General features: G+C 38.2%; 6 protein-coding genes across 15 annotated transcripts; 3 read left to right on the forward strand and 3 right to left on the reverse strand.

Annotated features, from left to right (window-relative positions):
* The first annotated feature begins 8,555 nt into the window (after positions 1-8,555).
* LOC122839288 (semaphorin-3F-like) lies at positions 8,556-29,175 on the forward strand. Of its 3 annotated transcripts, none has more exons than XM_044130742.1 (19): positions 8,572-9,129; positions 11,136-11,229; positions 11,318-11,454; positions 20,451-20,611; positions 20,718-20,780; positions 20,872-20,991; positions 21,174-21,267; positions 21,933-22,052; positions 22,166-22,311; positions 23,502-23,616; positions 23,707-23,776; positions 23,925-24,069; positions 24,942-25,164; positions 25,247-25,335; positions 25,413-25,454; positions 25,960-26,117; positions 27,074-27,141; positions 27,226-27,353; positions 28,447-29,175. In XM_044130742.1, exons 3-19 carry the CDS (start codon positions 11,343-11,345, stop codon positions 28,822-28,824), a joined length of 2,232 nt encoding a protein of 743 aa, XP_043986677.1. In that variant the 5' UTR covers positions 8,572-9,129; positions 11,136-11,229; positions 11,318-11,342; the 3' UTR covers positions 28,825-29,175. The 3 variants fall into 3 exon arrangements, with proteins under 3 accessions (XP_043986661.1, XP_043986677.1, XP_043986669.1); XM_044130734.1 differs by having other exon boundaries at positions 8,666-9,129; positions 11,131-11,229; XM_044130726.1 differs by lacking the exon at positions 11,136-11,229 and having other exon boundaries at positions 8,556-9,129.
* Positions 29,176-29,617: 442 nt separating this feature from the next.
* On the reverse strand, positions 29,618-37,445 carry wasb (WASP actin nucleation promoting factor b). 5 transcript variants are annotated; one of them, XM_044130785.1, is made up of 11 exons: positions 37,185-37,444; positions 36,325-36,465; positions 35,609-35,695; positions 35,414-35,510; positions 35,084-35,113; positions 34,957-34,989; positions 33,738-33,936; positions 33,465-33,640; positions 31,755-32,311; positions 30,937-31,048; positions 29,618-30,848 (listed from the first exon to the last, which is right to left on the reverse strand). In XM_044130785.1, exons 2-11 carry the CDS (start codon positions 36,460-36,462, stop codon positions 30,790-30,792), a joined length of 1,488 nt encoding a protein of 495 aa, XP_043986720.1. In that variant the 5' UTR covers positions 36,463-36,465; positions 37,185-37,444; the 3' UTR covers positions 29,618-30,789. The 5 variants fall into 5 exon arrangements, with proteins under 5 accessions (XP_043986720.1, XP_043986689.1, XP_043986711.1 ...); XM_044130754.1 differs by having other exon boundaries at positions 37,178-37,444; XM_044130776.1 differs by having other exon boundaries at positions 30,157-30,848; positions 33,738-33,933; positions 34,957-34,986; positions 37,178-37,445.
* Positions 37,446-39,717: 2,272 nt separating this feature from the next.
* Positions 39,718-61,870, reverse strand: LOC122839329 (sodium-coupled neutral amino acid transporter 3-like). Of its 3 annotated transcripts, XM_044130815.1 has the most exons (18): positions 61,649-61,870; positions 60,922-60,971; positions 57,258-57,372; positions 53,524-53,628; positions 53,354-53,438; positions 52,444-52,559; positions 50,936-51,009; positions 49,691-49,783; positions 48,852-48,933; positions 48,645-48,727; positions 47,657-47,715; positions 47,438-47,563; positions 47,188-47,267; positions 47,017-47,117; positions 45,825-45,949; positions 43,339-43,483; positions 42,384-42,487; positions 39,718-40,856 (listed from the first exon to the last, which is right to left on the reverse strand). In XM_044130815.1, the coding sequence occupies exons 4-18, from the start codon at positions 53,562-53,564 to the stop codon at positions 40,752-40,754; spliced, it is 1,419 nt and encodes a 472-aa protein (XP_043986750.1). In that variant the 5' UTR covers positions 53,565-53,628; positions 57,258-57,372; positions 60,922-60,971; positions 61,649-61,870; the 3' UTR covers positions 39,718-40,751. The 3 variants fall into 3 exon arrangements, with proteins under 3 accessions (XP_043986750.1, XP_043986741.1, XP_043986732.1); XM_044130806.1 differs by lacking the exon at positions 60,922-60,971; XM_044130797.1 differs by lacking the exons at positions 57,258-57,372; positions 60,922-60,971.
* Positions 61,871-63,630: 1,760 nt separating this feature from the next.
* Positions 63,631-68,409, reverse strand: apex2 (APEX nuclease (apurinic/apyrimidinic endonuclease) 2). Its single transcript, XM_044130827.1, has 6 exons — positions 68,218-68,409; positions 68,039-68,122; positions 67,703-67,883; positions 67,010-67,153; positions 65,869-65,938; positions 63,631-64,859 (listed from the first exon to the last, which is right to left on the reverse strand). Exons 1-6 carry the CDS (start codon positions 68,330-68,332, stop codon positions 63,765-63,767), a joined length of 1,689 nt encoding a protein of 562 aa, XP_043986762.1. The 5' UTR covers positions 68,333-68,409; the 3' UTR covers positions 63,631-63,764.
* A 1,315-nt stretch (positions 68,410-69,724) lies between these two features.
* On the forward strand, positions 69,725-89,286 carry zgc:162200 (uncharacterized protein LOC558638 homolog). 2 transcript variants are annotated; one of them, XM_044130839.1, is made up of 10 exons: positions 69,725-69,934; positions 71,703-72,029; positions 73,757-73,969; positions 74,078-74,230; positions 76,362-76,838; positions 79,989-80,861; positions 82,658-82,837; positions 85,028-85,179; positions 86,350-86,710; positions 88,779-89,286. In XM_044130839.1, exons 2-10 carry the CDS (start codon positions 71,778-71,780, stop codon positions 88,782-88,784), a joined length of 2,667 nt encoding a protein of 888 aa, XP_043986774.1. In that variant the 5' UTR covers positions 69,725-69,934; positions 71,703-71,777; the 3' UTR covers positions 88,785-89,286. The 2 variants fall into 2 exon arrangements, with proteins under 2 accessions (XP_043986774.1, XP_043986784.1); XM_044130849.1 differs by having other exon boundaries at positions 69,753-69,772.
* A 9,706-nt stretch (positions 89,287-98,992) lies between these two features.
* nt5dc2 (5'-nucleotidase domain containing 2) lies at positions 98,993-115,461 on the forward strand. The gene is made up of 14 exons (XM_044130862.1): positions 98,993-99,512; positions 102,261-102,445; positions 102,549-102,623; positions 104,533-104,588; positions 104,729-104,822; positions 106,574-106,702; positions 107,924-107,984; positions 108,077-108,179; positions 108,319-108,420; positions 109,488-109,569; positions 109,670-109,756; positions 110,731-110,871; positions 113,255-113,319; positions 114,352-115,461. The coding sequence occupies exons 1-14, from the start codon at positions 99,134-99,136 to the stop codon at positions 114,611-114,613; spliced, it is 1,821 nt and encodes a 606-aa protein (XP_043986797.1). The 5' UTR covers positions 98,993-99,133; the 3' UTR covers positions 114,614-115,461.
* Positions 115,462-135,475: the final 20,014 nt, after the last annotated feature.

Here is a 135,475-nt window from a genome sequence, read left to right on the forward strand (position 1 = left end):
ATTCATTGAAGATTCAAAGCAGCGTTCAAGCTTTCAGGTGCCAATGAAAAGACAGGGCTAACTGTAATAAAATGACTAAGACTGATGTATGGATGTGACTTATAGAAACTTTGAGATGGATTTAGCTGTAATGCTTTTATTTCAGAGAAAACAAAACGAATCCTGCAGCTGCTTCTTAATGTTTTCCATCTTTGACATGACAGCGGTTGTGTGAGCCTGCTTACAGCGTGAATGCAGCGCTGCAAGTAGCCCCGGGAAAGGCATTTTTGGACAGGCCCTGACAAAGGAGCAGCAGCTCTGTTGCAACAGTACACTTAAACCCTTGATTCCACTTTTAATGCACAGCTATAAATATTCCACTCGCAAAAACCTGTCCTGGTGTGGACCCAGCAGCACCCAGAGCATGCAATCTGGATTAGGCCCTACACTATTAATACTGATGATGAAACCCATGGACTCCCCACGAAGGGGGCCCATGCTAAACAGTGTTTGTCTCTTCTTACAAGCGGCTTAATCCAGCCCACCTAAAAGCCCAACGTGTTTTTTTTAGATATAAATTAATAATAGGGCTGGTTCCTACAATATTGATTGTGACAAACTAAGTACAGATTGCTGGGACAGCAGAGCGTTCTTCAGGCTGTTTTGTGGTCTGGGGGTTGTTTGTAAAGCCTTTTGTTATGTGCGGGGCAGCAAAATCCTAAATGGATTCCTCTGTGTACACTACACTCCCCTGATCTGAGCTCGTATTTGTACTGTACACAAATCTTCTTGTCATGCCGCTTCATGTTCTCATGTTTTCAGTAGTTTTTCCAAGTCTCAGACCCTTTTAGAGGGAGTGAAAAATGAAAGGGTTGCACACAAAAGCTAATTCTTCATCTGCAAGATTGATGATTAGGAGGGTATTCTCTCCTGGAAAGACTGCAAGAAAAAAAAACCTGCAGCTTCTCTTTGAGTCTCATCTATTGTAGATAATCTCAGAGGCTGAGGTGGGGCCCCTGAATACCAACAATCTGTGTGTGAGTGTGTGTGTTTGCACACGTGCACATGCTTTATGCTCCTTCATAAAGAAACGGCTCGTATCCTTCCATGCATGCATTAGTATTTTGCAGGAGGTTGTGTGCGCCACTTACAGACCGGCAGGTTTTTTTCCCAACGCCACCGATCCACCAAAGTGCGATTCTTCCCCCGTCATCGGATCAAGAAGTAGAGAGCTGCAGAGAGGGGAAAAGCAGCCAAGAGTGAGAAAAGAGGACAGAGCGGGAATGATTGAGGGAAACGGATGAGTGCATTGATAAGAGGAGCTGCCCGGGCCCTGACAGATACACACAGCAGATGGATGACTCTTATCAGGGAGATCACAGAGAGCACGCTCACGCCTAGGCCCAGTTACAGAGAGCCATGATCACACCAGACAGATGAATGGGCCTAACCCCCAGCAATCAGAGCGCATACTGTAGACCCCTGTACAACAACACACACACACACTCCCACTCACACACAGTTGACAGAATGAACAGATTGCGGCGCCTGCTATACCTTAGCGTCTTTGACATTGAAATTCACCTGCAGTCTGGTGTCTGAAGGATGGGTGTGATGAGAGCAAGGGTGTGAGTAAAGATAAGAGAATTCAATTTAAATTCAAACAGCAGGAAAAATGCATGTGTGTGTTTGGGCTTCTGTGTCAGGATGCACACCGTCGCTGTGCTTCCATCGGCCACATAGCTGAACAATACACCATTTTGAAAATAAATTTGCTTAATGGAAATGCAGCAATTTAAAAAAAAAGCTCTTATTTTTCGATAGAAAACGTTTTATGGCAGGATGATATTTTGAAAAGCTGAAATGGAAATACTTTTTCCTCTTCACTCAAAGTCGACAGGAAGTGGTGCGGCATGATTTTTAGCAAAGTTATTCTGATCTTAACTGTGTTTCATATTTTATTTTCTGTAGGTATATTATTAATAATATTTTTTATATTATTTCTGGAATTGCACCACTGATGGTGGCAGCATGTTGGAGTAACTGTACTTTCATTAAGATTTTTTCTCTTTTTCAAACATTCATTCCTGCCTTTTTGGAGGAAAATTGCTTTTTCGGATAACTTTGGAGCAACTTCTTGTTCTATATATTGTCTTTATTTAATGTCCCTTTGGGATTAATAAAATATTTTTTAATTCCATGGAAACACAGCAATTACAAAATCCAGTTTTTTTGACATTAGTGGAATATTGCCAAAGTTTTGTGCACATTTGTGTTGAGTTTCAAAGTAAGAGACTTCCCACTTTTTCAGCATTTAAGTTTATTTTATTTTTCATTTTTTTACAAATTCTCTTTGGACAGTCTGGATTGAGTGGAAAAGCAGGAGTCACAAGGAGTATTAGGAAAAAGGGGTTTTTATTTTAACCCAAAAGGTTACACTTACAAAAAAAATGAATTCTTGCTCATAAAAGAGGACAAAGAAACAGAATTGAACTCAGCTAAAAATGTGAACAAATTAATTAGCTGAAAGCACAAACAAAATATAATTGACTTAAAGATATAACACACAAGGGTATGTGTGATACAATCACTAACTACAACAAACAACACAGTCCAGATAAGTTTGTTAATAAACTAAAGAGTAAAAAATGAAATCAAATGTTTTTAACTTTAAATACATAAGTTTCAGCAGAAACTGTTGGTGCATTTAAGTCTTTAAGTGTGCTAATCCCAGTTAAAACTGGCAAAAGAAACAAAACCTAATTTTAAGCACAAAGATGAGCAATTAGTTGCTAAAAATACATCAATAAAAGTGAACACTTACAATGCATTTAAACCAACCAATAAACATTTTATGGGAAACTAAACGGCTGTTGTGTTTAAATGAGGTGCATAAGAGCGTTACCAGCCATGGGTTTGGCCATCACAAAGACATGTTTTTAAAAAGATGGAGCAGAAGTCTCGCATTTAAAAATACCAAACACCACTTTGGACTGTTATTACACCACAATAGCACTTAACTATTAACCTGCTGTCACCATGGCATCTTGAGAGGGTGCAGACAGATTTACCTGTTAAGACACATCGTTTTTACTCTCACTCATCCTGGCTATCTTCTTCTCAAGTACAGTAACTCTGCACCCTCCAAGAAAAAAAAACACACCCTGCTGTTATTTTGCAAGAGAACTTCTTCAACAGCTGTTTGTCCTCCTTGCTGAGTTTTATTGCCGAGGGAGAGTGCCAGTCCTGTCTTCAAGGCAGATGGCGGCTGGCTGGCCCCGCCGGACACGTGGCGCTTTGGACTGCTGCAGACGCTCTTCCATCGCTTGGAAGCTGCAGCCATCGTGTGCCTGCACACTGTTCTGAGTCGGAAAGCCCACTTGCAATGCAGTGCGAGGTGAACAGGCTGTGACTGGAATGTGTGCCACGTATGCGCCCTTCATGTCAACAATGTTTTCCATAGTTACTCCTCTTTGATAATCAGCGATGTGTGAAGTTCATGGATGACAAGCAACACCTGTTCCTTTCCTTACACGTTAATGTTTACATTTTTTCGCAGCTGTAGGGTGATGATTATTATGCTGTGGAACTGCAATCAGAAGAAATGTCTCTATTTTTCTGTACTATGTGCAGTGACTTGCAAGAGTTTACATTCTGACACCCTGCAACCTCTATAAACATTGAGATTTTTTTATTGAGATTTCGTCATGACAGATCAACACAAAGATGTTCATTTTTGTTCCTCTAATATCTCTAAATAAAATTAAAAACATTAATCTGTAGGTAATTTAATAACCTGAATAGGTGGCTTGTTAACTCGTATTTAACTATTATTTTATCAGGAAGTCCCTTGAGATAAAATCTCTTTTTCGAGGGCCAACAGGCACACTGATGTATGGTATGCAAAACAATAATAAAAAGGTATAGAAAATCAAAACATTATAAAATAGACTAAAGTACAAACTAAACATAAGAAAGATATTTCATAAAATTACCTAAAAGAGGCTTAAGAGTAGCAGCCACACTGTTTTTAAAAGAAGTTTCAAATGGAAACACTGCAAAAACACAAAATCTCACCAAGTATTTTTGGTCCAGTTTCTACTGCAAATATCTTAACACAGAGTTTCACCCAGTGTATTATAAGCCTGGAGGGCCACCAGGGTTTACTTGTGCCCCCACCAGGTTAAGCATTGCTAATTTATTTACGTTTTTATTTTCAATGTTTGCATTTTTAAGACTTTATTGTTGAAGTTCAAGGGTTAATCATCCAAACTTCCAATAACACATAATTATCAAGTGATATTTTCAAGTTTCCTGTCAACTTTTTTTAACTCAAAAACACGGTGGGCCGCTGGATGAATGACTGCCAGAGCGCCCCAACCACCGGGCTTAGCAGGTTTTCTGGGGAAAACCTTGTAGTACCATTGGTATAAGACCAAACTAGCTTACAAGTGAATTATAAGTGATATAGGAGCTTATTTTAAGTCAATAATATTGATGAAAAGAACTTGTTCAACTGGCCGATTAATTCACTTATACCTAATGGGAAAAATGTGAAAGTGAAATAATCGGCCAGTGGAACTGGTATTTTTTTAAGAAATATTAAGGAATTATTTACTTAAAACAGTTTCCCATAGCTTTCTGAAGTTAGTTTTCTCTTATTTCAAGTATACTAAGATATTTGCACTTGAAACTAGACCAAGAATACTTGGTAATATTTTGTATTTGTAAAAATCCCAGTAAAATACACAGAAGCTTGAGGTTACTTTTCAAAATGTGGAACATTTCATGTATGAATACTTTTGCAAGGTGTTGTATATAATTTACTCTAAGGGCCATGGTTTCCCAGGCCAGGGCATGCCTGTTGGTTGCAGGCATGTTCAGACACTCTTCTGTTCATCAATATACCACAGGAGAGATCAGCAGGAGGGCAGATAATAGGTTGTTTTTCCTCCAGGGTACAAATACTATGTCTCTGAAATTGTAGTGATTGATGTGTCTGTGAAAATACGATTTATCTGGAGCTTTTGGTTGGCCTGAGGTTATAAATGTCCATCTCACCTATCCCCCACATGACTTGGAAACTGGATTTCCTGTATTGTATCTTGTCTTGACATTTTTAAATGAACACCAGATTTGTGGAAGGCGCAACCAGTAGTAGCTCTGTCAGATTTTTTCCATCTGAATCATGTAGCTCTACGGCCCAGTCTTAGCTGCTTTTCTGATGAATGCCATGCTGACCAGTCAGTGTAGGTGGATGACTGTACTCATTTGGTGTTCAGATTATGCAATGAGGGGTTGTCCGTGAAAAGTTTGAAGCTTGGGGTATTATTGTATAATGTAATTGTGCCTTAAAGGGAACGTATTATAAAAATAAATCACATTTAGCATGTTTTTGTACTTCTATTTGGGCTTCCTTTTAACAACCCAAACGCTTTTTGTCAATAAGTTAGTGGGGGTTTTTTTGTGTATTGAAAATGACCTGTTTCGAAAACATCTCAAATATAACGTTACAAACCTGCAGGGGCTGCCCCTCACCTAGCAACCGCAGCAAAGCCCCAGCCCGTTACCTAGCAACCGAAGCTTAGCTCCAGCGTATTTGGTTAGCTAGTCGCCCCGCTGTACGATAGCTGCTGGAAAAGATAAATGTTTTGTTGTTGACTTACCATTCAGAAGCCACAGTTTGCTTAATTTTTGTTGGTTGTACATGAGGCGATTCCTCTCCACAGATGTATAATTGTGCATCAGCCATTATACTCTCACGTAACTCTCAGTTTGAGAGTAACCGTTGAATTGGGGGCGTGGCCAGCAGCAGCTAATTTGGATTTAAAGAGACAGGAGGCCCTAAAACAGTTTGTTCTCCATTACTTTCTTTTGGACTTGTTTGTTGTGTTCCTTGGGATTCATAATGCTGTTTGTTATTTAACAAATGTCTGAGGAAGTCACGGAACAGATTACTTTACACTGGTGAACTGTTTTGGCTGATTAAATCACTTCTGCAGGCAAATGGTTGCATTTTAGGGAGTGAATTACTGCTTGTCTCTTACTTTCAAGATTTTTATTTGCTAATTTTAGTAAAATGATGCATGATTTTTCCTTCTACTTCAATTTTATGCACTATCTCTTGTTGGTTTTGTTTAAAAAATGCTCTATTTTTTTCCTTCTTTTTTTAATTAACAGAAAATTGAGAAGCATTAAAAAGTAAAATGTGGAATCAGGGCCGGCCCAAAACTTTTTGGGGCCCTAAGCAGATTTTAATTTGGGGCTCTCCATATCAACAGGTTAATATTGATGAAGAAGTACTAATTCCACTGGAAGTTAAATAAAATAATCCCTTCCTGGTGTTGGCTGCTGTTAGGATAATATAAAATATTAATTTGTTAACTTGTTTGCTGTAAATTTGGTGTTGGTCCGCTGATGTTACTTTGAAATAGCTAAAATAATGTGGCACACTTAAGTATCATTCTCTGCATTTCAAAATCTAAATATTTTATTTAGTTTGCTCCTTCTGTAAGGTTAAAATCAATATCCTTATTAACACAGGTACAATGTAAGTTAATTATAAATGATGCTAGCATTAGGTAAGTTATAAAGAGCAGTCTGGGAATGATGAAGCATCTGGTGTTAAATGATTGTTGACTTAAAACAAGAACCTATATCTTGCTGAAAAGATACTTGGAAGTTGTTGTTTTTTTTTGTTTTGTTTTTTTTGTCTTATTTCAAGCGTACTTATATTTTGAACTAGAAAATAGACCAAGAATACTTTGTAAAATTTTGTGTTTTTTTCAGTATTTGTATTTTACTGTACTTTTTACTGACTTTGTTTTACAGTTTATCACATCAAATCAAAAAACATTAAATTTATTGTTTGTAATGTAATGACAGGTGAACCGGTTTAAAACGGATGGGATCCTGTTATACACTCCGGTGGTGTATACACTCCGGCGTGATAAGGATAGCTGATGATGCAGGTACCGATGACGTCAGCCGGCGCCTGTAAAGCGCTGGGAACTGGTCAGTATCATGGTGTCCGTGTCCAAAGTTTAGAGCACACGGAAACTTAAACTCTGCACACAGTCATGACTCACTTCCTGTGCTGGAAACAGAGGGATGCCTCCTGCAGGGCGGGAGACAAAGACTCCCCTCCTGGTCACACTTTGACGCACAGCTGCTGGGAGATCATCTGGCTCACGCCCAGGTTTAAACATGGCATTCACGCTTCGCCGGTATCAAAGTCATTTAAACTTAAGCAGGATCATTAAAAGATAAGCAAATAACCAAGAGCTTTGTGAGCCCTGTCGCCGTCGGCACTCCTCGCTGAATTTTATACACTCAAACACCACATCTTCCCGTGTGTTTGTTTAACTGGACTGTCTTCCAGGGCGCTCTAGCTCAGAATACACTCCCAGTTTGCTTTTTTTGTCTTCAGTGCCCCCATTATGCGTCACAGCCCTCCACAAAGATGAGAGGTGCTCAGAAGCGGCTTCAGTTTCAAGCTCGAGGCGCCGTTAACAGGATGGGTGTCTTTTACACCCAGCTGCCCCCCACCTCCTGTTTTGGTTGCTTTGTCACTGTTGTCATGAGTGCTTGTGCCAGCCAGGGAGGAATCCCGGGAATCTTTTTGGGCTGACCCAGCTCTCTGTGGCTCTGAAAAGCGATGGTGACACAGTCCTAGTAGTAGGCCCCACTTTCCAGCTTTAATAGTAAATTTCAGCTACTACTGATGCGTTAAGAATAGCCTGTGACTCTCACAGAGCTAGAGGGGGGGAAAAAAAAAACATTTGTGTAAAAAAGTGTGAGTTCCCATCACAAAGTGCAGCTGAATTATTCAGCCAGGAGGAAAGTACTGGAGCAGCGTGTTAGACTTTGGCCTCAGGTATGAACTGACTTTCCGTCTGCTCAGAGAACTCAAATTCCCATGGGGCATGTTGATCAAATAAGACATTCAAAGCTTTTACTTTAGATTTAAAGTGAGTTTCTGTTGCTGGTGTCTGAGCTGAGAAAACCTTTGATGCGCATTGTAACTGGTTGTAAATAGATCAGTAGGTAATAGTCTTTTTATATGGCTGCTTGTAAACTCTCCTCCCCTCCCACCACACATTACTGTCTTTATGGAGGCTGACAAACAGATTCAAAATGAGCAAAACAAAAAGAAATTTTAAATTTGGGACCAGAAGCATTTATTTTTTATTTTTTTGCATACATTCTTGTCCTTCATGTGAAGTTCGCAGAAGAAACATGTAGCCTACAGAAATCACATCATATGCTGCTAACTAACCTTAGCATTAATGGCAACGAATATCAACGAAGATGTATTGTAACAGAGCAAAGGGTGGAGAAAAGGTGCCGCACACAGATTTGATTGACACCGCTAAGACCCTCCTCTTGAGTCTGATTGGTTGTATCTAGTTAGTAGAAAGCAGAGGAGCTTGATCACACCTTATCTATCTCTTATAATGTTACAACATAGTGACAGTTTCAAAGAATATGTAGGAAAAAATCACAAAAGTTGCAGCTTCGACCATGACAACATTTAAATTGTCCCCGCTATTAAATTTCAGCTTGGAGCCTCATGCAGGCAGGCATGGGTGGGCTGTGCTCTGCCAGCACTGACAGGGTTAATCACACCCATATGGTGCGCTGAGAGGTTTGGTCCAATGCTGCTGTGGGCCAACAGGAGAGGGAAGGCTGGGTGGGGGCAGAACAGAAGGGAGAGGACAGCGGGGCAGATCTCTCTCCCAACACCTGCACCTGGTCACTTTGGTTCCCATTCAGTCACCAGTTCAAGTCCGCTTCTCCAATCCATGGACCAACATCTTGATCTCATCACCGATAGTCTAATGGGCAGAAACTTTTGGAGATTGCGGGACAAGCGTTCAGGGATCTGATGCCGTTTTCTCTTTCTTTTCTTTTTATTGTTACGCAGAGGAATGTCTTCGGATAAAAGCGACTGATTCGGCATTGTGTTTTTTTTTTCCCCCACGGAACTATCAGACCTTTCGGATTGTTTTATTCCTGAGCAGATCTGCTACTGTAAGACATTTTTTTGTTTGTTTGTTTTGATTATTTTTTCGGTCTCCAAAGGCGCAAAACGCGCGGAATGCCGCGGTAACATCTCGCAAGTTGTGGCTGTTTTCTCAGAAATCAAAGGTAAGGACATTTAACTTAACCCTGGTTTAACTTTTAACTCGCGTTTAGTTACTCTGTAGCGCAGTCTCTGGTCCTTTAGAAAGCTGGAGTGCGCGTATTTGTCCCGGTTCCTATTTCTGGATGTTGAGTTCACAGGTAAGTGCGCACTCCTCCGCTTATGAAAGCAGCTGAAAGAAATCCTGTAATTATTTAAAGAGAAGCCATATATTATTACAGCAGAACTTCAATCTGTCCTGAGGCTCCCACCCAGTACAGAAAACCAACAGAACCGCTGTGTAAATATACCACGAAGTCAGTCCAGCACACAGTGGTGACATTTATAATTATAAGGAAATGACAAAGAAAATAGAGCGTAAATTTACACTAACGTGGTGTAAATTGTACCAAACTATAGACACATGCTTGGTATTCTATTATCGGATTAATTTTTATTATGACTCATTAAAATAATTTCTCAATCTATTATCTATGTCACTATGCAGGTGCAACCCCATAAATCAGAATATCTTTAAAAAGTTCATTCATTTCATTATTTTAGTTAATAGATAATTCCCTATGTAGGTTTATTACACTAATCGTTGTGCAGTTCACATTTTTATTCCAGTTAACTTTAATTGAGTAAAAGTAAAACAAACAAATTACCAAATTTTCAGAAAATTTTACTTAACTGTTACATGAGAGTTGGTAAAAACAAATTTCGGGAAGTGTTGCATCCATTCTTTTTAGTAGAAAGTTTAGTGGAAGGAAAAAGCTTACTAGAAAACATGCACAAGCAACAAGAAAAGCTACCAGCCTCACTGCAAAAGTAGTACCAGCACCTGGTTTAACGATTATGACATCATAGAAAATCCCCTATGGGAGACACCAAACCCAATAATGAAAATGGGCTAACAGCGGCTATTAAAGCAACCTGGGCTACCAGAGGCTAGCAAAGATCTCCTACACACTATGCCTCATTGATACCTTAGTCTCACCAAATTATCCCCTTTCAGTAGAGAAACAGTTCTTTAAAAACACTCTATTATATCCTGTGTTGCATCTAACTCAGCCATGATAATTAAATTAACAGGAATAAATCTCCCTCTGCACTCAACTAATCCATGTAATGTACGAGTTTCACATTTTAAATTGAATAACCGAGCTCATTCTGTGATGTCCTAATTGATTGTGATGCACTAGCGCTTCATTTGCTGCGGCTGTGAAACATCTAATGGAGGTAATCGACGTCAGATTTGCGCCGCGATGCCAGGAAGGTTGTTTAAGGTGCTGCCAGCGTGGCCTCTGTTTCTGATTTTCCATCGTGTTCCAGTCATTTCAGTTTCGACAGAATGTTCAAAACGTCTTTCTCGGGAACATGTTTTCCAGATTACGTGTTCCTGCCAAATTTTTTGTGAAATCACGCTCTTTTTTTTTTCTTTTTCATTTCCCCAACACCTCCTAATTTCCAGGCGACCTCATGAGGTTGGAGAAGAAGCCCAGGGGATGGGTTATAGACCCAAGCAAAGCACACCTTAAGGGAGACAATTTAATGGATGTTATGGACTCAGCTTTTAGTATTCATAATTTATATGGGATCCTCTCCAGCAAAGTGCAAATGCATAATGAATGTCTTGAGTTACGGTCTAACAGTTGGACTAAGTTTCACAACACGCCGTAACTGTCAGGGATTGTTTCAGCCGGGTTTACCTGCTCCTTTGAACTGTCATGTCCTCCACTCATCAGCTTCTGAGAGAGCTTTGTTGAAAGAAAGAGTGAGGGAGAGCCAGAGGGGAATCATTGATTGGCGTGTTCATTGTCTTCTCTGTGCAGGTAAAACGTGAGTGAAATACGTGCTGAACTAAGTGCTGTTTGTAGAAGAATTTGTCCGAGATGAAGGCTTGGTGATTTTAATCTCACGTAATTGCCAGACTTCTTGGCCTGGCGAGCCCCGTTTTGCAGTCCTAACACATACCTCACTACATTTACACTCTAAATAAATAATAGGGCTGTCATATTTTCCAGAGCAGGTGTGAAGATTTGGACGTTATTCTCTGCTGCCTAACTACGCGTCTCGTCTGAGAAGGCTGCAGGCCAGGCGTCTGATCAGAGACATCAGAGAGAGTCCGTCCTTCCCTCTTTTTTTTTCTGTCTCCCATTTCTCATGGGGCACTCTATAATAACGCTCATTCCTCTTTCTTCTTTTGTCCAGATTTAGATCTCTGTGGGCTACCTGCATGACTGTTACCATGACAGCATCTGGAGCCCAGCTCCTCCTGTTGGCCCTGTGTGTTTACAGAGTCTGGGGCCTGCAGCAGTCTGCGCCGCGGGTTCGCCTCTCCTTCAAAGGTGAGCTCATACATATGAAGTAAACTCCTCTGCCTGCGTTTCTTTTTTATTATTATTATTATAACAGCTTATTTGTTTGGTTCTTGTCCGGTTAAATCCCTGGCAGACTCGCAAACTTGTTCACACCAGAGGTTTTGCTTCCGTTTTATGAATATGTAAAGAGCATATTTCCTGCCGCATGTCAAACAACGGAGCGCTGAAAACAAAAGGTGGATGTTGCGTGTGGCTGGTTACGCGTTGTGCCCTTCGCCAGAGTTTCTCCCCACACCCTGAAATGCTCACGCACTATGATGTGACCTGTCAGGCTCTTCTTTGTTGCGATGTCGGGTCACAAGAGGAAACGCCTGAAAGCTGATCACAGGAGTGAAATGTATACTTTAACGGGGACGTATTGTGAAAAATTCACATTTTGTGCATTTCTGTACTTTCATTTTGCTTCAAAAAAATCACACTGATGTTTTTTGGCAATAAGTTTATGATTTTTGGTGTCTGGAAAACACGCCATATCAAAAACCTCCTGGTTATTAACTCCCATGTAAGGAGAGCTGCGCCGTTACCAAGCAACCCCAGTCAAGCCTATTCCGTTACCTAGCAACCCAAGCAGAACTGCAGGACATTTGGTCTGCTGGTTTTACTGCTACATGCACTGTACAATGGCTGCTGGAAAAGTGTTTTGTTGTTCACTACCATCCACAAACCACTTTCTGCCTTGTTGATTGTGCAGGATCCTCTGCTAATGCTTTTCAAACATGTACAGTTATATAATTGCATTTGTTTGGAGCCTTTTTTATGTTTAAGTGTAAACATTGAGTTTGGGGGCGTGGCCAGGAGCAGCTTATTGGGATTTAAAGTGACAAGACGCCCTAATTCAGCTCAAAATAGGCAGATCTGAGGCAGATCAGATAAAATATCATTATCTGAGAATGATTTTGTGTAGCCCACAGACCTATCCTAACCTGTACAAGGAAGGATAACAGGTCACCATTAAGATGTTAAATACTTGGCTTCCAGGTTTAGAGAATCTGGTTTTTTGAAGCCTTTTTTTTGTGCAGGTATTTGGGATTTTCCCCTTGTTCTCAGCTCACCTGTGCTCATTAACTCTGATGGCAGAGACTTTTCCTCACAAGTATGAGGACGACACCTTTGATCAAAACAATGCCAGATGATTACTGTTATTTCTGCCTCCCTGTCATGATGTCACATCAAGTTGTGGGAAGGGCTCCACGTGTAAGAACACATGCCCGACGCCGCATGGACGTGAAAATGAGAGGTGTGGATCAGATGTATAACATTCTTGAGTGCTTTGATGTGCAGCTGATTCCAGAGGCTTTGGTTTCAAAATAAGGTCTAGACAGCGTCTTATCTTGTAGTAGTGCATTGATTCAGTGATAAAAATGTATGATTTACATTTTAAAAAGCAATCTGAGGCAGATTAGGAGTAATCATGAGATCTGTGGTTGACAGAAACACTGGCGGTGTACGTGCAAGGCTGCTGTGCATTCTTCTGATTTTGTAACACTGACAACAGCTGTCCACATGCTGCGGATAGCTGCAGAGACAGATCCATCCTAGTCCTGAGAGAGTAATGGCCATGCTTTTTTATGTGACCTTTCACACTAATCCCTCTCCCAGTAAATAGCTTAGCAGGGTGTTTTTGGAGCTCGGTGCCCACAGTATTTGATGGATCAATCGCACAAGTTTGGTCTTGAATTTGCTCCTTCTCAGACTCAAGTAAACTCCAAAACTGAAGTGTTAAAGCAACTCAATTTGGGTCGTATTTTTCTGACCCAACTCTAGAATTTATAAGACAACATCAATGTGTTTTGGTTCAACACCACAGGGAGTTTGACCCAGAATGTTGGGTTTGAGGTTCAAACCAATATTCTGGGTCATAATGCAAGGTTTCCCCCAGAAAACTTGTTAATTCTGGTGGTTGGGTGCTAGGGCAGTCAGTCAGTGTGTTTTTGAGTTAAAAAATGTTTAACGTTGACAGGAAATTTGAAAATATCACTTAATAATTATGTGTCATTGAAAGATACACCAACTATAAAGTCTTAAAAAATGCCAAAATTTTAAGAACATTTAATTAAAGAAACAATGCTGGTAGCCCGCCAGGCTTATAATACACTAAGAGAAATCTTGTAATTTATTCTAACATAGGCAAAGGGTAGTAAGAAAATCTCATTGTTTAATAACCAGGCCTGTTGCAATAGGCAATAAACCAATGAATCACATGATTAAAACAAGCTGAATGATTTCTATTTCAATACTTTTTTTTCCTTTTTTTTCTATTTCTGAATAACAAAAGTATTCAGTCTGGTGCTTTGGTCTCTTCTAGCCATTTTTTCTTTAAGAACAGTTTTGTTTACAGAGACTTTATAATTAATTTTACTCATGTTGTCTGTTGTTTTGTTTATTTATTTTGGATATTTAAAATGTCTTACAGTTCCCGTGTTAAATGTTAATTCAAATTTAACGTTTATTGAACTTTTAGAATGTGTTCTTGCATTATTATGCTTTTATTATTATTTTAGTTGAAAATAGTCAATATTATTATGTACTGTAATAATTTCTGGGACAATTTATCATCCAGCAAAATTTGTTATTGTGACGGGAATAATGATAAACCACCATGGATCCATAGTACAATGGATCCCAGCCTATTCACTGTTTCATTGTTTGTACAAATTTACCCACTCACAAGTTTTTCTGTGCAACATAACTCCAAAAATTTGGAGGTCTATTGTACATATAACAAAATTTAAAACAGACATGATTCAATTATCCCAAATACTGGCTTTGTAAACTTTAACATTTGATTCAAGTCAAAATATAGGATTAACTCCTGCATTAATTTAGTTTTATAGTGATTTTTGTGCAGAACATCACACCTCTCTGCTGTGCTGACCTGTATAGAAAAAAATCCAATTAAAAATACTTTATTATTCTCCAAGGATATCAAATAATTAAAAATGTATGTGTAGTGACTGTATGGTTTCTGCCACCTTCGAGATGCAGCTCCTCCTCTGAGTTACACTTTCCAAGCTTCTGCCTTACAGAGCAATACTTCTGCACGACTGCCACACTCAGCTCCTCCAGACTAGCAAAAGCAATTAGCAAACACCTGGTGGAAAGGGACCTCTGCTGAGCTCATTATAAGAGCGAAATCTCCGTGCAACGTTGGCAAAACTTTGCTAAATAGTTAATAGAGGAGCGATGTTGTGATGACTTCCTAAAAGCAGAGTTTCAGAAACAGCAGAAGTTTTTAAAGAGACAGAGACCCAATTTTAAGGTGTTAAATTACAAAGTCAAATTTCTTTTAAGTCATAATTGATATATAAAGAAGTTTTACAGCAACGGAAGTTCACATAGTTACTTGTTTGTGCTATAAAGTGGTGCAATGTGCCTGGAAAATATATAATGCCCTCCCTTTAAGCTGTAGAGTAGTCTCTGGATACTCAGGTTTATGAAGATAACCCGATTGTCCTAACTGGTAGATCTATCAGGTTTGCCTTTGATACAACATAAGGTTATTTGGTGAAGAGTATTTGTGCTAAAAATACAGAATGATGTAGTCAAGACAAACAGATGGTGCTCAGTGTGTAGAAAAAAAAGTGTTATGTAAGTTCCAATTTTTACTCAGAAAGTTTAGCTTGAAGGCTTGTTGTGAATCAGTGTTCTACCTTTACAAAAATCTATCATTTTTAACCTAGAATTTTATAAAATTCAATTTAAGTGTATCTTTCTGTCAGTTGTGTTGTAGGTTTGGTGTAATTTACTATTTTCTGCTATAAATTCATTGAATTGTTTTAATCGGTTTCATTTGGACAATCTGTTTTTAATGAAGGATAATAAAGGTATTTATTTTCTTGTAAGAGTATGTAAATTGGAAGTGATATTTAGAAAATCCACTTGAGCATCTGTCTCTCAACATATCTGTGCACATTTTGAGGTCAAAAACCCCAGATACTCATCACAATGTTAGCAAGAGACATATCCTTTAAGTCTTTTAGTTGCTGCTTTCAAACATAAAATGTCTTAAAGATTTACAGATCCAAGAAAAAAAAAGAAATTTATATTTGCTTTTTAAAACATTGAATGTTTAGCTTGTTGCTGAGCAGGTAAAAAGAAACAAAATAAAAAAGACAATTCAGTTATGTTTGCATTTTAAGTAACATCTTTTTTTATGTTTGCCCACCAGTACTTTAGCACAGTGATTTCAGTGGTGAAAAGTTTGGGCACCATTGGCTTAAAAAAGTAATAAACACATTTTACTTGGAATCTATTTTGACTTTGTGACTCATTAGTTGGTCAAAATGTTGAAGGTTGGGCGTGCTGTGGTGGCGTGGGGGATGGCGCGGCTCACACTTGGAGGCCTTGAGTCCTCGGCGCGGCTGTCGCGGGTTCGATTCCCGGACCTGACTGACGTTTGCTGCATCTCTTCCCCCTTTCCTGTCAGCCTACTGTCGTGTAGGGGACACTAGAGCCCACAAAAAGACCCCCTGGAGGGGGAAAAAAAAAGACTTAAAAAAATTTTTTTTTAAATGTTGAAGGTTGCACTAGCTGATGGGCAAGAAAAATGTTAATTATTTGGACAGTGGGTCAGAAGGCACTCATGCTGAAGTGGGATTGAACTCCGACTCCATCCGTTTCAGTCACTTTGCCATTGTGTGTTTGGGCAGGACACTTCAGCTGCTTTGCCTGCTGGTGGTGGTCATCGATTGATTGAATCAGTCTTCCTCATGGCAGCTGTGGCTACCCTCAGTGTGTGAATGTGTGTATGAATGACTGACTGTTGTGTGGAATGGTTTAGAATCCTTTGACTTATACTATACAAGTACCTATTCACCACAACTCAACCCACTGACATTAATTTAATTACTTAGCATAATTAACCTTGTGACGAAGGAGTGTTCCGTCCAGTCATCAGCAAATCGCCAATAGCGTCGCACAAACTGTATAAGCTGTCATTTAGTCAGTCACATGACACCATGACCTAGAAGTTAGATCGTCATACAGCCTGACTTAGCTGTTTTAAATTCAGTCAGACCATCATCAAGGAAAGGGCCATGTTTTATAGGTGACTTCAGCTAGATCCTGCTTTGCATACAAATAGAAATCACGACAATGACCGTGTAGCCATCAAGTTATTATTAGAAACTATTTATTGGCTTAATTTGTGTCATATCTTGTAGCGTATGCTGAACTCCTCCAGCGGTTCGTTGACCAGCTCTTCCAAATGTCGCGGACGTCTTAAAGCGCATGCTCACGCATGCGCACTCACTGCACGTATGCTACGCTGATAGAAGAAGGAGCCGTTACGAGCTGGAACGTAGTCTCACACTAAAGTTCGTGTCGCGACATGCAAGCACAAACGCACACAAGGATGCGCTCAAGCGACAACTTACTTTTTGATTTCAGCTCAAACTGGCCCCGTTCTTCGCGGCTGCCTCAGTTGTCATATCCATTCTAGCTTGTAATTTTCAGTGTCATTTTCCCGGTTCAAATTTTCAAACGGGACTATACGGAGGGAATCACATGACGGCATAATACCTATCATCAGAACGTATTGTTTATTATTGGTCAGATGATTTATTTGAATTTTCTCAGTGTTATGGTTATTTTATTTTGTATACCTTGTTAGGAGTTTGCTTGAATTAGTAGACTAATTCAAGTAAATGAATTAGTTTATTCATTTTCTAATGAATAAACTAAAATTTCCACATAATTTTATATTTTGGCCTGCCTGATTATGTTACTTTTAAATATAAAATATTGATCATGTGATCAGTTGGATTTTCTTTTTACCAAATATTTTTTCTCTTGGGTCATTTCTTGGATGGTTACTTGAGTAAAAATATCTTAAAGTAGTGCTACTCTTACTTGAGTGCAATTTTCAGATACTCTACCCACCTCTGACGATTTTGTTGATGGGATTTGACACAAATCTAATGTTTATTGCTTGTTTCATAATTACCATTATGTTTTTATGATGTATAGCACTTTGAACTTTCGTGTTGCTGAAATGTGCTATACAAATAAGCTTGCCTTGACTTGACGTCTCTTACTTAACACATTGAGTCACAGCTTTTGACCCAATATTTGCTTGGTCTGTCCTACATTTGGTTTGAGAAATGACCCTGCAGATTCTGTGTGCACTGAGCTCTCACACTCAACCCCTTGTTAAAGGTTGTAGATCGAATCTCAGGTTTTAGTCATAAAGCAGCACTCTGAGGACCCTTCCCCCTAGAACAGAAGAAAACCCAGAGAGGTTAGGATTTAGTCCCCAACTGTTTTCTGCTACTCCCTGGATTTATTGTTCATTGTTTGTGACAGCAAGCCCCTTTGTTCCTCGAGGCGCCTGTGGAGGAGGTTTCGGGGCATGTGACTCTTCTGAGCGATCGTGCCGGACTGAGTGACATTCTGAGGCCACATGTGGTCTGCAGAGGACAAGGACTTCATGTTGATTTTCAGGAAGTTGAGTCAATTAAGGAGATTTCAAAGGAATTAACTGAAGCTTGTTTGATTTGTTGGTTCAGCGTTGCTAGAAAGCAGAACATGAAAGCTGTGTAACTTGAGCCGTGTTTTAAACTCTCGTACCCTCACTGTGCTGTCACCAGGCGGTTCATACAGAAGACGGGTCTGGGACTAAGTGGTTCTGGTCATTATAGTGACTCAGTGACAATACGCTGTAACCTGAGCGTTCATAGTGGGCCCCATACTGGACTTCCCAGAATGTCCTTCCCAGTGTTTCCCCTATCGATATCAGAATGTTGTCAGACGATAAGTGTTTGCTGAATGTTTACCAGATGATGGCAGGACATTGTTTGCTATTTTTGGCAAACAGAGATGAGTACAGGGTTGCGGCGTTGCTGCATTTAGCCCGTTCGGTGAATCCACCATGACCGTGTTGGAGCTCGGCCATTGGGACTTGTTATCCTGTGGGAACAGAGCCGGACTCTGAGACTCCGTCCCGCTTCGACCGGAGATCCGACTGCGAGGCTTATTTTAGTGGCACCTCCACTGCATCCTGTTAACGCAGGCCTCAAAAGGAAGATGGCAGGCCCTTTGATGTAAATAAAGATTGCGCTTCCTCTTGAGTCCCTGTAAGCCTGCTTCTGAGGGTCTCTGAGAACATTTGTCATTGTTTAAGCCTGCTGTCTTTAACATGCCTCCGTCACGTCGCAGGGAGCACATATGGTGGCCAATATTTCAGACATGCCACAAATGTGTGTGTGGGTGTGTGTTGGGGTGCTTTCCATGTCTTTAATCTGCTGCAATGAATTGATGAATTGTTAAAGGGAACATATTCTGCTTTCTTTTAAACAAGTTAGGTCAGTTTTATGATCTATACAAAACATGTTCATTGCATTTTTGGCATGAAATCATTCTCAGAGGATGAGATTTTACCTGATCATTTCTGCCTATTATGAACTACTTTCAGAAAGAGCTGTTTTAGGGTCCTATGTCTTTTCCAACAGCCATTGTGCCAACTATAATTAAAGCTAAACAGAAGAAACTTTTTTAAAAGTATCTGAAAACCCTGTTTGGAGCAATTTACCTATTGCTGAATTGTTTAATTATTGTATATAATATGAAATTATCAAGATTTTGTATAAACTGTAATACATTTTCATTGCTGTTTGTATTATATTTGAATGATTTCTACTCCATATTGTGTGTTTTAACAATGGACCACAAGACAAGTAGCTGGGTCCTATTATGAGCTACTTTCAGAATGAGCCGTTTTAGGGTTCTGCCACCTTTATGCAAATAAGCTGTTGCTGGCCAGTTGTCTCTGCCAACAGCCATTGTACCAACTATAATTAAATAATTAAAGCTAAACAGAAGAAAGTTTTTAAAAAGCATTTTAGGAGTAATGTGCCTGTAACTGGATTGTTTAATTTATCAACATTTTGTATAAACTAATTAATTTTAATTGCTGTATTTGAATGATTCTACTGCATGATGTGCGTTTTAATGATGGATCCCAGGAAGAGTAGCTTGGAAACAAACAAACAAACAATATAGCAATAAAACCAGTTGACCAGCTCGACTCTGGTTGCTAGGTGAGGAGCTGGGATCAGTTGGGTTGCTAGGCAACGAGGCAGCGCTCACATGTTGTAATTTAGGATTCTTTTTTTATTTAGCACTCACCTGTTTGTAGAACCAGTAGAGACCCAAATGGAAGCACAAAAATGCGCAAAAAATGAAGTTTTGCATAAGAGACTCCCTTTAAAAACTTTGCATGAGTCCATTGCTCTTGTAATGGTCTCATTGGATCAGTTGGGGTTGCTAGACAACGAGGTCAGTTGGGGTTGCTAGACAACGAGGCAGTGCTCGCATACTGTGACTTAGGAGTTTGAAATTTTCCAGACACAAAAACACATACTTATTTCCCAAAAATGGTTGTTGTTTCTTTTTTATCTATGGTTGTTTTTTTTGTTTTGTTTTTTTTTTACACTCAATTCATTCTAGAACCAGTAGAGAGCCAAATGGAGGCACACAAAAGTGCAAAAAAAATGAAGTTTTTTATAATAGTCTCCCTTTAAAAGTTCAATTATAGCTTTTAGGAGAACAAAAAAAGAGAAACACTTTCCACTGCTGCGAGTCTTAACAGGTTACGCTCTGCTGAACACAGACCTGATCTTAGGAATTAGCTGCGAGTTCGACTGACCAGGTTTCCTAATGGAGCCACATGGCTTTTCCTCCAGAGCTTGCACTGCTTTAAACCCAATCAGACACCAGAGCACATAAAATATTGAGATCTTAAAAGCGAATATGCTTTTTCAAAACGCTCAATGGTGAGTCATATTTAATAAGTGACACATATTTTCCAAAAAAAAAGAACTTGAGTGTGTTGTTTCAGGGACCATAAGTTCATCCAAGTTGGTAATGAAAATATGTTAAAGGCATAAGGGGAATAGCATGAGTGCTCTGCCTCCAGCCAAAGTGCTTTTTTTTTTTTAAACATTACTGTAACATTTTCCACACAGAACTCATGGACACAAAAGCAGCGCGACCCTTCAGTTTTTCCTTCAACACCAGCGACTACAGGATCCTCCTCATGGATCAGGACCAGGGCCGCCTCTACCTGGGCAGTCGGGAGTACTTGGTTGCTCTGGACATGCACAACGTCAACAAAGAACCGCTTATAGTGCGTTCAAGCTCTCGTCTTAAATCCACTCTGCTATTTGGCATGTGGTCCTAAATCTCTGAGTAGTGCAGTGATCCTAATTTGTGGTGTTTTTTCTCTAATGCAGATCCACTGGCCAGCTTCTGCAAAGAGAAAGGGAGAATGCCAGATGACAGGAAAGGGTAGACAGGTGGGATCTTGTGCTCATATAAAAATTAATCCTTCTTTCCAGATGCTGCAGCAGTGTTAGAATTCCATTTGTCTTACTCCTCTTTGTCCAGGGTGAATGTGCCAACTTTGTGAGGTTGATTGAGCCGTGGAACCGCACCCACCTCTACACCTGCGGCACAGGGGCGTACCAACCCATCTGCACATTCATCAACCGAGGCTGGAGGGCAGAGGTGAACACAGCATTTACAGATCCCCAAGTGGGATTTACAGCAAAACGCCCCAAGCAGCGCAGACCTGGAGAGCTTTGTCCTGCTAAATATTTCAGGACGGCAAACTGGGACACTGATTTGTTTATGATTTTCCTTATGCTCTATTTTTATGCACACTCTCTCTCTCTGATCTGCCTCTGCAGGACTACCTCTTTAGACTGGTGTCTGGTTATATGGATTCAGGGAAGGGAAAATGTTCCTACGATCCTAAGCAGGAGAATGTTGCAGTTTTGATCAGTAAGAAAAATGCCTGACTAAGGCTACGTTCACACTGCAGCCTGACGTGACCCAATTACGATTTTTTTTTTTTTTTTTTTTGTCAAATCAGATTTTTTTTTTTTTTTGCCGTGGTCGTTCACACTTCCAAACACACACGACCTGCATGTGATCTCCAGTGTGAACTGCAAACGACCTGAAAGTATCCCGCATGCGCAGTAGAGGGCGCAATAACGTCACACGTAGAGAGCGTGCTCAGTGTAAAAGAGAAGAAGAAGTGCTCTGTGTTTGCGGAATTAAACATGGATGCTAACGGTGGAGCATAGCTTACGATTTTAAAGTTGTTGTCCGACCGGAGCCAGCACATTAACAACTTAATCCTCATTATAATCCGCCACGGTTCAGGGCGCAGAATAGTGACGTTTGTCGAGCATTAGTGACGTTCAGGTCGGATGGGTGAGACCTGGCCGTTAGGTCACATTTAAATCGGATACGAATCGGATATCCAAGCAGCCTCGATTGGATTCGAAAAAAATCCAAGCTGTGTTCAGATTGTCATGAAAAGATCCAATACAGGTCGCATTACGTCCAAAAATCGGATTTGGGTCACTTCGGACTGCATTAGACGCAGAAAAAACGCACACAAGCTGGTCAGTAAATGTTTGAATCTTTGTGTGTCTTTACAGACGGAAACCTGTACGCAGGTGTACATATTGACTTTATGAGCACAGACGCTGCTTTATTTAGGACCATGGGAGGGAGGACAGCAATCAGGACGGAGCAGTATGATTCCAGGTGGCTCAACGGTGAGCAAGTGTGGGTGTGAAGAAGTAAAACGCCAATGATTACACGTTCTAGATCCTCTCATTTCATTTTGACAACTACTCGTTTCAATCCCCTTTCTGCTTTTATCCTCCAGAGCCGGTGTTTATCCAGATCCAGCAGATCCCTGACAGTGCAGAAAAGAATGATGACAAGCTTTACTTCTTTTTCCGGGAGAAGAGTCTAGACACCAGTGGTGGGGCGAGCCCCACGGTTTTAGCCCGGGTGGGGAGAGTATGTCTGGTAAGCAGAACCACGCTACTAACCAAATTACTTCATGAACATTTTCACATCTTTTCATGCTACAACCACAAATCTCTAGGTATTTTTATTTGATGGAGGGACATACAGTAATGCATAAATGTGATGTAGAAGTTTCCAATGTCTCTCTAATGATAACGATCTAAAAAGTCAATTAATGAGCAAATAGGGTGAATATTAAGGTAATGATCAAAACAATCCACCTCTACCAACAGAGTTCTGTTATATAGCTGTTTCTCCAAGATTTTGTGATGTTTTTTTAGTGTTTATTTTGCAATCAAAGTTACAGATATTGTGGTGCCAAATTAGAAAAGAATTTGTATGATTTTTGCTCTAATGTATGATGTTAAATGTGACTTTTTATTACTCGCCATATCAATTGAGGACTATAACTTAACCTCAAGTAAGGCTGAGGCAGTAGTCACTTAAACTCAATGTTTTTGATCGATTTTGATAAAAATTTACAGTAAAATCACAAATATGTGGAGATTAGTTGATTTTGTGTGAATTTCCAGGTTTGTGAAAAACTGGAAGAATGTATTGATGTAATTTGGAGTGTAGAGGGCAAAATGAAGAGCTATGGGCCTTGAGTTTGATGCATTTGATTTAAAATGTGAACTTAAAGGGGAACTATCAATTAAAATTAACATTTTGCATATATTGTACTTCTATTTGGGTCTCACCTGCTTTTAAAAACAGTCCATTTATATCAACCACCTAACCATTTTGTGGCAATAAGTTGATGTTTTTTGGTGTCGTTTCAAAAGTTCTAGATTGTTGAATCTGTATGCACTGTAAAATGGCTGCTGGAAAAGGCAATTGGCCAAGAAAACAATAAAGCGTTTTATTGTTGGTTATGCAGGAGGCTCCACTTCTGCTTTTCAAACATGTACTGTTGTATAATTGCGTATCTGTTTGAAGCTTTTTTTCACATGCGAGTGTAAACATTGAGTTGGGGGGCGTGGCCAGCAGCAGCTTCTTAGGATTTAAAGTGACAAGACGTCATTAAAACAGCTCATTCTAAAAGGAGCAGACTAAAATCTTATTATCTAAGAAGGATTTTGTACAAAAAACTTAATGAACATGTTTTGTAAAGCCTACAGACCTATTCTAACCTGCTCAAGGAAGCATACCAGGTCACCTTTAGCTATGTCTTTATATTCATCTTGTAGAATGATGAAGGTGGACAGAAATCCCTGGTGAACCGCTGGACGACATTCCTGAAGGCGCGTCTTGTCTGCTCGGTTATAGGAGACGACGGAGTCGAGACGTCGTTTGATGAACTACGTAAAGCTCTGAGAAAATTGTCTCCAATTTTGTGTTGGCTGCATCTGCTCGACTATGTTCTTAATGAAATGCATGTCATTGTTTTTCCAGGAGACGTGTTCATTCAACCAACACAAGATGAAAGAAACCCCATGGTGTACGCTCTGTTCACCACAGCCGGGTGAGTCATTTTCTGGAATCCAGGTTCACAAATTCAAAGTAATTTCTTTGTTTTATCAACACATTTTTGTGGCTAATTTATTCTCTAATTTTATGGGCTGGGTTTGGCACCTTTTTTTTTTAATATTTGTTGTTTGTTTTTGCTGAAGCTCTGTGTTTAAGGGCTCAGCAGTTTGCGTATACTCAATGGCTGACGTCCGCAACGTCTTCAATGGACCGTTTGCCCACAAACATGGCCACAACTACCAGTGGACAGAATACACTGGGAAGATTCCCTATCCACGGCCTGGAACAGTAAGTTTCACTCTCATTGTCTTCACAGAGAAATACGACAAGAAAGCGCAAAATGAATTCAGTTTATATGCACCACAGATCTGGAACAAATGTCCAGATAATTGCAAAAAAAAAAAGCCAAAATATTGAGTGCTTCTACCTCTAGTCTAAAACCCCATCAGCTTAGAGTTGCGCTTGAAACATAAGTTGATGTGTAATGGTTGAATTGTAGACTGTGTGTTCTATGACTTTGTATTTTTGTGTTTTTATGATGTAAAGCACTTTGAAATGCCTGAAATTTGCTATACACATAAACTTGATTGATTGATTGATTGAATGAATAAACCATAAGGTGGAATACTTAGAAAACACTAACACATTATATGTAAAATGTAGATTATTAAAATTCATTGACAGTAAAACTATTGACAGTTTTAATTCTTGACAGTTTTAAACCTGAAATATTTACCAAAAACATTAAAAATTTGTCTAAGGAGGAAATTTTTCAATTAAGGGGGAAATTAAATTTTCTGAATTTAAAAAAAAGTTTTCTGGGGGAAACCTTGTATATAATATTATTAGTCAATTATTGATGTTGGTGTTGTTTTGGACCCTACCTTTGTTTTATCATCCACTGTAATTAAAATTAAAGATACTAGACCGATGGGTTAACTATTAACTACAAGCTATGTGAATGTATTATGTATATGTAATAAATGTAATATGACATAGGTGGTTAAAGAGGAGACGTATTGATAAGTTTGCACTTCTATCCACTCTCTTGAATATTTAAGATAAAAGTTTTGTAATTATGTTTCATGCTGTAAGTATTTTTGTTCATATTCAATATGACACTGGTGTAATCAAATCTTTTTCCTCCCTCTTGCATTCAGTGTCCAGGAGGAACCTTCACTCCAGGCATCCAGTCGTCCAAGAACTTCTCTGATGAAGCTGTGAATTTCATCCGCTCACATCCCCTCATGTTTCATTCAGTGTATCCTATCCATCGTCGCCCCCTGGTGGTTAAAACCGGCGTGGACTACCGGTACACGGCCCTTGTGGTCGACCAGGTGGACGCAGTGGATGGACGCTATGAGGTCCTATTTTTAGGCACAGGTGAAATAGCAGCAGGACAGATGGTTGTAATACATTTTCATTGAGAAATGCTAATAATCAACAATATTAATGCTGCTTTTAGACCGAGGCACAGTGCAAAAAGTCATCGTTTTGCCCAAAGACCCAACAACCATGGAGGAACTGACTCTAGAAGAGGTTGAGGTTTTTCGGGTATGTCTCTGTTTGCCTGTGTTCATTCAATCACAATAACCATAGAAGTTTAAGTATTTTTCTTCATTAAATTGCAGACCAGAGTTCCTGTTAAAACAATGAAGATTTCTTCAAAAAGAGTAAGCTTTTTTTGATTCTTCATACTGGAGACACAGCAGGTTCTCAAAAAAGTATTCGTACCGCTTGAACTTTCCAGATGTTGTTACAATCTATGAAAACACCCTTCTCTTGGTAACACATGGTGGTGGCAGCATGATGCTGTAGGGATTCTTCAGAGGCAGAAAATCTAGTTGGAGTTAATAAAAAGTAACTAAATGAAGAACTATCCTGGAAGAAAACCAGTTTGGTGTTTTAACAAACTGGAGCAGAGGTTTTCTTTCCATCAAAATAACAACCGTAAACATAAAATCAGAAGTATTGAATAATGTTTTTTAAACTAAACACATTTGTGAGTTTGGCCCTTGTTCCAATCACAGACATTGAGGTTTGCAGTTGAGATGTGTCAAAAATATTTGCTCTATATATTAAAATGTTCAGGAGGTACAAATACTTTCTCTACTACCTTTGTTTATATGCATCTACTGCCCCTTTGAGTTGAGCCCGTTTTTGTTTGTGTTGCTACAGCAACAGCTATACGTGTCATCAGACGCGGGGCTGACGCAGGTGTCGCTGCACCGCTGCGGCGTGTACGGCAGGGCCTGCTCTGACTGCTGCCTGGCCCGGGACCCCTACTGCGCTTGGGATGGAGAGAGCTGCTCTGCCTTCACCCCTTCTACCAAAAGGTTTAGATCACCTCATATTGTCCCTGTGCTGTTATGTTGGGTTTACTGAAGCACACCTGACAGTCTGAGAGACTCGGTTCAATTGGGGAGCAAAGTCACAACATTTGTTACATTTTCAACTGCTGTGATTCACTTTCACACGGCACAAACGAGTCAAACGAACCGAACTCTTTGAAAAACCTGTTCCCCACTTCACAAACACCAAATCTTACAAAGTACGTCTGGTCTAGTTCCTAGAGCAAACATCTTAGTACACTTGAAATAAGACAAACTAACTTACAAGTAATGTTTTGGAAAGATAGAGAGGCTGGTTTTCATACTTAATATTAATAAAGATGAATTAACTTATAACATGGGGAAAATACCTTGTTATAAGTTACCGGTAAATATTCTGCCAATGGAACAAGTGCTTTTTCATCAATAATAAGGAATTATTTACTTAAAACAAGTCCCTAGTTCTTGCTAAAAAAATTAACTGTAAGTTAGTTTTGTCTTATTTCAAGTTTACTAAGATAGTTGCACTAGGAACTAGACCAGACGAAACAAGACAAAAAGCTCAGAAGACAAAAGTTGAACTTCTTTCTTGACAAAATGTAAAGAAAATGAAGTGGTGTTGGATTTTAGCGTTTTCGCTTTTTTGTTTTTGTATAAGACAAGCTATTCCTCCCTCTAGCGCTATACTCCCAGCTTGTGTTTTAGTTGTATTTACCCAGAATCCCCTGCGCTATAGTCAGCTTTCTGCTTTTGGAGCGGCCTCCAGTCCACTTGGCGTTCATATATACCTAGAGTTCACTTTGACCGAACTGATATTTAGGCTTGTAGGTGGACCAGAATTAACTTTTTTGATCTGAATCAGTGTTTGATTACAAGACTTCCCCAAACAAACTAGAGTTTAATTAAAGTGGACTAAAAAGGACTGGTGTGAATGAATCTTTTAACTCTAATACTTGTTTTAGGAGGAGCAGAAGACAAGATGTAAAGCACGGTGATCCACTAAGACAGTGCAGGGGCTTTAATGCCAAAGGTAAGATGGAGGTTTTAATTGTTACATATAATAAATATTTTGTTGTTTTTATTTTAAGCAATTTTCTTTTCTCCACATGTGCAGTGGAGAAACGTCTGAGAGAGATTGTGCAGTTTGGGGTGGAGGGCAGCAGTACCTTCTTGGAGTGTCAGCCTCGCTCCCCTCAGGCCACAGTCAAGTGGCTTTACCAGAGGGAGGGAAAGAGGAAAGTGGTGAGGAAGTAAAATTTATTCATTGCAAGTTTAATAAGAAACGACAGATCAAAAAATAGTGGTTTAAGTTTGGCTGAAGTCATGATTCAGTAATTCCAGTCTGAACCTCCTACCTTGTGTTATGGCATAAAACCCTGTTACCAATGTTGACTAGAATAACCGCTGTTTCCCAAAAATAATGATTAAAAAATTTACTATTTTAAACTGTACAAATTGTACTTATTCAAACCACTTACTGATGCAAGAAAAGAAAAATCCTCAAGCTATAGATTTTAGCATCCCAGTTCAGTTTTGCTGCAGCGCTTTTCTGTTAATTTGGGTTTCATGTGACGCACAAAAATTGCAAATGGTTGTCAAAGAATTAAAAAACAAAAGAAAAAAATGTAAAGTTTGACATGCAAACCCAGTTTTTTGTAATACGACCTGTATCTAATCTTTCCATGACAGCCTGAACAGAAGTTTGATTTATTATTTTATTTTATTTTATTTGCCGAATGCGACCCAGGCTGCTTGGGTATCCGATCTTTTCAAATGTGACCAGAATCTTAACGGTCAGGTCGCGTTTAGCCGAACAGAACGTCATTGATACTCGACAAACGTCACTACTCTGCTTACTGATACGCGAAAGCGGGAAGTAAAACAACAACCATGGCGGACGATAATGAGGATTAAGTTGTTAATTTGCTGGCTGCGGTTGGACAACAACTTTAAAATCGTAAGATATGCTACACCGCTAAGACGCTAAATCTGTTGTTACTGCAAACATTGAGCACTTCTTCTTCTTCTTTTTTATGTTGGTTGGCAAAACACTGAGCCCTCACCGCGCCCTCTACTGCGCATCCGGGATACTTTCAGGTCGATTACCATTCACAATGGAGAGATCACATACAGGTCGAAAGTGTGAATGACCATACCAAAAATAATAAAATTTGACAAAAAATTGGAACTGTGTCACTTCAGGCTGCATTATGAACGTAGCATAAATGTGTTGAGTACTTTCTTACGCGGCTGGTGCTTTGTTGCTTCAATTGTTAGTTCTTTAGTTATTACAAGGATAGAAATCTAAACTTATTGCTCATTCTTTAACCTGTAGCTGAATCGTGTTGGAGGAGTTCTGAAAACCAACCAGGGAATCCTCCTGAAGTCTCTCAACCAATCAGACGCGGGGCTCTACCACTGCCTTGCCACCGAGAACAACTTCAAGCACACCGTGGCCCGCGTGGCTTTGCGCATCCTGGATCGGGACATCGTTTTGGCGCTAACCGCTCAGGACGAGGACGAGGAGCCAAAAACCCGCCAAGCAGGGGTGTACCCTCAGTCGCCCGTCGCCTCCACACCTTTCCCACCCGAGATCAGACTTATTAACCAGTACTGCCAGTCCTACTGGGACCAAGTCAACCCCAAACAGGAGCAGCAGCGGAAGCGTACTAGCCGCAGGCACACAGAAAGTCAGGACCAAGGTCTTGGTTAGGCGGCGGGACGGTCCAACACCGGTCTGTCTGGACTTTATGCTGGACATTTTAGTTCGACCTTCGTTTGGGTGTCACTTCCACTCATTTGGGGTGGGTGACGCCATTGTTTTATCTTTAAAGTGTTGTTGGTTTTGCCAGTTTGAACCCAGTAAATCCATATTAAATATAGTTTACACTACTGATGACCACATTCTAAATGATGCCATAGTTACCAAACAGCAGCTTTATTACCGTGTATAACAATGTTGCTTTTGTTGAAAAGATAAAAGAACTGTTCAGTGGAACAAAGCACACATTTCACACAAACTTGGTGTTCTTTGCAAAAAAAAAAAAAAAAAGGCTGAATGCAATAATGCAAATAAGCCTATAGTTACACAGGTATGCTTTCCTTTAAGTATCTCCAAAAAGAAGTGTAATATATTAATTGTGAATATAATGTTAACGGTCATGACCTGTTGTTTTGGTTTCCCTGTATTGTATAATGCTATCATGTTGATATAAATGCATATATTTGCATGCATACTGTTGTTACTTGTTGTACATTTCATAGTTGCTCTCTTGTTGTGTTCTGATGTTGATGAGTTGTAATGTTAAGCTAATTCCATTGGATGTTGATATTTACTGCCCTCCCATTACTGTCCTGTGCTTTGGTGACCTGCAGTATGTGAGTAGTGAAGTTTTGTGTAGCGTACAGTGTTCTTCTTCCAGTTATGCACTTTGTTGTTGGTGGCATTCATGGGAAATGGGAATCTTTGCACAGATGTATGACAAGAACTGATTTTTTTTTTTTTAATGTACAGTATGCGATAAAAATGGGAGCGAACCTGCCTCGTTGCAATATTGCTTGTTATTCTGTCACCCTACACTGTATCTAGAAATTTTCACCAAGGAGACCAAGTACCAATATACAGAAATGGATTAGGCCCGCTAAAAAAACAAACAAAAAAAAGAGTTCTGACTTGAATTTCAGAATTCTTTCTTTAAACTCTGAATTCTGACTATAATCTCAAAATTCTCAGAATTCTAACTTTATTAAAATTCTGACTTTAATCTCAGAATTCTGAGAATTCAGAAAAAAGTCAGAATTCGGACTTTAATTTCAGAATTCTTACTTTAAACTCAAACCTTTGAGAAAAAAAGTCACAAAATTCTGACTTGAAGCTCAGAATTTTGACTTTAATTTCAGAATTCCGAGTTTAAAAAGTCAGAATTCTGACTTCAACTTTAATCTCAGAATTCTGAGAATTGAGAAGTCAGAATTCTGATTTTTTTTTTTTAGAATCCTTGTTTTAACTTTAATTTCAGAATTTTGAGAAAAGTCAGAATTCTGAATTTTTTCTTAGAATTCTGACTACAATGTCAGAATTGTAACATTTTTACTTGTTTTTTACAGATATGAACATTGCTGCATATTTATATTTGTGTTGATAGATGAGAAACGGTTTATTTGCCATGAAAGCATCTAGTGATTGTTTTAAAGTCTTGGTGATATGTTGGACATTGTTAACGAAGATAAATTGTCTCAGTAATTATTGGGATAAACGATAATATTGTTCTGAGACCATTTTCAAGTCATATTTTCATAATGACATAATAATGCAAGTTCGCCTTTTCTTAAACTTTAATTTTCTAAAGAACTCTTGACGCTTCAACAATTTATTACCTTTAGATTTAGGTTTTTATTTTGCCTCCATAAATGAATGTGACCTCATTCAAGGTCGGGTTTTCTACAGAAGATAATCAGGAGGCGGATCCGTATCCATCACTAGTAATTTCTTCACATAATTCTAAATAAGAAACGTTCAGTTAATAAAAACGTTTGTTTTTATTAACTCCAGCACAAATGCAAAAACAATTTTCCCATAAATACGAGTCGTTTTCCAGTTTGTAACGTCACATGTAACAGTTATTGAGCTTAAAACTAATATCTAATAAATTCAGAATCCGCAGCAGTCGGTGTGTAATCAGTCGTCCCATTCGTCGTCGTCCTCATCGTCATATCCTGTATCGTCTTCACTTTCATCTGCAGGCGTGAACAAACACACACATGAAAGAGTCTGTTCTGTTTTTGTTTGGGCTCAGTTTTCTTAAAAATGTTTACTGATGCTTACCAGAAGAGTGGATGACTTTACTCCTCTTCTGCATGACCATCATGAGGGCACCAACAATGCCCTCTCCTCCCTCTGGCGTTGAAGGTGGCGGCGGCTCAGAGCTTTCTGTTACCTGCAAAAAAAGTACACATTAAACAGGTTTTATTATGCAAAATTCATATTTTTGTACATTTTTGTATTTCCATTTGGGTTCCAATAGCTTCTAACACTTCTAAAAAAAAAAGCTAAGTCCTAAAAAAAACACCTGGTTGTTGTTTTGGTCATTTTTGGTGCTGGAAAATGACACCGGAAATGCCCCAGATTATTAAGTTACAAGTAATGGGAACTGTGTTATTGCCTAGCAAAACCAGCAATGCCCAGCCTAGTCACCTAGCAACCCCGGTGGAACTCCAGCACATTTGATCAGCTGATTTAGCCGCTGCATGTGCTGTGCAATGGCTGCTGGAAAAGATAAGTGCTTTGTTGTTGAATTACTACTCAGAAACCACTGACTGAATTCTTTTTGATTGCACAGGAGGCTCCACTTCTGCTTTTCAAACATGTACGGTTGTATAATTGTCCATCGTTTGCAACCATTTTCACGTGCGAGTGTAAACGTTGAGTTGGGGGGCGTGGCAAGGAAATTATTTGGATTTAAAGTGACATAAAAACATCTCATCCTGAAAGGAGCAGAGCACTGAGCAAACTAAAATCTCGTTATTTATGAATGATTTTATGCAAAACCTGTTCAATGAAGCATAATCAGTCACCTTCAAGTTTGTTTATGGATGGAAATTTGATTCAAAGTGTAAAAATATGAGGAAGGGTTTATTTTTTACTTTTTTGAGACTCTTTCCGAGTCGGATCTGATCGAGCAGGGCGCCTCTGCCGTCTCCTCCTCCGGATGATGAAGGAGCAGGTGGTGGAGGCGCGCCACCAATCTTTGGAGGAGGAGGGAAATCTGAAGGAGCAGAAGTGTGAAGAGGCGGAGGCGGAGGAGGAGGAGGAGGAGGAGGTGGTGCTCCTCCCCCACCACCCCTGCTGGGTGTAGATGGGACAGGAGGTGGAGGGACACCCATAGAGCGAGGTTGGTTGGATGGCGGTGGAGGAGGTGGCATGCTGTGGGAGGCCCTTGAAGACGGAGGAGGCGGAGGGGCTGAAGAGTGGGCAGGTGGAGGCGGTGGAGGTGGGCCTCCTCTGCTTGATGGAGGAGGAGGTGGCAGGCTGCCGCGGGATGGAGGCGGCTGAGGGGGAGGAGCTCCGCGCTGCGCCTGGCCCGGGATGGGAGGCAGGGGGCCAGAGCGACCTCGTGAGGGAGGAGGAGCCGGGGGGCCGGGGCCCGGCACAGGAGGCAGGGGCCCCTGTCGGCTGGAAGGAGGAGGAGGAGGAAGATCACCTGTGACGTAAACAGAAGGTTAGAAATGAACCCGGTTAAAAATGAAGGATGTAACTTTTATATATATATATATATATATATATATATATATATATATATATATATATATATATATATATATATATATATATAAAAATACAACTCTGGGAAAAATTAAGAGATCACTTAAAATGATCAGTTTCTCTGATTTAACTTTTTATAGGTGGAGTCTTAGTTTTTACCAGAGCTGAATGGTTTTACATATTTATTAAAACTTCTCCTAGAAACAACCAATCAAAACCGGAAGGAGGGACTTAACGCTGTCAATCATTCATATTAATGGCTTACCACAACAATACATTAAAATCTGCTGTTGTCGTAGCAACCGTCCAGACCTCTCAGGTCTTCTGGTTCTGGTTCTGCTCTGCATCCCCAGAAACAAACATGGGGAAACAGCATTCAGCTTCTCCGCAGCACAAATCTGGAACAAACTTCCAGAAAACTGCAAAGCAGCCGAAACACTGAGTTCCTTTAGATCTAAACTAAAAACTCACCTGCATAGAGTTGATTTTGAAACATAATAAATGAAAAATTAATCAATATTTTGATTTTTAACAACACTTAGCAAAATGTAAAGCTTCAATTGTTGACTGTGTGTTCTATGATTTTGTATTTTTGTGTTTTTATTATTTAAAGCACTTTGAAATGCCTTGGTGCTGAAATGTGCCACACAAATGAACACTAATTGATTGATTGATTGAACTGCTCACACTCCCCTGGTTCTTTTCGTTCTCTTCTACACAACAACTTCCTCCCGACTGCAGAGTCTGCCATGAATGCTAAGGCTAATTAGAATAGCAATGACAGCAGATAAATGGTTTTTCTGTAACAGTAAGTTGTTTCTTTGTCATTAGCACATTTAGCAGCGCATACATGGGGCTGAGTGACAGCGTAAGGCCTTCCTCCTGGCTCTGATTGGATGCTTTTGACAGGGAAGTTTATTTCAGTCGATTTAGAGGATCTTTTCACAGATTATCTGTCACAATATAGTGACAGTTTTAATAAATATGTAAAAGAAAAATACATTTTTTATTCATAAAAGTTACTGTAGCTTTAGTTTCAGCCTTTGGGAAGCAGAGGGATTAATTAGAAAGGTGGAAATAAAAAGTCTGACCTCGGTTCACCTCCCTTTTCACGGCCTCCATGCCTCCTGACTCCTGTATGACGTTATAGATCAACTGGGACGTCTGTTCATCCTTCAGATCAGACATAGAAATGCCCGCCTGGGATAACAGCTTCGACAGATCTGGGTCGAGGTTGTTGGGGTCCCATCCTACATGCGATACATGCCTGTCAGAAAAAAAAGAACAAGCAGAGTCCATCTGTAAATGCCAGAATAAATCAATTTGAGACATCAGGTTGCGTTTTAGGAGCTCAAATCATTTACTTAAATCCACTTGGTGCTCCTATGTCCGCCTTGGAGATCCTCCCGCCTTTTTTCTTGTCCTTTTTGCTCTTTTTTCCTTTGTTGGAGACAGCTGTGGGAATGGCGGGAGAAGGCATGGAGCGGTAGCGCGAAGACTGGATGTCCGGGTTCTGGATGTCCACTGTGGCCATGTGGAAAGATGCAGGGCTGGGAGACGCTGCTTTAGGGAGAAATAAAAGCATTAACATTAACAAATATGGACAGAGTGACAAAAATTATATGTGACAGTGGGACTTCTTTAAAATATCCTTACTCAAGTAAAAATAAAACGTAACTGTCTAAGAAGAGGAACTGTAGAGTACTGAGTAACTGATCAACACAACAATCGATTAATATTTAAAAAAATAACACAATCAGACACCACAGAATATAAATTATGTGAAAATGTTTTAAAGACCAAAATGAAAATAATTAATTTAAATAATTGCAAAATCAGGTATTTTCAATATAAAAATAAATCTTTCAATATAAAATCAAATCTTTCAATATAAAATTTATGAAAGTTTATCAAAAAACTGCATGTGTGTCTGAATTTTTGGTTAAAAGATTTTTGTTTATTAATCATTAGGTAGAGAATCCAGAAATTTTACTCAAGTAATAGTAGAAATACTTCATAATAAAATTACTTGATAAAAGTAAAGAATACAGCATTGTAAAAATACTCCTAAAAGTACTTTTTCCTCAAAACTAATTAAGTAAATATAACTAGACTAAATATAATTTAGAGTACTACCCAACTCTGGGTCTTAATAATAAAAACTAAAATTATGATAAAATATTTCAAATGCAGCCATACTATCTACTAAATAACGTGTAAAACAATAAAAACTCAACTGATATATTCTAATAGAAATGTTTCGGACATATTATTAAAATTTTACTGTTTGCAAAGCGACTCACAAACCTGATTAAGTAAACTCAGCAAATGACCAAAATATTCTAATAAAATATTAGAATACGCTACCAACTTTGTACTTATTTCTTCTTATTTAAGGTGAATACTTCTGAATCTAATTTGTACCTCTTCCTGACGTTTTTATAAATGTTACTTTATGAAACTACCAAAACAAACTTTTTCGCTTCAAAGTTATAAGAGTCTCTGGGTTATCAAAACACAAAAAACTTTAATGTTGTTTCAGTAACAAGGCGAGAAGAGCTATGAATCATGGGAGATACACACCAGGCGGAACAGGAGGGAGGGATCCTCTGTCTGCTGCGATATAAAAAGAGAAAACACATAACGTGTTTGTGGCGCATGTTTCAAATAAAGTTTTAGTATTAAACATCCGATCCAGGGTATATCTCACCATTCTTCGGTGGGGGGCGCTGTTTCTTCTCTGTCGGTTGTAAACAAGCCACCATTTTGGATCACATCATCAAGGATGTCACAACAGCGCCGTGAATGCAGAGAATTAAATTTTAAAAAGAAACGCAGAAACAAATGACTAAACAAGTAAAATAAATCTGACCTGTCTGTATGATGATGTAACATCAACAAAATATTGACTTCACAAATTTTTATTTTTTTACAAACTCATTCATAAGGAGGACAACCTGAGTTTAAACGTTGTTTTTTTTCTCTAAGAGTAAGAAATGTTTTTGCCCCTCTTTGCATTGAGGAAGTTGTTCATGCTGACCTTGTCGGTTGTGTCTTTGGTTGATTTTCTCCATGATGGTGCTCTGGAAGGCATCCGCTTCCTGTTGGTCCGTAAAGTTCAGCCCAACCTGACAGTCCTACGAATGCATATTGAATGAAACACATTATGAATAAATGTGGAACTTGTAGAGAAAAATTTGACTTATAAATGCAGAATGTGTAGGGAATATCTTACATCTGCAGGAAAAGTATGAAAGTACGGCAGCGGCGTCGAGTAAATAAGCTGGTTGTAGAGCTCTTGCTCCCAAATTTGCCTACCAGCCTGAGGGGAAAAGATTGTAATCATCTCGCATGTGAGCTAGGTAATTTTAATAAAAAGCACATTTTCAGGAGCAAGGCATTTCAAAGTGCTTCCCATGAATTAGAAGAAAATACAGACAAAACCAAAAGAAAGACAAAAATGTAAAAGTAGAAAACTACATATTGGTTCCTCATGTTTAAGAATAAGAATAATTAATCCATAAATTATAAACTGGTAGCAGTTTCTTTGGATTCTTGTTCTGAAAAAACTAAATGTTGGTTCCAATTGTTCTGGGTTTAGTTCTAAATGTATTCAGAATAAAGCTAAAAATGTTGGTTCTCCACATCTGGTTCTTGTTCTGGGTGGTACTGATGGTACTGTTTAAGTTTGTTCTAGATTTGTAAACTAACAGGAGTTTCTCTTGGTCTGGCTCCGACATTAAAAGTATAAAGCTACATATTGGTGTAATGTATAGTTTAAAACAGTTTTCTGTTTTAAATGTTGGTCTAAAGTAAAAATGTACTCCACAGTTTGTAAAAGTAATAAACTTTAGTAATTCGTGTGAACTATTGGTGACTTTTCAAAAGGAGAACTTAGTGGAAAACACCTAAAGATGAGAGTTATTTGCTGGTTTTTGGTTGTTGTCTGACCTTCAGGTCAAACATGCGTATGAAGTAGGAGCGCTGAGGGTTGTCTTTGACGAAGCAGACCACTCCAGTGTGCTGCAGACTCCACATGGCTGGGCTGTTAGGCAGAGCCATGAACAACTGGGCCACTGCTGTAGCCATCGACTACACACACACACACACACACACGCCCACACACACACACACACACAGAGAGAGAAAGAGAAAGAGAGAGAGAAAAGTTGGACACAGTTTAGAGCTGATATGACTTGTTAAGGCATTTTATTGCAGTTCAAATGTAAATTTGCAGTTTGGTGACGATGATTAACTTCCTCCTCTGCTTTCATTTGCTCTGATAAGGTTTTCTTCTAGTGCTCTGCTTTCTCTGTTGCACCTGCTGTTTTAAAGCTTTGCAGGTTTTTAAATCCAACAGAGAAACTCAGAGAAAATCTTTACTTTAGCGGATTAAAAAGAATGAAGAACATACTAACTTCTGCTCTGCTGCGAGACTAAACTCAGTCATGAAGTCTAATTTTGACAGAGGAGGAAGAATCGATTCAGCCACCATTTCCTGTTACAGCTACCCACTTTCTTGATGACCCAATGTAAGAAAACATGTATTTACATCCTTCACTAAAAAAACTTTGCAAAAATAAATACCTGATGTCTTTTTTCCCCCCAGAAACTAATAACTAAAAGTGAAAAAACTGAACTTACAAGAAACAGATTCAGATATGTAACCGTTAATTTAGCGGTTCACTTCAGGATATGACTTTAGCTACTTCAAAAAGAAGAGAATGAGACAGAGTAAAGCCTTGGATCAGAAATGAGAGTAAATTAAGAAGATTATCCGCCTCCCTGCCAGTTGTGAACTTACAGCACACCTTCTGCCCAGGAGCTCCTCCAGCTTCTCGTTCTCCTGTTGGCTCAGCAGGGAGCTGGGGACGCTCTCCGTTTTATTTTTTCCACGGCTCATTGTCCTTCTCACAAATGCTCCAATTTATTTGAAATTAATATCTCCTGCATTTGATAGAAATAAATTTAAAAAACAAACAAAAATGTCCTCACAATGCACTGTCAGAAAGGAAGTTTCTCTTCTCTGTTCTGTGCACACATCAGCTCAAAGCAGGAAACGGACAACCACACTTCTCTAACCCCCACTTTTCTTCTCTCGCTCAGAGTCGATGCGCAAATCAACTTGTTACTTCCATTTTTAGAGAGGCAGGCAATGTGTGTGTGTGTGTGTGTGTGTGTGTGTGTGTGTGTGTGTGTGTGTGTGTGTGTGTGTGTGTGTGCTCTTCTGCTGCGAGTGCGTTCATTTTACAGCTATGCAAACAAAAACCTTTTATCTCAAACAGTTGAACATAGAGTGGATGAAAAGGGAAGTTATTCTTCACTGACAATAAGTTAAACTAAACTTTTTCAGTTTTTAGAGAGATTTTTTTTAGCTTTTAACAAAGTGGAAAGTTTGCACACATTTCCTGAAATATTTGTAAAGTTATCTTTCAATAAACTGCATGATTTGGAGTGAATTATTTTGGTATTCTTCAAAAAGCTTCTCACTACTGTTTGCTGCAGCTTTGGCCAATTCCCTCTGGCAGAACTCATGTAACTGAGTCAGGTTTGTTCAAACTCACTTAAACTTTGCCTGCAAACTTTCAGAACTTTGTTCTAGTCAAATAATTAACCCCGTTGCCCTTCAGGATACTTTGTAGTAAATTCAGCAGTAGGCTTGGGCTCACTGACAATTTGAAAAACCCCATTTGTGCCGACGCTTTAACTTCCTGTTTGTCTGACTGCGTTGCACATTATGTTCTTTCTTACTCACCAGAACCACCTGCAGGAAACAATTATGCTGCCACCACCGTACTCTAAAGTTGGGATGTTTTTTAGGCTTGCAAGCTTCCTAAATTTTCCTCTAACTATAGCAATGGTCACTGAGGCCAATAACTTTTTAATAAATGTCTATGTTAAAAAAAATAAAAGGTCTTTATCTTTGAATGTATTTGCAAACAGTAATCTCGTGATTTCAGACTGCTTGGAGTAATGGCTTCTTCCTGTCTGAGTGGCCTTTAGGTCCATATGTAAATGGCGGTCATTTACCGGTTAGCTGCTTGTAGGGCTTGTTCAAGGTAACAATTAATGATGAATATCGACCCGAAGCCCCAACAAGTAAGCTGGAGAAAGGTTTTAAGATGTACGCCTCGTTATACATTCACAGATACGAAGGTGAGTTTTACTCTCTTTAAACTTTGTGGCTAACATTAGCTTTAGCTTATGCTAGTAGGCAACATTCTCGAACATTTTCGTTATAAAAATGTGCTATTTCAGTATCTAAACATTTTTATGTTTCATTTTGTACTTATGTGTGTTTATTGTCGTTAGTGTCAGAGACCAAGTGAGGGGGGATTTTACGGTTCAGGCTTTTTGCTTTCGAAGCAGGAGGAAACACAACAAGCTCCAAAGCTTAACAGTAGAACAGCTCTGGTGTCAGAGTTCTAGTTCAGCTAACTGTTCAGGTTCATAGTTGTTGCTTTTAGAAAAATATGACCGTGTTCCTTAAGGTCTTCGTGTTATTTCGTTTTATTTCTTTTGCATGCTTCTTGTGAAGCATTACGGTGTTTACAGCAATGTGTACGGGCGGATCAGTTGCTCAGCTGTCTGGCTCTAGTTTGCTCTCTCGTTCCCATAAACTCGCTCTTTCAGGCTGATTACAGAAGTGATTCCATGGAAATGGCACAGGGACGTGAAGGCTGCAAACTTTGCTGTGCGGCGTTAGCTTTAACTGGTAGCAACAAATATTTACAAGCCACCATCTTCTTAATTCAGGATCGTTTGGAAATCCATGAAAACGTAAAAGCTCATTATATTAAGAAGACAACAATGTTCATGGTATTGCTTTATTTGTGTCGTAAATACGACTTTGTATTTTCTAGCTGTCACGGCATCTCAAAGCGGAAACAAGAAAGCAGCATTTCGCTCATACGGATGTGACGTCAGTGCCGTACGCACAAAGAGCTTCTCTTCAGCTTCTGCAAGTATTTTGGCCGATTTAACAACAAAATACATTAAAACATGTTAATCTCTTTAGCAGAAAAAACCTTCCCCTGGTGATTAATATCAGATTTGTGGAGGTTCATGATTCTCTTCCTGATATGTTGCCAAATTTGATTTGATTTTGCTACGAGGTAAAAAAAAAAAAAGAAAAAAAAAAAAAGATTTTGTTAAAATGCACCCAGACATGTGTCTCAATTTAATTCAGTGATTCCAAAAGCTTCTACATCATCATCTGATTTTCCAAAACTGCTATGTTGCAGACTAATCTCAATGTTTGCAAATATCTCAATTTGAAGACATCATTGTGAAATTTTCTAAAAGAAAAAACAAAGCATATGTGCATTAAAAAAGACAGACATGTAGAAACAAAAGATTTTTATTGCAATATGTTAGTAAAACCAGTCAGAAAATTAACAGGTTCCTTCACAAAGGTAACAGATGTTTTTGACCAATTTCACAGAAAACCCTTTATTTTAACCTTATCAATGGGTAACATACTGAAACATTTCTGAACGTGATGAAGCATGCTTTGTAACACTGGAAGCTTTGAGGCTCTACCTTTACACCTGATAACTTAAAAAGAGGTAACTTTTCCATCAGTATAACTGCATAAATACAGTCTTTGGTCTGCAGCTAAACTAATATTTTTTAAAAACCATTGCGTTCCTTGTGCAAAAGCCTTTTTCTGCATTTTGGCTCACATGATTGTCAGCAAATTGTCTGAACAGCAGCAAAATCCTGCATATTGCACCGGATTATTTGGTCACCTCAGACTCTGCCTGAAAGATAGTAATTCTTTACATCATTCACAACAAGAGACATAAAAAATAATATCACATTAGTTGAACTTCACTTCATAGTTGTTTCTTTCCTAAATAAAACAATCTCTGTGAAAATGCAGTCACTGTTCTTCATATTTTTCAAGACAAATGTTGGGGAATTTAATCAAAACTATTCTGTTTTGTTTGGTGAAATAGTAAATATATGTAATTTGAAATATTGGGGAAGTATACTGAAGGGATGTTGGCAGTGACTGAACTATTCCATGGAACACTGAAGTGGGATTTCCAACTTAGTCATGCTTTTCTCATTCATCCTCTTGCTGCCATCTTCACCCTGACTTTGAGCTGCAGCAGGGCGGTGGATTCTGACAGAACAAATGTGTTGCCATCCTGTGCTCCCTCCTCCTTAACAGGACATTTTTCTGTGCCATCACATGCCAAAACATTTTCCAGATATCAACGCTGGCGAAGGTTCTTCATTTGTTTTTCCATCGTTGAAAATCTCCGGACTCTGAACCGGATATCAGCTGTATGGGCTAATTTTCTGGGAGAGTTTTGGTTGACATTCTGTTTGTAGTACCTTTGTTCATTCACAGCATATCTAGCGCGAAGCTAGTGGCTGCCTCCGCTTCGGGACTTTCCGGTACTCCAGTCGATGAATATAAATGACAGGCTCATGATCATAAAGATGAATCCTAGTGCTGCAAAGCATGTGGCCTGCAGGAGACATAAAGAGAATATCATTTGCCCATTAATTATATATAAAAATTGTAAAGCAAACATAAAACACAATGAAAGTGTTTCACTAAACCTACGTTCACACAGCAGGTAAATGCGGCCCAAATCTGCTATTTTTTTGCCCTTATGTGACCTATACACAACTTTTTCACCGCAGTCTTAACAGCCTAATTTCGATCTTTTCACCCAAATAAATATCGGATCTGTGCCGCTTCCATATGTGGTACTAATTTGTTTTTAAAGCGTCTGCAGTCTGAATAGTCATGTTGCATTTTATTCAGCTTTTTGTCATTGATGAGAGGAATGCGTCATAATTCTGCGCCAGAAGCGATAGATCAGGATGTAAACAATGGCTGAAAATGATTACTATAAACTTATGACAGAAGTCTGTGCAACTGAAGCGGGACACATCACAATCCAACCACTTCTGGAGCTGATTATTACGCATTCAAACAGCTTTCTCTATATAAATTACAGTCGAAACGCCACACAAAAAAAATCGTCACCATTAGTTTTTTTTTTTGGTTGCTTTTTTTTCATCACCACTAGTTGTGGTTTCCTTTTATTACCTTCTTCTGTCTTCTTACGATTTTGTCACGGTACTGTCGGGTCTCGTTGCTGAGTAAACTTTAGAATCGATCACTAAACGGCTCCATCAGTACTTCAGTAAACAGGGCGCTGCTGTGTGACGTCAATGTTCTTCTGCGCATGGGGGTTCGTTTTGGAAACGTAAACTTTTTCACACGGAAGTCTCACTGCGGTCAGGTTTAATCAAAATAGGTGAAAAACTTCGTCCAGAAACCACATATGTATTGTGCGTGCACCCCCACAATAAATACCTAAACGTGGCGCTCGGTCTTTGAGAAAGGAGCTGCTACTTCCGTTGTAGTTTCGAATCGCCATGGCGACGTTACCATGGCAACGCTATTTAAGCGGAAAAACTACGCTCAAAAAAGCGTTTTAGCCGGAGTTTTTTTATTTTTTTATTTAATAGCTATGTTGAGCATACTGAATGTAGTTAGTCAACACGCTCTTGACAGCATTTAAGCAAATGTTTACACACTGAATGTTATTTTTATGTTAGTCAACATGATAATCACCTGAATCCTACAGGTAGTATCAACATGCTTGATAGCCCTCATGCTAACGTTAATCTAGTACCTAAAATAAGCATTTTAGCTTTTTAAAAAAAAATTTATTTATGAAGCATGTTTATCATATTGAATGGGTGGTGATACCACACATGCTACTGAGTAACTCCATTTTGGTCAACACAATAATGGTACTCCACATACTACTGATTTTAGTTTTAGCATTTTAGTTCACATTAACATTATTGCTAGTTTTCAGCATCAGAACGTTGGGTTCCAACCGAAAAACAAGTTTGGTAGGCCACTTTTAAATTTCTTTATAAATTTTCTAGTTAGTAGTATGACTGACCATGCAAAAAAAAAAAAAAAAAATCTGAATTAAGCAGCAAGACCTTCTGTAGCCTTAGATACATACCTGAATCTTTGGTTTTGACTTGAAAGGCTCCTGGTCTTCAGGAATAATCCGGATGTAGAAAATAGCAGGTAGGATGAAAATGAGACTGGGGGCCGATGTGGCTCCTGCACAAGACAAGAATGGAAAGCAACAAGGATTTTTTATTGTAAATGGTTAATTTGACTATACAATATAAGTAAAGCACTGACAATGAAGTTTTACAACACTGAAAACTTATATCAGCTTTCCAATTTAAAAAAAAAAAAGATTTTATATTTCATACAGATTCACTAAACCATAAATGATTAAGTTTAAGCTTTTTTTTTTAACCTGTTTTGATTAATAGATTCTCTCTCTACAGGGTTTTGTTTCAGACCAATTTAAAGGCCACTGAGATCTTGGAAGGTATTGGTACTTTTGGTAATGTGGATAGGTACCAAATTTAAATTAGCACCTCCACAAAGCTTTATTTTTAGCAGAACTAAATTGTAAGTGTTTTAAAACATTTGGCTACACTGTGAAAAAACACAGTGGAACAACACCAGTAGATGTCATGACTTAACAATTCACCACCAACTGTGAAAACCTTGAAAAAAATTCAAAATCCTCTCTTTTTATTTCCACTCAACTTTCTATCAATATGGCTCTTTGAAGAAGTAGCTACTTCAGCAATGACGAATGTGAGTTATCCTCCCTGTGGATGGTGTCAAGTCTGCAGTTCTTACCAAGATTATTTAGACATGACACCATCTCTTTATTTTATTGGTCTCATGTTATATTTTAATTTTTTTTAAAGAACAAAATTTAATGTTTTTATTAGCTCTAAATCATAAAAATCTAAATGAAGTTTCAAATGTATAACCCTTCACTTTTCAACACTCTAATTAAATGAGATGGACCTGAAATTTAGAGTGGAGTTCACACTATAGCATCTGCACTGAGGCTCCTATTTCTTTTCCCTGCAGTGCGAACATACCGATGACGCCGAAGATGTCCTTGATTGAAGGGACGAATATAACAAGCAAATTGACCACAAAGATGAGACTGAATGCAATGAGGATATGTCTGGCCCAGTGGAAAGGCTTATCAGGGAAGAGGATCTGGAGCACCGCTCTACGAATCTACAAAAAAAAAAAAAAAAGAGATAAAAAAAAAAAAGGGAAAACAGAATCAGTTCCTTTCAAACACAAACATTGAGCATAAAGACTGCAAAAAAATCCTTAAACATGAAAAGAAAATTTTATGTACTCTTTAAAGTGATCAGGAAAGAAAGATCAAGTAGTTTACAAAACTTTTTCTTTAAGGTTAGCTTAACTTGGTTTTAGCACAAAATCTTGACCTAAGTTTGTCGTATATATTTGTTGCATAAATTAAAGACACATAACATTTAAGGATATTTACATACATTGTGGCTACCATGCTCTTAAACTGATGCTTAACTAAGCTGAGCTACATGCAGACCTTAAATTTACTTTGGGATTATCTGATGACATCCAACTCATACTGATCTTTCACTTTAAGTATTTGCGAGAAAAATAGCCTCACTTATAAAAAGGTAGAATTATTTTGACTGTAAAAAGTTAATTTAGTGTCATCTACAATCAGCTTTCTTTTTACTTATTGTGAACAAAATAAAACAATTTTCATAACTTCTTGTTGCATCTGTAAGTTAAGATGCAAAAGTTTTTACAGAAGCTCCCCAAAGTCGATACGCTGCACGATTAAAGGAAGTCTATCTATTTCCTTTGTGTCAGTTTCAGTACCCTGTTAGCATGAAGTCAAGATGGTAGATTAAAGATCCGATAAGCCCAAACAATAAGAATTTAGACTAGGTTCAGCTTTGTTCAACATAGAACCCAAAATAGCCAAATTTGTCTAAGCCAGGGGTGTCAAACTGCAGTCCTCAAGGGCCGCTGTCCTGCAACTTTTAGATGTGCCTCCGCTGCACCACACCTGAATAGAATAATTAGGTCATTAGCAAGGCTTTGGAGAACTGATCTACACAAGGAGGAGGTAATTAAGCTATTTCATTCCAGTGTTTTGTACCTGTGGCACATCTAAAAACTGCAGGACACCGGCCCTTGAGGACTGGAGCTTGACACCCCTGGTCTAAGCTAAATCCAAAATTTCAAATAATAAAATCTTAAGCAAATATATAAATTGCAGTTAAAACAAAAATACCCCCTTGCTATTGTCATACTTACATTTTTCATGTTATTAAGCAAATATAGGTGTATAATCTTCATGTAGATTAAAATATATATATATATATATGAAAGAAATTCATGTCTAAAGTTAATGATGAAATTGATAACTAAGATAAATTACTCATTTAAAACACTTTTAAAAATTGTCATACACTACAACATTTGAAGGTGGTGTAATTTGAAAATGAAAGTCCACCTGGTGCCTTGAAAATGCAATTTAAGTTAGAAATTATATTGCTTTGGTTTTAACTCGGAAATTAAAATTCATGGAGTTGATTTAACAACAAGAGACAAGTTGTCTAAACATTGGTTTTTATGTTCATTAATCTTGAGTTGTGAGTTTTACCATAATGATCTAATTTAAATAAAATAATTATTTCACAATATGCAAGAAAACAATGCCCTCACCTGGTTAAAGAGCCACATTTCTCTATTATTTTACTCACAATATCAAGTTAAAATATCTACTTATTTTACTTTAGAATCATTTAAATTCTTGTTTCAAATTGCATGAAGAAAATTTCTGATCTGATAATTAATTTTAGTAAACATCACAATGAATTCAGCTCAAAAACATTTAGTGTGAACAGGATATTATCAAGTTACATGAAAATAAACATTTGCTTTAAGAAGAGTCAGGATATGAAAACATGCCGCTAAGCATTCTGGGAAATAGCTCCCACTCCTGTTTTTTGTCTTCTCTAATTTTTTTAAGTAACCTAAAAACTCTAGTTTATCCAACTATTGGAGGTTTGACAAAATTAATTAAAAGTTAACACAACTCACTACTGCAAGTTTATCTTTCACAAACTCACACATTTAGGTTCTAAATCTAAAACTCACTAAATTTACTTGACTTAAAGAGCAGAAGAGAGCAGACACGACTAAATGCGGCTCAAATGTTTTACAGTGCGGTAGAGAATCAATTGAAAGAAAATGGCTCCATATCTACCTTATTAATGTTATCACTTTATGAAATTGTTAATCGAAGCTTTTCTAATTAACGGGTGGTTTTTTGGGGAAACTAAGGAACTGAACAGACAACAGGTGAATAGAGACAAAGTCCAAAGATTAAAAAAAGAAAAGAGCTTTAGTGGATTAGAAAGTTACTGAGAAAAAATAAATATTTCACCAATAAATTATTGGTTTGATTTTCTGCTTATCGGTTTTGTGCTTTGGTGTTGATGTGTATGTAGTCTGTTAGATATGTGGGACCTGTTATTGTACATCTGAATACTTTTCCAGTGCTTCTTACCGGGAACAGAACCACAGGGACGGTCAGAGTGACGGCCACCAGTACAGCCAGACGCACGCAGAGAATCAGGTTGTCCAGAGGATCCACTTTAAAGTAGGTGTGAAGCAGCTCTGCCTCGACTCCAACTACCCAGAGACAGCACAAAACACTTTTCTCAATTTTACTACATTTACTACACTTTTCCAGACGTGAGTGTTCGTATTTTTTTTCTGACAGTGAATTGCCGCATGCTACACCACAACTTCTCAAATAGTGTCAAAAAGGCTGGTTCTTCGAAATAAGCAGTTCTTTAAATGGTCATTTCAAAGTCCTGTGGCTGATTATTTGATTCTGATGTGTTAAAATTTTTTGTTTTTCCTTATTTGTGAGTAATACCAACAATAACTTTACAAGACAAAGCGTAAAGCGTGAACGTAAAATGTTTTATCTCTTCTGACAAGCTTAATATTGTTGAAAATTTAAAATGTAAAACTATAAACTTTTTGAAAAACAAGCTGAATGCATTTTTATAAATTTAAAAGTTTTACTGTAATATTCTTCATCCCAGTCAATTATTTGCATTTTCTCTGTTGACTGAGCAGTCTTGATGAAATGTTGCTGATTGAGTTAATGAACTGAATTTGGAAATTGTTTTGAAACTTAAAACAATAAAATGAGCTACTACCATATGGAGAGCAATTTCAGCCAAAATTAATTAATATAATTAAATAAATAGATGTGTAAATGAATTAATAAATAAAAAACAAATAAATGTATCAATAAAATAATAAATAAATGTGTAGATAAATAAGTAAAAGAACAAATAAATGAATAAATAAAACAATAAATGAATATAATAATAAATGAATGTATAAATAAAGAATAAATACACAAAATAATAAATAACTATACATAATTAACTATGAATAAGAATAAAGAAGCCAATTACTTATTTATTTAATTTTGGCTGAAATGGCTCTCCATAGTTTTAATATTTGGGTCATTTAGTGGTGGAGCCAGTATGTAGTACAGATAAATGATTAAATATGATCAGATCTGACAGAAAATAACTGAGAAACACTCTACTATGCTGTCACCACATGGTGACTGTTTCAGAAAATATGTAAAAATATTTATATATATATTAAAAAAAAAATATATATATATATATATATATTATAAAGTTTCATATTGCAGCTTTACAGAATCTTACCATAAAAGGTGAGGTAACCGAAAATAGCGGTCAGCAGATACATGACAAACATTGCCAGGATGGAGATGTTGGCAACTTTCTGCATGCGCTTCTTGTTGGCACTGCAAGAGGGAAAAAACTTTAATATCTCTTTTTCACATAGCAGAGACTGAGTATGACGTCCTGACTTACTTCCGTAACTCTGTGTAGATGGGCAACACCTCTGGGTGGCAGACAAAAGCGAAGGCGATGATCGGGATGGTGTACGCTGCCTAAACGCCATAACAAAGTAGAAGCCAGAATATCAGCGATCAGATGTTCCCAAACACTGCTGTTGACACGACACGCCTCACTACTGTTGACTTTACACACTCAGGTGTGACCTGTGCAAAGCAGGACATGAAATAACACGGCAATAAAGGCAGTGTGGTTTTTTACTGACCTCAGAGTTGATGGTAAATAGTTTGGCATCACATGTTGAATTAAGCTTTGAGAAGTCCTCATTATAAAGGGTTGTAGTATTACTGGAATCAAACAAGCAGGGGAGGCTGAATTTCTTGTAGATGACCTGGACAAAATGCATCCACAAATTTATTAAAAGACAAATATTTGACAGGAGAGCAGCTGTTTATCTTCTTTTATTTCCATTTTGCTGACTCACTGAAATGAGGAAAAACACCATGCAGGAGAGAGAGAAGCCACTTGTATAGCCAAGGTACCCTGGAGTCCAATAAAAATGAAAATAACATGATTATTTAAGTTATTTTTATCACATTCAGAGTCAGACATGAAAACAGACAACAAAAATGTCTACATGAGAACAGCATGAGGAGTGTCAAAACAGCTGGCGCTTTTCCACTAGACCGCCTCTAACCAGTTCGATCCCAGTGTTTGAAATAAGCAGTTCTATAAATTGTCGTTTCAAAGTCCTGTGGCTGATTATTTGATTCTAACATTCAATAACATTCAATTATTTGATTGAATGTTTTCCACTTATGTTTCAGAATGGGAAACGTGCAGTGAGTACAGATGCCTGCACATGCGCATTAAAATGTCCGCAAACGAAAATACGACGAAAATAATTCAATAAATTGTTTTAAATGACAATTACATGGATAGGCACCGAAGCGACTTGATTGACAGCGGACCGCAATCATTGATTGACTCGTGATTTACGTCACTGAAAACTTTTTAGCATTTAGCTGGTCCATACTCCTTACCGGTTGGTGGCAGTAATGCTAACCCAATGTTTTTGGGGTGTTTTTTTAACAACCGCCAATAAATTTCAGTAAGAAGAAGAAAAGAAAGAAGAAGCGTTTAGGAGTGGACCGCGGAGATGCTATGTGCTAGCAGAGAGCTGTTCAGTATGTCCGCGAATTAGCAGCGCTGCTAGCAGTTAGCCGCTCTGAAATACGGGGAATTTCTACAAGACAAAATAAAATATCTGGGTTTATTTTAGTTGAGTCCATCAGAACCAGGACGTCGATGAAAACATTAACTGCGATAACAACCCACCCATAATAACGAGGAGCAGATCGTACAATGGAGAAGCTCACGGCCTGGTGTAAAACCGAACTGCACGTTGACCGGTTGGTGCGCGACGTGCCAGTGGAAAAGCGGCTAAAAGAAGGTGAGAGTGGCTGACGTACCGAGCTGTTTCATGAGTGCAAGGGGAAGAATGATGATGGCACTAACAATGATGATCAGATAGTTTCCATTCAGGAACCATTCTCTGAGATTCGGCCACACAAACAGATGAGAAAATCAGAATACAACCAAGCAAAAAAAAAAAAACGACAACAAAATACTGAAAGTGCCATGAGAGAACCAAGAAGAAATCCGGAATAAATACTCACCCTGTGTTTTCCTGTTTGCCAAGAAAAGCTTGAATAACCAGAGGGAGCTCTGATTTTACAATGTAAAGATAACTGGACATGGCTGCAAGCACATAAGAACAATCTTATGTTTATTTGTGTATACTTTATTTTATGACAGCAAAACTATTATTCTTACTTTTTAACTCAAATACATACAGTCATGTTCATTAAATTAGAATATGCATTCTGAGGATCATTTGTGAAATTAAAAGTACCTTCAGAAAATAACCGTTAAGCATTAACAATAGTTTTTATTATCTGGGAAAAATCACAATAAATAACAGAAAATAAAGGCTTGATAACATCAGTCTATGTGTAATTAATCTATATAATGTGATTCACACTGCAAGAAACACAAAATCTTAAGTTTTTTTGATCTATTTTCTAGTTTAAATGTCTTAGTGTTGACTTACTTCAAATGTACTGACTTACAAGTGATGTTTCAGCAATATATGGGAGCTCGTTTTAAATAAACAAATCCCTAATATTGATGAATAAGTACTAGTTATAAGTGAAATAATCTACCAGTGGAACAAGTACTTTTTCATCAATATTAAGGAATTACTAACTTAAAATAAGCTCCTATTTCTTGCAGAAAACCTGCTTGTAAGTTATTTTTGCCTTATTTTGAGTGTACTCAGAAGTAAACCTAAAATACTTGGTAAGAACGCTCAGTAAGCCGAGTTACTGAAATGAATTAACTTTCCAATTATATTCCAATTCATTAAAAATGACTGTATTTGACAAAAATTTGATTTAAAATAATAATAAAAAAAAGATAATATAGAAATGCATCATAAGAGATGAATTAAGAATACCTCCAATATTGTGCACAGTGATGATGATAGCAGCCAGCATTTTCCCCGGGGGTCCAAAAGCTCGATTTCCTAGCTGCTCATACGCACGGATACCTGAAAACCAACCGTGTGAATAAATATTAAGACTGCAGACAGCGACCAATTTGCTGTCATCCATTTTTAAAGATGTGTTTTAAAGAGCTTAAAAGTATCTTTTATACAGAAGAATAATATTACACTGATTTTAGCTTCAGTTTTTCAGTAGTGGGGAAACAAATCTCATGTCAATTTTGAGTGTCAACTTTGCATTATTTGGTGAATAATAGCACTTTTAAAGTAAAGTTGCATTAAAAGTCCAATGAAAGAATCAACTTTGCCTTAGAAGTGTAATTATTTACCAAATGACACTTCATGACTACAGTCAAACATTCATGAAGACTCTTTCCAGCTCATGACACTTCCTTTGTCAGTCTTATCCTTATCAAAATCTTTCTGTAAGAATAAATGATGGCCAGTTTTTAGATTGCTGGTAGATGTTTTTGTGTTTGGAAACCTGTTGAGAGTCCTTGACATCATAAACTCTTCAAGAGTCTTTAGAAGAAAAACTTGCTCAAAGCATAACAGATTCCCCACCATTGTTACCAGATGGAATGAGGTGTTTTTCTATCCATTAAATTTACCATTTATTTTAGACCAAACCTTACCTGGAGTATGTTTGGCAAAAATAACCATTTTAGTCCCATTTTACCAATTCACACATCTCCAGTTAAAACTCAGCAGGGTTTATGTTTACCTTTGAGATGGTAGGGCAGAAAAGGTAATTTCCTGGCTTTAATTAGTGTTTTGGTTGTAGATATGGGCGAGGAATCATTTTGTTGTAACTATTTCTTGCTATATTTCAATGGCTTGTTCGATTGTCTTTCCAATTTTGAAGAGTAGCTAAAAGATATTGGTCTCAGTGACACATCCTAACTCTTCCCCTGGGAAACAAACTTGTGTGTCATGAAATAAAAGTTTCTAGACACTCAGATCGAGTAACATCTGAATACAAAAAAATGCTTATTTTAAAGGGATATTGTTTAGAAATATTCTTCTTAATATCAGATTTCCCCCCTATCCTGAATAAATGTACTGAATACTAAAAAAATGTTCAGTGAGATTAAACTACTTTTAGGCTTTTACAAATCTTTACCAGGGACGTCAAAAGTTTTTCTACTTATTAAGGCATAAGTGGAAAAGCTATGTAAGTTTAGTTGAGCCTCTTACCTACAACTCCGGCACTTTTTAGCAGGAGGTGAATTGAATATGCAGAGAGAACAGCGATGCACACCAACAGGACTCTGAAAGACAAAAACCACAATCATAAAATCATAAAAGTCATAAAAGTTACACGACAAAAAACAAAAAAAACAAACAATAATTTGGATTAAACCATTTTTATAATAATTCCTGAGATTATCATTTCAGACATTTTAGTTCAGACAGAAGCAGCTTGTTTTTCTATCTCCCACCCCCACCTCATGGTTCAGTCCAGCTCCAGGGAGGCGTGTCTTGGACCTGATCGGGTTTCTATAATTAACCATTTAAATCTGATTTACAGGAGCTGTCTGCTCTGTAAATCAGTAGAAAAGCTGTTCATAGTGTAATACTGTTTACATTACGCATGAACCACAAACAGGATTCCATGAAAGGCGATATCACAAAAACATTTTAACGAAACTTTGATCATTTTAACAAGATTGTCTAATAACCTGGAAATCTGAGCGGTATCAAAGTAGATTAAATGGCATATGTACAAAAATCTCAATATTTATTGAGATAAATATCTCATAATAAATATAATAATAAATATCTCATATTTATTATTATCTTTGTTATTATTACATGTATTATTGATAATGGTAAGGATGATAAGTATTTATTAAAAATAAAATACTATTTTATAATAAAACATTAAAAAATATTTGATTTATTTTGAATACATTTATAATAAATAAAATATTTATAAAAAATACATATTATAAATATATTTATAATAAAAACAATATCGTATTTATTATAAAGTAATAAAATAATATTTATTATAAAATAATACAGTTATTTTATAACTAAAATAATTTATAGGAGTAGGAATACTGCTGTTATTCCTACTTAGTAAAGACAGTCGGATTAACAACAATGTTAATTAAATTATTTACTTTTAAGAAATGTTCACTAGGTATCTAATAATAATAATAATAATTTTATTTACTTTTGACATCTTGGACAAACACAGTTGCATGGCTATATTGTAAGAAATCTCACAATCTGTTAATTTTATTTGTCTGTCTACTATTCTAGAATATTATCCGATTCACATTGTACCTTTAATTCCATTTTTAAAAGATTTGTAAAGTCAAAAAGGAAAAGGCACTGAGTGGCTAGAAAAGCTGAGATAAAAATACTACAAAATAAACAAAAATGTGACTGAAATTCAAAAGAAAAAATGTGCTATCAGTAAAGAGTTATAAGAAAATGTTTTCAAGTAAGGATATTTGTTAAAATCATTTTACTTCCATTTGCAAACCACCTGTTTCAGTCCACAACATAATTCCCAATAAACTCAGTTAAACTCGTATGACAAACAGTCCTGTTGTAATTTTTAGAGAGCAATTAGGGATTCACCAAAAATCAAACAAATATCACAAGCAACTGATGAAATACAATACCCTGTAGTTTGTTGTCAGCCTGTGCACTGAGCAGATGGATAAAACAATTTAGTTTAGTTTACTCACATAAACAGAATGATTCCTGTGTTGGACATTGCATATGCGAGTCCCAGGATTCCACTGCCCATGATGGCGTTACTGAGGTTAAAGATGGACATGCCGAATGACGTCTTTCCCTCAAACTGAAACAAAAGACATAAAAATGTTTCTTTATGACAAATAGAAAATCATTTAAAATGAAGGAGAAATATATGGTTGCGTTCACAATGCTGCCTAAGGTGACCCAATTCTGATTTTTTTTTTTTTGTGCCTTAATGCGACCTGAATCTCATCTTTTCAACACAATCTGAACAACACGGGTCTGATTTTTTTAATGCTACCCAGGTCACTTGGATATTCGATACGTATTCGATCTTTTCAAATGCGGTAAGGTCGCATTCACCAACCTGAACGTCACTGATACTCGACCAACGTCACTATTCTGTGTCCTGATACGCCCCAGCGGGAAGAAAAACAACCATAGCAGATTAAGTTGTTAATATGCTGCTTCGGTCGGACAACGGCTTTAAAATTATGAGCTATGCTCCACCATTAGCATCCATGTTCACTTCCGCAAACACTGAACACTTCTTCTTCTTCTTCCTCTTTAGATTTTAACGGCACCTTGCTGCTAAAATCACTGAACACTTCTTCTTCCTCTTGCATCCATTACTAACACTTAACACATCTTTGTCTTCGTCTTCATCTTCGTCTTTTTGTATGGCAATTGTGGCAAAACACTGAGCATGCGCTCCGTTTGTGACGCTATTGCGCCCTCTACTGCGCATGCGAGACACACTCAGGTCAATTGCAGTTCATACTGGAGATCACATACAGGTCGGAAGTGTGAACGACCATGCTAAAAATCCAGTTTGACAAAAAAAAAAAAGGAATTGTGTCACATAAGGATGCTGTGTAAACATAGCCTGAAACTCACATCTGTGAAGTGAACTTCTTTCTTTATGCCGGTTTTATGTGGGAGAAACTCAGAGTTTTCTTCCATGGCTTCAACTGAATCAAACCTACAATGGCGGAAGAGTCAAAGGGTTAACTTAAGATCGACCCGATGAACTTGATCGTCATTCTTGCTCACGTGGAGTCACTCACCCGTCATCTCTGCTGTGTCCATTCATCTTTTGAAGCTCCATTTTATATTTATCTTACTTGCTGTGGTTGGTTGAATGAAAGGCTCGTCTTTGAAACTTGAAATGACTGGAAGCAGAGAAACAAACGCCCCATTATTGACACATCCAAAAGAAGTCCCTGTAAATCATAAAATTGCTTATGTATGGGGAACCTTTGGGGTCAGCTGGATTGATTTAGACATTTAAACGCATAGGATGTACAGACTAAGCCAACTTATTTTTCATCTTGAAACATTACAGGGTGTATCTTCCATTACATCTGAATGTATCACCTTCTCTCTTGTTTAACCTGCTAAATTTGAGATAAGATCTTGAAATATATCTTCCAGGAAGCACGAGTAGTATTATCTGCCTGATACAATGATAAGGCAACAGCGGCACACTTTTAAAGGTTATATAAGCTTCATCGACTGCCTACACTGCAAAAACACAAAATCTTACCAATATTTTTGGTCTACTTTGTAGTGTAACTATCTTGGTACACTTGAAATAAGGCAAATATGTTTTAACCCAATAATTTCTTAGTATTAATTTTAAAAACTACTTGCTCCATTGGGAGATTATTTCACTTATAACAAGATATTTTCCCCATGTTATAAGTTAACTGGTACTTTTTCATCTATATTAAGAATTACTCACTTTAAAAAGCCATCTTGCTGAAAAGTTACTTTTAAGTTAGTTTGTCTTATTTCAAGTGCACTAAATACTAGACCAAAATTACTTGGTAAGATTTTGTTGTTGCAGTGTAAGAGTGATTTTTCTTTTGTTCATACACAAAAGGAAAACCACAAGCTCCATATAAAACACAAACTAAGTATACAAAACCTTTTCTTATGCAATAGGGTTAACATTTTTTACTACCTACTTAGAATAGAAATAGAATGAAATAGAAACAGCCTTTATCGTCCCGTAAAAATTCAAGTGACAGCAGCAACAGATATAAAGGTTCACACAAAAAACAATAATACACTGTACAAACAAACCAAAAATCATTAAATTTGTAATTGATTAATACAATTCTAAAGAGGTGGGGTTTTAGTCGAGATTTGAAGGTACTCTGTGTTTCAGCTGTTTCACAGTTTTCTGGAAGTTTGTTTCAGATTTGTGGTGCATAGAAGCCGAATGCTGCTTCTCCTTGTTTATAACTACCCACATAATGTGCGTGTGTATTAAACATTGAAAGAAATAATGAAACAAATATTATGGTTGACTTAGATGTTTGGTGTTCATGCACGTCCCTTTACTCCTTTGGTCAAGTTACAACAGTATTTTATTGGGATTTATTTATTGGAAAGTAGTGAAGACTTGTGAAATGTGAGGAAATTTGTGGTTTCTATATTTTCTTAAAGAATAAATGGATTTAAGTTCAGCCCCAATGAGTTAACGCTTTATAGAGCCAGATATTGTAACGCTAATAGCTGACAGTTCACTTGACATTTTCTACTTTCTTCTTCTCAAAATAGCTCAAGTCCAGACAATTTGGATGGAAATATTATTAATTGGATTCTGCTCTGGACTTTGATTGTGCCATGATGGCACATGAATATGCCTTTAATGTCGACAACATCAAAGGTTAAAGATGGACATGGTGAATAAAGTCTTTCCCTTAAACGGAAAGTAAAATTCCCAACAGTTTTACTTTCCTGCTGGAACACCAACTTTTTACAGCTTCTAAGAGTTTTATTTCAGGGATTGTTGTGTTTTTAGCAACTTCGGTTTTCCCATTAACTCTGAAAATATCTCTCCAGCATGATGTTACCACCACCAAGTTTCTTTACTGCCGAGCTGTGAATCTCTGCTGCTCCTCCAGAGTCACCTTGGGCCTGTTGGCTGATTCTGCTAGCTTAGGGGGGTGGTAAAGTCTTGGTTTCGGGTTGCTTTAAAATATGCATTAATTTGGGTTTGTCCGTCACATAAAATGCTTATGAAACATTGAAGTTTACTTGTATGAGTACTTTTGGACCCACTTTTTTTTAGGAAACATAAAATGTAGATCCAAGAAGTTCAACATTTGTTTTTGAGAGTTCTGCTTTCTAATTTCCCTTTTGAGGGAAATTAGCTTTCCCTCGAAAGCTAATTTTAAAAAACATTTAGTCACAATATCATAATGTTGATTTCAATATGAATGAAAGACATGATAAATGAAACAATAGTTACAACTCTATTTCCCAGATAATGAAAAATAGGACAATGTAAAAGAAAAAAAAATAGTTGAATAGTTTGCTAACTTGTGGTTGTAAAATGTTTGCACATTTGGCAAAAATACGGTTGTTAAATAAGGAGATTTGTACATTTTCTGAATTCTATGTTGGTTTTTTACTTTGGCTTGCTTGGTTTTTAGAGAAATATTAATAATAATCTGTGAAACATGTACCTAATTAGTTACTAAATTGGCTTTTTACCAAGTAATAACTTGGTACCATGCATCTCACCTTTTAAAAGATTATTGAAACCTCTCTTTATAGATAAATAAACAAAGGAATGACTAAAAATACACAAACTAGAAACAGAAGAAAAATAAAGTCAGATCCGAGTTTCATGTAGTCTATCCAACTTTTCCACCACATCCAGCCTTGTGATTGTTGTTTCTTCCATTTTATGCATGTTAAATGTTACATCCATCCATCATTTAGGGTTGGCTTGTCCTGTGGTAACCATTTTCTTGTAATGTTATTTTTACTTGCTGCTAAGACTGGAGCAGCTTTAAGTCACGGACTCGTGTTGCCCTAATCTCCTATGGGACGCGTAAAGCTGGCATGGACACCTTTGGGAAAACCCGCAGCTCTGTCCTCCGCCCCTACGGGGTCATGGGATACTTCCCTGTTGCTCCTGGGTCAAACGTCCCCCTGGTTTCTCACATATGACCTCCAAAGGGCACTCTGTCACTAGACTTGACCCGCCGTGGAGAATTTTGCACTAAACCAGAATAATGAGCAGTTCTGTCTGCGTACAACCACCCATAGAAGTTGGCACTTGGTAGCAGCCGGCCAGAGAGATAAACAAAGAGCGGCAGTGTAAATTGGTGCTGTTTAGACTAAATACAGGGTAGTGCTTTCCCCAGGAGGCTAGCCTGAGGTCAGGTTTGGTTGGACTCACTTTCTTCAGCTGCATACCCTGTAACTTTCCCAGGGCAGACAGCCAATTCATGAAACCACTGAAAGCATACCAAATGTCAGGAACAGTTTGCAACTAAACAAGTCTTTGGTTGGGTTCTGACTCTTTAAAAAGCAAATTTTGCTCTGAGCAAGTTTCACATATTTCAGGATGGAGACTAGGAGAGGGGGGGGGGGGGCAAACTAGTCAAACCTGGTTAACAAGGAGCATGACCCATCAAATATGTCTTCTGTTTGATTTTACACACAGACAAAACAGAACATGTGGATACCAGGCGATAAACACAATAGCAGCCCTGTTATTTTTATTCATGCATATCAATTAAATTGACCCAAAATGTCCTCTCTCTGTGCTTTCATTATAAATACATCACAATAAGACATTAAATAAAACGTTTTCGGTGAGAACAACATTTTCGTTGACACACAGTAGATCATTCTTAATATTTGGCCGAGTGTGCCACATGGCTTTTGTCTGACGCAAGACTTACACACCATTGACAGTTAGCCCTTCCCTTCACTTCCCTTCCCTTCCACATCATCTACAAACCAATGGGACTCACACAGTTTAGCAGCAACCTACCCCAGATGTAGATCTCCTTTATGAAATAATGAATCCGGATGGAAGTTTGCCTAAGTTTTCCAGAATCCACCAGTGTTTGTGTGGAGTGTGGCTCCAGGGAGTCTCTCCAAAGCTCCTTGGTAGTGAAGAAAGGAGAGTGTGAGGGAGATTAGAGCAGGAGCAGGAAATGGGAACACCCATTTTTAACCCTTTGTTAAACTCCTCACAGGTGGTAGAGCTGCACGTATGCAGGCAGGGATCTGTAAACACTGGTGACTGTGTGAAAGCAATGAAGTGCCGGCTGTGTCCAGAGAAAGTGGTTACTTCACAGAACCCCAATATTTGTAACTACTTCTGTTAAAAACTTTGGTTCAAATCTCATTTTCTAGCCGCTGTTCTCTAAAAATGTGAATTTAATGTTTTTGTTTAGCGTCTTCTTCACTCTGTAAGTGGTGAGATAATTTAAGTTTGTCACAGGAAGAGTTTTAAACTTTTAATCAGCTGTGGCTTTAAGTGAGTGGCTACTTACTGTGGCTACTGTTGAATAGCCGGTTGTTTCTTTGAATGTGTGGCATGTTTTCTTGTCTTTCCCATTTAGAAAAGTGGCTGAGAGGAACTTTAAGGTGAGGTATTAAATTAAAAAAGAATGGTTTAACTGCATTTGTTTCATAGGAATAATTATTTTTATATGAACATGTTACTTAATGCTGGAACAGTCAAAATAAAAGCTGATATTTTTATAACATAATATGTAATCCACATTTTCAGTATGAGATTATTCTACTCAATGAAATTTATTTTAAGCTATTTCTATACACTCCTTCGTTACCAGGAGTGTATAGAAATGCTAAAAACCATTTATTCCCAATAATTTTTCACATTTTTCCCAAAAACTTCAATTTATTTGATTTGTATTTAGTGTAAGAAACCAATACTAAGTAAGGAATCACAGTGAAGAGGAAGAAAACTGATTTTTAAAATGTGCAAAGAAAAAACCCTGAAATCCAGAGCAATCAATGGCCTTCAGGAACCACTTAATTATTAATAATTACTGTTTTAAATCTCTACAGCTGCTCAATGACTGACAGACAAACAGTTGGGTATCTAAACTTTTAAGGGAGTGATGTTGGGTTAATCATTCAAAAACTGTTTTTAGGACATTTTGATATCTACCAAGACTTGGTGTTCCATCTGAACTGAGAGAGTGTCAACCTGAGAGGTGTGGTGCATATTTGTTCGTCGCCTCACTGAGTAAATATTTTCAATGAGAGTTACAGCTGCAGGCTTTTTTCAATTTTATTTTTCCCTCCAGGGGGTCTTTTGTGGGCTCTAGTGTCCCTTAGGAGGGAAGACGTACGGCAAACGTCGGCCGGGTCCGGGAATCGAACTCGCGACCGCCACGTTGAGGACTGAAGGCCTCCAAATGTGGGTCGCGCTATCCCCTACGCCACCACAGCACGCCCAGCTGCAGGCTTTTTTGGAATATATTTGAACCAACTATGCAAGTCTAAAAGACCCAGTGAATTAAAATCAAGTCAGATTGGAATTAGATACAGTCAGATTCCTAATCAGTTTAGGTCTGGACTTGGACTGGGCCATTTAAACACATGAATACACTGCAAAAACACCAAATTTTATCAAGTATATTTGCTCTAGTTTCTAGTGCAGACATCTTGGTTCACTTGGATTAAGACCAACTTAAAAGTAACTTTTTAGCAAGATATAGAGCAATGTGAAACTCATTTCTGTTTTGGGCCATATCGAAGATCTAAATGTTCTTAAAGGGCCAGTTGTGCCAGAATCTATTGATAGAAACCATTAAACTGTTTAAATATCAATAAATAGCTGTTGAATTCAGCATTCAATAAGTAAAATATAATGAAATAATATTGAACAACTTTTCAGTTCATCCAGGATTTTGTGATGCTGATTTACAAATACTTGTAAGAAATTTTTACCATATTTGTTCTATGATGTCAAATGTAACTTTTTATTAATCGCAGTATAGATCACGGACTACAACTTGACACCAAGTAAGGCTGAAGCAGTGTTCACTTAAACACAATATTTTGGGCCAATTTTGAGAAAAATTTGCAGTACAATCAGAAAATATTTTGATTTTGTGAGAAGTTTGCATGAATTCTGTGGCTTTATGGACTTATTGATGTATCTTAGACTTTAAAGGGCCACATAAAAAGCTACAGCGGGCCAGATTTGGCCCTTGGGCCTTGAGTTTGACACATGTGATATAGAAACTTATTTTAAGTAAATAATTCCTTTATATTGATTTAAAAAATACTTGTTCTTTTGAGAGATAAATTAACTTAAAATATGGGAAAATGTCTTGTTATAAGTTAAATAGTTTTTCCAATAGTACAATGACTTTTTAATCAAGTATTTACTTAAGATTAGCCTCTATATGTTGCTAAAAAGGTACTTTTAAGTTAGTTTTGTCTTATCTCAAGTTTTCTATGATGTTTGCACTAGAAACTAGACAAAAATACTTGGTAAAAGTTTGTTCTTGTGTATGACTTAAGCTAAACCATTCTGTTGTCCATTTGGCTGCATGTTTGTTGTGTTTCTGGAAGCTGAACCTCCGCTCTAGTACCAAATCGAAAGCTTTTCTTTCAGGATTGCTTTACTTTTCCATCCATCCATCTCTCTATCAACTGAGAGCCGCTTTATTGCTGCCTCTATGTTTCACAGTGAAGATATTGTGTTCACAATGATGTTTATTCAATAAATGTTAACACTTATGCCCATATTTATATCACTTTTTGCCATAACACACTACAAAAGTATTTTTGTCTAGTGTCTAGTGAAAATATCTTAGTACACTTGATATATATAAAAAAAAAATTACAAGTAATATTTCAGGATGTTGTATGATCTTACCTCCAGTAAATAATCCTTTATTATTGGCATAAAACTGACTAGTTCCATTATTCAACTTATATCAAAACATTTTACCAAGTTAACAGTGAAAAAATCTGCCAATGGAAGGAATAAGTTTCATCAATATTAAGGAGTTATTAAATAATTCTTAATATTCATGAAAAAATGCTTGTTCTATTTAAGATAAATTAACTTATAACATGGGGAAAATTTCTTATTAGTGAAATAATCTGCCAATGGGACTAGTACTTTTTTTTTTTAAATCAATATTTACTTAAAACATGCACATATACAGTACAGACCAAAAGTTTGGACACAACTGTGTGTCCAAACTTTTGGTCTGTACTGTATCTTTCTTAAGTTACTTGTAGGTTAGTTTTTTCCTTATGTCAAGTGTACAAAGATATTTGCACTAAAAACCAGACCATAAATAGTGAGATTTTGTGTATTTGGAATGCCAAAAAGTTTCTGAAATGTAAAAACAAATATATAAAAATCCTCACAGCCTGAGAATATTTCTACAAGGAAATGTAAATATTGTAAATATTGAGCATTCAAGCAAAGAAAAAAAAAAACTGGGAGAGTAGAGAATGCCATCTGATGTTGTTGGTTTGCATCCTGCCAGTCGCCGTGGCGATGGTAATTAGCTTAGCAGATCAGTGCTTTTTCAGGATGCGTCACATGTGACTAAGGAGCTGCAGGTGCTGCTCTCAAAACAAACTACGAAACCTACACACACACATACTCACACACACGTAACAACGGAAGTGACACACAAAAAAACCAATACCTCGACTGTCACCACAGCGCGGGTAGAAAGTCTTTCAGCACTTTTCCCCTCTGTGACATAAAACATTTTCATATTGACATCATGCGACACGTCAGCAAAGTAATAAAACACAAAGTGTACTCCAGCGTAAAGGTGGATATTATTGAAACAAGACAAGTACCATTCAGTTGTGCTTTGAATTAGAAAAAAAAATGGCACCAACTTGTGAGACATAACATTTCAGTTGGCTGATAAAGTTAAACTTAACAGAGATACAGGCTTTAACAGCACACCCACTTTATCTCACCGTGACACAAAACTCTAGCTGGAAAAGATGTCGTTCAGTTACAGATCGTATCTCAGGCAAGTTTCCTCAGTTGCTGGAGTTTTTAATATCAGTCTTATAAGGCATAATCTTAAAGATAACACATACCGGTATATCCATTTATTTGTTCAGGATTTGCTGTTTATTGACAGAGTCCATAAACATGGTGTGATTATAGGAACTGAAAAAAACTTCACTTCAACAAACTAGTTTTTGTTTCAGCAGCCATGATTTTCTACTTCTTCGTCTTTTAAAATCCCGCCTTTGCTCTGACAATTTCACCGGTAAGACTAGTCAGCATTAACTAATCCATTAACAAAAATAATAATAAAACTCTAAGAAAGGATGTGAGTGTTATATTTTAATCCTAATTCTATCACTAAATTCAAGTACTTCTTTTTTAAAAAAATCTGAAACACTTACAGAGGAAACGCTGAACACGTGGAGCGCTGTGAAGAGACCTCTGCTGCTGTCCACCTCTCAGAGAAGAGGTTGACGTCTTCAGTTCAGACAGATGTGAAAGACAGGAAGGGGAAACATCGAAATGCGGGGGTTGATTTATGCCCGAAGTATTATTTCCAAAGAAAACTGAAGTTGCAGCAAAGAATGAGCAGCTGAGAGGAAAAGATGGTGGAAGGGAAGAGAAGGTAGCGACTACGTGCGTAAAAATGTTCCTCCCCCCGCCACCCCTTTTTTTCCCCCACTCACTTACACATGGTGCTCTGTTGCTTAACAATCCCATTTTTGGAGAAAAATAACCTTTTATATACTTCAAAATAGATTTTTTTTTTTAAACCGTCCTCTAAAGTAACACGAGATAATGACTGTGGATTTAAAACTGCATTTTCACTTAAATAGCGAACTCATCGTCCTGCTTTATTTATTATTACAGAAATGTACTTCTCATTTTATTTCAAAGCTTTAACTTTAGTTTTGACCGTAAAACATTGCCGTCCAGTGGGTAAGAATGGGTTTAATGCAACATTACTAACCAAGGTTGTATTCACAACAGTCCCATTTAGTCCGGTTCATTTGGGAAGTGTGAATGCAAATTTGAATTCTAAAAAAGCGAACTCTGATCCATCTAAGAACCAAGGTCTCGGTCTGGTTGAATTGAACTCTGATGCGGTTGGATGGCAGTGTGAATACAAACGGATCAGAGAACTGGTGATGCATGTCAATGGAGAAATCCTTAAATCTGACGCTGCCCCATTTTTGTTTACATTTTGTGAAGTTGCGCTGGTTTTCTTCAGAGTTTTGCGTCCATTCCTTTGTTAGTTTGTGGTGCAGCGCCACCACAGGCGATGGAGGGAACAGGTTTTTCTAATTTGTTTGGGTCGTTTCACAGTGCAGCTGCGGCTGAAAATGGACAAATGTTGCAATTTTTGCCCCAATCGAATCAAGTCTACAAGACTATCAGGTGTGCAACCGCACCTAAGATTCCTGAATTTTGACATTTAGAATTTGTTAGCAAAATTTTGGACATTTTAGAAGAAAAAAAAAGGAATTTAAGCAACCTTATACAGTAAAAAAAAACAAAAAAACAGGACACCATTAGTAAAAAATAAAAAAAAATTGTCACAAAATTATGGTTTAATTCATCTCAAACTGTATTTTAAAGGGTCTCTAATCAAAGAAGAGATTGAAGATTCAGCATTGATTAGTCTGGAAACTTTATATTTTAGACAGGAGGTGATTAAATTTCTTAAAAATACACTGAAACGCTCTAGTAAGAGTCACACTGCTTTTTGACTGGATATGGAAATAATCCATAAAAAAACTTGGTGAGATCGATGGAATAGAAATATATAAATAAAATAAATTAATCTGTTGAAAGTTCATGCTGCATGAAAGGTTGTAGCTCCCTGAGCTGTGAGCCATTTTGAAAACAGACAAATTTAAAATATATTAGCAACAAATAGAGGTGGGAAATTATTGTCACTTCTCAAAAACACTGGAATTATAAGAACCTGAACATTTTTTTTAATCAAAGTTGGGATTGTTTCTTTTCCACTCTTGGTGCAAAGAGAGCATAAAGATTCTGTCTCCTTCCATCTAATTAGTTTACAGTGCAGCTCATTTTATAATACTTAAGCTTAAAATTTAGACTATATCAGTGAGAGATATTTTACCTTCACCTTTGCACTATTGTGAGAAATGCAAAATGTTGTGCTAGATTTAAACAGTAATTAATCTAACATTGTTCAACCTGCAGAATGTCTCAAAAGCTAAAATAAACTAATTTTAAGGGAATATTTTATACATAATCTGTTAAAACACCTCAACATTAATAAACTAAAAATGTATTATTAGACAGCTGGAATCTATACACCTTTTATTTTTAAATGTCCTTAAAGATCAACAATTTATTTCTATTTGCATGAGAGTAAAAAGAAAAAAAGGACTCAGAATATAAAACTATTTTATTTTTAAGTCAGACAAAAAAAAAGTTTATAAAAATAGTGAAATGAAGAGGCGTGTGTGTGTGATGGCGTTTCAACAGTCGTGCAACAGAAAATGTATTGCAACAGAAAATGTATTACTTTCCTTTTTCTACCCACATGAAGAAGTTGCAGCGCGCCTCGGGGTTGGAAGCGTGTCCCTGAGGCCGTCCACACACAAAGAACTGTTTGCCCATGTTTGGGCCGTCTTTTCTCACAGTACGGAGCACACAGGGCTCCCTGTGCACCTTGCAGCAGGGGGCCGAGGGCGGGCCGTGAAGCACAGACTTCCAAAACACAGATGATGCCCCCTTCTTGACATCTGATTGCCCCTCAGGGAGCCGAGAGGCCGGCTGTTTGGCCTTCACCGCGCTGCCCGTTTCTCCTGCGGCACTGCTGGTGCACAGCTGGGACGGAGCGTCAACAACAAGCTCAGTGTGTTCAGTCGTGCCGCCCGTTCCTGAACGCAGTTCACTGGTCGCGGATGCCTTTGACTTGCTGTGCGATGAGGTAAATTGGTTCAGACCAGGTGTGTTTTCACACGGTTTAACATCTGTGAGTTTGGGTTTGAAAAAAGAAAGGAGGTTACCCTGTGGCTTTGAGGAGGTATTTGTTGTCTTTGACTTTTTCCCCTTTGGGGCAGCAGATTCTGACGCTGATGGTCGTTTTTTACTATCGCCACCAAACGGGTTCATGTTCTCCCTCTTTTCCTCCTCTTCCTGGGATCCAGGTAAAGCTTCCTTCGACTTTTGGTCCACCTTCACCAGGAAGCGAGAGAGTTTCTGCTGCTTGCCGGCAAACTCAGGCAGGTAGCGAGTGCAGAGGGGAGGAGGTTTGGAGCAAGGAAGAAGCGAACATTTCAGGTGAGCCCAAACGGGACAGTGATCGGAGCCCTCCACCTCCGGCATAATGTCTGCCCCCGAAAACTGCTCCTGGGCCAGCCGGTGGTCCGCAAATATATAATCTATACGAGTGCCGTAGTTAGTCTGTCGGGCTCCAGTGAGAGTGGACCAACAGGTGAATGCGTTGGTACGAGTTGGGTGAAAGTAGCGGAAGATGTCTATAAATTTTCCCATTTGGACACAATCTGTTGTCTCTGATTTTTTATGATGTTCCTCCTCTTCCTCTTCTTGGACGCTACTGTACAAAAAGCTATTTAGCCATTTCCTCCCAGGATTCTCAGCAAAATCCTCCTGAGAAATATAAGAAAAACATTTGGTTATTGAACAGGAACAGGTAGAGTAATGGCGAAAAGAAGGTGCAACCTCTTTCTATTCCAGGAATTTATGATTCTGATCATTTAAATCTAACCTCAACAGAACAAAGACAAAGTGAAAATGAAAAAGCGGTGTGTCAAGCTAAGTATATCCTCGCTGGTTGTATAACAATTCAGAGGGAAAATAGCGAAAAGGTCTACATATGATTAAATGAAATGTTCCCACATTTATACGCTACATATGCATGTGGCAATTTGCTAATGTGTGGCACAAATTGTTTTTTCACAATGTATCAGAACATTCAGAGCCACATAAAGACAGTTACAAAGTCAGCTTTCTGTCACCTGAGGAACATTTTCAGGATTAGAGGACTAATGTCTCAGCGAGATCTAGAGAAACTCATCCATGCCTTTATCTTCAGTCGCATTGATTACTGCAACAGTGACCTTACAGGTCTACCTGAAAAATCAGACAGGTGATCCAAAACGCTGCTGGTCGCGTTCTGTCTAACCCTGACCCCTCAGGACTTTGTGTGTTTTATTTTCATGATTTAAAGAATTTTGAACTGTCTTGTTACTGAAATGTGCTAAGAAATAAATGTACTGATTGATTGAATGTCAAAGCACGGTTCTTTTCACCTCATATTCCAGTAAACTTGGTGTGATTGAGACCAACATTGCAACATTTGTTACACTTTCAGCTGGTGGGGTTTGGTTTTATAGTCCACTGTGTCAAACTAACAGAACCATTTGAAAAACCTGTTCCTCTCCTCGCCTGTGGTGGCGCTGTGCCAAGACCTACTGAAGGAAACGACATAAAAACCTCCATAGAAGACATGAGCGCAACTTCTTTCGTCATGAAATGTAAATAAAATGGAGTGGTGAGATTTTAAAGTTCTCAGGCTTTTTCTGGAGTCTTTGACAAATACTGTTACTTGAGTTTAAAAATGTACTTCCATCACAGCAGTTTTAAAGCTTTTACTTACAATATTTATTGGGTCACAGTGGTCTATCTGCTGATGAGAAGTATTCACATCTCCTAAAACGACAACATGGCTGGAGAGCAGAAAAGACAGTTCAGAAATTTAGTAGAAAGAAGCAGAAGAGTAGCAGAGTTAAAATTTAAACATTTTGTCTGATTACAACCACAAAGTTCAAAGAATTTCATTGGGATTTTATGTAACAGAGCAGCAGAAAGTGGAACATTAATTAAGTACAGCAGAAATGCTTCTGGAGGATTTCTCTGCCAGTTTTCACAACTAAAAGCAGAACTTTTTAACTATTCACCTCAGATTAAATGGAGATTTTATGTGAATTTAGGTCTGGACTTTGGCTGGGCCTTTATAACTCATGAATGTTTGAAAAACAATGATGCTTCCACCACCATGCTTCACTGCAGGTATGGCATTTTCATTGTGAGGCTCCGTATTGGTAATCTATCACAAATAGCTTTCTAAATGTAGGTCAAAAAGTTAATTTGTGGTCAAATCTGGCCACATCTCCTTCCATTATTGTTCTCTGCATAGCTTGTGAAACTGCAAATGGCTATTATTATGCAACTAGGTCAACGAAAGTCCACGATGATGCAATCTGCTGGGTTCCCTTAGTTTCCTTAGAAGATTTCTCAGCTATTTTGAATGATAAAGAGAGCATGATATATTATTTGATGACTAGGATCAACTGGAATGTATGTTTGATTGAACTGAAATTACATTTTTTGGTAAAGTGCTTCAAAACATAACTTGTTGTGAATTGGTGCTATGTAATGAAGCTGAGTTGAATTGTAGCTTTCTTTCTTGAAACTTTTCCATTAAGTTAAGATCTTTAGTGGTACATGACCATTTTCAAATTCTCCCACCTCAGCCGTGAATCTCTGCAGTGTTTTTTTTACACTGAAAACAATGTAAATAAAAATATCAATGGTTATGGTTGTAACATGACAAAATGTAGAAACAAGGGTATTTCTATCAATAACTGCAGCCAATTATTTATGGACAAACATTTAGATTTTTAACCTGAAGCTGGAAAGCAGTAATAATATCAAAAGAAAAGTAGTTTGTGTTGTAGTTGAAACGTTTGTGGTAAAAGCAGGAAACGCCTGTGCCAAACTCCTCGTTCTACACTCACCTCCCACCTTCTAATAACGCTTCGGCCCGACACTGAAGCAGCTTGTAGAACTGCAGCTTGAACTGCTTTCGCTCCGGCTTGTCAGGGTCAGCGCGTGGACAGTAGACATTTATTACAGTAACAGTCTGCTCTGTGTCTTGACACCTGTGGATGGGAAGCAAAAATAAAAAAATCAAGCACTGCTAAATTCAGATGGGTTGTTTTTAGAAGAATAAAGTTTGGGATGTGGTTGATATTAATTGATAACCAAAACATCTGAATGCAGAAACCAAATTCAGTCCCTGTTTTAACAAATTAATTTTTCATCTATCCATCCATTTTCTGTACACCTTTTCCCCTAGTGAGGTTGGGAGGGGTGCTGGTCTCCTAAAGTTTAGGGCGAGAGGTGGGGTACACCCTGGACAGGTCGCCAGTCTGTCGCAGGGCAACACAGAAAACATACAGGACAAACAACCATTCACACACACTCACACCTAGGGAGAATTCAGAGACCAATTAACCTAACAGTCATATTTTTGGACTGTGGGAGGAAGCCGGAGTACCCGGAAAGAACCCACGCATGCACAGGAAGAACAAATAAACTCCATGCAGAAAGACCCCGGGCCGGGAATCGAACCCAGGACCTTCTTGCTGCAAGGCAACAGTGCTACTAACTGCGCAGAAATTTTTTTTTTTTTTTTTTTTTTCTCCTACATTATTTTGTGCTGCGTGATGACGGCTCGCCCCTCATTATCCAAAAGCTGCAGCTCTTCACTTGAAAAGTCACGGTGGTCACCATAGCATCCAACAGCTCCTTCATGGTTGGTGAGCAGGCCTGTGAGTCCCTCTTCAGCAGCAGAAGGAGTGGCATTATCCCTGCAGTAAGTCGCAACACCTGTGAACACCAGGCATGGGGATAGAAGGTGTTGACATAAGTTTATGAACTTTCTTGTTCTGCAGGACCTATCTTTAAATAAACACAGCAAATCTTCTTTATCATCGTTTGTGTCATTTTTATGGCTGGGAATGCTGAATAGATGCGTTGTAAACCTGAATAACCGCTGCGTCCTCGACTGTAGCTGAAATACGAGTTGTAGCCGTCAACAATAGCCGTCCGTTCATCCAGCAGGTCTCCTGAAAAGCATAAATGGGTTTAACCTTTTATTATTTTTCGTAACAGAGCTCTGATTGGAGCACAATGGGCAGTCGCTTCTGTTTTTAACACTTACTTGTGACTTTTGTCTCCTGAACACAAATTATATCTGCGTCCAAGCTATCAAGAGCCATTTTTATCCCGCTTTTAAACGTCCTGATGCCGTTAATATTCCAGGTGACGAGCTTCATGGTTTCAGACTTAAACTAGAGAGCGGCAAAAAGCCACTGTGAAAAGCCGGATGTAAACCGGATGTTGGGGCCGACGCAAGCGGAAGTCTACTTTTGCCTTTTTATTTTTTGACACTTTATTAAAACGCTATTATTATTGATTTCAAGGTGCTTATGTTTAATATTTATTAATTATACACAATATATTTTCGGATAGAGACTGTAATAAGCACGACGCCAAGGTTGACGTTAGATTCTTAGCTTTAGCTTCAGAGTCAGTCAGTATATTGACTTCATTTATTTAAAGACTATGCAATCTTCAATCTGCTCTGGATTAAAATTTAAGTTACTCATAATGGCCAAAACTTAGCTGAATAATTTCATAGCACTCACAAAATCTTTAAAATTGAGATTGGTATTTGGAAGATTATTCTCTCAGAAAAGTATGAATAGTTTCTTGACACTGTAGATTAGTTACAAAATCGCAGTGTGTGCTTAAAAGAAACTGACAAGCCTTTTAGAATAATGTAGTCTAAGTCTAAACATGTTAATCTAAATTAATCTTAGTAACTCTAAGATTAACTGAAATAATTTGGTAGTTAAACCAAAAAAGATGAGAAAACATTACAATTTCAATGTTTTTAAGTGTTTATATATTCTATATTTCATTGTGGAATAAAATAAAATATTAGAACTTTGAACGATGACACACCTGTTCACGCTGAGTAATTTCCTAAAAAGACTACACAAGAACTGAGTTGTCAAAAATATTTAAGATTTTAAAAAGAGATAAATATGAAGCCTTGTGCAAAATATTTTAAAGACTAAAATAAGAAAATGAATACAAATAAGTAACATAATTACAAAAGAACAAATTCAGGCAGACATTTAAACATTTTTCAGTGTATAACTTTTAAAATGAATGCTTACAGTAGTTAATGTGCATGTTAGAAGAGGTTATAGTGTTAACTTCAAGAGAAGTTAAATCTTCTCTTGAAATGGCACAAAAGGCTGCGTGAAACCAGAAGTCTCACTTCAATATAAAATGTGGGTGTGTATCTGTCCAGTGTAACTTTGGCTAAAAATCATAATTAAGTGGGAAACATGCAGTTTTGACGTGTCTGTAGATTATTCAGAAATTTCACACAAGTAAGAGTATCAATACTTTCTTTATAATATTAGGTAACAAAGTCAAAAGAAAAATCAAACCACTCCTAAAAGTAAATATACAAGTAAACGTGCACTTTGTGTTCTTCTTTATTCACATGCAATGCAGAACTTCTCTAACAACATTATTAAAAGGTCAAGTGCGTTTACGCAATTTCGGAACCGATCACAGATACAAACATCCCATAGCTCTGTGGCTGCAGTACCCTGATGGTACATAAGAAGGCGCCCTTGTGCTCTCACGTTTTCAGCGCGCGTTTGACACTCGACCCTTCCGCGAAACGAGGGAAGCAGGTGGGTTGGGAGGAAGGGGAGCGGCTGTTCGCTAAACCAAACCTGGTACCGCCGCTAACTAACGTGATCAGGAGACCGCTGTTGCTGGGCGCTCCTCTGGAAGAAGCAAGGTGGCGGCTTTGTGGCGGCAAGCGAGCTCCACCGTTGAAATAAAACAGCGAGGTTAGTACGTAGTTTGGCTACTGATGGCTGTCTGACTGGGCTAATTAGCTTGTCTGATAGGATTCAACTGGGAGAGAAAGAGAGAGAGAGCGAGCGAGCGAGAGCTCTGTTTAGTTTAGTTAGTCCTCTGCTTTGAAAACGTATCAGTTGTAGATGCTTGATCTCCAAACTCTGCCAGTAAGTCAACATTATGGCTTAATTTGCTGTGTACATCACATTAAGCTAAGCTACCGATGCTAACAGTCTGGTCAGTGTCCCGTTTCTCTGTACCGGTGTCGTGTTCGGCTCTGTATCCCTGTCAGGCGATCTCTTATCACTTATGTAACAAGTTAGTCTAAGAGAATAAGTACGATACGATTGAATTCTTGTATTTGATACTAAGAGAGACTGCTTCGTGAGCTGGTAACATCAGATGCTTTCAGGATGACTAACTAACTACATCATCTGGGCGCTGGACAACAACCGGGGCAGCTGGTATATCCATCTTCGGTCAACGACTCCCCACGTCAAAGGAACATAAATCCACGTTGTTATTTATTTATTTTTTTAAAACAATACTTTATTCTGTAGCTGGCATCTGTAATTCCATAGTTTGGAAGTCAAAGTCTGGCAGATGCGAGAGGATTGAGCTCACCCCTCTCACTGCAATAATGGGATCCAGTTTCTGTCTGCCTGTCGCTGATGATCACAGGAGTCATTCATACCGAGCTTTAAATAATTTGAACGAGTCTAATGTGCTGTCTGAACGCAAACCCTTCAGTTTTACACGAGAGCATAAGCAGAGTCAGCGCCGAAACATGAGATGGACATGAAATGCTTACAGTTTGGTAATTTTAGACTTTAGCCTCACCAAGCAGAGGTTCAAGTTAAAACGCTTCCTAACTCAACTATTAACAATGTTAATGTTTACGATTTTAGTAAAGTTGAGACACTGTGTAAGCTTTACATAAAAACATAAGGAAATGATTTGCAAATTAAACAATAAAATGTAATAATAATAATAAAATGTAGCTTATTTGGTATTAATTTTGAAGTTTAAAATTTGCTTTTAACAACTGTCTATGAAAGCCTGGGATCTAAAGAAGCAAATTGGTAAACCTGTCGCAATAATACATTTTGCTGGAAGTTAAATTATCCCTGATGTTAAATGATAATATTGTTGTTTTGAGACCATTTTCAAATAATATAATGGTAGTGTTATAATAATGCAAGTACACCCTCTAAAAAGACCAACAAATTTTTAATTTCTAGCAAACATTTAACACTAAAACGGGAGGAAATTTTATATATCTAAAATAAATAAACAAAACGACAAATGAAATGGATATTGAAGTCTTTGTTAACATAATTTTACCACAAAATGGAGGCAAGTTGAGACCAATACACCAGACTGGAGCCTAATTTATCATGTAGTTGATTTATTCCTGCAGGCCTACTATGTGTTTATAGTGGAAAAAAACCCTTGAAACCCAACTAATGAACTGTAAAACCATGGTGCAACTAATGTTACCTTTTATGATGTGCTCCACCAGGTATGTAGGCATTTCTTATTGTAATTTATTTTTATTTATCTGGCCAGACAACACGATTCCACTCAAACTCTTCTTAAATCAGTTTTGTCTCTGGACTGCAGCGTTCACATATGGTTTCTTCTTTGCATGGCAGAGCTTTAACCAACCTTTGCGGATGGCTTGGCGGGTGGTTTACAGACAATTTGTGAAAGCCTGTCTAGCGTGTCAGGAGTCAATGTTGTGCCTCTCGTTTGCAGGGCGGTGGTTATGAGGGTAGAGGAGTAAGGGTGTGGCAGCGGATCGTCGGCAGATAAGCGCGAGGGCAGGTAAAGATGTTGGAGACGGATGCCGACCCGGCGGGTGGAGAGGTTGAAGAGGACGTGGAAGCAGACATGGGCAGCAGAGACTTGAAGGCCGAGGTGATGCGGCTCACGCTGGAGCTCCAAGAGGCGACGGAGGAAAAGCTGCAGGCCGCTCGGTACGGGCTGGTGGTGCTGGACGAAAGCGCTGCCCTCAAGGTGAAACACACGCAACTGGAAGAGGAACACGAATCCTTAAAGCTGGAGCTGCAGCAGCTCAGAGAGGTAAGACAAATGTGTTTGCCATCAATGTTTTAAGTGATACAACCATCAACGTGCTAAAATGTCCAAGGGGAATTTTCTCAATGATGACGTAATCATTTGATCCAGCATGTGTGATAGATTTACAGTGATGTGCTTCCATGACCTTTTAATCCCAGACTCAAAAGTCAGTAATCCTCCATTTATAAATATTGTTGTGTGATATAACTATAAGCCAACGGGATAGTTTAATTCTACAATGTTGGCAGAAATGCAAATAGCATAACGGTGCTGTCGCTGCTCTTACTGATAATTTGAATTTTCACAGCTGAGGAGCGGCTGGCAGCGTTTCTCAAAGTTGTTTGAAAATTCCTCTTTATATTTGCAACTTAATGAGTTATAGATTTAAATTTGTATTATTTATACTTTAGGAATTATTCCACTAAAATAAAAGCTTGGCTTCATTTGTGGCCTAAGAGGAAATGAAACCTTATCATGTAACGTCTGAGGCATCATGAGGATAGGATTATCAGGATGTCCACCTTTTGTTCAGAAACACATTATACAGCTTTATGGGTTTAATTAGATGCAAACAGTAAACTCTGTGTCTCCCTGTGAGCTCTGACTTTCCCAGGAGGAATCCTGAACTCTAGTGGCATTCCTGTTGGTTGGTTCCAACTGGAAACTCAGAAAATCTTGCTTCGTAGTGCAAACAGAACAGACTGTTAGTGTTTTGCTCTTGCTAACAATGGTTTCCACTGGCTTTTACTCTGTTTTTGACTTGATTTGTTGACAAGTTGGCATATTCCCATCAATATGAATAGTAACGGGTAACAAATACTTAAAATTTTGGGGCAAAAAATTTAAATAAAGTAACATTTTGGAAATTTTACTTTATGTGCAAAAGAAAATACTCCATGGTGTTAAAAATAATGTCCACTATCCATCGTACATGGCACACTTGGGGTGCGGCCAACAGAATCCCAGACAACTGGGAGTGGGAGTTAAGTTTCATCTGGACTTTGTTTAAAAGGCCCAATCCCAAATATTTGATCAGCCATTCCTAATACATCTTATTAATATGTGTATTTTAGACCCTTGAGTTCAGAAATAATCTGAAAGCCCAGCATACTAGCATGTGAGGGAGATCAACATACTGTAAACTGTATGAAGACGCTTGTGTTTTTGGGTTAAAAATGTGTAAAGTTAACAAGAAATCTTGAAAATATCACTTGATAATTATGTGTTATGTTGCAGAGAAACATAAAGGTATTTTTCAAACTCCATGTTAGGACAAGCTCTTTCTGAAGGGTCACATGCTTACAGAATTGTAATTCTTTCATAATCAGCTTAAAAACAATTTCTTGGATATTCTAGATTTAAGAAAAGCAGTGTGAACTAGTGCCTTCAATTAACATTATTATGTAACAACAAAGCGCTTTCCAGTGAAACATTTTTCAGTGTTTATTTCAACTGTAGCCATTAGTGTTCTGCTTCCTGATTATAGAAAGCTGTAAATAGATGCATTATGCAGCTGTAAGCCAAGCATTAGGCTTTTACTGTGTTTCTCGATCACCATAGTTAGGAACAGGACTATTAAAGTCTGCGTTTATTCCTATCTTTTTTTATGGATCTAGAATAACTTTGAGTTGTCCTTGATTCATCCATCAACTCAGTGACTTTTTCGCATAGATGCTTGTGAGATACTTCACGTTTCCCCCCCATTTTTCATTTCTTTTGTTTGTGTAAAGGCTTTTGCAGATTCTGTGAGCAGCCAGAAGCGTGCAGCTGCTGATGGAGAGTGTCGGGAAGAGAGCCTGCTGCAGGAGACGGCCTCCAAAGAGGCTGCCATGACAACCCGGATGGAGGAAGTTCAGGCCGAGCTCAAACAGACGCGTCTTGCTCTGGGCAACGCCCACGCCGAGCTCGACAGGCTGGGGGGGCTCTCCACCCAGCTTAAGAAGGTACGCTGTGTATCCACTAATCAATCCTGTCGGGGCCTCTTGTATTCAGTTAATGAATCAATATATCAACTTTCCAGTCTGAATTGAAAGTTTTGCTATGTTCTGTAGGAATGTGAATGTCTGGAAGCGGAGAAGAACCACTTGAGGGATGAAATGAAGGAATATAAAGTACGTGAGCTGCGTCAGCTACAGGACAACGGCGAGCTGGAGGAAGAAAATATCTCCTTACAGAAACAAGTGTCTGTGCTAAAGGAAAACCAGGTCAGCTGTCATTTTGCCATTTTTTTTTCCTGTTGAGTTTGTGTTAATTGTGTGTAAGTAACAGGGTTTTATTTTAACAGTATTATCGATGTGAAGTTTGTCAAAATTTGTTTATTTTCTCTTTGAATCCATTTTGTTTAGTCAGGAAGTTGTTTCACATTTACTGGTGTTTTAAGTTCTGCGAGGCTGCTCTTGGCAGTTGGTGGTTGCCATAGCAACCAGTAACTGGCAGCTCCTTACCCCTTCTTTTTCTGTTGCCATCGGTAACTGTTGGGCTGAAGCTGCTGTTTCTCTCTTGTTAGAATAGATACAGTGAACCTGAGTCTTTCCTATTATTTCTACCTCAAATAATAGGAAGAAAACAGGTTCGTATTCATTTAAAAACGACAATGCTAATGTTTTAACTTGGGAAGATTTCAGAAATCAATATCTGGTGGAATAACCAGGAGGTTTTCAGTGCTGTTCAGTGCAGTGGACTCTTAATGTTTTTTCCAGAGCTGTATGGTTTAAAAGTATGCATGCGAGAGTCTCACTTGTATGAAATCCACTGTGTTAAGTGTAGCATTTACACCACACTTAAAATAAGCAAAACTTTTAATTGTTTAACTTTTGACATTTAGAGATATTCTGACACTTAGTTTAAATTTGATACTGACTGACCCAAATAAATAAATGCTTTTTGTACAGAATATGATCCTTTTTTGAAGGTTAGTCAAGCTATCTGCTCGGTGTGCATTTAGTTGGGCTTAAACTGATTAATTACGATTTAGCAATTATTGAAATAATTGTCAGCTAATTTAATTATCAATTAATTGCTATCTGGAGTACCGTATACTAACTCAAACAAGGCCATTTACCACACAGTCAGAAAAAATATATACATACATTTTGCATTTAAGTAAAAAAAAAAAAAACTAAAAGAAAAACTTTTTGTAAATATGTTCTATCTAGATTAATTTTGCTTAGTCAAGAAGTTGTTTGTTACTCTGGTCTTTACAGTTGGTGGTTACCATAGCAACCAGTAACCATTGCCTCAGTAATGTCCTATCTACCTGATTAAAGTTTTGTAAAAAAGAAAATCTCCTATCATGCACCTTTTGTTATCCAATTATTAGTTGGTTGCTCCAAAAATGAGTCAATTAATCTACAAATGATCAAGCATACACTAAAGGAATGCTATGTTATTGTATTTTTGGCAATAAAATGCTTACTTTCTTACTTAAAAAGCAATTTATCTATTTTATTTGTATATTTTAATGTATTTCTAATAACTGGTTAAATGAAAGGCTTAAGTGGTTAAATGAGAAACCTGTGGAATGTGACAAATTTTTAATCCGATTATCTGAATAATCGATTACTAAAACAATTGTTTGCTGCTAAACAGTTAGCTGCTTTCCAGTTACGGCTCTGTCCTAAAACAGCTCAGCACGATTGCAGATAACATGTAAAATGTGTTTGGGGTTTATTTATGCAGGTAAAGATGTGGGTTTGCTTTAAATAGCCTGATGGGTCTGATGTGTTTACACAACCTTACAAGGATTTCCACCTGGGAGAGCTCTGTTTATCTGTCCTTGCTCCCTTAGTTCTGTTTTAAATAAACTGAATGAACCAGCTGCAGCACACGTCAAAGTGTAAAATATGTCTTCTCATACCTTTCATCTTAGCCACATATTTCGCCAACAAGGAAGGAGCTCTCTAAGCAGTCTGCCAAAAACTGGAATTTTAAGTATTTCCCTGGCATTTAATGGATCTAGAAAACAAACACGGAGTTTAGAAAAATACTCAAATTTCCAGATTATATTTCGAAATCTAATTGTCTGGAGTTCTGTATGTGCATTTGTCTGTTGGTCCGTCCAGTTAGACATAAATTAATTCATTTATTTGTCTCTTTTTCCACCCGTTTGCCAAACACTGATTAGTTTGCCCATTTTTCCATTTCTGCATCCTTAAATCTTGTTTACATGCTGTTTATCCGTCCATACATAAGTCCATCTGTTTACCTTTGCGTCTGTCTGAAAAGAGTGAAATTTGTAATGTTTTTTAAGACAATAGTAAGGAGAAATATGAGAATATCTGGTTGGGTGAAACTTTAGCTCTATTTAAAGAAAATACATGCGTTCTCTGGTTTTAGGTGGAGTTTGAATCAATAAAGCTTGAGCTATCCCAAAAGAACGAAGAGCAAGATGAGCTGCGAGCGCAGCTGGAAGAAGCCGCGAGGCTGAGGGAGATCGCGGAGCGGCAGCTGGACGAGGCCCTGGAAGCACTGAAGGAGGAGCGGGAGCAGAAGAACAGTCTGCGGCGGGAGCTCTCTGCCCTGACCCTCAACCCGTTCGACTCCGTGGGGAATCTGGAGCTCCATTTGGACCAGCTGGATGACAGTCAGGAGGAGGTCCACGGGGGGGAGGGTGACGCTCAGGAAGAGACCCAGGACAGCAGTCACACCAACGGATCTGCGCCCAGCTCCAAAAGCAACGGCCTCGTCCATCGCTACTCCACGCCGCGCAACAGCGACGTTTTCCTGCGCGCTCCAGCCTCAGGCCTGGTGTCTGACCTGCTGAGTGAGCTGCACTTTTCAGACAGTCAGAAACTAAAACAGCAGCTGCTACAGGTATGCAACAGAACCAGCCTTACTACTCATACAAATATTACCTTAATGTTATTGAAAAAAACTTTCCCATGGAGTTTTAGAGTTGGAGTATTGTGTAGGTTCCACTTTTTTGGGCTTTATGTCATGTTATAATGCCATTTCCTCATCAAAAAAGTTCATTCATGTTTGGGGAATCCTTAAATCTCTAAGCCCGGTAGTTGGGCAGTCATTCATCCAGCGGCCCGTCGTGTTTTTGAGTTACAAAATGTTTAAAGTTGGCAGGAAATTTTAAAATATCACTTGATAATTATGTTTTATTAAAAGACTGGAAGATAAACACAAACTATAAAATCTTTAAAAAATACAAACATTTTAAAAAGACGAATAAATAAGCAATGCTTAGCCTGGTGGGGGCACAAATAAATCCTGGTGGCCCACCAGGCTTATATTACACTGGGGGAAACCCTGGGTGCCTGAACACTTGCTCTCACGAAGTTATTTCCACTGAACCCCTTCTTGGAGCTTTCACCCCACAGAAAACCTCTCGCCGCACCTTCCCCTCTCAGCTCCTGCAGACTAGAGGCAGCATTAATTAATAATCACCTGGTGGAACTAGGGGTGGGTATTTTTTGTATCGTTTATCTTGCTTCATGGTAAATTTCATATTATAATAATTTTCCTAAATAAGCTTATTTAGGACATAGGAATGTTTTTCAAGAGCAACATTTGTGTTTGTGGAGCTATAATTGCTGTGACACACGGTTAAAGCCATAGCGTTACCTAAAAAAGAAACAATTCATATTTCTTATTGTCACTGAGCTGCTAAGAACAGTTGTAAACGGCATCATGGAGAAGCATTGCTGTGGTGACGTGCTGAAGATGGAGTGTCGGAAAGAGCAGGAGCTTCTTAAAGAGACAGAAGCCCAATTTCAATGCATTAAACGGCTTTAAATTACTTTTAAGTCACATTTGGTATATGCAGAAGTTTTACACTAGCTTAAAATAATAGATACTTTATTGAGCGATAAAATAGCATTATGCCTGGAAAATACAAAATACAACGCATTTAAATAAAAATACTAAATTAGTATTTGGTTCAGTAATGGCTGATTTATGTTTCTCTTGATGGTTTTCTTTTTATGTTTTATGATGGTGTGTTTTGTAGTTTAAAATATTTAAGAGTGACAAAAAAGAAGAATACCAAATATTTTTACACTATCATACTCTAGGGCTGAGCACATTACTTTTGAATAAAAACACACTTATTCATTCATCTTAAATGAGTACTTGTGTCTAAATATTGTGTCTGCTCTTGTCATCTTGTCTCTACCAAAACAAATCACTAATCTCATAAATCTGTAGATTTTAGATGAAACTCCTCTTTGTCTATTCAGGTTCAGTTAAAAACTAACATCCATTATTGTCCCGAGTGAGGAGGTTTCAGCACCATTTAGTCTGTGTGACTATGGAGCTGTTAGCTGGCACTTCCTGTTGGAAACCACATCCGCTCTGTGTTGCTGCAGGATAAGCACTGTTGCGTAACAACTGCTTCACTGAGAAATTTTAGTCCACTCCTAGTTATTGTCAACGCAGTTTCCTTCTAAGAGAATGTGTCTCGAATAATTAAGAACATATTGAGTTGTCCCTTCTCTTTGTTTGGAGGAAATACATTATGTATGATGCACTTAAGTTGGGGGGTTGGGTTTAAAAGCTCCTGTCTAGCAGATGTTTTGTCTCTGGATCTGCATCTGGTTACATTAAAAATGCATTAAGAGGAAGAGGGAGGGGAGGTCTGAGAAATCATCCTTTCGTTTTCTTCAAATAAATAAAGTCAGTTTGAATTATTTGAATGAAAACTGAGTGGCTAGAGTTTTTTTTTCTACTGATGACATTCGCATAGAGCTTATTTTAGTGTTGTAGTTTGGCCGCCAGCCAGCAGAGGGCGCCGCCGGTTATCCTGACGCGGAGCCGTAGACATAGAAACAAAGATGCCGGATCCATAGCATAGAGGGAAATAGAAACGGTCCAAACGGATATAAAATGCACTTTATGCGGTTCTGTTTAGAAATATAAACACGCGACAAATTTCTAAAGTTTAACAGCGCTCATTCAGCAGAGCGCGTTTGCTTGTCATTCAAACATTATTGATGTGCTACGAAGCCGAGGATATGTTGAAGAAAACATGGCGCCAGTAAGCATGAATTATTTTTGAGAGTTGTTGTAAGTTAATGCATTTTAAGGAGCGAAGTTTTAACATTCCTTCAAAATCCACCAGAGACTGTACTAATCAGGGACGGCTGGTATAAGTGGGCTAGTAGGGCTAAGCCCTCCCTGACATTTACAATAAAGTTGTTAAAATAACTTAAAAATAACTACCTAAAAATAAATACATTTTATTAATAATGTGTCACATTTTGTTACATTTTCAACAAACCGCCTGGGGAAAATCCCGGGGTCTTTAAGAAGGGCTAACTTCTGACAGCCCTATTCAGCGTTATGAGGAAAAGTTGTTGGAGTGAGTTTTTGTTTAAATATGGTAGGCCTCATTTAAAAACATATTTTATCTTGTTTCATTTTTATCAGTGTGATTGTGTCCAGTGTTGGGAAATTAATGCAGGGGAATTAATTTGGACAACTGCAGAGACTCTATGCAATTGGTCTTTGGTATGTTTCCATGGTTGTTTTCTTGTTTTATGGTTGTCCATATCAGGTTTTCTCCTTATTTTTCAAATTGTATGCGTCTCTCTTTGGAAATAGAAAAAAATAGGAAAAAAAACCCAATATATATATTGGCCCACCCTTCAAATACCACCTGCCGCCAGCGGTACTAGTATATAAATATCTCTGTTAATTCTTTTCATTATTTAATTTTTTATTCAGCAGCCTGAGAGGTTTCTGTTTTTATTTCATTTTAAAAATATGTCTAAGTTTAGTAATGTAAGAGCCACAATTGGCTGTTTATTCAGTCAGTATTTAACACAAAATAATGGTAAAATTAATAAAAAAAAATTTGAATAACATGAACATTTTAGCCCTTTGATATGGAAAGACATTGGTTTCTCTATTAATCGTTAGTTGATCGATGAGATAAAGCAACCTTAAATTAACTCGTTAATCGATTACTTGCTTTCCTAATTTACATTTTTAAATGTTATTTGTGTGTATTTTCAGGCAGAAAGGGAGAAATCCAGCCTGGGTAGCAAAGTGGAGGAACTGCAAATGCAGCTGATGATGTCCAAACAGGCTCTAAGTCAGCAGGAGGACAAGGTTGGCACTCTCACTCAGCAGCTGGAAGCCGCGCAAAGTAGTGTGCATCCACACCCAGAGGCAGAGGAGAGGCAGAAGGTGGAAACTGGAGAGGACGGCAGTGAGGGCTTTGACTATGAGGTGGACACTAAGAGCAAAGAGGTGCTGGAGGCACGAATGCGCGCGGCTAGCGAAGAGCTTCTGAAGCTGCGAGACGAACTCTCTCAGGCGGGCGCGCGGTACAACACCCTCGAGCAGAGATACAAGCAGGAGAAGGAGCGATGGCGGGGTGAGGCCCAGGAGCTGGCCGACAAGATCCGGCAGTGCATCAAGTCCAGCAAGCAGGATCAGGAGCGCATCGGCGAGCTGGAGAAAGAGATCGGAGCCACGCGAAAAGTGGCAACTGATTCTGAAGGGCATCTGAGCGTCGCTCAGGAGGAGCTGTTGGCTTTCTCTGAGGAGCTGTCCAACCTCTACCACCACATCTGTGTGTGCAATAACATCACCCCCAAACGGGTCACCCTGGACTACTACCGGGACAGTGCTAGGGGTGGTGGCGGAGGAGGAGTGCGAAGGTCACACCACGTCTTCGCCCAACACAACGCTCAGAAGAAGCCTCGGACAAACGACATGTTCATCTCCAAAGCTGCGGCGCTGCAGTTCATGGGCGAGGTGGACAGCGCAGGATCCAGCGCAGACTCGCTGACCTGTCCTGGATCCCCCACTCTGGATTTCAGGGACCCGTCGAATGTGTCCAACCTGGTTGCTGTCATCCGTTGCCAGATCAAGCACCTCAGGGTAAGAGGGCGGTGTCTGAGACGCATACGTTTATTTGTACAACGCATTTCAGCAACAAGGCAGTTCAAAGTCCTGTACATCATAAAAACATCAGTCATCAATTATGAAACAAGTAATACACATATTAAGATAATCAAGCAGATGTACATAAAATATATTGATCGGTGTTCCAGTTATTATGAATCAAAGCCAGCAGCTCTGATCTGGTGGCTGTTTAGCCTTGATTTAGAGTAACTCAGCGTTTCAGCTGAGTTACTCTAAATCAGATTTCTTGATTTCTTGATTTGTGGTGATAGAAGCTGAATGCGGCTTCTCCATGTTTGGTTCTGGTTTTGGGGATTCAGAGCAGAACCAGAAGACCTGGAAGCAGATCTTTAATGTATTTTGTTGCTGAGCCATTCAGTGATTTATAAACTAACAGCAGCATTTAAAAGTCTATTGTCTGAGCTACAGGGAGCCAGTGGAAGGACTGTAGAGCTGGGCTCTTGTGTTCTATCTTCCTGGTTTTAGTCAGAACTCCAGCAGCAGCATTTTGGATCAGCTGCTGCTGAGGACTAATTTTTCAGGCCGACCTGTAAGGACACTGTTGCAGTAATCAATGCTGCTAAAGATAAACTCATGAATGAGTTTATCTAGATCTGGCTGAGACATTAGTCCTCTACTCCTGGAAATGTTATTCAGGTGATAGAAGGCTGACTTTGTAACCATCTCTATGTGGCACAGAAAGTTCAGATCAGATCTCTAGTTAATTATTGTAATAACTGAAGCTGTGCATTGACTCTAGATTGACCACAGATAATAACTTTAGTTTTTCTGGTTATCTGGTGAAAGTTCTGTCACATCCACACATTGATTTGTTCTAAGCATCCTTTTGGTTCTTGTATGAATTCAGAGTCACCTGGTGACTTTGTAATGTAGCATGTAGATGGTAAATATGAGGGGTCCCAGGACTGAACCTTGTTGGCAGCACCAGCTCACCTCTTACAAACAGGACTAAATCATTTCCAAATCTTATTTTCTGACTGCTACTAAAAGTCAGGCTGATATTCAGAGTGAAAGCTTTTCCCCCCTGTACAGATTTCCTTGAACCTGACATTTTGTTCAGACAGCAAATGTTCTTGAGCGCCTCTCAAATCCAGCGCCTGTTCAGGGCTGTGCTGACACGTGCCTGCATGTGTTTGTTTGAATGGATCGGATTACCCGGGGTCAAAGTTGAGTTGTGGCCTCAGGAAAACACAATCCTTTGAGCAAACATTATCTGAAACACTGGAAAGCTTAAATTAGTTCTTTCTCTGAAGTGAAAAAGATTTCCATACACAAATTAAGTCTACAACTGAGGGTGGGCATTTATCATGATAAATTTCTTGTCATGTAATCGTTGTCTGGATAAATTCAGATTAATGTTCAAACTGCCCATATTGTCAGCATTGTTAGTTTTGCCATTTTCTCCACAGTTTGTTTCAATAAAATTTAAAATATCATTAAAGTAAGTTACTGTGACTGGTGACCTAAATGGGAACGTTTCTAAAGAGTAGCATTTGTGTTAAGGAAAGTCACAGACATTCATTTACCTAAATAAATAAGTAATGAATAGTTCTTATTGTCACATTTATCTGTATCACAATAACAGTACAAAATATCATGACGAAACTTAGTCCAAATCGCCCACCTCTACTCTAGAAATTTAAAAGTTGTTGCTGAATATATTGTAAATAATATAGTGATTTGTTATTTTAAGAAATTTAATAAAATCCATTAAATCATTTTTCTTTTTCCCTGTATGCGTGTCCACTCAGGTGGCTGTGGACCTCTGCCGTCAGAGAGGAGCGATGCCGTACTCTGGGCTCAGCAGCAGCGAGGAGTCGGAGCGGGATACCGAAAGCCTTTTGGAGGAAGTCCTAAAACTCAAATCCCTTCTCAGCACGAAGAGAGAGCAGATTGCAACCCTGCGGACTGTCCTGAAGGCAAACAAGCAGGTAAACGAAGCTGCAGCGCTTTTCCTCGTCTCTTAGGTTATTTGGTTATTCCAGCAGCATTATCCGTCATTTCAAGCTAAACTTTTGTGCAGAAATGTGATGAATATGTTATGTATAACCCATAGACCCATGTGTCCCAAACTTTTTTCAGGCTCAATAGACTTGAGTTGTGTTGGCAAAAACAAATATTTTCTTTCAGCCAGTAGATAGCCGAACATAAATAATGTTATTTTAGGTGTTAAGATGCAGTTAGTCAGCGTGGGGCGCAGCGCTGCTCACCGCCTCAATGCTATTTATCATAATAGCATTCAAAAACAAAAGTTCTACGACTCATCCTTAGAAACTTTCCACCATAATCTTCAGGCTTTCTTTTTAGTGACTTGGTCTTCAGTCATTTATTCATTATTATTTTTAAATGCAATCCTTTGGTTAGCTAACTGTAGCGTCACACTTTGAGCTAACGTCATGGCCAATTAGCAGTTATTATGCGGAGCACAGTTTGAAAAAGACTGCCATAGACGTATCATCATTTCTTCCAGGAAGCATAATAAGCCATATCACCCTACTTCACCATGTTGGATGCATTGATTGGCTGCCATCTGATTGACTAATATGCATATCACCATCATCAGGTGTACCTAATAAAGGGGCCAGTGAGTTTCCCTTTTCCTTAGCACTTTGAATACTGAATGATTTTTAGACTTCCAAGAGCTGAAGTCCGCTTTCTCCTCCACTCGTTTATCTCATCTGACCAACGTCTGTTGTTTGTCTCGGTTACTCCAAACACTCTCCAGGGGACGTTTTTGTCTGGATTTGATATATTCCAGGTTTATTTTCACGTCACACAGTTAAACTGATGATGCTGTTACTGGTACAGACTCTGGGCTCAGGACTCCTGTTCGTCTATAATAAAATATTCATAATACTGCAGTAGTTTGTCTTTACTATCAGTGCACTGGACTGATGCAGATTCCTGCTTAGCTTGGCATCATCAAGGGCTTTACAGTCCTCATGCCCTGCTTCCTGTTATTCTGGTACCAACAGAACACCTTAATGTTCTGTTTGAACAAGCGACCCGCTGCTTTTCCTGATGTCAGTCAAACGGCATTCATTTATTTTTAGTCTGAACTGCGGCACTCTGGTTCAGTCGTTTGGTTGTTTATCATATTTTTTACTATTTTTTTTTAATATATTTGTTTGCTTCAGTTGGTAATTGTTTTTTTTTTGCAGAGCTTTTACCAAATAACTCGGATAAAAAGCTTTGTTTGTGTTGATGCCAAAACCACAGTGTTAAAGAAATGCACCGCTGATTTGTTGGTAAAGTCTCAGAAAAGCAAATATTGTTGTTGCATTCTATTGTTGTTGTTTGTTTGTCTTTTTAAAAAAAATGTTTGAATGAAGCCATTAAAAACTTCTTACTTCAATGTTCCTACAGCTGCTTTTCAATTTGTGTTTCAAGATTAGGAAAGTGTTTGATTATTAAGTCCTTTAAAATGTTTGTGATCAAACTGCACGGTTTTGTCTTAAATGTAATCGGTTTGATGAACTGCCTAAATTTTGAAAACATTAAAGTTAAAAACAGATATTTTTATACAGCCAATAAAGACGCACACACACTGTGTAGTTAGAATTACCAAAATAATTTCTATTTGCTAAATGCCAGAAACCTTGGGTAAAATTTTATTTTTTTAAATTGTTTTTGTAACTTTGCATGTTAAAGCATTTAATTTGATCAAGAAGGTAATTTACCATAAGGCCATTTGTTTCGATTGTTTCAACGGAATGAATATCTATTATTCCTAATAGACTTATTGAGCCCTATAATTGAAATAAAGGTTGCTTTTATTTTATAGTTTAAACAAAGTTATTAAAATTGGGGGATTTTTTTGGTTGAATGTTTTGTTCTCAGATCAGTCTGGTATTTGAGGTGTGTGTGAGATACTTCACTAAATAAAATTTTGTTATATTTTAGTTATAATTATGCTGCAGAGTACTATCACAAAATATTAACATTAATAAATAATATCATATATATTGGGAGTGTTTTCTTTAGGTCATTTGTTTGTAACTGTAACGTTGGTGCTGGAAAAGTTTGAAAACCTTCATTTGCTTGAATTTTACTGTGTGAACGGTGCACAAACCTTGTTTAGATGCTCGATCTTGAGGTCGTTTTTGTTTTTGTCGTTGCAGACGGCTGAGTTGGCTTTGTCTAATCTGAAAACCAAGTATGAGACGGAGAAGAGCATGGTGTCGGAGACCATGATGAAACTGAGGAATGAGCTCAAAGCCCTGAAGGAGGACGCTGCCACCTTCTCGTCTCTCAGAGTCATGTTTGCCAGCAGGTAAGGTTTTTATTTCTTTTATTACCCGCTATAAGAACCGAAAAAATATTTGTAGAAGTTTTTCCTTGCACTAAATGCTTTGTAAAAGCACTCGTTAGTGGTTAATGAGCTTACCGTTCTTATTACACCCGTGCACGCTCCTCGGCTTCAAGTGAAGATTATAAGCCACATGCTCTGCCTTGTGCGGGGAAAAGGACTTGTCCTGTTCAGGCGGGTCATGTTAGGGAGGAAGAGGTCCGAACCTTTGCACGAAACGAGTAAAACTCAACAAAACCAAGATCACCAAACTCTCCCTCACTAAACACCTCTGCTCGATTGGAAAGCAGTGATTATGCCAATGCAATAAACTAGATAATTCTCAGATTTATTTATTTTTATTTATGTAGCAGGTGTCGAAGAGCTCAGAGGTTCCTGGACGAGTATCAGCTTGTCTGGTCCATTTGCAGACATTTATGAGCTGCTACTTGATTATCCTTAAGAAGGATTCAAGAACAGACAGTAATCAAGGCCAGCTGAAGTCTGATCCAACAGATTATAGCTTTGGAAAAGGTTGTGGTTCAAGCTTAGATTAGTGGTGCCACCATGTGGAGGGATGCTAGAACTGCACATGGACGACTCGCCCTCCATTTCCTCCTCCTTCGCTTTGTTTTGTCTGTGGTTCTAAAACTCAACAAAATGCTGTTAAAGATGGTGATGAACATATGTAGCATCATAGGTTTTATAATTGTGGCATCATTAATTTCAATCCTCCTTTTGTATAAAAAAAAAAAATCATGAATGTTTAGAAATTCCTGAAGTGATCAAAACATCTTTTTTTTTGTCAAACATTCCATTTAGAATTTTTTTTTGCACGGTTGCATTCCACAACGTCACTAAGCGAAGTCTGAGATTGGTTGACGCTCTGCGTTCGTCTGCAAAAGTCCAGATTTTCCATCTACAGCATTTTCTGTGTTGGAAATGCCCCTTTATGCAGCATAAGTTGTTGTTTCAGTTCTCCTACGTAATTAGCAACATTTCAGATTCTAAAAGTCGTCTGATTTGCGGTGCTAGTTGGTGTTTGTTGTAACACACTCACTTTGTCTTTAACCGGACTGTTTTTGTGTCCCTTTTGATGAGCTCCTGCCCGCCTGTTTGTGCATGCTGCATGTTAACCCTGTCCACGTCTTTCAGGTGTGATCAGTACGTCACCCAGCTGGACGAGATGCAGAGGCAGCTTGCCGCTGCTGAGGACGAGAAGAAGACTCTTAATTCCCTCCTGCGCATGGCCATCCAGCAGAAACTGGCCCTCACTCAGCGTCTGGAGGATCTGGAGGCTCCTCAGGCCCCCCGCAGCCTGAACAGCAGCCCCCGGCGCTCCCGGGCCAAAGAGCTAGCCGCCAAGTCGGGCCGGGCCTCCCGCAGCCCCCGCAGCAGCCCCGGCAGGCCCCAGCTGAGGAGCAGTCCGCGGGCCAGCCCCGTCCTCGGCAGCAGCGTCCCCGCCTCGGCCACCCACCACTTGCGAGCTCTAACCCGAAGTCTCCACACAAGCCCTGTAAGAACCTCCTCTTCTCTTTCTTCCGACAACAGCTTTCACACAAGCAGCCGGTCCCACGGTGGCCGGGGTCTCCCAAGAGATGCCACCTTCATTAGAAGTCGTAGTATCAGTGATGTTTTTAATACGGAGGTGAGTCATAGACGTTCTCTGCCTCGTAAAGACTCCACCAGTTCTTTGAGCAGTGACTTAACAGTCAGTACGAGTGATAGACGAAGGGCTGCGTCAGGCCGGAGAGCTTCGGTCCCTGTGCGCCAGGACACTTTCATCAAAACTCGCATTGCTTCTTCCTCTTCCAGCAGGCAGAAGTCTGCTTCCTCTTCACATGCTGGTGATCTAACCTCCTCTAAAGCTTCGCGTGTGTATCCTAACACAGCTAAAGCATGGGGCGAAAGCCGGCAAAACCCTGACCCAAAAACACACCTGGACGCCTCTGTGAGGAAGAAGCAGAACCGCTCTAAATCTGTGCAAGGAGCAGCTGCTAGCAGCTACTCGTTGCCGTCAGAGTCGGTCCATTCACAGCCAAACTCCAGATACTCAGCGGCCCAAACAGTCGCGGCTCTGTCTGCTCACAACCCGCCTGGTAAGCCCAGGATGAGCGGAGTCTGCAGAGAGTCTAGAGGCAGATCTTCCACCGCCGTAAACAGAAGCACAGAGGAATCGCACAGTGCTGCCAACAGGAACTGTGGTAATAAAAGTCAGGCTGCACCTTCCAGGGCCCGGAGCTCTCATTCTAAATGCTCTCGCAAGAAAAAGTAGCAGCTTTATGATTAGAAAGTTATATAATATATGAGACGTTAAATTAGCTGCTTTGTATGTCTTCTGTTTTTGTTTTTTTGCCTTTGTTTTGGCTAGAGATTTGTAGGTTTAACTGGTTTATTGCTGATTGTTGCATGGCTTGTAGTGACTCGTAAACGTTTTGAACTTTTCCACATTTTGTCAAATTACAACCACAAACCTCTATGTGTTTTATTGGGACTCTATTTGAGACAATTTCTTAACTCATTTCTACAAATTTAGGCTTTATGCATCAAAAGGCTGAAATTTTTGCCCGTTATTTGCAAAATATCTCAGGGAACTACAGTTTTCACCCCACAAAATGACAAATACTTCAACATCTTTTACAGAGAAGATTTTTTTTATTTTGTAGTGTGATTTGCAATATTAGTTTTGCTTCATGTATTGCAATTTCCTTCTACTCTTTTGTAACATTTTTACGTGACTCGCGGTGAACTGCAGATCTGATGTTTATGGACGGAGTTGCAAGAAAAAGTTGCTGGCTTTCATGACCTCCCAAAATTAAATCCTATTGAGAATTAAATTTATTTCTCTCTGCTGACACCAACATTCTGCTTACAATTAACACAGAATCATATAAAAATCAGCAACTTAAATTTGTCGCTTTAAGTCTTTTAAAGCGATAAACTCGGTTTTTAATTTTTAAGACCGTTCAGACTGAGATTCTCAAGAAAGGTTGCAAATGATTCATTGGGATGTGCATTTTTAGATTAAAGAGTTACATTCTAAACATTTTTAAAAAACTGTAAACATTGGTTATTTGTTAGCTTCATCAGCTTATTCCATTCAAAAACGTATGTAACTTTTTTTTTTTGTGCAAAATTTGCTCCGACATTTTTCTTTTTACTTGCACAGACTTCTGTATCTCACCAGTGTGCTGGTGGAGACTCCATCTTCTGCTGGTTGAACATGTTATTTGAGTGCTGCTGCCCCCTAGTGACTGGAGGCTTTATTGTTTGAGCATGAACAAATGCAAGGCAGTTTTTTTTTTAGGTTTCTATTTGTGGAGCTGGAATGAAAGTGATCTATTTCTATTTTTATACTTCAGATTTAATTTTTCTTTTTTTTTTTTTTTTACATAAAGTCTTCATAAAATACATAAAAGTTTGTGGTTGTAACCAAAACATGGATGTTGTAAGGATGGTTTTGCGAGTAAATGTAGGATATCTGCTTGTCATTATCATTCACTCTCATGTCATCAGTTCTTTTCTTTCTGATTAAGTTGAACTTAATGTTTTTGTTTTGTCTCTGTCTCCCCCTGTTTCCGTAGCGCTGAAACACTCCCACCATCACTCCAAAACCCCTCTGCTCCATAAGGACCAGTCTTCATCTTGTGACTTCCCCTCCACCCGGCTAATTCCTCCATCCTCCCTGCTTGACCTGAGACATCCTGTCCATCCCAGATATGGCGCTGCATTAATCCCTCTCTGCCATGGAGTGAAAATAAAATCTGAAAAGATGAAAGAAAAAAAATAAATAAAGACAGAAAATCTTCCATCCCAGCCTCTTGGTGTGGAGAAACCTGCATGCATCCTGGAGGAGGATGAAGAGTTTAACCTGCAGCTCATTTCTCTGACTGTGTCTGTTTTGTCTTTTTCAATGCCGTATATTGTGGTGAACCATCGACAGTATTTATTCCATAAACAGAATCTTTCTGGTACAGTATTTCCTATCCTCTGACTCGGATTCAAGGCTGTGATCTGTTCTCTGGAGGCGTTATCGTCCTCACACCCTCTTGCCTTTAACCTGGCAACCTTGTCCGGCCTCTTTAGCGTTCTTTAGCATCAAAAAGACATTAGCTCCAGGGTTTCCCCCCAGAAAACTGGCTAAGCCTGGTGGTTTGGCGCTAAGGCAGTCGTTCATCCAGCGGCACGTCAAGTTTTTGAGTTAAAAAATGTTTAAAGTTGACAGGAAATTTGAAAATATCACTTGATAATTATGTGTTATTGAAAGATTGGAAGATTAATACCAAAACACCTACTATAGTCCTAAAAATGCAAAAAAAAAAATTATTTCAAAAAAACTTAAATAAATAAGCAATGCTTAGCCGGGTGTGGGCACATGTAAAGCCTGGTGGCCCGCCAGGCTTTTAAAGCACTGGGAGAAACCCTGAGCTCGTCTGGAATGATTGTTTCTTAAAATGAGCAGCAGAGATTTACCGATGGATCTGTTGTCGTTTAACCTCCTACTTGTCTTTTTTTTACTTTCTACTTTCCTTGCCTGTCAGCTACACCCTTTAACTAGAGGTCAGTAAACAAGATAGTTATGTGTGGAAATGGATCAGCCATAACGTCACCGCCTCAGGTCAGAACCATAAATATTCAGATTGACAGTTTGAGAAGTCGTCAGTGGAGGTCTTACTTTACAAACTATGCAGACTGGTGCCTATTTCCTGCATGACTTCTGGTTCAACACTAGCTGCGTTTCCATTACAAATGTGTGCAAATCTTGAATTTTACTTAGTAAAAAACCTTCTGATGTCTCGCGTGGCGAGGTGGGTCGGCTAGGCCTGGGAACTTTGCTAACACACATTTGACATTAAAGTTCTTGGAAGAATGGTTTATCATTCGGCCAATGGTTGCCAGCTGCGGATGACATTCGCACCGGTGGACCTGAGAGTTTGAGTTTTGTCCCCATACTTGGAAAAAGTAAATATGTGATTCTTCTTCTGCCTTCAGGGACCCTCAGCAAACATTAAAAAACTCAAATAAATAAGCAATGCTTAGCCTGGTGGGGGCACATGTGAAGCCTGGTGGCCCACCAGGCTTATAAAGCACTGGGGAAGCCCTCAGCAGCACTAGCGACGTTACCATGGAAGTCACATAAGATGGACCTCTTGTTGAATGCCTTGGTCACCAAGACCATGTGGAAGAGAAAATACATTTAATTTATTGAATTAACACCTGGAGTAAATAGAATTTTTGATTTCAGTGTTTCCATCACACACATGAATAAGTTTGTTCATGCAATAAGTCATTAAAAATTCGGCCGGTAGCGCTCACCATGTATCATCAGAGGAGACGTTGGCGTGACAAACCTCTGCTAGGGAGCGGCTACATGTGCAGCATTTTTGCAATTTTATCGAAGAGTTATAGAGTTAACATTTTCAAATGATAAAGCTTTATATGACACTGTGAGAGATCTGGTGGAGCCAGCTGCACATTGTCCACAAAAACCAAAAACAAACTTATCTTCCTGCTATTTCCTGTCGTCATCTTCATCGTTTCTGCCAGTAGTAACATCCGGTTGTTGATCACGTGACTTGTGTGATGCAAATACAAGTCTTTCCATTGCAGTTTTGTGAATTGCACTTGCAAAAACTTTATCAAAAAATGTGTTGGTTTTTTTTTTTCAAAATTGGCTTGTCTCTATTAAGCAAATTTATTTTTGTAATTTTGATTTGCGTATTTTTATGTTTGATGGAAACGCAGCTACTGGCTTCGCTAAGAAAAAAGCCATTTAATGTCCTAAACATCGAGCCGCTTTTGGGAGTTATCTTCTGTAGGAATCGCTCTCGACATGAAGCATTCCAGCATATCAGAAAAATCAAGAAGTTTATATATTTCAGTTAATTCAAAATGTAAAACTTTGGTTTTTAAGATTATTGCTTCAAGCTAAAGGAATCCTAATAGTTTCTCAGAAAATTGCATGAGCCAGTGAAATTTCTGCATCAATGCATGAAGGTGATGACTGTGTGAGAAATTGGCAGATTTTCTGTCATGTTGGATTGTTTCTCTGCTGTTAGCACAGCAGCAGTTTTGAGTGGTGTGTACACAAGCATGATTGACACTCCTAAAACCCTCCTCCTGTCTCTGATAAGTTGTTTTTTCTGACTGGGAGTGGTGTATTTCTGCAAATTGCAGTAAGACCACAAGGGGGATCCAGAGGAGGGTTTTTTTTTAATCATTATTATTTCATTTATTTATATTCACAGGTCTGTTTCATAATCTGTCAGGATATAGTGAAGGTTTCAACAACTATGTAAAAAATTTTATTTTTATACCTACTGAAGCTTTAAACCAGGTTTTGATTTGTTAGTGTCACCTTTTTTTGACGTTTTTTCCTTCCGTATAACTTTTAGCTAATGTGCTTAACTATTAACAGATGACTGATTGGCTCTTTTATTCGTCTTGCGTAATATTATCATTTTCTGAGAAACAATTTGGCTTTTCTTTAGTTAGGAGCCATAATTCTCAAAATTAAAGTAAATAAAGTCTTGAGATGGATCTTTTCCATATTTTGGAATGATTTTCTGAAATAACTGAACTTTTTATTGATTATGGATCTTATTGGCATGCAGTTGTTTGTTTTGACAGGTTGAATTTAGATGAAGTAACGCTACATTTCCTTGTTTCTCTATTTTATTAGCTTCCATTGGCACTTCAGTCTTTCTGCTCTTTATTCTCTGCCACAGCTAATCAGCAAACATTCACATTATGCATTTCAGATTAAATAGTTCTGCGCTCCAGTGTAAACATATAGTAATCACAGTAAAGCTGCTGCTTGAGTCCGTTGTTTTCTAACTACAATAGTGTTAGAAATCTAGTGAGGATTTTGCTTGTTGAACATAGATTCCCCTGAAAACTTTAAATTTATTAATGCAATATGCAGAAAACTTCCGGTGGAACGATAAAAGTGCATGATTCTATGATAAAGGATTTTATTGTTGGGGCATTTCTGTGATCCAAGAGAGTCGCTTTATTTTGAAGGTCACCTGGTTTGTTGACATCATCTGGAAATCAAATTGTACCATTTTTAACTTACGAGAGAAATAATCAAATATTTGGATTTTTAATGAGGAAACGTTTTAACAATTTACTGACCATTTCCTGCAAGATCCTGCTTTTTCATTTCTGTGCCTTGTTTTTGGTCCTTTTATTTTATTTAATTTTTTTAAATCTCCACCTTGCAGTCATTGTTCAAACACTGTAGCTTTTATTGGTGTAAACATTTGAAGTTGATTGAAGCTTTGATAAAGGTGACGTCTCATTTTGGTAAAATATTTTCACTTTTTAGCTCCTTTTGAGAATTAAGTAATCCTGAAATGTTATCTGTTGTATTTATTATGTAAAATTGCTGCTGTATGGAAATAATAATGAAAAAACGGAGAAGTTTAATGTTCTGACTAAAAAGTGAAAATGCTTTAACATAATGTCGTGCTGCACTGAAGGTTGTAAATTGATCTATTTAACTCACACTGTGGATAATTTATTGTTCTTTGCTGTATTATATTTTAACTGTATTTAAGTGGTTTGCATTTTCTGTAAATCAACTTATCATTCAAATACTCCAAACAAGCTTTCTGATGGTCCTCTACTTTTTATGTGTATGCAAGTTGACCTCTGTTGACCTCCAGAAGAATAAAAAGCCAACACTGTACACCGTTTCAGTTTTGGGATGAGTTTGTGATCTTTATTTACACAGAAATTAATTCTTAAATGCTTTTATTTAAAACAAAAAACTTCAGATTGTAAGAATGTCACTTACGGTGATGCAAACCATAATTTACACACCATAAATAAACAGTAATTTTTTCCCCTCATTGTCTGAAGTTAAAAATTTTCTAGTTTTATATTTGAATTACCCAAATTATTCTATTTGTTTAAAGCCGGAAAACTTGCCAAGAACTTTTTTTTTTTGTTGTTGTAACTTTTCTCAAATTCAAATGTTTCCATACATTTTTATTAACTGTTTACAAAAATCTGGTTTCAACAGTACATGCAATGCAAATATTGGTATTAGGTTTTCAAATAAATTCAAGTATTAAAGTTGAGAGTTTTCAGGACCTACTTACACACAAGCCCATTTTGTTTTTCCTTTCTTCTTCAAGGTTAGAGTACCAACATGCACAACTAACAGGTTGATAAGGGATTCAAAAAATGGCAAAGTGGGATATTTGTTCTGACATTTTAACAGCTGGAAAAAGCCTTATCTGTCCTACCATCACAAACATAAATGTACAGTTAGCTTATCTCCACTGGGACTTTACCTTGAACTGTGTGCTTTGGTCAGATAAAGCTAAGATTTCTTTCAGCAACAAACACTCTAGGTGGGTTTAGCATGAAAGAAAAGATAAAAATTAAAAAAGATAATCTTATACGTATTGTTTGGCTGTTTGTTTGTTTTTTTGAAAGGCCTGCAGAATGTAAAGGTAATAACTGGGTGTTTTAGTAGGATAATGATCCAAAACAAATGATCAAATCAACAGTGGAGTGGTTAAATCTTAAGAAAAATTCAGCATCTTCAGGATCTAAAGACGGTTTTTTCACATTTCTTAAACTTATAGTAAATTTGTATTTTTCTGTGCTACTTTAATAAAGAATGTATTATTTGTTTTAAGAGGCTTTCCACATCTAGAGCTGAAATTAAAGGCGGTTGGTTTTGTAAACGATGTTAAAGGTTCTTCATAGAACCAGTGTTTGTTTGGTTTTTGTCCCTTCTGGGCTGCTGTAGAAACATGTCGGTGAAACCAGATCTTTCTGTATGAAGAGCGTTAAAGGCTTACCCTGCTTGTAGCTACGCCTCTCATGCCTAATTCAGCAACTAATCAGCTCGGGTCTCACTAATCTGTAAACAGAGGAGAAGTCACCATCAACGCTGTGAAAAAAATGCACCTCCCGTTTTCACACAATCCTTTAGAAAAAGTATTATTCTGTTCAAATCCGTGTTCCAGTCTGAAATGGAAAGAGACTTAGATTAAGGAACAGTTTTCCTGGGAAGCTGACCTCAGCAAAAATGTGCAAGTTTTCCCTAATTTTCATAATTGTGGAAATTTGGAAAGATTTTTTTTTACTAAATCTCAGAGGTTTGCTTGTCTTGCTTCATGTAACAACCATACTGTGACACATAGAAAAGAATTTAGAAACACCAATAATGTTGACCAAAATGCTGCACAATCCAGCCAAGCATAACAGCTAAAGGAGAGACAATATGCACAAAATATGCAAATGTTTAATGGAAAGAAGCATAAAAAGCAGAAACAAAACTAATACTAAATAAAACTGACATCCGACCTTAATTTGAAAGCCAGAAGATTAAAAATAAAAGAAGAAGAGCAGGCAGGCCTTAACATTCATTTAATCATCTGATTGTCAGTTAATTCATATGATATTATGTTATTACGGGGTGAGAGTGTTTTAAATAGGCTAAGAAACTCTGTCCTAAATGTAATTTCTTTCCCCAAAACGTTACTCGGGTAAATGTAACTCACTGCTACCCAACTGTAGTCCTAAAGTTTAAATATTATTTGTAAAAGATTTCCTTTAATGTCTGATTTTCTTCTGCTTGATTACATCTTTAAATCAGTATGTGGTCATCATGTGACAGGACTGCTGCCTGTAACATACTGGGGTCTTTGTCTGATGAGCCAACGTTAAACAACAGTTCACACAGAGCTGGAGCTTCTCATGCACTGCAAAAACACAAAACCTCACCAAGTATTTTCACAAGTATAGTAGACTTGAAATAAGATTGAACTACTTACAATTAACCTTTCAGCAAATAAAAAGTGATTGATTTAAATCAGTAATTCCTCAATATTGGTTAAAAAATATTTATTCGATTAGGAGATTATTTCACTTCTAACATGGGAAAAATGTCTGGTTATAAGTTAAATGAAATATCAATGGAATAAGTACTTTTTCCACCAATATTAAGCAATTATTGACTTAATACAAGCTTTTTTTACCTGCCGAAAAGTTAGTTTTATTTTCATTTCATGTGTACTACAACTAAAAACTAGACTAAAAATACTTTTGTGTTTTTGCAGTACATGACAAACTCCAGCTCTATATAAACTGTTTTTTAGCCTTAGTTCATAAGACCAATGTTATGTTATTTTAATCACTATTGACTTAAAACGAGCTCCTATTTCTTGCTGAAAAGTTATCTGTAAGTTAGTTTTGTCTTATTTCAGTGTGCTAAGATATTTGCACTAAAAACTAGACAAAAATACCTGGTGAGTTCTTGTGTCTTTGCTGCGTTTCTCTGTTACATGTTTCAGAGTTCAGTTAAATCTCTTAAAAATCCCAGCACGAGTTCAGAGTTTGCGGTTAGACTGAACGATCTGTTGCTCCGGTTTATAACAACAGAAAACCACCACAGCTGTTTACAGCTTCCAGGCTCGACACCTCGTCTTTATGGACTGCGGAGAGTTTTAAGAAGTTTGTGTGCCTGCAGGGAGTGGTCAGAGGAAGTCTGTTTTGTTTGGCCCGACTGGAGCCCTGTAGGCGTGGGACTCCAGTTGCGATGTCAGGCTGCAGCCAATCAACCCGGCTGCACGCTGTTGCTGTGTGGAGGGAAATTGAGGGCTGTGGGGGTGGAGATGAGCGTCTTGAAGTTAGTGCTAAAGTCCATGAAACTGGATCCTTGTGTGAGGAAAAAAAAGAAACAGGGGTTAGCTTTGTTGGAGGTCAAATAAGTCAAAATTTTAAGTCATGTGATTTCACAGGGACTTGGGATGAAAGAATCAGTTTTTTGCTGCTTGTGGCGTCTCTAGTGAATCGCTCATGGAGAAGGCAGAGACATTTGTCTGTTTCTCTTAAACGTGGAGAAAGTATGCGAGGAAGGCGGTCAGTGTGAGTTACGATGAAGTCCAGGAGCTCAGGAGAGAAAGGCAGAGATCTCAGGGAGACTCTTTAGTTACTCACTCACCCCATTCCTGCTGGTTGTCCTGGGTAACTTGTTAATGACAAGCTGATTTTCAGGTTTCTAATCTGGTGGTGTGTCTTAGACCTTAACCAGAAGCTGGGTTAAGCTGGTTAAAGCTGCAGTGGTTTGGTACTTGTTTCGCTGCTGTGCTGAACCTGTAATTTCTTCCAGTTGTGAAGCTCTGAGCTCTGAACACGGCCGTGTCACAGTTTAAATCCGTCTCGTGGTAAAACGTAGTCCTGGACAGAAGTAAACATTTGAGATTAGAGCATCTGCACTCACAGTTAAGAGTGACCAAACCCTGTTGATGTAATCAGGATGAACGCCAACGCCAACTTCTTCTAAAACATTTTGAGAAAAATGACAAGAAAAACCTTCCACACCTCATAGGTATGAGGTGTGTAAAGAAGTTTCTGGATTGTTTTTAATAAGTAAAAGTGTCAAAAAAAAAAAAAGTAAAAAAAAAGTGGAACCATTTGGAAGAGTATTGTGTTTAAACATGGTTATTTATTCAAGGTCAGGTAAAGAAAGGGTTAATCAGAAAAGAGGCCATGGTAACAGCCATGTTGATCAACACGTCGCAGCGTCAGGCTGTACAGATATTTTCCTTCATGGAAGCCGGTTAGAGTCGATGGAAGGTGGATGGAGATAAATGTAATGCTGGTATTAAACTCATTTTTGTTTTGGGCCGAATGAAGATCATTAATGCTCTTAAAGGGCCGGTTGTGCCAGAACGTATTGATAAAACCAGCTCACAAACTGTTAAAACATCAACAAATTCTTAAAATTAAATAATATTGAACATATTTTCAGTTCCTCCAGGATTTTGCGATTGTTTTGTGATTTAAAAAAATAAAAAGTATTTGTGGTACTAGTTTGGAAATTTTTGCGATATTTGCACTTCTTTATGACGGTAAATTTGACTTTTTGGTACTCACTGTAAATATCATGGGCTGTAATCTCACATTAATTGAAGCTGAGGCAGCTGTTTAAAACAAGTGTGAAAGTTTTTGACAATTTTTGTGGAAGATCTGCAATAAACTCCCAACTACGTAATAGTGCAGAAAAGTGTGAGGATTTGTTGATTTGACATGAATTTCCACGATAATTCGCAAAAAATGGAGGGACTGATTGCTATAATTTGGCAGTAAAAAGATAAAAGCTGCATTGATTTGACTGATAACATAATATTTAAGCACATTTAGTGTTTAGTTTAGAAACTAGCGGGCCACATAAAAAGCTACGGCGGGCCGGATTTGGCCCACAGGCCTCGAGTTTGACACATAGATCAAAACGAAAATGACAGAATGGCCCAGTCAAAACCCAGACACAAATAAAAATAAGATTAATTTCTAAGATGCTGTCAGAAGTTGTTCTTTTGTTAAAATATGAAGTGAAAACATGGAGGCTGTTGGTTTTGGGGGGATGGGCTCATGGCGTCTCCCACTGGCAACGCAGCATTCGAAGGCCACAATAATCCTGCGTGACAAGTCTCCATTTTGGAAAGGCACGTTTTCCCGATAATAGCTTTGTCTCTGTAGGAGGTTTTTGCTGTTTTGGTGTAACAAAACCAAGCAACATTTTGCATATTTCCACAAAACAGAGTGAGGAGTAGAAACCGTCCATGTGCATAACTGGTCCTCCTGCAGGAGTGACCTTTCACCTACTAACACTGAGAGAATTAGAAAGCTGCACAGCTGAAATCCATGTGTTTAACAGGAACTGAAAAACTATTTGTTCTCACCAGACTATTGTTCTTCTGAGATTTCACTGAGCTGGAGATGAGGAGGTGATGAAACACGCAGATAAACGTCGCGTTATCTCAACTGGTCACATCCGCAGCTGACAACAGCTGCCTGTCATTAAAATAATAAATCCTACAGTTTTAAGCGCAACGTTGAGCTGGAAAATGTGCAAATAACTGACTTTTTATGCATGTTTTTTCCTGTAAACAGAGGCTTTGCCCAGCGTTTCTCTTCTGACTCACTGTGTTTCAGTTCTGTCTGCAGCCTTCAGCTCAGAGGAGCACAGTGACCCGGTTCATACATGTGCATAGTTCTGCTGGGGCCTCTGGAATCTGCTGCTAAGAGCTATTCTTACATTTACCTCACAATTTCATGAAGCATTTATTCCCACATGTCAGATAAATGTTGAAGAAACTGTGATAAAACCCAGTTGCTTTGAAAATTTTAGGAAGAATCTAACAGCTGTTGGAAGGAAGGATCTGTGGTAACGCTCTTTTGTGCACCCAGGATGCAGAAGACTATCACTAAAGGAGCTTTGGACTTCTAGAAATTTAGGTTTTTGGCAATTCTTCTTTCCAAAATAGCTTGACCTCAGTGAGATTGAGTGCAGAGCATCTGCAGGAGTGTTTGAGTTTTATCATTAACTTTTTTCAGTTAATTTCCATTTACAATCTCAATGGATTGTAATGCTCTTATATATGTGTTTTTGCCAAGAAAAGTTTCTCCTGTTTTTCCTTTTCCTTATAGATGCATTTTTATCATAAAATGTATCAATATTTTTTTCTTTTACTTGCATTTCCGTAAAAAATGTATCTATATTTTGGGATTTTTCTTTTATTTTCCTTATACACGCATTTTTGTGATGTTTTTGTATCGGACGTCTCAACAACGCGACAAAACACAATGAATTGAAAGGAATTGAAAGCAAAGCGCCACCACGTTTAAAAAGGCATTTCCGGAATACATTTAGAAACTATAAACACTGTTTACCGCTGTTTCAGTAACTCAGATAACAGAGGTAAACAGCAGCTAAACGGTGATGTCAGTGTTATGATAGGAGCAGCGATAAGAGGCCCTTCCCTTCCACAGTGGGGCACTAGTGGGGGTTTGAGTGGGCGTGGCCTCTCCGAGCGAGGTTTGTTTTCATGCTGCTGCTGGATGAATCCTGCAGTAGCACAGACAGCAGCAGCAGGAGCGAGGCGTGTTTACATATCTCCGTGCAGAAACGAAAATGCCTTTCAAGACCGTGGGCACCGTGCTGACACGGACACTGTGGGCCCGGGGCAACAGGACCCCTCCACTCGCCAGATCCCCACGCGTGAACAGACTGTCCACCTCGTGCAGGGCGCTCGCGGGCTCGAAGCAAATAGAGAAAAACAAGGGGCAAAGTTGCAGCTCGGACACGGACAGGCCGAGCGGCGGAGACGCGCCGTCATCCGGCGAGCCGCCGCACAAATGCGGCAGCGGGGAGAAGAAGAGGCTGAAGGAGACCGTGGGCGCCCCGGACGCCAGCGGCGTCAGGAGACGCTCGTTCACGTCCAACGCGGCGCCCATGGACCAGACGTCGTTCCTCTGGAGTCGGTACAACGACCTGAAGCGGCTGGTTTACGGTAAGCACAGGAACCCCCACCCCTTTGTCCTCGCAGCCCCCAGCCCACCCCACGGAAAGCAGGCACCCCCTCGTCCACGTCACCAGACAATTGAAGATGCTTATCTGTAGCCAGCGAGGACATTTTGTACGTTTGAGGATTCCCCTATTGCGTCCTCATTTTGCAGATTTATGCTCGTTCATAAATGCAGCTGGTCACTTCTGAGCTCAAGTTGTTTACAACGAGTCAGCATTATTTTCTACCGTCACAGATCAACTAAAACAGTCACTTTGTGTTGTAGTCCACATTTGTGCAATGTATGAACCACTGGCCATCAATCAATGTTACTGAGAGTATTTATTTAGTAATAATGCCTGGTTGATTTCTGCCTGCAGAATCTGTGTTTTAAACCACTGGCATCCATTCCTTTAGGATTCATTTCTAGAAACTCCCAACAATTTTTATTCCTACAAACGCATCATCCCAACTGGGATCAGTTGGATAATAATGAAAAATGAATTAAGGTTGCGGAAATATGCTTTGATTTATGCTTTTGAGATCAATTATTTATTGTTATGTGTGTGGTAGCCTCCCTGCACAATGAAATTCTTTGTTTACTGTGTGCATTTGCTTTAATGCATAAATTCGGATAATATTGTAGTCCCTCAATTTTCTGTTGGATTTAAATTTTCTACCTCTATGATTTAGTATACATCATAGTTTATCTCTCTTTTATTTATTAACCAAAACGTTGTTAACCTTAGCATATAGGCAACAGGTTGGTGTTATGGAAAGAAAAATTACATCTTCACAGCTGATGCAATTAGTAGTTCTGTCTGTCAGATCCGTCCAACAAGAGATTTAGTTGGTTTTCTGTGGCCAAGCTGTAACTCTGTGTGTTGCTGAGCAGTTCCAGCCAGCTGGATGAATAAAGGGCTCCTGCACTTTCTCCTTACAAGTCAGACACTTTCGACTATTTTGCTCCCTGACAAAACATGAGAAACTGTGAGGTTGAAATTACAGGAGCGCCACCTGCCACTGGTCAGCTGTTGATAAGCGGAATGCATGGAAGAAGGGAAGACCTGCAACAAAAAATATTGAGTTTGAATAGGAATGTCTGCACCCAGGATTAATGTTTCATGATTTTGACTTCATTTTGTCCTTAATTCTGAACTGCATTACAAGATTTCCCCCCAGAAAACTTGCTAAGGTCGGTGGCTGGCTGCTAGGGGAGTCACTCATCCAAAAGCCCGTCGTCTTTTTGAGTTAAAGAAATGTTAAAAATTGACAGGAAATTTTACATTATCATTTGATAATCATGTTTTACTAAAAGATTGGAAGTTTAAAACCTGAACACTAACTATAAAGTCTTAAAAAATGCTAACAATTTTAAAATATTTAAATAAATAAGCAATGGTTAGCCTGTCGGGGGCACAAGTAAAGCCTGGTGGCCCGCCAGGCTTATAATACACTGGGGGAAACCCTGGTATTTGATGTTAGAGGCTTATATCTGAGGCGTCAACTTAAATCTGATTATGACACTTTAACCTTAATCAATATCTTCTCTTATAGAAACCCGCAAGTAACTCTGTTGGACAAATATTATTTTTAATGTTCTCCGTTATGCAAAGTTGTGCTACTTTGCCTCTTAGCGGTAAAATAGTTTAAAACTTGCACAATGTATTTGCATTACAGAGTTGTTTATGTTGGCTTGGCTGCAACTGCTAGCAGATCTGCAAACAAAGAAGTCCAAAGCAACATCACTCTAAAGTAAACAAAACTGTTTAATTACAGTAAAACTCAAAAGGAGCCTGGTGACTTTTCTTAGATTTGCTAGTCCATCTATAAGGGTTTCACTATTACATTATTGCAGAAATGCTAATGCGGTTTTAGGTGTATGATTTTAGATTTTCTCTCTGACGTAAAGTAATGTGCCTGCAACACTGTTTACAGTGGAACGTGGAAGTACGTACAGTACCAGTACGCCACTGGGTACACTGTGTTTTTCCTGTCTTGGTACGCTGCCTCACTGAATGTTGACGCACAAAAAAAAAAAAAAAAAGAAGTTTTCTCAGCCGCCAACTTCTGCTGCAGATTCTCAACTTGAAAGCCAGTCATGCATTCCCTTCATGATTACAGTTTTACAGATTTTTATCTTGTGAAGGATGAGTGTTTTTGCGTGAAAAGAGGCGCTTTTACTTGCAAGGCGTCCAGCCAGAGAGTTGCTGAATGCACGCCTGCTGCCCAGCTGCGGCGCTCATTGAACTGTCCCAGGAGAGAAGGTCATGACCCACTTTCCCACATAGATCTGATATAGTGTCCGCTGATACAGTGTCAGCGGGGGCATTACCGTCGTGTCGCGGCTTCTAAACGCGCCGGGCAGGAAGCAGATACAGCAGAAGTAACCTGCTTTATAAGGCATTCAGGAGTGGCTTTCAGCCGCACATTTCAGTGCACAGAATGTTCTTTTTGGGCTGAATTGGTTTGGTGAAGAGTCAGTTGACATCTGAGAACTGGAGGCAGGTTACGCAATCCCCGCCGAGCTCGCCAGCCCCCCAGCTGGAAAGAAAACAGCAGCAGGAGAGTTTAACTTCTTTGCTCTCTGCAGAAGTGCAGAATCAGCAGCCGCTGTTAATGCTAGCCTTCCCCACATAATCACCGCGTTTTCTTTCCCTCTTTACTGGAGTCATTGTTGTCCCGTCTGATGTGATGCGTCATTATTTGAACTGAATGACAGTCTCACGTCTGTCTCTCTCTCTCTCTGCTCAGACCTGATCCCTCCCGGTGCGTGTAAAAGCCTGAACGCCTCGGTGATCTACGCCAACAACGAGGTCAGCTTGGAGGAAGTGGACATCTACGGCTTTGACTACGACTACACACTGGCTCAGTACTCCAACGCGCTCAATACGCTGATCTACGACACAGCTAAAGGATTCCTGATTGAGCACTTTAAAGTACTGAAATAAAACTGTAGCAGATTAGTAGAGGAAGGAAAATATGAATAACGCAGGTTTTAAAGTTGAGTTAATTCATGCACTCTGTGTTTCTGCATTGCAGTATCCTGAGGAAATTGCAAAATACGAGTACATTCCCAACTTTACTGTCCGAGGTCTTCACTATGACATCCAAAAGGTAAATATTTTAAATGTACTATTTCAGAAAAATCTGTGTTTGCAGGTGTTTCTTAAATAGGAATATAATAAAAATATATTTCACTAATTTTTATCATGTAGGTCAAATTCATTATGCATTGTTTTGGTTGTTTATTTCTGTTACTTTAGCATGTTTTATATTGCAGCCAGTGAAAAACCAGATTTCACAGACACTTACAATATTGCTTATAAAAACTGAAATTTCATAAGTGATTATTGCCATGTCATGGCTTTCACAGTCAGGGGAAAAACTGCAGTTTTAACAATCCTCCATCAAAAAATACACAAGAAGGGGAAACACAAAACAAATGGTCAATGGCAGCGAGGCCTGCTGTTCAGAGTGCTACATACAAGCATGTTGATGTAAAAATTAAAGAAAGGAAAAACTCTGGAAGCCAAGCCAGTTTTATTTTCAAGTCTCTTTAAAAATAAACAAACTACAAACAAAATGCAGTTCACAATTTCCAGTAATTCATTATGTTTGTCGCGGATAAACATTAAACCAAAGTTTTCCCCAGAAAACTTTATTTTTTTCTCCGAAGAGTTTTTGGAGCGCTAGTGGCTCGTATTTTTGTAGGCAGACAGGAGACGGGGGAAGACATGCGCCAGGACCGGGAGTCGAACCCGCGACGTCCGCGTCGAGGACTAAAGGCCTCCAAACGTGGGACTTGCTAATCCCCTTCGCCACCATCCCAGAAAACTTGCTAAGCCCAATGGTTGGGCGCTTGTCCAGTCATTCTTCCAGAAGCCCGTCATGTTTTTGAGTTTAAAAATGTTTCAAGTTGACAGGAAGTTTGAAAATGTCACTTGATAATTATGTGTTATTGGAAGATTAATTTCTGAACACCAACTATAAAGACTTTAAAAAATGCAAAAAATATTTTTAAAAACTTAAAAAAATAAACAACCCTTAGCCTGGAGGGGGCACAAGTAAAGCCTGGTGTCCCGCCAGGCTTATAAAGCCCTGGGGGAAACCCTGCGTTAGCGATTGGGTAAAATCTAATCCAGTTTAAACGGAGTCCATGCCTCCAGCAAACAATCGTTTCTCAATACCCTCATCAAGTCCAAAGTAATTTTGCAGCACATAAATCTGGTATTAAATCAACCTGCACTCTGTCAGCTTAGCAGCAGTAAGACAGGCTGATCAGCTTCATGCCTCCATGCTAGGTGGACATTTATCGTATTGTTTATCATTTATCATGATAAATGAGTTATTATGAGAAGAATTTGGATTTATTTTTGTCACAATAAATTCTAATTAACAATGTTTAACCCCCCCACAAAGCCATCCGCATTGTTTGGATTATTAGTTTTACTATTTTCTCCAATAAAAATATCAATAAATATAAATTAATATGAAAATATGATTAAGTTCAGTTACAGTTAAGTTTTTTAATGTGACTGAAGCATATTACAAATGGGAGTTTAAGAGCAGTGTTTGTGTTTGTGAAGCTATGATTGCTGCAGACAGCAACCTAAAAATTAATAAATAGTTCATATTGGCACTTTTATCATAAAGCTAAGTGAATAATTCCTTAATATTGATGAAAAAGGTCAACTTCTATTGGCTGATAAATTAACTTACATCTTGTTACAAGTGAATGGAACTAGTAAATTTCAATATTAAGAAATAATTTACTTTAAACAAGCTCCTATATTTTGCTGAAAGGTTACTTGTGAGTTAGTTTTTTCTTAGATATTTTCACTAGAAACTAGTCAAAAGTATTTGGTAAGATTTTGTAGTTTTGCAATGCGCGCTCAGGCTGAGTTTTGGGTTATTATAAGCTGTAAGTCATAATCATCAGCACCCTGTTTAATCCCCATAATAGATAACTTCTTTTTTATGTCATTTATTTGTTCAAATACAACCATTTTTCTCTCCTCTGTAGGGACTCCTGATGAAAATCGATGCCTTCCATTATATTGAGCCAGGAACAGTGTACCGGTAGGAGCTGCCGATCTTTTCTATCTAAATAAAACACATTGATTTATTTCTGCTTATCTTCATCCCTGCTGCTCAAGGCAAAACATTGTTTGTTTTGTCAGATAATATTATCCTCTAAACAAAAATGTTGCTGCCCTCAGGGGTCTGAGTCCAGTGTCGGACGATGAGGTCCTTTATCTCTACGGGGGGACTTTCCACGTCCCGCTGTCGCAGGACAGTGGATTCTACGGAAAGGTTAGAAGGAGTTTTTATTTTATGTAAGCAACTATGTTTGTTTTCCTCAGTCACATTATTTTAGTTGCGAAACAACTTTTGAGCAACAGCTGGCATGTGTTCCAGTTACTTCACTTTGTTTTTGGATTTTCTCGCCGCTTCTTTCAAGTGTAATCGGTTTAGTGTGGCGCTGTGCTCAGCACGGTGCAGATTCTGCAGAAAAGCAACAATAATAATCTCATCTGGCCACAGATAAGCAAGCAGAGGATGTAATCTGGCGCTGTTCTCAGATATTGGACAGCCTGGAGCATTGCATAAGACCAAATCCTAACTTTGGGGATCTTGTTTGTCCCATTGGCGTGATGAATCAGCTGGAAAGCAGCGTTCCCATCTCTGAAGCACTTACTGGAAAGATTTCCTGTGTTCTTGATTTCCTCCGACTTGCACGCAGTCAGGAAAGGCAGAAATCTTTACTGGACGTGGAAGTTGAGCCAACATGAGTCCAATTAAGAGCAATTACGAGTGAAATGTTGGGTCAGGTTGGCAGTATTTCTTTGGGCAGACATTTTAAATCCAACTTTTTCCTAAACAAACTTAAGCGGAAGTTTTTGTGCGGCTGTAATCTCATTGCCTTTGTTTACAACGAGGCCTAATAGTGTTATCCTAATCCATGTTGAGCTGAAACGGGTAATCAGATCAATCGTAATGTGTTGATTATTCAAATAATTGTCAACTAATTTATTAATCAATTAATCGTTAATTGGAGTATATAGTTAACACATAGCAAAAGGAGAGCTGATGAAACAACAACTTGATTAAGCCAAAACTGTACAAAAAATAAAAACATTTTGCATTTGAATGGAAAAAAAACTTAGTCTGTAAATATGTTCTACCTAGAACTCATGAAGTGACAATTTTAGCTTCACCAGGTAACATAGCACCTTGTGGTATCCAGTTATTAATTAATTGATCCAAAAATGAATCAACAAATCAGACCTACAGTTTACTGATTCAAGCAGAAAGAGATTCATCCTTTGCTAGAAATGATTAAAACAAAAAAGAATGCTATGTTGTTGCATTTTAAGCAATAAAATGTTTAGTTTTTTATTTTTAAAAAAGATTCATATGTTTTATTTGAATCTCTTAAAGTACTTCTAATATTGCAAAAAAAGGTTGATGTGGTTAAATGAAATATTTGCTGAACGTGCCGATTTTATTTATTCGATTAATCGCCATAATCGACTTAATTGATTATGGCGATTAATCGACTACTAAATAGTTGCTAGCTGGAACCCTAAATTGATAAAAAAAAAAAAAAAAAAGGATTACGGATGCACAATATTGGATTTTGGATTTGGATTTTAGCCAAATGAGCTAAAACTCATTTGGCCAATAACCGATACCATTATTAATATTTTCTCCTTTATCTACTTACCTAAACTACATTTATTTCTCTACTGTGGAATTAAAATACTGCATTATCTTTGTCGGTCTAGCCTGCTACCTAATGCAAATACTGAAAATGACGCTGGAAATGATGCAACACTTTTATCTTGCTCTTTAATTTCAAATTAATTCATGACATTTGCTCTCTCTAAGACAATGACAACACTGCTGCAGGCATCATTGTCGCTGGTTTGTCATATAAAAAAAACTTCTTTTATGTTGGGGAGTCATTTTGACAGAATATCCGATGTTAAATGTTACAGCTTACATCAGCCGATAATATCGTGCATCCCTAAAATTAATAAATAACTTCTTCCTGTTCTCAGGGACCGAAGGTGAAGCAGTTCATGGACATCTTCTCCATCCCAGAAATGACCCTCCTGGCCGTCGCCAACGACTTCTTCATTACCAACGACATCGAGTACGACCCGGTTCACCTCTTCAAAGATGTTTCTGTGAGTTCCTCTGCGTTTCCTCAGCATGTAGTTCATTCAGTGCTGGCAGGGAGTGCAGCTCAGCTCAGCTCAAGGCAGGGCAGAGTGCGTATGTGACTGTTTTCACATCCAGTCCAGTAATCCTTCAGCTGGAGGCTCAGGAATCTGCTGAGCTGTGGCAACATTTATGAGCAGAGCCAAGAACAATGAATGCTTTTCCTCTTTAGCTACAGACGTGTCATTTTTCGGGAACTCCCAGGGAAAACCTATAAAAAAGCTCGCTGAAGGATTCCTAAATGTAACGCTCTGAATCCCAAAATCAGCTTGTTTTAAAGTTTAATATAGTTCTTACACTAAGTAATCATATCCTTTGAACCTTTTCCACATTTCGTCTCGTTACAACCACACACCAATGTTGAAAGGAAGGTCAAAGGTCATGTTTGAAGTTTGCCATAAGACATACAGGAGACACAGGAAGCATGTAGAAGATGGTCTCCTACCAAAATGGAGCTTTTTTACACTTTGAGGTCAAAAACTAAACGTCACTTTGAACACAACAGTGAAACATTATGAGAATATTCACAATATTACAACTTTATTCTCGTACTATTAAGACTTTATTTTCAAAATAATATGACTTTATTCTTGTAGGACTTTATTCTTCAACTTAATTTCTTTATTCTCTTAGACTTTTTTGTAATTCTATGTCTATATTCTCATGTTGTTATGACTTTATCCTCTTAAATTTGTTTTTATTCTTGTACGACTCTATTCTCAAAATATTATGACTTCATTTTCTTTGTATTATGTCTTTTTTGTAATTTTATGACTTTATTCCCATATTGTTATAACGTTATTCGTGTAATATCTTTATTCTCTTAATTTTATGACTTTATTCTTGTACATCTTTATTCTCAAAATATGACTTTGTTCTTATAATTTCATGACGTCAAATCAAATTTTATTTTAGTGATTTACATTATAAAAACACAAAAACACAGTCATGCCATGCTAAAAAAAAGAAGATTAAATATAACAATAAAGTCGAAAAAGAATAAAGTAAATGTAATGTTTCAATTGTTGATTCTGTGTTGCTCTTAATATTCTTTTGTAATCTAAGAGATAAAATCCAAACAAATTGTACTCAGGTTTGTGTTTTTAATGAGAAAAACGTAAAGGAGTAAAATACCTTTGCAAGGTGAGCATGCGAAGAATATAAACAAATTTGTTTTTACACTGTAGGAAGCAATTGGCATGGTTCATCTCAAAGGTTACATGTACAAGTGGATCATGCAAGACCTTGGTAAGAGCAACTTCCTCTCTTTTCTGCTTTAGTTCTTAAGCTGCATGTTGCTGCACAAACTCAGCTCCACTTTGCATTGTTTTCTGTCACAGACAAGTTTATTCTGAGAAAGGAAGAGACAGACGCTGTCCTTCATCGGTTGGTCAGTCAGGGGAAGAAGCTGTTCCTCATCACCAACAGTCCCTTCAGCTTTGTGTAAGTCTGAGCCCTGAGAGGTCTCCGGCTGCTGCCGTTCATTCTGACTCAGAGAAGGAAATGCTTAAAAAAAAAAAAAAAAAGAAAAAGGAAAAGCCATGTTGCAAGTTGTTATTCTGTATTTTTCCTCTCTGTGTAGGGATAAAGGAATGACGCACATGGTGGGGAAAAACTGGAGAGACTTCTTTGATGTTGTTATTGTGCAGGCAGATAAACCTCACTTCTTCACCGACTGTATCAAGTAAGTAACTGCTATTTTTTTAAAGTTAATTGGGAAAGTAGTGATTAAAAGTAAAAAAAAAATTATATTTTGCTATATTGTAGCCTCGAACCGGCTATATTTATACCAAACCGCTGCCAGGAAACTCCTGGTATTTTCGGATGTTTTTCATTTGGAAAAGGTTCCACGTTTGAACGGAGCTGTCTTGCGTCAGCTGTGGTTGTTATGCTGGCATAACAGCTGAGTCAGCTGACCACGAGATGGCGCTGTGATCGTAAAACATCACCAATCGCGCATGCGCTTTGCTTTTGACCCTTAGCTTCTTAGCATACACCTCATTAGCTTACGCCTCATTGAAAACAATAACGCGTCTCCCTCTCTCATTAATGACGGAACGTATATTTTCCTTATCAGAAATTATTCATTCAAGGTTCATTAAAAGACTTGGTTTCTAAAAGGGCCGGTTTTATAAGAAGTTTCATAAAAAATTCTGCTCCGATGTAACGGGAGCGCGCACTGCAGCCAGAGAGGCGGATCCGACCATTTTCATGACGCTTCGGATCAATTTCTTGGTAAAACGACTCGCCTAATCATGTCAAGGTTGTAACTCTCAGTTTAATCGACAGCTGCTGGAAAAAGGTAAGAAAGAAAGAAAGAAGACTCTAAAATTGATAAATAAACCTGGTCTTGTGTGTTTGTTTTTCAATCGCCACGAAAATCATAATTTGTTTTTCAAACTTTCGTCATTGTTCCCGTCAGCCTGACAAATATCATTCACCGTTTTCCAACACATTCTGTGCTTTTATAATTTTTTTTATTACTGATTATGGAAGGATGGAAACCAGCTTATAACAGCGCAAACAAAAAAAAAAAATTTTATCTCTTTCTTTTTGGTACTTATATAAGTTTTTGTAAAAATATATACCGGTATATAATGTAATGTATTAACTTTTATAGAACCTAAACAAACAACCACCACACATTAAATCCCCAAAACTGAAAGAGAACATGCAAAGCACTCAAGTCTGTTTTCTGCTACTCTGCTTTTAGTTTCAGAATATGATCTAAGCAACATGTTTTTGTTTCAGACCTTTCAGGCGCTTGGATAATAACGGAGACCTGCGGTGGGAAAAGATCAACCGTTTGGACAAAGGGCAGATCTATAAACAGGTTAGTAATACGTCTGTCTGTGTGCAGTTTCACTCCAGGTGTGTTACAAGATGCTGCAACTGTATGTCTGTAAGTTAAGTTGGTGTGTTTTGTTTTTCAGGGTAACTTGTTTGACTTCCTCAGACTGACCGGATGGCGAGGATCAAAGGTTCTTTACTTTGGAGATCATCTTTATAGCGACTTGGCTGTGAGTATGGAAGCTTGTTGATTTATTTTTTTTTCCCCCCCTCAGTAAAAGTTCACATTATGACTAAGCATTAGGGGAAACATGACTCAGCTCCTCTGTTCAATTTATCCGGTGGCGTCAGTGTGTGATTTCAGCAAAGTTGGAAATTTCATTGGAACATTTGCTGGTGACTCTTGACGACGTGACCTGAAGAAAATAAAGCACTTTCCTTTATTTAACGTTGCTCTGAAGAAGATTTTTGTACATTTTGGTTAGCTTTGTGCACCATTTCAAGCATTAAACTGTATCTCTGGACAATTAGTTTTTTATTCTTTGACTAAATGAGAAGTTAAAATATTCACATTGCTTATTTTTGTCTGCACATTTAGAGTTCTTGCAATGTTAATGAAGTATTACAAGGTTTCAGTCTCATTTTAAGTCTGGATAGTAAGAAAAAATGAGTGAATGGAACATTATTTGTATGTCCAGGTTTTAATTTCTTATTAAAACGTTTAAAACGAGTGGATATGAACAGATCAAACCTCAGACATGCACCTTGGACAGGATCAGGATTATATCAGTTGTTTCTTTATCTACTGTGGCAAATCTAGAGCTTGACATCTTGGACTCAACAAACCAGTAGTACAAGCATGCGACTGCATCATGGTCAGATGCTGTGCATTTGATGAAATGGATAAAGACATCGATAAACATAATTTTGGTTTTTAATGCCACTTAAATATTTAATACTGAAGCAGCAGGGGTGATAAAATAAAGAAATCCATTTTATGCTTTATATGTCTTTAGTTATCTCTCCTCCTTTGTTGCTTTTTATTATTCAGAGTTAATTATTTATTGTGGATAAAACTTCTCTGCACTGTTGCTTCTCCCCAATGAAAAACAAACATTTTAAAATACCTTTGCTCATAGCCAGATAAGAAAACTGAAAGTTCATCCAACCTGTCCGTCTTTTTTTTTGTGTGTTTGTGTTGCAGGATTTGATGTTGCGACACGGCTGGCGCACCGCAGCCATCGTCCCAGAACTGGAGCACGAAACCAAAATAGTGAGCGCGCAACGATACGCTGTGACCCTCACCTGGCTGCAGGCCCTGACCGGCCTGATGGAGCGGCTTCAGGTGAGCAGTTGACACCCAGTTTGCTCAGATATGTAATGTTTTTACAAGCACAATTCTGTTGACTAAACACAAATCTCCAACACTTGTTGAGCCGCTTTTGAACCTGAACAGACATTTCCAGACAGCGAGACCAAAGATTTTTACAGTAAAATCTTCTTAATCAAATAAGCGATATTTGTTTTGAATCTTTACGAAATAATGAGCCAGGAAGTTCTAGCATTTAAATCTGAATACAAAAACTTTCTTCTTTTCAAAGGCAAGAAAAAGCAAATTTTTTCCAGAATCATACATTCTTTTTTTTTGCTCAACAACAGGAAGCCAAACTGCTCTCAGCAACTATAACAAAGCTATAATCTGCACCCTAATAGGGCTTGGCTTCTGAACAGGTCTGTCTGCTGTCTAAACTTGTCTACAACAGGAAACGTGCTGAGCATTTTTAAACGAAATAACCTCAAATGCTTCGTCACTCAATTTCCTCAGCGACTCACTGTTCTTTAAGTATTGAAGTAGGTTATATATAGACACCTGCCGGTATTAGTAATGGTTTAGGACCATTACTAGTAGACCTTGATAGCAGCAAAGGGCTCATCACTAGTCTGCATTTACAGCAAGACGCTATTTACAAAATAACCATAATCACATATTTTTCTTAGGATCTTTGATTTATGGGTGTTTATGAGAAAAGAACACAACATATTTTCTCATCTTGCCTTTTGTATGTAGATTTTTTTAAAGCGTTTATTTAAATTTACACTCTGAAACTATGGAGGAATTTAAAGGTACCTAAACTCGTGGAATATATAAATAAAGAAATACACCAGACTCTCAACTCCTTCTGCTCATAGTCGAACGGGAAGAGATTTTAATGCACATCTTCAGAACCAAAACATTCACATCATTACAGAAATCCAAAATCTCTTGACTTCTACTTCTGACATCAGTTTTTTATAGAGTTCCAGCTCTACGGGTGTGTATTGGGAAGCCTCGACCAATGCTGTTGCTCTCCTCCATTTGCGTAGCAATTCTGGCTCCGTCTTACACTGGATGCGTATTGGAGGTTCTGAGAATTAGGAGTTGACCTCCTGTAATAATCTTGGCCTCAACATCTGCTCCATTTCAGACGAACTATTAGTCAATTTGTTTGTTCCTTATCTGTCCAAACAACTTAATTCCCAAGTCATATTTTGGTCCAACTTTGTGCTTCACACGCAAGGAAAGGGAGTGTGTCAGGTCAGTTTGACCCAGCCCTTTTCTTTTAGGTTAAAACATATCTTAGTGTGAACCAACCAAACAACACAATTTTTAACTATTAATATAATTATATTCCTCTACAAAACATTTGTGTCAAACTCAAGGCCCGGGGGCCAAATCTGGCCCGCCGTGGCTTTTTATGTGGCCCTCCAGACTCCAAGTTACATCAATAAGTCCAGCCAGTTTTTCACAAATCTGCAAAATTCACACAAAATCAACAGACAACCCACATTTTTTCTGATTTTACTGCAAAATTTTCTCAAAATTGGCCAAAAATATTAGATTTACTAGACTGCTGCCTCAACCTTACTTAATGTCAAGTACGGCGATTAAACAAAATATCACATTTAACATTATACATTAGCACAAATAGTGTAAAACATTCTTACAAATATTTCTAAATGACAAAACAGTCCTGGATGGACTGATCAGTGTGAAAAGATGTTTAACATTATTTTATTTTAAGAAACACTTATTGAATACAGAAATAAACAGATGTTTATTGATATTTTAACAGTTTACCGGGTTTTATTTATACAATCTGGCACAACCGGCCCTTTAAGAAGATTCAGATTTTTAATATGGCCCAAATATTATGACTCATTTGGCATCCATCAGATCAAAAAAAAAAAAAAAGACAGGTTGGATGAACTTTCAGTTTTCTTATCTGGTTATGAGCAGAGGTGTTTTCAAATGGACCTTTCCATCGGATCCGGTTTTATAGCAAAAGTCGCAAATTTTCACAAAAACTGACTTCTTGAGCTTTTCATAACCAAAGCTGTGCACCGATTTCTTACTGAAGTCAAGACATAACGCATGTGGCAGCAGTAAAGGAGAAGAAGCAATGCTGAGTAAAATTAGACAGACACAAAGTCATGAAGTACTTTTTAGGAAGCTGCCACACACAAGTGAACTCTGTCACCTTTCCTTATAGAGGAAATGCCTTCAGAGACAAAACTTCAGTTTACATGCCTCTGCAGGATCATGTGGAACCTCATGAGCTCCACATTCAACAACTATTTGGATTTTTATCTTTAACTATAGATGAGATAACACTTTTCTCATGACAGAAATAATAATTGCTGAACTGCCTCAATTTGATGTTTGAATGCCCGCTTCTGTAATATTTCAGACACACCGTGACCCAGCTTCCAAAAAGGTTTTTCTGGAATGGCAGAAAGAAAGAGAAGAACTGCGGTGAGTCTCTAAACTTGCCTTTTAGTCCAAAGCTTCACCCAGTAAACCCAGTAAACCCAATAAACCCATTGACCTCTGACAGTCTGCTTCCTGTTGCCAAGTGCAGCCCCTATGCAAAACAATCCTTTCTATAGCCTTTTGTGTCACCCTTTACATCTAGTCTGCTCTGTGACGTCTGCATGCAAAGTAATGTAATGCTACGAGCATAAACTGAATGTTTTTGGCCTCTTTACTCCATTTTGATTACTGCTTAGCATTCAGGAGTTGTTTGTTTACGTGGACAGTCATTTCTTTATAGGTTTCCACTTTTCCTTGCAGCTTGTTCATTAATGTTCTTGAATAAAACACTCAGACCTTATTAGCCTAATTGAGTAACGTCTGAATTCATTTGGTTGACTGGATGTTATTTAGTGACAGCATAATAAAAAGGGACCTAACTACACTTTTCCTATTAAAATAGCATGTGGTAATTGTGCATAATCATGTTTTTTTAATGTTTTCCTTGACATTGTATGTTTTAGGTCTATAAATATGAAGGTTTTAAAAAATGTTTCTGAAAATGTTTCAAACTAACTATGTCTGAAGAATCTCAATTTTCCAAGTTTTCATATTCAAGAAGATTTAAAAGTAGTGATTTTGTTTCAGATATTAAATATATTATTCATCATTGCAAAAAGTAGGACACATACTAGCCTGGTTTTATCTAAACATACGTGGATTTTTTTAAGTGAAATTTGCCACTGAACACAACAGTTTGACTCTTGTAGTTTATCTTTTCACTCAAGTTTGCAACTCTTCATTGTTGACCGCAGTACAAGACCACGCTGCTGTGGACTAGGTAACCCTATGTAGGAGAGAGGCTTTTAGGTCGAAATAGGTAACAGGTTTAATCTGCCTTATACAATATGAACATTTAAACTTTTCAGATTAATCACACCCCCTATTAAAAAGATAAACAAGTAGGAAATGTCTTTAAAGGCGAGTATAAGCATGTATTTGCATTAACTTCTCTTACAAATTTGAATCCCTCAGAGTGATGACAAAGAACCTGTTCAACCCTCAGTTTGGCAGCATCTTCAGAACATGCCACAACCCCACCTACTTCTCCAGACGCCTCAGCCGATTCTCAGACATCTACATGGCTTCTCTCAGCTGCCTGCTGAACTACGACCCCTCGTACACCTTCTACCCCCGCCGCACGCCCCTCCAGCACGAAGCCCCCTTGTGGATGGATCAGCTGTGCACCGGCTGCATGAAGACGCCCCACATCGATGACATGGCTAGCATTCGATGAGAGCTGTGCTCTCACCACTGACTCTTTGGACACATTTTAGGTCAAAAGTGGCAAACACTTGAGGTAGCTGGAGCATTTAGTTCCTTTTAACAGGGTCTGTTTTTATCCAAGAAGATGCTGCACAATTCTTTCCACAGGACACTGCTCACTCTTAGAGGAAACCTCCTCACTGAGTCCACTGGAGGGCGCTGTAGAGCTACAGTTGACGTGTCAATGAAATGTGGTACAAGATTGACAGAGGATTGGGGAGAATGGGGAAGCTCTTTAATACTAAGCTGCATCGCACAAATAAAGAACTAAGATCTTTTATAATTATGTGTTTACCTTATTAACCCCAACGTGCTGTACTCTTCGTGTAATTACAGGTGCAGCAATGAACGAAATACCTCACTGTGTTGATCATAATCAGTGGCGCATGGAGTGAAAACTAACCGTCTAGTGATTTGGATATGGATTGTGATTTCTTCAATCTGATTGGTCGGTTGGTTGCTAGGCAGAACAGCGTCCGTTCGTTCCTCACGTGGTCTCTGTGTGAAATTCATTCAATTCCAGCCGCCTGCCTGAAGACTACGGCAGAGGCAGAGTACAGCTGCTAAGTCACACTTTAGCGCTGGGTGAGTGAAATGTTTCTGAGCGGAAGCTGTGGCTGTTATTAACCTACAGGAGCTGCTGCTGCTAATTTAACCAAAACAGCGACACAGATCTGGGTCCAACTGTTTTTTTTGTTTCGTTTTTTCGCGTTGCCGCGCCTTTCTGGAACCAACTGTGTACTTCCTGTTGCTCTTTTTTATTTTGATGCAGTGTGAGATTTGTTGTGATGGGAGTTGTCAATAAATGTATACAGCTAACAGAGTTGTTTATGTTTACTTTTATCGTAGTTATTTTTATACCGACCACGGAAGGTTCAGGATGCTGGCCTCAACAAAAAAGCATGTCAAGATGTTTCACACAAATTTATTTTTGCAATATTTATAGATATTTTCAGTAATTGTATATACTTTTGAGACTAGTTAGCAACCTGGTAGTCAGAAACTGCTTTGCAAACAATATTTCATAAACTACTATTACTATTTGGAAATATAGAACATCTACAAACCTGCCGATAAATTAGGTCTGCACCGTATATCGCAAATGTATCATTATTGCAATAAATCAACTAATTATATAAGTACAGTCCGTTCAGGCTCTCTGTGTAAGTAATATAGCTCTTGATACTTAAAGCTGCAGAATTTTACAGGTGTTCTTTGGTTGAAAAGGTGAACTACCAAACATTTTCATTTAATTAATAATAAAATATATCTCCATTTCCCTTTGGACAATCATTTGCTTGATGATGGTGGCAGCAGAAACCTTCAGTCATTTTATTCAGAAACATGTTTTTAAAAAGTAACTTTTTCCTTCAAGCTGCTACTAAGCGTACTTTTAATTTAGCCTATTTTTATTGTACTTCTGCAATGTTTCAAATTTCTAGGATATTAAATGTTTAGTTTTCATTATCTATTAGTGGAAAATCAGCCTGTCTGTGTAAAATGTATTTCACCAAGTAAGCTATGTTAATGAAATCACAAAACTTTTGAAATAATATTCCTATTGAGATGCACCTGCATGTTTATGTATCCTCTGAACATTTAAAACTGTTAAAGAACAGTTTAAATGCATAACTAAATGCATTAATGTACTTATGGTTGACTGTTTTTAATCTTATCTACCTATCATACTTGACCAACTGATGATTATTCTACATTATTTTAATATTTAACATATAATGAGGTCAAGCATTATGTGTCAAATATTATTTAAGGTGAATTGGTCACCTACTGGTGTTTGCATTTCATGCTTCTGTGACTCCAGTCTGCATTTGAGGTTTTTTTCTCCATGCTAGCCGACCTCTTATACGTAATCGATTGGAAATCAGGCAGTGAGATGAGAAGCTTCACTTTAATGAGCAACAAATGAGGGGGAACAAATGTGTTTTACACATAGTGTTGTTAGGAAACACTTAATATCCTGTAAATTACATGCATTGAATAGAGAAACTTCTTCAGCACTGATTTGCTCAGATTGTAGTTTTTGACAAATTTTAAATTCCTTTCTCCTTTTTTTTTAATCTCTATTTTTACATTTCACTATTTTGTTGTGGCTGAACATGAGTTCAACTTTCTTCCTCCGTGCCTTTGTGTCTGTCCATGAACAGCTGCAGGCTCTGGTTTGTGTGCTCAGCCACTCCCTATGCACCGCAGCCTTTTCTATTATTAAACGTAACAGGACTTTTGCCTTCACAGCTAGAAATCTCAATGTTTGAGACGTTCCCAGTGATGGAGGATACTCTATCCCACACCCCCACCGAGAACTCACAGTCCTTCATGGCTCATGTTTCTCTATTGTCATTCTTTAAAAGCAGCACCAAACCACAACATGTTAATTTTTTATTCATGTGGTTCGCCTTTCTGCCAACAACCACTGAATAAACAGACGGGTAAAGCTCTGCTGAAGGTGGAGATCTTTAGGTGGAGCTTTAGCAAACAGATTGTGAACACGAGCCGTAAAGATGGCCGCCTTAATGTGGAGACCAGTCGGTCTGTCTCCAAAAATACATATTTTGTCACAACTACATGTAGTAATTTGGGATAATTTAAAAAAGATGACCAAAAACTTGGTTAAACTACCACTTTGAATGTGTTTTCTCCAATTTTATATTTCACTATAAATTTGTTTGTTTAGACTTGAAGCATGTTAGATGTGATCCTCCTTAAAAGTTTTTCTCTGACTTTTTGTTCTTAACTTTGTTTTCTGCAACAATGCTTTGATAGGGAACATTTTTCAGTATGTAATTATCGACCCTTTGCACATTATGTCACTCTATCCGAAACTGCCAACTCCACCATAATGGACGTCAAAACAACATTCGCGCTCCTGTAAAGCCAGTCAAAAAACGCATGTGTGGTGGCCTAATAGTGATTTAATTTTATGTTTTCTAAGCACATTCAATTAGAAAAGTTTTGTACAGGATCGAACATGTCTTGGAAAGAAAAGCAAACACTGTAAACCTGAGATTGTTTGTCTTAAATTTAATCTTGATGCAAAATAAAACCATTGCAATTATTATAAATTGTCATCCTAAATAAATGCCTTAAAATACTGAGTCACAAAATCAAAGCACTGAATGGTTTACTGTCTTTTTTCCTTTTTGTGATGTTTAAAGGGAGTTTTTGAATAAAAAGAAATTTAAGATTTATTCAAACTTCTTTTTAGAAAATGGATGCATCGCTTTCCTACATCACTAAATTATTCATGTGCACGCTGTATTTTTGAGCCATCCTTGTTCAGAGGAGGATTTCTCCAAAAACCACAGGAAATAGCTTATTACAGTGAAAGCAAGCTGCCTCTTTGATCGTCCCAAATTGAACCGCCATCTTTCCCACTTCTGCACCTCACATTTATTCTGGATTTCCACCACAGACTGCACCTGTGCTGTGCATAATAAATGAGTGTTTGCTTGACTTTTCTGGTCTTTTTGATGTCAGTCTTATTAGCAGCAAGCCACTGGTTATTTTTCCCCTATATTTCCTGGAAAGGATCTGATTTTGTTATGTTCTTACTCCTTAGAGAAGTACTGCACCCTTGGAAGTAGCCTCTCTTAAAATGCGAGCGCTCTTGAGTGCATAGCATGCAAGACTAATACTTTAATTAGGAGGGTTGGATTTAATGCAATGTCATTGTGACTCTGTCGGGACGCATTAAGATTAAATTCAGTTGGACTCAATAATAAATGTCTGGCATACTTTCAGTGATGCAGAGTGCAGGAACGGTAGATTAATTTCCTACTGTGAGAGGTTTGTTATGAAGAACGCTGAGTTGATACCTTATTATTGATCCTGATCTTTCCTGCTAGCTCTATTGACTCTTCTTTTGCTCCATATCTGTCTCAGAGGTCGCAGAGGTCATAATTGCTTATTTTATTTTTTATTTTAAGTCTTTATTTAGATTTTTAAAAAATCTATTTTACAAGGAAGACTTAACAAGAAAGACAGCAGCAGCACACATCTCAATAGACAGTAAAGTAAACAGAAATAACAAAAATAGACATTAGAAATAAATAAAATGTGAACAAATTGACAATGAAGGGTGATATTTAAGATTTAAAATACAAAGGCACTGTTGACAGGATATCCGTTGTCCGTTTTTAAAAAAAATTGTGAAAAGCTTCAGCTCTGCTTGGGATTTTATTCATGAATTTGAGAGAGGAACACTTTTGATCAAGACAGAGACATTGCATTTGAATTAGCAGCAGAGTGGGTTGTTAACATTTACTCATCATTCAACACAAATTGCCTTCCTTCCTCAGCCCACTTGTGAATGAATATTTATAGATTTGCTTAAAAGAACATATTCTCATTTGACTCGATTTTCTGTTCAGCACTAATGGTCTCGTTTCCGCACCACTGAGCTGTTCAACAGGGGAAGGGATCCCACTTGTAGAAATATTTTTTGGTTTTTTAGAGCTGTTAAATTCTCACAGCGACGACCTTTCAAGGTAACCCTTTGATCGTGCGCTTCACAGATTAGCTCAACGTCACTGGAAGGTTGTTTGTTGCAGGACACCCAGCATATTTCCTGACTCATCAGCAAGCCCTTCTGCCCTGCAGGACACTCCTGTGTACACAAATGCAGACGTTTTGAAATTATTTTTGGAAATACCAGCTGTTACGAAGCAGTCACTGTCTCTGCCTACACACATCCACAGGGCTTATTTGTACTTTGGCATGCGAAACAGATGACAAATCCAAGATTTTGTCTTGGGGATTAAAATGTTTTTTATTATTATTATTATTATTTGATTCCATCTTTGTAAATGTTTCTCGTTTAGATCAATTTTGCCTTTTGGTCATTATACCTAAAAAGACTTAGAGTTGGACTGAACAAAAGTAAAACAATGATGTTGAGATAACTTGTTTGAATAAGCTCTAAATTATGTTGAAAGCATAAAATCCAACATGACAACAAAATCTTACATAACAACCAGAACATTGCTAAGTTCTGACAATGTTCAAAACATAAAAATATTATGTTTTAAAAACTATATTTGCTGCGATATATTGCAACTTTTTCGCTGTCAAATATATAAGATGGAAACTTGTATTCAACCATATACGGTAATCATTTACATAATTTGCTGAGAAGTTTCCACAAATCTGAACCGGAAGTGATCCACGCCATCTTAGTAGGCAAGTGGATGGACAATGATGTGCATTGTGCGTCATTTTTTCAAACCCACTCTAAATCTTTTTAGGTATAAAGACCATAAATTATACTGTGGCGGTAGCGTGGCTGTGCATGTGAAAGTGCAGTATTTTTGCCCTCCAGCGTTGTCCGCATGCGTGAAATTTCCTTATGTGAACAATAACATGCAGGGGGTCTATATTTGTAAATCTGTTTATGAATAGGTTAGTGCCTCACCAGCTTTGCACCTCAACGCACGTCACTGGTTTATATATGTAGATTTATTTAAACATATATATTTATCCATATATACATAGAGAGAAAGAGGTAGATATATATAATTTGATATCAATATGTATACATATATCTATATATATGTCTACATATAGATATATCTATAATTAAATTTAGATATAGATATATATCTTGCCCAGAAAGATATTGTTTTCAAATTTTTTTCCAATTTGTATAGGTTTAGACTTCTAAAAGGCTCTTTTTGTTCCATGTTGTTTACATTTTCTTTTTCCAAATCTCCCTTTAATTAATAAATGTGGCTGTCTTATTTTCTGTTTAGAATTAGAAATAAAAATCTTACAATGAATGAACATAAGTACTGATGTTGAACGTGGGGGAAGCCGGAGCACCCGGAGTGAACCCACACCTACACGGGGAGACGTTTCCCAGTCCAGGCTTTTTAATATTAAAATGTCCAATTAACAACAAAAGTAGCTCTTTTTTCTAATTACCGCCAATCACCCAACCCACACATGGCCCCACCCCCCTTTTAAAGCTCATATACTAGAGACATAAATTGATGTCTACACTGGATGGACTTCACTTCTGTCTTTGAAGTGGCGCAGACATGATGGAGTTAAAGCCTTTTTGAAACGCCTCCACAGAGAAATCTTTTTCCTGGGACTCTCTTCATGTTCAGAGACATTGTTCTGCTCAACTGACTCTTCAGCTGCTGGGGTCTCTGATTCCTGAGGTGTTGTTTGGATTACATCTTCATTTAAAGTAACCTTTACCTGTGGAGGGGATATTCTGTTTTTCTATTAGACCACTCTCCACTTCTGTGGAAACTAAAGGAACCCTACCTGTTACATCTTCTGAAACTTTGCAAGGTTTTGTCTATTTGCTCAGAATTTGTCTGTGGGATCTCTGGTAATATTTCTAAATCAGTTTATGATGTCTTAGTGTTTTGGATCAAGTTTTGATCTGTCTCTATTGGGTTTACAACGGTTTCCAATACAGCTTTCATGGCCATCTTTCTCTTTTTCTTAGGTTTTGATTTAGTCAATGGCCTTTTCTCATCTGGCTGATCCCCATTTTGTTGTATTTCAGGGACCATTTCGTCTTCAGTTGCCTGCTGTAGTTTACCAATCACTGTTTCATTTCTATGAATCTCAATTATGATAGAGGCTGTCTGATCCCCAACTATTTCCAGTATTGAAACTTCTTCTTGTTCAGTGTTTTCTCCAGAAACGTTTTCATTATTGAGGGTCTCCAGCTCACAGGCAGCTTTCATTGCTGCCTTTCTCTTGTTCTTATATTTATATTTCTTTGATGGTTTTCTCTCATCTTGTTGGTCCACGTTTAGTTGTGGAGACCGTTTCTTCTTTGGTCCCCTGCTGTGGTATACTGATGTCTGTTTCATTTGTGTGAATCTCATTTTTGATGGTAGCTGTCTGATCCCCAACTGTTTCTTGTACTGAAATGTCTTGTTGTTCACTGCTTTCTCCAGAATTGTTTTCATTACTGACAGCTTTCAATTCAGAGGCAGCTTTCATTGCTGCCTTTCTCTTGTTCATACATTTATATATCTTTGATAGTTTTCTCTCATCTTGCTGGTCCCCATTTTGTTGGGTTTGAGAGACTGTTTCTTCTTCAGTGATCTGCTCTACTTTAGCGACCTCTGTTTCAATCATATGAATGTCATTTTTAATGGTGGCTGTCTGATTCTCAACTATTTCTGGTACTGAAATATTTTTGGGGCCTGCCCATAGCAATGCATAAGGAGAGCAGTGACTGACTTGCGAAGCAAGTCAGTCACTGCCTCCATGCATTGCATGGCAGGCACCTATTGTTCTACACCCAATAGAATGTTTCTTTAATACGTATTATTTATTATTCTTCCGTTACCGTTAATGCGGCTCGTACGCTGAGCCCACCCAAAAAAGTGGTATCAAAACGTGCGGCTCGTTCCCGGGATGGGAGCTATTACTTTTGGTGGGATTTGGAGTTACCATGGCGACGTAAAAAGAAAAAAACGACCCCAAAATCACTAACGAGCTCACCAGGTGCAAGTCTCGTCGTCAAGGGGACGAGGCAACCAGTAAATCCTGAAAATACCCTATTTTTGAGGATTTTCTGTGTAAATCATAACCTTATGTAGAGACGCCATTCAAACTTCATTTTGTAGATACGTCCGTGATCTCTTTTAAAGTGAAGACAGCACGTCAATATGTATTATGGTTTGTCCACAACTTCTTTCTAAGCGACCCAAAGTTTTTGATTTTGGAAAAATCAGAGTGTGAAAAGGCAGCTCCGCTAGAGTGAGAGTCAGAGTGAAATTTCGACCCCAAATCATTTTTTAACTCGCCCTCACGCTCACAAATATTGCATGATTGGTATCAAACTTGGTCATGACATTGATACGCTGGCGTGCCTGCTCCGGTCAATTGTTTTCAAAAATTATCTAGCGCTTACAGTTTTCTCTCCAGGTGCTTCAGAGCAAAGTCATGCGCCAGGGTAGCAGACAGATCTCACTGATTCACTTCCATGTATTTCTGATAAATTTCAGACCTTGGCACACACTTTTTTATCTCATCGCTGTTAATACTGTGAGTGAGGTAGAGATATGAATGGCGGGACTATGTGACGACAAATAGCCCTCTCATATGCTTCAAATGGTTTTCGAATATGTATTACGGTTCCCGACGGAAACAGTTTTTTACCATGCTTTTTTAGTCAAACTGGCTGGCTCAAACAGAGAATTGTCTCCCCTGGATGTCTCACTCACAGCTGGCAGAGAGGATTATTTACCATGGCAACGGAACCCAGAGCAGGGAGAGCTGCTGAGGACTTCAAATCGCATCACTGTAGTTCGAACTACTAGTTCAGTTAAAACAGAGGAGGACTGAGATGGCCTTTAGAAAAACTTGCTGCTATGGGCTGTATATAACTAATTTAACCCTGTCACTGTTACACATGGGATGAGTCTAGCCCTTTGAAATGAAGCTTACTGAAAATTTCAAAATAAAAGCCCTTGAAAATTTTTACATCAGGTCATTGCTTTTTGAGCGTTATATGACTGATTTAATCCAATGACTGTTACACATGGGATGACTTTGACCCTTTCAAATGAAGCTTAACAAAATTTCAAAATAAAAGCCTTGGGAATTTTTACATCATGTAATTGCTCTTTTGGCTTTATGTGACTGGTTTATCCAAAGCACTCTTACACATTGGATTAGTGTGGGCATTTAATATGAAGCTTACTGCAAATTTCAAAATAAAAGCCTCAAAATGCCCCTCTGGACAGTGCACACCGAGGCGTGCAGTGATATCATTCTGCATTATCTGTTTATCCGAGGTTAGGGAACTGCCTTGCGCCAAGCAGTTCATTAGCATTAGCCTTTTAGCTTAAATAAGCTATTTTCTATTTTTCAGACTTATTAGCCATGTTTAGTATACTTAATGGAGTAAGTAAATGACAGTAAACATTCTAATGATACCCCACATGCTACTGAAAGTATTTATGCTTATATTAGCATATTTGCTCATTTTAGCTAATGCACTTGCTTTATCATACTGAATGTTGCATGTCCAGCTTACTTAACATTCTTGTGATTCTCCACATGCTATTGATTACATTGCAGCTTTCTTTAGCATTGATGCAAATTGTTAGCATCAGAACGCTGGGTCCAAACCGACGGGCACACTTTGGCAGGCCCCAGTTAAATTTCTTCAGGAATTTTCTAGTTTTCACTGTTGTCTCCAGAAATGTTTTCAATTTTGGGGGTGTCCAGCTCACAGGCAGCTTTCATTGCTGCCTTTCTCAAAATTTTAATGAAATTTTGAATTTCATTAAAACACTCTCCTTGAACATTTTCTGCTTCTTGACCATCAGGAACCTCGGTTAAATTGTCTGTTTGGATGTTGTCCTTGGGCTTACCCGTAGATGGACTTTTCTCCACTTTTTGTTCCAGTGTCTCCTGCGGTTTGAAGATGGATACAACACTAGCTGTGTTGTAGAAATCAGAGTGTTCTTGGAATAACTTTCCTTTTACAAGGAAGCTGCCTCATCATGTTCTTGTGCCGGCATTGAAACGTTTTGGGTTTCATTATTCTCAGCAATAAAACTTACATCTATGTGAGATTCTGACTTGGGGAACATTTTCCAAATTGTCCTCTTTCTGCTGCTGTGCAAAACTTTCTGATAACTTTGTTTTTCCGGCAGAGGAGCGCTACTGATGTCACTGTTTTCAGTAAAAAACGCAAGATCTATGCAAACATCTGGCTTGGGGAAATATTTCCATAACAGTGACGTCTTCTTGATGCGTGTACTCATTGATAACTTTTTCCCCTTTCTGATCCACTTTCTTCTGTGATTTTGAGATGTTTTTCTTTTCGGTGACCAGTTGTGTTGTGGAAATCACAGGTACCTCTTTGCAAATCTCCTTCTTTAAGGAATCTTCCTGACCACCTTCTTCTTCTGGCAGAGAAGTGTCCTGCTTTTTAACATTTTCAGAGACTTAAAGGACTGTTCCTTCTCTGGTGTCTCCTGCAGTATGGAGATCGATTCCTCTTTGGTAGCCAGTGAAATGTCTTCCATTCCAGTACTTTCAGCTGTAATCCTTTGATCAGCAGGGGCATGTTCCTCCAACCAAATTTTAAATGGCATCTTTTTCTTCTTGTTGCGCCTTGTCGTTGGTGGCTGTTCCTTAGACTTAGAGGGCTGTTCCTTCTCTGCTATATCGATTGTTTCCTGCATTCCAGCGATGGACTCTTCTTCGCTGACCAGTGAATGGTTCTGCTTTTCATTATTTCCTGCAGAAATCTCTTGGTCAACGGTGACCTGTTCCTCCGAACAGGTTTTAATTGGTACCTGATTATTCTGATTGGATTCACTCTCAGGTGTCGGCCTGTCCCCTTTTTGATCCACTGTCTCCAGTGCTTTGGTGATCCATTTATTTTCAATCTCCATTGTCACATTGTGACATCACAGTTTCTTTTGCTATTCAAAGTGGGCTTGTCTGATGGATTTATAACAGATTTTCCATAATTTAGCTTATTTAGCTTATGTATTTAATTTACAGTGTTTTTTTTGTCACCATCTGTGTGTGTAACGTGTTTCATGTGCTGAGGAACAATCAGAAACAGCAGAGAACAGATTTGAGGTTAGGCAGGCAGTTCTCTTGCCTCATGGCAGGGGGCGCTCATGATCCCAGACATTGTGACTCCACAACTGCAGAGTAAGAGACAGTAACAGCGAGCTAGCCATATAGTAAAGTCAAGTGCAGTGATATATTTATAGTTTTCTCTTTGTACCACAGCAATCACTTTTTAATAATGGCAAATAAACATTAAGCCTAAAACAATGTTACTGCAACAGGCTGAATGTTCTGCTTTGTGTGGGAAATATTTCTGTGGGTTTTTTTTTTTAGGGACATTGTTGTCAGTTGCTATGGTGTAACACTCACAATGTGTTTACAGCTAATAGAACAGACAATAAGATCAGTGCTAGGTTTGGCTACAGGTGTAGAGAAATGTGTAAGTGTATTAATTGCCACCAATCAGAAAATAAGTTTAAGCTGCCGGCTTATTATTTGCTGAAAAGAAAAGAAACAACAATATTACAAACAGTTGACATACAATGACACAAATTTCAATCCATAATAGTTTCCCTGTTTCTTTCAGAATATTGTATTTAATCCCTGTTTAAAATTTAGACCTAATGTTAGTTATTAAAGGATACTATTTATTTTAACCTAGGTTATAGTTCTATTTAAGTTCAAGTTGATACTGTTAATCTATTTAATTTACAGTTTGGTTGCTTTTATCTTTTTAAATCTATTTTAATTATTTAGAGTTCTTTTAAGAAGTTAAGGTTCTTTAATTTCCTGTTTTAACCATTTCTTGTTTCTATTATAACCCAACAGACAATTTTACATTCCACACACAGACAATGGATATTGAATGTGGTTCGAGAAGAGAAAAAAAAACAATAAAACACAACAGAAACAAACCAGCAAAAGACAGAATAACTTGTGCATCAAATCAATGTCTTTCCTTTCTGATGGTCCTGAAGGGTTAATCCCGTTTCTCTGAATCCACTGTTTTGTTTTGTTTTTCAGCAGGAAAACATGGGCAGGTCATACCAGTTGGATGATTCGCAATGTCCAGCAGAGGGCGTAGCTCCTGCTAGACGACAGTTACAGGGCTCCTGGTAACCCAGGCTCGCCATCTTGTTTCTCACTAGCGGACTCAAACTCAGCAAACGACTCAGAATTTCCCGGTCCAATTTCCAGCAGAACCTTAAAGGCCTGGTTTAATAACCAACAAAGCATAACAAAAGTTCTTTTAACTTTTCTTTGTACTGAATAAAATAATATATTTGGCTGCAGAACTGCGTGTGTGTGTGTGTGTGTGTGTGTGGGTGTGTGTGGTGGGGGAGGGGGGCATGCTTCACCCACACCAGCTCATCCGTTACTTTCACGGTTTTTGAACATAAAACATAAAAGCGCTACTTTAGCTTTCCGCTTCAATAGACTAAAATTGTCTTACAAATAACATCCTTCACAGAAAATAAAATACACTTTTTAACTCACCAAGTCCAGCTCTGTACATATAACACTCCGAACGCAGTCAGTAAGAAATGCGGAAAACTCCTCCTCTAAAAATGGAAAAGGTTTCCCGACAGCAGGTAGACTTTTTAATCGTCGATTTTCTCTTATCTCCCTCTCTTTCACCGCACAATTCTTAGCTTCTTCGTTCTCCCTGATTTTTCTTCGCGCTCTCTGCTTCTTCTTCGAGCGCCAGAGAACGTAGCAACCCGGTTGGCTGGAGCAAGTCACATGGGCTACACATCGATGTGACCCTTCAGAATAAGAGATTTTACTCAACTTGACCGTTTTAGCTGCTGACAAAATAAATCTCCGATTTATATGGTTTTAACCTAAAAAAAAAATAAAAAAAAATTCCCTTCTCACCCACCGCGGGTGGTGATTCTTCTTCCTCTTAGCTCGGGTCCTCTACCAGAGGCCTGGGAGCTTGAGGGTTCTGCGCAGTATCTTGGCTGTGCCTAGGACTGCACATTTCTGGACTGAGATGTCTGATGTTGTTCCTGGGATCTGTTGTAGCCACTGTTCCAGTTTGGGGGTGACTGCCCCGAGGGTCCCGATGACCACAGGCACCACTGTGGTCTTCACCTTCCAGGCCCTCTCCAGTTCCTCCCTTAGGCCCTGGTATTTCTCTAGTTTCTCATGCTCCTTTTTCCTGATGTTGCAGTCACTTGGTATTGCCACATCCACCACAACGGCTTTCCTCTGTTGTTTATCCACCACGACTATGTCTGGTTGGTTCGCCCTCACCATTTTGTCTGTCTGGATCTGGAAGTCCCACAGGATCTTAGCTCGGTCATTCTCCACTACCTTGAGGTGTTTCCCACTTTGATCTTGGGGTTCCAGTCCATATTCTGCACAGATGTTTCTGTACACTATGCCTGCCACTTGGTTGTGTCGTTCCATGTATTCTTTCCCTGCCAGTATCTTGCACCCTGCTGTTATGTGTTGGACTGTCTCAGGGGCCTCCTTGCACAACCTACACCTTGGGTCTTGTCTGGTGTGGTAGATCTGGGCCTCAATTGCTCTGGTGTTTAGGGCCTGTTCCTGGGCGGCCATGATGAGGGCCTCTGTGCTGTCCTTCAGTCCAGCTTTTTCCAGCCATTGGTAGGATTTTCTGATGTCAGCCACTTGATTGTTGCGGTGGTACATCCCATGCAGGGGCTTGTCCTCCCAGGATGGTTCCTCCGGCACCTCAGGTTCTGTTCCCCAATGTTTGAGAAATTCACTGAGCCCATTGTCTGTTGAATCTTTTTCCCTGATGTCTCTATGTATCTTGGATGTCTCTCTTGGATAGTGGTTCTCACACTCACTAGTCCTCTGCCTCCTTCTTTGCGGTTCGTGTATAGTCTCAGTGTGCTGGATTTGGGGTGGAACCCTCCGTGCATTGTTAGTAGTTTCCGGGTCTTAACATCTGTGGCCTGTATCTCCTCCTTTGGCCAGCTAATTATTCCTGCAGGGTACCTGATTACTGGTAGGGCATAGCTGTTTATTGCACGGATCTTGTTCTTGCCATTGAGCTGGCTTCTCAGGACTTGTCTTATTCGTTGGAGGTATTTGGTTGTGGCTCTTTTTCTTGTGATCTCATCAAGGTTGCCATTTGCTTGTGATATTCCCAGGTATTTGTAACCTTCCTCTATGTCTGCTATTGTTCCTTCTGGGAGTGAGATCCCTTCTGTGCGGATGACCTTCCCTCTCTTTGTAACCATCCGACCACACTTCTCTAGTCCGAATGACATCCCAATGTCCGTGCTGTATATCCTGGTGGTGTGGATCAGTGAGTCTATGTCTCGCTCGCTCTTGGCATACAGCTTGATGTCATCCATGTAGAGGATGACATCAAGCTGTATATATATATATCGATATATATATATATCGATATATATATATATATAGATATATATATATATATATATATATATATATATATATATATATATATATATATATATATATATATATATATATATATATATATATATATATATAATATTATAACGTAATATAAATGTTATAATATAAATTATGTATGTATATATATAATATGCATTATATGTGTATTATATTAATTGAAATTCAATTACAAAATGTATTTTGTAATTAAATGTCGAAAATACATTTAATTATTTCTGAGCCTTTATTCTGAAATAAAGGCTAGTAAAGTGGGTTATCAGAGAGCGTATTCAAACTGAGCCACTGTGTAACCGTTTTATTCACAAAATTAATGTTTTGTGAAACACACACACACATATATATATATATATATATATACACATACTGATATCTTGATACATATATATATAAATAGATATATGGTATTAATATTATAAAAGTGTCAATTTGCATCCACTATAAAGCGGACTAAATCTTTTTAGACTGTGGCAGGAAGCCGGAGCACCTGGAGAGAAACCTGCAAACTATTTATGAAGTTTAATTACAAAATTTATTTTTTATCCGTACCTAAAGAGAATTTAGAGAGACCAAAGACGTGATTTTAGACTGTGTGAGGAAGTCAGAGCGCCTGGAGAGAAACTTCAGACAAAAAACTGGTCAAATCTATTTACTAGGGGTACGAACGTTTCCAGTGCTTCCATTTAAAATCCCAATATAGAAAAACAAAAACAGAACAAACCAATGCCAAGAGAGAAAAGTGTGGAATTACCAGCCAAGAAAGAAATAAGACAAGGAAAAAACACCCAGCACAAAAAACTAAACAAAAACAAATTCAATGGCATAAAATCCTCCCAGAAAGTTTCTTCATCTATTCGGTTGTATATTTCAGGACCCCAATTTTCTATCTGACTCACTCTAATTTCTCCTATATATATATATATATATATATATATATATATATATATATATATATATATATATATATATATATATATATATATATATATATATATATATATATATATATAAACGATAAATCAATTAATCGTACATAAATAAAAACTGTCGATGTCATTTTAATTATCGGCTTTATCGTCTCTTCCATCCTTTTTCTCTTTCTGTTGATGACACTGAATGAAAAATAGCTCATCTCCGGTGCTCTCCATTGACCCTCCCCTCCTCATTTTCTTAGTGTAATGTCCAGCACACACTACGCATCTTAGAGCTGTCGGTCAATTGTCGGCCCATTTTCAAAAACTGAGATCACACACAGCCGACAGAAATCTTCGGTATAACGGTTCGATCGGGTTTAATCGTGCCATGGGTGTTCAACAATGGGCACAAAATAATGGCTACAAGTCCAGTTTACTCATTGTAAAATCAAGCATTAATCAATCTACCTTACTACAATCTACCTGCAACTCAAGTGGCTCTAGTGTTAGCCTAACGTCCTGACTGAATGAAAATCATTAGAACCTATTTATGTCATGTTAGGAAGAACAGCTGAAAAGTTACCGGGTTCATCAACTGCATAACAGTTTCGCTCCAACTCCTCCCCTCGTCATTTCTATATTCTTTGCACGAAATATTTTATAAACATTAATGTTGTTTCCACATATCATCTCCAATGTCCGCTGGACTTCGGGTTGTCAGCTGTTTGGGATTCCCTTCTGTAATTTCCCCTCAGAAAGCACGGAGGAGAATCCGCGCTTTCTGATTGGCTACCTGTCACATTCAACAGGCTGCTTTAACGCTCCCAGTCGGGGAAAACCTCTGATTTAGATCGGAGCGGCCACAACGATCTACTGTAACACACCACACACACTACGGGATGATCACAAGCGACAATCTTAGTACGATCAACGTTCTAAGATTGTCATAAGGAAAATGTAGGTGTGAACTAACGTGTCGTGTGAACTATGGCATCAGGTAGTCGATGTGCCCATCTTCTATTTAAATCTAATGATTACTGAAGGGCAATATGGTATACAGACTTCATAATCTGCACTCTTTTGGTTGAATGCAGCATTTATTTCCACTTTAGTGTTTTTATTCAAGTACATTTTTGTTAATGGAGATTGAGAATCCATTTTATTTTTGTTTTTGGTTGTTTTGTTTATTTGATCAGTTCCAGTGTTAAGTGTTCTTTTGTAAGTAAAGTGTATCTATCTTTGGCAGGAAATCGCATGCATTATTATGTCATTTACATTAAATCAGTGTATAAAGGTCTTCAAACAATACTATCGTCGCAATAGTTTTTGAGACAATTAATCGCTTAGCAAAATTTGCTATCGTGACAGGCCTACTTGTAACTGTCTTAATTTAAGATATTTGCACTAGCAACTACTCCAAAAATACTTGATAAGATTATGTTTGTGCAGTGCTCAAAGGAATGTGCAGAGATATCTCTCTGTCTCTCATAGTATGAAATGCTTAATCTGATTAGAGCATCTTCTTCCACATTTAAAAAACTTTAAATAAACTCATCTTATTTCTATAATTTAAATTTCAACAACATAAATAACAAATTTGTGAGGTGTATGACGGAGCCGTGAATCTCTGGTAAATTCTGCTTTGATGATCTTTTTGCCAGGTATTTTCACAATTTGAAAATAATTACAAAAGCTGCATTTTTTTCTCCACACTTTTCAGTTATGCTTTACAATGTGTTGGCCTATCACATAAAGTCCTGATAAAACACATAATGTGACTGATGCTTGGCTGCTTCAGTAGTTGGAACTGTTCCTCTCAAGAAGAATCTCTTCCTTTAAAGTCGTAGTTGAGGCCTCTCTGAACCTTGCTCCCTCTGTAGACTGTAAAACACTCCACAGATGCAGAAAATGTCCAGCAGAGGGCACTTTGACTCTGTCTGCTGAGATGCACTCCTAACACTTTAATAATAAACGCATGCTGATGTACATGTTGTAACTTTTCTGTGCCTCCACATACAGACAAATTGGTCCATCATACAGTTATGTTTTGGTGGAAAATAAATAGTTTAAATTCAGTTTTCCCAGTGTGAGTTGAAAGCAAAGGGACTATAAGTTACCCTTTGGCTGTTTGTTATTTCTAACCCCAGCCAAGGGATTTAAAGTGGAGTGCTTTCTGGGCTCGGCCTGTCGGTGCTGTGGCGAGTGATCTATTGATCACCTGGCAAAGGGACAAAGTCTTCCTTAGTCGCAGGGATTCATCAATCGTGGAGCTGCCAGCAGAGAGATAGTATGGCACTGAAAATCTATTAGAAGAGAAACAGACCTTTCTCTGCAACGCAGATCAATATGCACCATGTCCTAGTGGCTGTTCCTTTATTCTCTGTCCAATCATAATTGTGTGAAGGAGATTGGCTGCCACGATATATTGATTACAGAATCAATGCAGAATTGATGTCAAAATTAACTTATTGGTCCCTCCTTAGAAATCCCACGTCATTTATTATTTAAACAATAAGATGGACTGATGAAAAGTATTGAATTGAGAGCAAAGAAATTACAAACACGGCAAAAACACAAATTCTAATCAAGTATTTTTGATCCAGTTTCTGGTGAAAATATTTGAGTACACCTGAAACAAGACAAAATTATTATCATACAAGTTGTCATCAATATAATTCCTTAATATTGATGGCAGATTATTTCTCTCATGAGAAAAATGTGTTCTGCCAGTGGAACTAGTACTTTTCTCTAACAGGGACATCTAAGAAGATAAATGAAGTGAAATGCAGCACAATCCTGGGGATAAAACTCTGTTAGAGGCTGCAAAAAAATTTAACTGCTGCAGCCATAGTTGGTTTAGATTAAAAATCTAGTCATGTGTTAGAACAGCTCGATAGGAGTCCAGAATGTTCTCCATCCATTCTGGCTGAAACTGACTTGTCTGCAAAGACAATTAAGCAAAAACATTAATGTGTAGATATGAAAAGGAAAAGACTAACTGCAGTGAAAGTCGAAAGCAAGACACAGGAGCTTGTTTTGAGTAAATCATTTCTTAATATTGATGAAAAGTATCGACCAATTCCGTTTTTTTTTTTTTGCCTTAATGCGATTTGTATCTGTTTTTTTCATGACAGTATGAACAACACAGGCCGGAATTTTTTTTAATGTGACTGAGGCCGCTTCGATGTCCGATACGTATCCAATTCAAATGTGACCTAACGGCCAGGTCGCGTCCATCAGACCTGAACGTCACTGATGCTCGACACGTTTGTATCGAGCATCAGTGACTACTCTGCGCCCTGATACGCACAAGCGGTAAGAAAAACAACCATGGCGGACTATGATGACGATTAAGTTGTTAATATACTGCTCCGTTCGGCAACAATATGTAAACTATGCTCCACTGTTAGCATCCACGTTTACTTCCGCAAACACTGAGCACTTCTTCATCTTTATATAGTGGTTGACAAAACACTGAGCACGCCGACGTTTATTTACTACTGGACATGCCGGACACTTTCAGGTTGTTTGCCAGTTCACACTGTAGATCAGATACAGGTCGTCTATATTTGGAAGCGTGACCACTGGAAGAAAAAAAATCCTTTTTGACAAAAAAATTGGATTTGGTTCACTTTATTCTTCAGTGTGAACGCAGTCTTATGGGGAAATGTTTTATCTTACAAGTAAAACAATCTGCCAGTAGAATAAGTATTTTCTTTAAATCAATATTACTTAAAACAAGCTCCTATATCTTACTGAAAAGTTTCTTGCTTGTTAGATTTATCTTATTTCAAGTCTACTAAGATATTTGCTCTAGAAACTGGACCAGAAATACTTGGTAAGATTTTGTGGTTTTGCAGTGTAAAAGCAGGATAGAGCTAATTTCCCCTCCTCTGTCCACCACATTATTCTGGCCCTCAGTTGTGCAGACTATGAAAGGCCACAGTGTGCGAGATGAGGCTGTTTGTGGTTTCTCCCAGGGGCCAGAGTGACACGTGACCTCAGCAGGAGGAGGATGTGTGCGGTTCCTCCCCATCAGACAGGCAGCAATCCATACTGTAACATCTTGTATCATTTTCAATTGTCTGTTTTGTGGTGTGTTCAAAGCATGTTTAAAGTCCAGCAGAGGAAGTGAAACTGATATATTTTTATAAATGTGTTGCATGAAGTGTAGAAGGGAGGAGAAGTGCTGAATTACAAATCAAATATGACACCTAATCCACTCTCAAATCTCTCACCGTGACAGTGTGGCATTAAAAAAAGCCCCCCGCTGCCTCCCCAGTGTGTCCTATCAGGTAATTCGAACCATCCAAAAATAACAAATGGCTTTAAATAATATGCCTTGGCAGCAGCCATGCCTGCTTACGCTCAGAGAGCTGCTGGAGCTGGAAAAGTGCATTGAAAATGGGATCTTCACTGAGCTAAAGCTCGGATTATTTCCTCATGCTTCAAAGCACAAATGGCCTTTGAATGTTCGCTCCCTTAAATATTTGCATGGCACCCCTTCCTCTACGAACTCTCCCTCTTTAAACATCCAAGTGCGCCCAGTGTGTGAGCTCCTCGTTCATTCAGATTAAGGAAAATATTTACGATGTATACTGCACAGTGGCCACATGCAGCACAGAGTAAATATTGAGGATTGATTGAGCTTTCTCCTTTTCATCAAGTCTGTAGCTTTTTGGAGTGGAAACAAACAGAAACAGCCTCTGGTTGAACCCCTGATTTGAGATATTTTAAATCGTAATAAACCAGAGAAAAACCATGTCAGTCATTTGCATTTTCAATTTTATTTACATATATATATATATATATATATATATATATATATATATATATATATATATATATATTGCAAAAGATCAACAAAAAGTCGACCAAAATTGTAAAACAGAAAGAAAATTATGGATTTTAAAGTTGTTGTTTTTTAAAAATAATTCGATTCACCTTAATAAAAAGAGGGCCAAAACGGATACATGCAAAATATGTCTGCGGTGAAATACAAATAAAACCTGACATTGCACACACCATCACCAAAAAAACAAGATCTCTATTTCTTTTTCTTTTCTTGTCAAACAACACAAAGTATTGTGAAAATAATAATAAAAAAATTCTACAAAATTCCTGAGTATCAAATGTTGACAATTTTCAACTTTTGAATCTCAGAAAATTACATAAGTCAAAAATTTTCTACTGTTTTTTTCTGGAAATTTTCTGAAATTGATTTCAATTTTTGATTTTTTTTATAGATTAAAAAAAAATTTAATGTAGCTACTTTATTTGCTTGATTTCAGTTTTTTTTTTTCTACTTTTGACTCAACAATTTTATTTTGGCCCACATGACAAAAAGTTTGGACACCCCTGGTCTGAGCTAACCTTTGAACATCTTGTGAGGCTGCAGTACGAAAACACAAAACTAGTGGATAAATTGATACGTTTTAAATGTTATACTTGTATAAGGCAAACACATTAAAACTCAAATTATGCAGAGAAAATAAAGTTCTGGCCAGATTCACAATCCACAGCCTGAGGAGAAAATGCTTGCTATGTTATTGCGTAAACATCCGCTTTCTTAGAGGCAGGTATGTCCTTCATCTCCTCAGCAGATTTCCTGCGAAGTGAAAGCAGGACTGAGGATGAATGAGAGGTTTTTACCTCCGTTCTGTCCACTCCCTCTCATCTTTTATGTCCTACACAGCAGGCATGCTGCAGCATCTATCCTCGCTGCTATCCTTTCATCGGCACACGCTGGAAATAAATTATTGAGTTTATGGGCCAGTATTTTAGTCAGTCACAGACACCGAGTGGGAGGAAAAGTGTTTTTTTTATGCCTATAGTTACAACAAAATCAATCAGTGCAGGTTTGAATATGTTGATGTTGTCCAAAATCTGTGTTTTGGCTGTTTTCAGCCATTTTATTTTGTCGCTGTGACTAAGACTTGTAGTTATTTGTCAAGGATCTCAGTTTGTTTACC

The sequence above is a fragment of the Gambusia affinis genome, linkage group LG01 (assembly GCF_019740435.1).
Source record: "Gambusia affinis linkage group LG01, SWU_Gaff_1.0, whole genome shotgun sequence".
Classification (NCBI taxonomy): Eukaryota; Metazoa; Chordata; class Actinopteri; order Cyprinodontiformes; family Poeciliidae; genus Gambusia; species Gambusia affinis.

Coding starts and splice junctions, on each gene's coding strand:
- LOC122839288 (XM_044130726.1), top strand. CDS start 11,343: ATGACTGTTACCATGACAGCATCTGGAGCCCAGCTCCTCCTGTTGGCC. Junction 20,612..20,717: donor TCAACAAAGAACCGCTTATA/GTGCGTTCAAGC, acceptor TCTCTAATGCAG/ATCCACTGGCCAGCTTCTGC. Junction 27,354..28,446: donor GGGAGGGAAAGAGGAAAGTG/GTGAGGAAGTAA, acceptor TTTAACCTGTAG/CTGAATCGTGTTGGAGGAGT.
- wasb (XM_044130754.1), bottom strand. CDS start 37,276: ATGAGCCGTGGAAAAAATAAAACGGAGAGCGTCCCCAGCTCCCTGCTG. Junction 32,312..33,464: donor GAAAAGGGAGGTGAACCGAG/GTCAGACTTTTT, acceptor TTTACGTCACAG/GTGATCTTCCTCCTCCTCCT. Junction 30,849..30,936: donor TAAAGTCATCCACTCTTCTG/GTAAGCATCAGT, acceptor TCACGCCTGCAG/ATGAAAGTGAAGACGATACA.
- LOC122839329 (XM_044130797.1), bottom strand. CDS start 53,564: ATGGAGCTTCAAAAGATGAATGGACACAGCAGAGATGACGG. Junction 47,118..47,187: donor ATCTACACAGAGTTACGGAA/GTAAGTCAGGAC, acceptor TCCCTCTTGCAG/TGCCAACAAGAAGCGCATGC. Junction 40,857..42,383: donor AGTCAAAACCAAAGATTCAG/GTATGTATCTAA, acceptor TGTCTCCTGCAG/GCCACATGCTTTGCAGCACT.
- apex2 (XM_044130827.1), bottom strand. CDS start 68,332: ATGAAGCTCGTCACCTGGAATATTAACGGCATCAGGACGTTTAAAAGC. Junction 65,939..67,009: donor GCGTTATTAGAAGGTGGGAG/GTGAGTGTAGAA, acceptor TCTGCTCTCCAG/CCATGTTGTCGTTTTAGGAG. Junction 64,860..65,868: donor ACTGTGACCCAATAAATATT/GTAAGTAAAAGC, acceptor TATATTTCTCAG/GAGGATTTTGCTGAGAATCC.
- zgc:162200 (XM_044130839.1), top strand. CDS start 71,778: ATGTTGGAGACGGATGCCGACCCGGCGGGTGGAGAGGTTGAAGAGGAC. Junction 80,862..82,657: donor GCCAGATCAAGCACCTCAGG/GTAAGAGGGCGG, acceptor GTGTCCACTCAG/GTGGCTGTGGACCTCTGCCG. Junction 82,838..85,027: donor TCCTGAAGGCAAACAAGCAG/GTAAACGAAGCT, acceptor TTGTCGTTGCAG/ACGGCTGAGTTGGCTTTGTC.
- nt5dc2 (XM_044130862.1), top strand. CDS start 99,134: ATGCCTTTCAAGACCGTGGGCACCGTGCTGACACGGACACTGTGGGCC. Junction 109,757..110,730: donor ATCTTTATAGCGACTTGGCT/GTGAGTATGGAA, acceptor TTTGTGTTGCAG/GATTTGATGTTGCGACACGG. Junction 110,872..113,254: donor GCCTGATGGAGCGGCTTCAG/GTGAGCAGTTGA, acceptor GTAATATTTCAG/ACACACCGTGACCCAGCTTC.